This window comes from Annulohypoxylon maeteangense (assembly GCF_022496945.1).
Source record: "Annulohypoxylon maeteangense strain CBS 123835 unplaced genomic scaffold GGS22scaffold_23, whole genome shotgun sequence".
Taxonomy (NCBI): Eukaryota; Fungi; Ascomycota; class Sordariomycetes; order Xylariales; family Hypoxylaceae; genus Annulohypoxylon; species Annulohypoxylon maeteangense.
Window position 1 is genome coordinate 371610 of NW_025953270.1, and position 105544 is coordinate 477153.

The 105544-nt window shown below is 38.0% G+C and overlaps 22 protein-coding genes and 1 non-coding gene across 23 annotated transcripts; 9 read left to right on the top strand and 14 right to left on the bottom strand.

Moving 5' to 3' along the window:
- Window positions 1-6264: 6264 nt before the first annotated feature.
- Window positions 6265-8660, top strand: GGS22DRAFT_80580 (uncharacterized protein). Its single transcript, XM_047968147.1, has 3 exons — window positions 6265-6754; window positions 6814-7627; window positions 7778-8660. Exons 1-3 carry the CDS (start codon window positions 6402-6404, stop codon window positions 8135-8137), a joined length of 1527 nt encoding a protein of 508 aa, XP_047814653.1. The 5' UTR covers window positions 6265-6401; the 3' UTR covers window positions 8138-8660.
- A 19-nt stretch (window positions 8661-8679) lies between these two features.
- Window positions 8680-11088, bottom strand: GGS22DRAFT_174289 (S-adenosyl-L-methionine-dependent methyltransferase). Its single transcript, XM_047963059.1, has 2 exons — window positions 10670-11088; window positions 8680-10588 (listed from the first exon to the last, which is right to left on the bottom strand). The coding sequence occupies exons 1-2, from the start codon at window positions 10874-10876 to the stop codon at window positions 9002-9004; spliced, it is 1794 nt and encodes a 597-aa protein (XP_047814654.1). The 5' UTR covers window positions 10877-11088; the 3' UTR covers window positions 8680-9001.
- Window positions 11089-13507: 2419 nt separating this feature from the next.
- On the top strand, window positions 13508-16098 carry GGS22DRAFT_197382 (polyamine transporter 1). The gene is made up of 7 exons (XM_047965971.1): window positions 13508-13995; window positions 14063-14123; window positions 14212-14391; window positions 14490-14561; window positions 14630-14895; window positions 14964-15331; window positions 15392-16098. Exons 1-7 carry the CDS (start codon window positions 13592-13594, stop codon window positions 15709-15711), a joined length of 1671 nt encoding a protein of 556 aa, XP_047814655.1. The 5' UTR covers window positions 13508-13591; the 3' UTR covers window positions 15712-16098.
- Window positions 16099-16388: 290 nt separating this feature from the next.
- GGS22DRAFT_182123 (RTA1-domain-containing protein) lies at window positions 16389-17490 on the bottom strand (the record flags this gene model as incomplete). The annotated part of the gene is made up of 3 exons (XM_047963934.1): window positions 16389-16818; window positions 16952-17152; window positions 17195-17490. 3 exons carry the CDS (start codon window positions 17488-17490, stop codon window positions 16389-16391), a joined length of 927 nt encoding a protein of 308 aa, XP_047814656.1.
- Window positions 17491-19072: 1582 nt separating this feature from the next.
- Window positions 19073-20411, bottom strand: GGS22DRAFT_174296 (uncharacterized protein). The gene is made up of 2 exons (XM_047963060.1): window positions 19667-20411; window positions 19073-19596 (listed from the first exon to the last, which is right to left on the bottom strand). The coding sequence occupies exons 1-2, from the start codon at window positions 20239-20241 to the stop codon at window positions 19476-19478; spliced, it is 696 nt and encodes a 231-aa protein (XP_047814657.1). The 5' UTR covers window positions 20242-20411; the 3' UTR covers window positions 19073-19475.
- A 5229-nt stretch (window positions 20412-25640) lies between these two features.
- Window positions 25641-29579, top strand: GGS22DRAFT_80698 (Xpo1-domain-containing protein). Its single transcript, XM_047968148.1, has 3 exons — window positions 25641-25999; window positions 26102-27653; window positions 27712-29579. The coding sequence occupies exons 1-3, from the start codon at window positions 25988-25990 to the stop codon at window positions 29235-29237; spliced, it is 3090 nt and encodes a 1029-aa protein (XP_047814658.1). The 5' UTR covers window positions 25641-25987; the 3' UTR covers window positions 29238-29579.
- Window positions 29525-31748, bottom strand: GGS22DRAFT_80701 (peptidase). The gene is made up of 2 exons (XM_047968149.1): window positions 30202-31748; window positions 29525-30132 (listed from the first exon to the last, which is right to left on the bottom strand). The coding sequence occupies exons 1-2, from the start codon at window positions 31328-31330 to the stop codon at window positions 29813-29815; spliced, it is 1449 nt and encodes a 482-aa protein (XP_047814659.1). The 5' UTR covers window positions 31331-31748; the 3' UTR covers window positions 29525-29812.
- Window positions 31749-38878: 7130 nt separating this feature from the next.
- On the top strand, window positions 38879-44421 carry GGS22DRAFT_80735 (uncharacterized protein). Its single transcript, XM_047968150.1, has 4 exons — window positions 38879-39395; window positions 39510-39612; window positions 39683-42307; window positions 42371-44421. The coding sequence occupies exons 1-4, from the start codon at window positions 39217-39219 to the stop codon at window positions 43823-43825; spliced, it is 4362 nt and encodes a 1453-aa protein (XP_047814660.1). The 5' UTR covers window positions 38879-39216; the 3' UTR covers window positions 43826-44421.
- A 394-nt stretch (window positions 44422-44815) lies between these two features.
- Window positions 44816-46161, top strand: GGS22DRAFT_174309 (uncharacterized protein). Its single transcript, XM_047963061.1, has 3 exons — window positions 44816-45216; window positions 45279-45527; window positions 45591-46161. The coding sequence occupies exons 1-3, from the start codon at window positions 44935-44937 to the stop codon at window positions 45918-45920; spliced, it is 861 nt and encodes a 286-aa protein (XP_047814661.1). The 5' UTR covers window positions 44816-44934; the 3' UTR covers window positions 45921-46161.
- Window positions 46162-46638: 477 nt separating this feature from the next.
- GGS22DRAFT_174310 (uncharacterized protein) lies at window positions 46639-47419 on the top strand. Its single transcript, XM_047963062.1, has one exon. It carries the CDS (start codon window positions 46757-46759, stop codon window positions 47036-47038), a length of 282 nt encoding a protein of 93 aa, XP_047814662.1. The 5' UTR covers window positions 46639-46756; the 3' UTR covers window positions 47039-47419.
- On the bottom strand, window positions 47199-53827 carry GGS22DRAFT_80751 (ARM repeat-containing protein). Its single transcript, XM_047968151.1, has 2 exons — window positions 47894-53827; window positions 47199-47833 (listed from the first exon to the last, which is right to left on the bottom strand). The coding sequence occupies exons 1-2, from the start codon at window positions 53609-53611 to the stop codon at window positions 47360-47362; spliced, it is 6192 nt and encodes a 2063-aa protein (XP_047814663.1). The 5' UTR covers window positions 53612-53827; the 3' UTR covers window positions 47199-47359.
- Window positions 53828-54088: 261 nt separating this feature from the next.
- Window positions 54089-55580, top strand: GGS22DRAFT_80763 (YebC-like protein). Its single transcript, XM_047968152.1, has 4 exons — window positions 54089-54545; window positions 54610-54672; window positions 54744-55278; window positions 55343-55580. The coding sequence occupies exons 1-4, from the start codon at window positions 54323-54325 to the stop codon at window positions 55410-55412; spliced, it is 891 nt and encodes a 296-aa protein (XP_047814664.1). The 5' UTR covers window positions 54089-54322; the 3' UTR covers window positions 55413-55580.
- On the bottom strand, window positions 55465-56213 carry GGS22DRAFT_174312 (uncharacterized protein). Its single transcript, XM_047963063.1, has 2 exons — window positions 56093-56213; window positions 55465-56018 (listed from the first exon to the last, which is right to left on the bottom strand). The coding sequence occupies exons 1-2, from the start codon at window positions 56120-56122 to the stop codon at window positions 55761-55763; spliced, it is 288 nt and encodes a 95-aa protein (XP_047814665.1). The 5' UTR covers window positions 56123-56213; the 3' UTR covers window positions 55465-55760.
- A 178-nt stretch (window positions 56214-56391) lies between these two features.
- Window positions 56392-59063, bottom strand: GGS22DRAFT_174319 (GPI mannosyltransferase 4). The gene is made up of 4 exons (XM_047963064.1): window positions 58354-59063; window positions 57886-58271; window positions 57692-57819; window positions 56392-57598 (listed from the first exon to the last, which is right to left on the bottom strand). Exons 1-4 carry the CDS (start codon window positions 58460-58462, stop codon window positions 56641-56643), a joined length of 1581 nt encoding a protein of 526 aa, XP_047814666.1. The 5' UTR covers window positions 58463-59063; the 3' UTR covers window positions 56392-56640.
- Window positions 59064-59626: 563 nt separating this feature from the next.
- GGS22DRAFT_174323 (alkaline phosphatase-like protein) lies at window positions 59627-62849 on the bottom strand. Its single transcript, XM_047963065.1, has 7 exons — window positions 62456-62849; window positions 62349-62393; window positions 61495-62285; window positions 61220-61446; window positions 60894-61168; window positions 60383-60843; window positions 59627-60329 (listed from the first exon to the last, which is right to left on the bottom strand). Exons 1-7 carry the CDS (start codon window positions 62665-62667, stop codon window positions 59758-59760), a joined length of 2583 nt encoding a protein of 860 aa, XP_047814667.1. The 5' UTR covers window positions 62668-62849; the 3' UTR covers window positions 59627-59757.
- Window positions 62850-63036: 187 nt separating this feature from the next.
- Window positions 63037-64588, top strand: GGS22DRAFT_80838 (uncharacterized protein). Its single transcript, XM_047968154.1, has one exon. It carries the CDS (start codon window positions 63246-63248, stop codon window positions 64443-64445), a length of 1200 nt encoding a protein of 399 aa, XP_047814668.1. The 5' UTR covers window positions 63037-63245; the 3' UTR covers window positions 64446-64588.
- On the bottom strand, window positions 64589-67022 carry GGS22DRAFT_80837 (RNA-binding domain-containing protein). Its single transcript, XM_047968153.1, has one exon. It carries the CDS (start codon window positions 66955-66957, stop codon window positions 64732-64734), a length of 2226 nt encoding a protein of 741 aa, XP_047814669.1. The 5' UTR covers window positions 66958-67022; the 3' UTR covers window positions 64589-64731.
- A 267-nt stretch (window positions 67023-67289) lies between these two features.
- On the top strand, window positions 67290-70743 carry GGS22DRAFT_174326 (condensin subunit Cnd3; the record flags this gene model as incomplete). Its single annotated transcript, XM_047963066.1, has 2 exons — window positions 67290-70151; window positions 70200-70743. Coding segments are annotated over 2 exons (3126 nt in total), but the record flags the coding sequence as incomplete, so codon positions are not given.
- A 356-nt stretch (window positions 70744-71099) lies between these two features.
- Window positions 71100-73711, bottom strand: GGS22DRAFT_174328 (rhomboid-domain-containing protein). The gene is made up of 2 exons (XM_047963067.1): window positions 71674-73711; window positions 71100-71621 (listed from the first exon to the last, which is right to left on the bottom strand). The coding sequence occupies exons 1-2, from the start codon at window positions 73186-73188 to the stop codon at window positions 71508-71510; spliced, it is 1629 nt and encodes a 542-aa protein (XP_047814671.1). The 5' UTR covers window positions 73189-73711; the 3' UTR covers window positions 71100-71507.
- A 540-nt stretch (window positions 73712-74251) lies between these two features.
- On the bottom strand, window positions 74252-75653 carry GGS22DRAFT_174329 (mitosis protein dim1). The gene is made up of 3 exons (XM_047963068.1): window positions 75343-75653; window positions 75121-75261; window positions 74252-75029 (listed from the first exon to the last, which is right to left on the bottom strand). The coding sequence occupies exons 1-3, from the start codon at window positions 75422-75424 to the stop codon at window positions 74821-74823; spliced, it is 432 nt and encodes a 143-aa protein (XP_047814672.1). The 5' UTR covers window positions 75425-75653; the 3' UTR covers window positions 74252-74820.
- Window positions 75654-75806: 153 nt separating this feature from the next.
- Window positions 75807-78463, bottom strand: GGS22DRAFT_174331 (tripeptidyl-peptidase 1 precursor). The gene is made up of 4 exons (XM_047963069.1): window positions 77930-78463; window positions 77130-77852; window positions 76929-77063; window positions 75807-76739 (listed from the first exon to the last, which is right to left on the bottom strand). The coding sequence occupies exons 1-4, from the start codon at window positions 78144-78146 to the stop codon at window positions 75976-75978; spliced, it is 1839 nt and encodes a 612-aa protein (XP_047814673.1). The 5' UTR covers window positions 78147-78463; the 3' UTR covers window positions 75807-75975.
- A 944-nt stretch (window positions 78464-79407) lies between these two features.
- On the bottom strand, window positions 79408-79503 carry GGS22DRAFT_t127. The gene has a single exon. It is a non-coding gene; the product is annotated as a tRNA-His (tRNA).
- Window positions 79504-80545: 1042 nt separating this feature from the next.
- Window positions 80546-81914, bottom strand: GGS22DRAFT_192979 (peptidase S8/S53 domain-containing protein; the record flags this gene model as incomplete). The annotated part of the gene is made up of 4 exons (XM_047965335.1): window positions 80546-81074; window positions 81151-81326; window positions 81384-81563; window positions 81639-81914. The coding sequence occupies 4 exons, from the start codon at window positions 81912-81914 to the stop codon at window positions 80546-80548; spliced, it is 1161 nt and encodes a 386-aa protein (XP_047814674.1).
- Between the last annotated feature and the right edge of the window lie 23630 nt (window positions 81915-105544).

The window sequence follows — 105544 nt, forward strand, 5'->3', positions numbered from 1 at the left end:
CTTTTTAACATATTAATATTATTTTTTAACGTATTACCATTAATTCTAAATATAAAAAATTTTTAAAAATACTTTATTTTAAATAGTAATAATATTACTTTTAATTTTTTTAAGAATAGCGAAAATATTTTAACCTTAGCGGATGGAAAGTAAGTTAAAGCATAATAATAACCTTTTTATAACGTGAAATATATATTATATTATTATTAGAAAGTTTAGTTAAAGTTTTAACTTCATAATATAAAAAGTACGAAAAAAATAATTTTAAAAAAGCAATATTTAAGTTATTTAATTAAGTGGGTAAGGTTTTAAAAAAGATATAATTAAAAAAATTTAAATCGATAAAATAATAACGAACATTTTACGCGTTTTATATTTTCTTTATACTTAAATATTTTCGCGTTTTAATTTATAATTTATATTAATAAAATAATAATATTTAAAATAAAATTAAACCTTATAAATAATTATAAACTCGTTAATATATTTAAAAAAATTTATTATATATAAATAAATTTTTTTATTTAATGAAAAAATATATAAATTTTTAATATAAAAATATTATATATATATAATAAATATTATTATAATAAATATTAATCCTAAAAATTATTACTTAAAATGTTATGTAAAAAGTATAATACTACACTAAAATATAACGCAAGGGTTAAAGTAATGGTAGTTTTTTAAGGATTAATTTATTTGCTTAAATATATATACATATATAATTAATATGTTAATTTTCATATAAAAAATAATATATTAAACTTGTTAACCTTTTATAATCTAATCGAATAAAAAAGAAAAAAACTTTATTTTTATTTTTTTATTAATTTATTTTAACTTTATAGTTTCGGAAAGATTTATAAAACGTGTTATATAGTTAATATATTTAAATGCTTACATAATTACGTAATTAAGTAAAAGCACCCGGTTTAAATAAAAAAACTTTAACCATATAATAACGTTAAAACCCGCGCAGCTACGTGAATATATTCGATCGATACTTAAAACGCTTTATAACGTTATACCCGCGTTAAATTAATTATTTTTTTTTTAATTTTTTTTTAAATTATATATAATTATAATCGTTTAAAAACGCTTATTAAAACGACGGTATATTTATAATTATAAATTTTTAAAAAAAAATAATTATTAATATATTTAATGTTATAATTTAATTATAAATAATTTAATAAAACGTAATTAAAAATATATTTAATAAATTAAAACTACATGTATAAAAAAACGGTGAAAAGAATAAGTTAAAACTAATTTAATTTAAGTTAACGTTAAATCTTATTAATGTAAGTAATAAGGAAATATGTTTAACGTTGATTTTAACGCGTTACTTTTTTAAACACGATTAACGAGTTATTTAATATTATATTAACTTTAAGCTTTAAAAAAATACTTAAGTTTATTTTAACACTTATTTTAACGTATATTTAATTTTATTAATATAAAATTTTCGGTAATTTTAAATATTAAAACTTTAATTTAATTAAAAAAAACGGCTTATTACGTTCGATTTTAATAAATTATATAAGGAATCACCGTATTTTAACTTCATTATTAAATAAAAAAAAAACATGGTAATATAATTATAAAGGTATTTAAGTAAACATAATTATAGAAATAATTATTAAGGGTGGATATAATGTTAATTAGTAATCATTAATTCATAACCATTTTTTTAATTGGTTATTAATTGAATAGTATTACTCTTAAGGGTAATTGTAATTTTTATATAAGGGTTATATCGAAAAAAATAACCATTTTAAAAATAACCTTACTTTTTATTATAACGATTATTAATTAAATAAATGTTAGGTTAATAATTATTACCATGTTAATAATCGTTATTAAATTTATATTAAAAAAAAGAAAAAAAAAAAAACTATCGCAATTTATTAAATATTACCTTAAGGTTTTTAATATTCGTTAACTAAAATTAATTAAATAATAAAAAGTTAAATACAAAACGTATATTTAAATAATAGATTTAATTTTTAAGGAAAAATTAGCTTTATTTTTAAAGTATAGTTTTAATTTTAACATTTTATAACTCGATTAATTTACGACTAAGATTATTATAATTTATATCGTTTAATAAGCTTTTCAAATATATTTTAATTAATTATTTCGTTTAAATTTTTATTAATTTAATTTATCGTAAAAAAACAAGTTAAAATTAAAGACGTATAAGTTTAATAAAGTTTTCGTTATATGTTTATTAAGTTATCGTTTATACATGTAATTATACGGCGATTTATACGCGGGGAAAAGTATTAAAAATGCGTTACGTGATTTTACGCGCGAAAAACTAAATTTTATACTACGCGAGTAATATTATTTATAATAAATGTTACAATTACGCGTTTAATTAAATAATTAAAATTAATTTATATATATTAATATAATATTTAAAGTTTCCTTATCGTTTTAATATATATAATATTATATAAAACGTTATATTTATATTATAATAATAAAAAATTATGTTTATTATTTTATTTAACTTTGTTAATTTTATTAACTTTATAAGCTAAAGTTATAAAAATATTTATTAAATAAATATTTACGTAATAAAAATAATATTTACATATTTTAAATTTTAAATATTTATTTAAATAATATTGTTTATTTTTTTTTTAATTTTATTTTTTTATTTAGCCTTGAAATTTAAATAATATTAAACTTATTTATTATAAAAATATATTAAACTTATCGAGTTTATAATCGAGCATAATCCCGAAATTTTTTATTTTTAATTAAATTATATATAAAAACTACTTTTTTAAGGGATAAATTTTTATTAAAAAAATACGATGTTAAAACGACGCTAACGACGAAATACTTAAAATAAAATAAGTAATAATATTTTCACGAAGTAATTTATTAAATTAAGGCGTAATTTTAAAATATTTAACAACGTATTTAGGAATAATTTTATAAAATAAAATATCTAAAAATAAGCCTATTTTTTTTAATATTTAAGTATATATTAATAAATTAACGTTTATTAAAAACTTTTAGTGTATATTATAACCCATTTTACGAAAAAATTTAATAAATAAGGATAAATTTACTTAATATATTCTTTTAATTAAGTTAATATAATTAATTTAAACCTTAAATATTATTATATTAAATAAAAATAAATGTAAACGTAATTATCGTTTATTATTTAATAACGTTTTAACTTAAGTATTTATTTACGGCATTTATAATATAATTATTTTAAGTTTAAATTTAATTAAGTTAGAAAATAGTTATCGTTTTATATAAAAAAAATATAAAAAACGTTTATCTCGTTATATATAATAATATAATAAAGCTAAAAAAACTAACCGTTCGTATAAAAGTTAATTAAGTATATAAGGAATATATAAGGAATATATACTTAAGTATAATATTAGTTTATATATAAGAAGGGTAAAAGCATTTTATAATATTCGAAAAATAAAGTAAATTTTATTAAAAAAATTCCTAAGCTTTATAACGAAATAAATAAATTAAATTTATAATTATATATTAATTATATTTATTAATTAATTTATAAATATATTTTAATATAAAAAAATATTATTACTCGCATATTTAAACTAAACTAAAAATATCTTTCGTTATTATTATACTTATTTTAATAATTAATTAAATAATTTTAATTAAATTATTTAAAAAAAAGCTTAAAATTAATATAAGGTAAAAAGAAACTTAGGGTGTTATTATTACGACTCGTCGAACTATGTTTATATTTTATAGTTAAACGGTTACGGCTTAAGTTATTATCAGCTTTTTAATTAATTATAGCTATAAGGATTAATATTTTCGTTATTACCCGAAAATTTTTAACTATTATTTATTTATTCGAAAAGAGTGTTTTAGTTTAGCTTTTTATTAAGGTTATTTATATTATTATTAAAAAAGTTATTACTAAAAATTATACGATTATTTTTATTATTTTAAAACATATTTAACTCGACCTTATTTATACGAAGTTTTTAAAAAACTTTAATTTCCTTTTTTTTTTTTTTATAAACGAAAATATGTTTTCTTTTTTAAAACCGCTTTTTTATAATTAAAAATAATTCTTAGCATTTAATATTTTATTTCTTATTTCTCACCTTTCACTTATTAAAGTTAAAACGGTATAAATTATTATTATTTATTTTTACGCGATGTCGAAAGGATAAAGGGAATTTAGCGCGTTTAAATAGGAAAATATTTAATTGGAAAAAAAATTAAGCGAAAGGAGTAAAAATGAACTCGCGGGAAACGGTATGCATCGAAATATATTACATATTATAATATCGTGCTATTATTTAAATAATCGCTAAAGCGTTTTTCCCGTTCGATTTTAAAACATAATAAAGTAATTAAGAAAACTTATTATTTTAAAAAATGAAGTTATTACACTTTTATTAAATACGTAGCGAGTTTATTTCGATATAAACGTAATGTTATAAAAATTTAATTTATAAAAAAAAACGTTATTAATTATAATAATAAACTTTTTTATATTTTTTAGTTTTATTTAATTTTTATTAATCCTCGAAATTACATGCTTCGTTTTTAGCCGGCGAAATAATACGATTTTATATAACGATATGAATTATTTCCGATACCGTTACCATGTTTAAACTACTTTTCAAGATTTTCTTACAATTTTAGCAGTTTCGATAGGAATTTTTAATAGAAAAAATTCGGGTAAATAAAATATCGATTTATTAAGATATATATTATTAAATTTTATTAAATAAAAAAATTAGAGTTTAATGTTAACGAATATATTTTTTTTATCCCGGTATTTTAGCACGATAAAATAATACGTTTTATTTATTAAAATATTATTTTTTAATATTTAAATAAGTTTAACGTTATTATCGTAAGTTAAACTTAAGTAAAGGCCTAAGTATTCGTTAATAACCTTTAAAAGTTATTTAATTAATAAGTTATTAATTAACGGGATGTTAATTAATAAATTATTTCGAAATATATAAGCTTTATTAATACTTTTTTTTCGTTAAATATTCCCGGTTATAATATATATTAAATTAACCAGGTTATAATAATAGTATTACGCTTTAAAGTAATTAAATTAAACGAAAATAAAAACTAATATTATTATTTTTACGTTCGAAAAGTGTATATATGACAAAATAAACGTAGTTTTATAAATAAAATTATATATAAGTTATATACGTTATATAATTTACTTATAATTAATATTTTAATAATATAATAAAAATAATAAACGATATTATATTAAATACGTCCACGATTAATAATTATAAATTTTAATATTTCGTTTTAATTATAATAATTCGAATAATAAATAAGTAAAAATGCTTTGTTTTATTTTATTTACGAGATTATTATTAAGAAAAAAAAAGGTCATTAGTTTCTTTATTATACGTTAAGTGTTCGAAATTATTCGTAACATATTATTATTAATAAAAAAACGATATATTCAACAAAATAAAACGGGAATAAAAAGTATAAAATATTATTATTAATAATACTTAAGTAATAAAAATAATTAAAAAACTATTTTATTATAAAAATTAAAATTAAATATATTTATAACCCATACTACCTTAAAATATAAGTTTACTAAATTCGATTAAATTATATTATAAACATAAATAAATTTATTTAAATATACATAATTTTTTAATTCATTAATGAGAAATATTCATAAATATATATGCATATAAAGATAATATACTGCTTTTATATGTATAAAGTAAAATGATTTGGCGGGATGGCGGATCTTACGGTTATCGTCCAACGTACTATCATGCGTTCGAATCTCACCCAGCTCAACCTGCCAACCCCCCTGCCCCTATCCCCCCACCTTGACATCGATGATTCTATTCTGTGCCTTGTTCCTGGCAGGGTGGGCTGGCCAGCCATCCACACCATAATACTATGCGTACTTGGACCCCATAGCCTGAAGGACCGGTTCCGCCGAATTAATATACGGAATCTTATGCATTTTCTTTCATTTCCCTCTCTTTACCTCTTCACCTCTTTACCTCAAGGCTTTTCTTGTTGTGCTGGGTTTCCGAAAATTACATTCATTTTCCTCGTTTCACTCTTTACCTGCTCCGCCGGCTGAGTTTATCATTCATTTTACTGAACAAGTATTTGTTTGTCCCTTCTTTCCACGTCAGATCGGCAGTATCAACCCCAAAGTCATACTTCTGAGTCACTATACATAGGTAGCTAAGCTATCTACCTACTTGACAATTATTTTTAAACGGTGCTCCGGTATCAGCATATTGAAGAATTATATTCCCCGAGACAAGGACTTTAGAACGTACAATCGCTTGCATATGGTGTAGGATACGTCATCGAATCATCCGGATAAAGATCTCTCAGAAGCCGAAGGTATGAAGTTCGCAAGCGTTGGTGCCCTGGCCATTGCGGCCCCTTTGGCCGTGGCTGTCAAGACAGAGAGGACCTTCGCCGTCTTACACTTTACAAAAAACCAATTCTTAACCGAAGGTCCTATGGACCCCGTCGTCAACCCCGGAACAGAGGCAACCCACTACCACAGCATCATGGGAGGAAGTAACTTCGGCATCAACACCAAAGGCGACGACTTGTTGAGCTCAGAGTGTACCACGACCACTATCAAAAATGATAAGAGCAACTACTGGGTTCCTAGCCTTTTCTTCCAAGATCCCAAGAACCCATCCAGCTTCGAGAAAGTGCCCTTTTACTACATGAACGTCTACTACTTGTAAGCCCCCCTTTATAATAAAAATAGACCGTATTTGTTTAACTAATGTGTATGTTTAGTTTCGAGCCCACCAACGGCACTGTCGAGCCCTTCCCCGTCGGCTTGAAAATGCTGAGTGGTGATTCCAAGACTAGAGACCCTCCTAAGTTTGGAGGAGGGAGCAATCTTGATCCTGATAAGGGGCCGATCCAGCCGATCCAGTGGACTTGTCCTAGGCAAAATTACAATCCTGCTTCATACCCGGCAGACTCAGATGGAACTACGGCAGGCATGCAGGATCCCAACAATAAGGGTGCGGGCGCAGGGTTCCCCCTTTACGACTGCGACGGCACCTACTCCCCTCTCAGACAGGACATCCACTTCCCTTCGTGCTATAACCCCCAGGCAGGCCTTGACGATTACGAAAACAACATGGTTTGGCCAACCACCGTAGATGGCCTGCAGACTTGCCCAGCAGGATACATTCACGTGCCGCATATCTTTTATGAGGTGTATTGGGACACACCTTCGTTTAAGGACCGGTGGACGCCCGATGGAAAGACGCAGCCTTTCGTTCTATCTAACGGTGATGCTACCGGCTACAGCTCGCACGGTGATTTCATCTCTGGGTGGGACCAAAACACCCTTCAGACTATCATCGATACTTGCAATGCTGGTGACAGTGGCATGGAGAAATGCCCCAATATCCCCGGCGGCGTCAACGACAACAAGGACTGCACTATCAAGCCGGCTATTGGCGCTCTAGTAGCAGTCTCGGAAATTCTGAATGCGCTCCCGCTCAACTGCCCTGTCACAGGTTGGGGCAAAGGTGGTGTTTCTAGCGGTTCTGGTTCGGACTCCGGGTCGTCATCGTCTAAGCCTGCGTCATCGACCGTAAGTAGCATTCAGCCTCATCTATTCCCTCTTCTGGCATATTTTTGGAGTTTATTCTTTTATCATATGATCTCCTATTCCTGAACATGACCCACTATCCCGAATGGCCACATGGTCTAGACGTAATGGTTACTAACCCCGTATACCTAGTATGCCGCGAGCACGGCTACCCAAAAATCATCCTCTGTAGAGACGACTCTGAAGAGCGAAGTGACTAAGGCAGCTGCGTCATCTTCATCCGCTACTGGCCTTGCCTTCCTTGAAGTTTCTAGCTCGACCGTGGTGGCCGCAACACCTGTCGTTACCGCTGCCGCCGTGACATCTGTCGCGGTATCATCCGAAGCTGGAGATCCCGATGTCTCGACGGTTTGGGACATCGTCACCGTCACACTTACAACCACCGTAGAACCCCAATCTACACCTGCTCCCCTCCGAAGACGTCGCGCTCCCCACCGTAGTCATGGTCACATAAAGCGTCACCTCGAGGGTGGATTTGCAGGCCGCCGATAGACTCTACGAATCGCCAGCCAGATAGCTGGCCGTGTATTCGATTCTTCGTATGTACTATGTATGTATGTACATACATATCATTTTAGGAGATGCGCGGCGTGGCGAAAGGTTAGTCGATCGCACGTCAGAGGTTTGGCAACGGGCAGCATAAAGCCTTGAGTTGCTTTGAACTCATATTCTATTTTCAGCACGCAAGGCGGGAAAGCTTGCGAGGCATAGCGATGTTGGTCATTTCACTGGATTATTGACTTCTTTTTTTTAGCGTGCGCTGGACTGGGATGAGGCATACCAAAATTTGTGGGTGCTCGTGATTACTGGCGCAGTTTTGCGAAGTAACCCGCAGCGAACCCAATTCACTTCTTGATGTAGCATATTTGAATACAATTACCTGAACATAATGTTTCGAATTCCCCCAAGTTTTGCATTACTAAGTTGTACGCGTTTCTATATTATTCTTGAAGGGTAGATGAGATTTCGACTATCCATCCTTAAGCAGCCCCTTTCTCGGATTGCTACTTCACCATCTAGTTATTCTTAAAACCTTTATCTAGATATTTCTAGGGTGGATATAGAGGCATACCGGATAGATACGGCTTTTTAAGGGGTAACTCTACGGAGGAGACTTGTTATTATTCCTACCTGTAGGGACCTAAGGTTTAACGTACAATCGCCGTAGTTATTTATATCTTAATCTATCTATATATTGTATTATATCAACATAGCAATTCACTATTTCATAATGAAGTAGGTAGTTATAATAGCTTCTCGCAATATACCGAACGTTAAGACTCCCATTTTATTCACTCCACATTATTCTAGATGAGAAAAATCCAGGGTATAAACCTAATCGATGCCGTTCAAAATTCAATCCGTGAACCCATTCCATTCGCCATCGTCATTATCGCTTGAGATACTATCAATACCAGATTCATCTATATCGCCGGAGACACTCCCGCCGTCGTCTTCGTCTCCATCGTCTCCATCGTTTCCACCCTCGGGGCGACCGTCCTGTGTTGTCCTAGGTGGTTCAACGTCACTTGAAGACCTGGACTTATACTCCGGCTTAAGGGTTGGCATGCCCGAAACATCTCTAATGATTCGACCGTCATCATCGCGAAGATAAGGTCCGTCGCCATCGAAGTTCGATGGTACGTCGCGAACGAAAGCAGCGACGAAGAAGCCCATGACCCCCCGGCCGTCATCCTTGTAAGACCGAATACACGCCTCGGCGATATCGGGATCACCGTTGCTCCCGTCGATAGACCCGCGGACCGGCCATTCCCGCATACCACGGACTTGCTGGTTCCTACGTAGCACGCGCCAACCTCTTTCCTCAGCAATATCGGTTTGTAGCGCCTTCAAGACCACTTGTTCATTCTCCTCAGGATGAATCGAGCAAGTTGAGTAGGTGATTTTCTTAGCAGCAGGAAATTTAAAAGCATGAAGTAGCAAAGTAAGCTGGAATGATGATAAAGCTTCTAAGCGGGCCTTTAGTTCGTTTTCAGAAGAGACTATAGTCTCTTTCCCGTCATCATCGACCAGGATCGGCTGTGTCGTTTCTTGTTTAGTATCAGAGCCACCTCGTTTACGCTTGCGTCCTGAGTTGGCTAGCGGCATCTTTGACGTGCCTGGAGTTTCAGGGAGGTGTATTGTAGGCATATCATCTCTGCCGACTATGCCACTCCCCGAACAACTAGGGTCAAGCAACAAACATCCAACATTAGCGAACATCTCGGAATTTGGATCAACCCTGAGAAAATCCTGAGCAAAGCTCATCCGCGTAATTTCCTTAGCTCCGGCAAGCTTCACCATCTTTTCTAACGTCCGTGAGCGCTTTGGGTCTTTCTCAAACGCATATACCGTTTGTGAACACTGCTCATTCTCTGGGGTCCGAGAATACACGATGGCAGCAAGATGGGTCGTCTTATTCCCGGGAGCCGAGCAAGAATCGATAACATCGCCATCTTCAAAACGAGGGTCTAATAGATAAGCCGGAAAACATGAGGCCTTGTCCTGTAATATTAAAGCCCCGGAAGTGTATGCTTCCGTTTTAGTTATCTCAAACCCTGGGGAGATGGCCAGAAGGTTTGGTATGTGGTCATCCACGTGCAGGAATTTCCCGGGGGTAGAAGTCACTTCATTGATACTAAGAACCCTAGTAAAGGTAGTAAATGTGGTTGCCAACTGATCCTCGACGGTTGTTTTCAGAGTATTTACACGTACCCATCGGGGATAGCCGGCTGCCTCACCTAAGAACTGGGTAGTTATCTGTTCCCTCAAGGATTGGATCGACCCGGCTTTCCTCCGCAGCCGTGCTCTAGTAAACTCAGCATTTAATCGGGCTTTATGCCGCTCAATAGAGATTCTCAGGCCATGAGTAGCAGGGAGAACAATGCCTCTCTTAGAAAGCAAGAAATCATGAGCGAGAAGTAGGGCCAACAATGGACTTAACTAATGAATCACTAAGTCATCAGCCGATGTCGGACCAAGAAATATGCATTGACGTATCAATGTGCACTCTTGCTTGCTTACCTTGCGCTCATGACGTAGAAGTTCAGAGTTGTCGATGACTTCCTTCAGCACGGGGCTCCATTTACATGTCTCTAAGGCCAGGGCGTAGACTTGCTGTTGGGGGGATTTCAAATCCTTCTTGCCGAATATCCGAGTCTTTAAATTGCCTCCAGATGAATTGATTGGCGCTTCCGATAATATATCAGCTGTTTCATGATAGAGAGACATTCTTCAATCACATGCTCAGGTTGTCAGCTTGTACATGAGCAGAGGTTAGAATTAGAAGAATCCAAAAGAGTAAAAATCTTGGTTAGCAGAGTTAAAAGAATCTTAATCGATAACCTTGGAAATCTAACTCCGCAATCTCCACTTGTCATTCTAATAGGTCAAGACTGCACCTAGCCCTGGAGTAGGTACGGTCCTGGCGCTGTAGATCCAGGTGCTACCTAACAGGCTGCTAAGTACCTAGGAAAGCACGCTAGGGCAATGCAAATTGTGAACCTTAACTATAAATTCACTACAGGTAGATATTAGATATGCACTGTACAATACCTCTTTTCTTCCCTCGAACGATTTTCACATATGCCAAGAGATATTTTCTCTAGCACCAAATAGATTCGAGACACTCAGCTTCGGATCGCAGCTCTTCATATCATCCAAAAGCATTTCACCCGGTCCATACGAGGTAATTGATCCGTCGACTATTGCTTCGGCAAATAAATGACTGGAAATTTCAGTTGTAAGGTACCTAAGGGATCGAATCGATCGAATTTCATCCTACCAACACATGCAGCACATGTTAAATCATTCATTCATAGTACATACATATAGCACCAATCTTTGAAATATATGCCTACCGACAGACTACCTATATATCAATCACTGTTCATTTCCCCACTTCCGATGAAGCAGATGGATTAATCGATTAATAAGAAATGTAGCGACATGATTCAAGAAGCGGCTAAGTCAACCGCCGTGTACGCCGAAAGCATCACGAGGGCTCTTGTCCTAAATCCTAGATGACGCCACTCGGGACAACGTTCTTAACGAATCTTAGATCCATGGATAGGTATTAGTCAAATACGTGGCACGGTTGTTGTTGTTGTTGTTGTTGCGCAGCCTAGAGCCATTTCTCAAAGTTCTCCCAATACAGTTACATCATTTCTATCATATGTAGACGGCGCGCCGCACGCTACTAGTACATGTTTGTACATAGGTAGGTACCTACCTACCTAGTATGTACGTACCTACTCATTCATTTCAACCTTGAACTTGGAAGTTGTGGTCCACTTGGCAGCTTGGGTCTCCACTGAGAAACTTGATTAGGTATCGAGGTACCTATCAAATCCAGACCCGAAAGATTTCTTTTATATTAATAACGACTCCTTTGTTAAGGTAGTCGTCCATCGGTTGGTCGGAGGTTGGTAGACGCCGACTCGACATGATTCTTCATAAGCCTAGCCCACGCGACTTAACCCGCCAGCCCGCTTTCGCTGAGCTTGCCTATTTCATCACTCAGCTGAAAGAATACAACATCCGATATAGACGATGCGGATGAAATTTACAAGATTCGGGGCCGACAAGGTGCGAGCAAATAGCCTTACCTTGCCCGACCTACCTGGGTAGGCAGATGGGGATTTTTAAATCAAACGACTTGAGTTGAGCTGTCGGGACCGGACTAGGGTTAAGTCCTGACATATGGCTATTGCGTCTTCCGTCGCGTCTTCGAATCAACTATCGAACCGTTTTAACTATTACAAGCCACATTAATAGTACCTACCTACCTAGGCACTGGGCACTTATGGATGTTTCGCAGCTTGCTCGAGTAGATACTGGGTACATATCTGCGTACCTAGATAGGTATTGATATATACCTATACATACCTACCTAGTATGTATGAAATATCCTTAGACATGAGTCCTGTCGACAATAGATCGACAGATCTGGGCCCCTTGCACCATGTGTAACGAAGAACCGCAATCATACGTTCACATATTCATCAATTTTCTTCAATATCGTCAAGAAGACTGTACGGCATCATCGATAACTCGGCCCGGGCTGGTACAAAGCCCGGCTGCCGGTAGACCTTCCCTGCTTCCTCCCTGCAAAGCTCTACGGCACGACCGCATAGTTGAGTCAGTGGGTCTTTTGAAGGACCTGTTAATGGGTCATGGACTCATAGACGCTTATGGCTTATACTATTCTCGGTCCTAACTACTTCTAACGCTCCTTGGTTGGACTATTCGACCCACTAGTGCGCTATTCGGGATTGTGACAGTGCTGTTATTGGTTCAACGATGGACATCTTATGTTACCAATTTGGAGACTACTTTCAACACACACACACACACTCTCTCTCTCTCTCTCTGTCTCTCTCCCTCATCCCATGCGTAAGATCTAATATTCCACCCATCACTCGCGCGAATTTCACACCCGGACTTAAACGGGGACGGAGTGCGACTCGGTAAGTTCCTTCTGTATCACACTACATTGCATAAGAACCCTACAAGGTATGTACATAAGGGCGTTTGATTCGTAACAATAGCATCACATAATCTAGTAAACGTGGAACCCCGATGTGCCGATTTACTGTCAGATACTTAAATAACAAGAGCTACTAGGTAAGACCCGTGTCCGAAGACAAAGAAATATATATACCTATATATTGTCACATTGCCTGCTTGGGTCCGTAGGTAACATCGTTTGTAAAAACTCCGAGGAATTTAATATCATATCCATATATTACCTACATTTCGAGGGTCGTTGTAACTATCCCATCTCAGCTTTATATCATACTGGTACCTAATGTCCTAGTCCCGGTTTTTTTCATATATCATTTCATCTCACCCCATCCTATCCCATCCCGGAGAACCAGAGCATCCTCTACTTATACTTCAGTTGCATACTCTTATCTATTTGGCACTGGTCAACACTTCTCCGTCATGTCGTCGCCGGAGGAGTCCTCTTCGGAGTCGTCCGCTACGATGACCGAGAACGAGCGTGACGTCGAGTCACAAAAACCCAGCAGTCACTTGTCTTACTTTCAGCGCCAATTCGAACTGTCCGGCATATCTCCCGCGGTCTTGGCGTGGAAGTATAGGGGCGAAGGAACCGTTGAAGAGCCGTTCGTAGTCGACTTCCTTCCCGATGATCCTAAGAACCCGATGAAGTTTTCGGAGGCGAAAAAATGGGGTATCACTGCCATGCAGGCCATCGCTGTGCTTGCTGTCACCTTCGTTTCTACGGCCTATACGGGGGGTATCAGTGAGGTTATTAAAGAATTCCACATCAGCGAAGAAGTAGCAATCTTGGGTGTCTCCCTATTTGTCATTGGCTTTGCCATAGGGTATGTGGGACATCGTCTGCTCCATACGAAACTAGGTTCTGTTCACCAGCTAACATTCACGTTAAAGACCGTTGATATGGGCACCACTGTCGGAAATGTATGGCAGACAGATACTATTCTTCTTTACGGTATGTCAATGGAGATCCCGGCCCCTTTTATCGCCCAATGCTGCTTGGTAGTCGGCTAAGAAGAGTCGCTAATAATTATTTACTATAGTATATGGGCCTAACGGCATTTAATGCCGGTGCGGCGGGATCGCCAAATATCCAGACGCTTATCATCCTCCGCTTCTTTGCCGGAACGATTGGAAGTTCTCCCTTAACTAACTCTGGCGGTGTCATCGCCGATATGTTCCCCGCTACCAAACGAGGGTTAGCAACCGCCTTATTTGCTACCGTACGTATTTCACCTGATCCAATACCTCCGCCTAAGGATCTAGGTCGAATCATTTATCAATAAAATAAAAATCAAGTACTAATTTTGACCGTGTCCAGGCCCCATTCCTAGGCCCGTCTATTGGCCCGATTGTTGGTGGTTTTCTCGGTGTTGGAGGAGGTTGGCGATGGGTGCGTACTTTATTTACAGATTTGTCGTTGCAGGAGAAACATTTACTAACTTACCGTTACTGGAATAGGTTGAAGGTCTCATGGCTTGCTTTACCGGAATCCTCTGGATCCTATGCACTTTCCTCATCCCTGAGACGTACGCCCCTATCCTCCTCCGAAGACGGGCTGAGCAGCTGTCCAAGATGACTGGCAAAGCCTACATATCCAAGATGGATGCCGGTAAACCTAAGAAGACCATGGGCCGCGAATTCAAGGTTGCCTTATCTAGACCTTGGATCCTATTGTTCCGTGAACCTATCGTTCTTCTGACCTCTCTATATATGGCCATCGTATAGTACGTAATACCTTGCCCGCTAAAAGGGGGTGTATAAGAATAAGAATACTAACTGCTATCGTTTTCAGCGGAACCTTATACATGATGTTCGCCGCGTTTCCTATCGTCTACCAACAATATCGAGGGTGGTCTCCAGGTGTCGGCGGTCTTGCTTTCCTAGGTATTGCTGTCGGGATGTTATTTTCGGTTGCTTACAGCGTTTACGACAACAAGCGATACGCCAAGACTGCTGCAGCGCACCACGGCAACGCTCCGGCCGAAGCACGGCTGCCACCTGCCTTGATCGGCTCTGTGCTACTCCCAATAGGCCTATTCTGGTTTGCGTGGACGAATGGTCCTAATATCCATTGGATCGTATCTATCATCGCTTCCGCATTCTTCGCTTCCGGGCTTGTCCTGGTCTTCTTGAGTCTGATGAACTATCTGATCGATTCATGTAAGTGTTTATACGTCTCCTGCCTAGCCTATAACGAAGTTGTATCTAATATGGGAGTAGATGTCATCTACGCAGCATCGGCCCTCGCCGCGAATTCCGTTCTACGATCGATCTTCGGCGCCGCATTCCCCTTATTCACAACTGCCATGTACAACAATTTGGGCATACACTGGGCCAGCTGTGTCCCGGCGTTTCTCGCCCTAGCCTGTCTACCCTTTCCATTTTTGTTCTATAAATACGGCGGCGCCATCCGAATGAGATGCAAGTTTGCCGCCGAGGCTGCTGAGGTCCTAGTCAGGATGCGGACAGGGACTAACGATGGTAGACAACCCCCAGGAGGAGGCCCGAAAGAAGGGCAGGAAAAGCAAGAAAAAGAATAAAAATTTAAAACAACTCAATTCATTTACTGACGACGGTCACGATCTCGGGTAATCTGGATAATGGATAACATGGGATCTCGATAGAAAACAAAGTGGTGAATTTCGGGCGCATTTCAATGCATAGCGGTCGTTGATTTCCCGCCGCACAATATCTGGGCAACTTGGTAATCACTTGGGTATAATGGGTGGTTACTTCTAGATACCACAAGACACACAACTCTTGAATACATATTTTCTAATGTTTTGATATAAAGACGATGTTGGCGCATCTATAGTATCTCATATACGATGCTCTTTGAAGCCTTGATAGGTACTTAGGTAGGTAGGTATATAAGCGCATGCTGTCCATGGTTTGAAACTAAGAGCTAAAGCAAGGGTACGTAAAGGGGACAGGTATATACGTAGGTAAGTATCATACCAGATACAGATAGATTGGAGACACGGATTACCTAGTTTCGACTCTAGTTCTAAAGTGGAATCAGTAGTTTTCTAATAGATGAAGGTCTGTCACTCGAGGGTCGAGTATGTAAAGATATCAGAGGGATAGTAAGATACCTTCGCATAGGTATGTATCGAGAACGATTCATCTATAGATGCGCTAGGATTTCCCCCGATCCATCCGCATAGCACCAATACAACACCATACAACACTCCCATAATACCCAAACCCATCAAAATTATTTATTTTGTAGTATAATCCCATACTCACTAGATATCTTAGATATCTTCAATCCTAGCTCAGACGGCAAGAACACAAACCCAGGATGACCGACACACAACGCGAGCACGGCTAAAGCGATGAGAACACTGTCAAGCGCAATAAAGAGGGGCTCGTTACTGATCAGGCCTCCTCTATACCCATCGCTTAGTTCAGCAACTCGGTATCCGCATCGTGCTAGAACAAGTAGGACCGCGGCGGTGAGAAAGATCAAGAAAGGCTTTAAGCGAGGGCTATTAATCGTCCGCCTTGTACTCTTGAAGTACCGGAACAGGTAGTCGGCGAGAAGGCCGCAGAAGACGACCATGGAGAATACTTGGAAGCATAGCCCGACGAGACTTAGGTCGACTGATGCCCGATTCTGGCCGGAGCTTGACGTCGTCAACCCACTATAATACCCCTTCGAGTTAGAAAATTTAATTCTACATGTGGTAATGGTCATTGGAGTACAACAGTGAAGTTCTGGTATGAACTTTTACACCAATCAGGGGCATGGGCCGAAGACAGAAATGTGCTACGTACCCGCCAATGCCTTGTAACGTAAGGGAGAATACATCTGATACAATGAAGACAACGTAGTAGAGCTTTGGCTTAATGCGAGAAAGAGACGGATCAAGGTTTTCCGCGATCTTCGCCATCGTCACGTAGATCGCCGCGGAGTAGAAGACGGGGGCGGTACCGATGCAAAATATCGAACAAAAGGTTAAATGTAAGTAATTGCTGCTAATAGACCACGTGAAGTAGAAATAATATAGACGGAAGGACGTACTGATCTGCATCATGAATCCAGAAAAGCTGAACGGGTTGTAGAAAAGCATCACACGTCCACCATAACCAATTACCTCGGTCACGGACCCTACCGCCATACAACCTAGAAACCACCAACTTTTCCAGACGAATCCAAGTATACTGTGGATTAATAGAAGGGCGGAAAAGATGCACATGAAAGCGATGCTGCTGCCGAGAGACGGACGATATTGCAAAACGGACATCTCCAAGGGGCAAAGGTCCAGAGTACATGTGGCATGTGGGCCAAACGGTATAAGGGGTATAGCACTCATTATGGATTGTAATTCTCCAGGGGACAGAGGATGTGAAAACGAGAATGAAATAAGTAGGTAGAAACAGATGTATGGTATAGTTGGGTGATATACGATTGATGATGGCGATTTATTAGTTTGATAGGTAGGTATAGATCCAAACACTTCCAAGGTTATGCTAGAATATCAGAACCCCTTTATATTGTTTTCAAAACCCTCCCCAACTACCTAATACTTAAATACCTAAATACCTGGTGTGTAACCAAATACATACCGATTCTCAACAAATTCTTTACGAGGTTCTTCCGTCCAGAAGACTGCGTTTGGGCACAGCTGCCATGAGTACGGTATTCGTCATCGGGTGGTTTCCAAGAGGAGCAGGGCATAGCCACTTAGATATGAGATGTTATTTTGATGGATTCAGATCAACGATTGTAGCAGACCAACGGCAATAATCATAGACGTCGTCGCTGCCTATACGCATGCGTTGGGTGTGATATAGGCCGAGAATCGCTTGTCTGGCAGGTCTGGCCAATCACGGAAAAGAAAACTTCGCACTCGCTTAACGACAATAATGACTGCGTCTGTGGTGATGGTCTAGGTATCTATGGTGTGCCAAGAATCCCGCGGACCGCGGGGTTGAGTATGGGATATATGCGAAAGCGAGAATATCTTATGAGATATCAGATAATTATACCTGGATCTTGTTATTATTGTGGTCTATATTTGAGGCTTAGCTTACACCAGCGATTAGGGTCGTAGGGCTGAAACTGTCGCACTCGGGTGGTCTCACATATGCGGTACGGTTTATAATAGTAGATACCTAGGTAATAATCGTCTTTGGCTACAGGATTGATAAATCTCCAGGGCTTCTATTAAGTCATGGTGATAGGAGACATCGGACCGGATCTAGTAAAGTCAGCAGAAAATTGAAATTCTTACAAACATGTCAATATTCATGGAAAATATCATAGGTGAGATATGAAGCCGTTCCAATAAGAAAATGAACTAACAGGAGATAATGCGTCTATATTTTTTTTTAGGCAGCATTGTTAGTCACCCTTAACATGCTGGGTATATACTATACAATATGATTTGTAAGTACTTGACGAGGCAGAAATGCATAGTACAACTTCACTGTAGTTCATATGCATACGTGACATATCTCGTACGATGCCGGTGAGTTGCAGTGGCCGTAGAATGACAAACTGATTTGCGCTATAATCAAATGAGAAATAATGAGAAGAATTCAATGTTGTAAATCGTAATCTTATGAAGATCTAAAGGTCCCCGAGAAAAAGTCGATTCAAGACAGCTGGGCTTGGAATTAATTTTGTCGCCTTTGTTGTTGGTTATCGTCTCGAAGAGATTGATGAAAGCTGGAGCATCCATCTGTCATAACCCGATATTAAACCGTGAAATATGCGCACTAGCAAGAATTAAGGGGAGAAAAGCATGCGAACATGCGGTCGTTAGTTCCACGAGTGTTCACCAACTAAAAGAGTGTCGGGAAAGTGTGACGTTACTGGCAAAATAACTGTAAAACCGACTTAAAAACTTGTCGGCCAATCAGAACAGCTACCATAAACGCTAATTTCCCGGCCACGCGCAAGATAACCGCGCCTCGCCAAGGTTGGAGAAACCGCGGCGATCCTAAACAAGGATCGGAAATTACGTATCAGGGGCTAAATTAACTATCTACCACACATGCACCAAGCGCACCGACACATCCAACCAGATACATCACCGGGACTACAAGGGAGCGGGGGAGAGGGAAAATGCAACATTCACGATTTGGAAGAAGCCGAAGACAGTTGTGCGTTTCAAGGAGTTTTTGCAAATATGAACTTCGAATGAAGCTGGCTTTGTCATAGGCATCCGAGGCCATAAATACAATTAGGAATTAAGTACATATGCAACCGAACCGTTACGTTCACGCCTCATGATTGCCAAATCGGCCATATCCCGGCTTTGAATCATTAACACAGAAAACCAAGGGTGATCGCCTAAGCGAAGAAGAGGGCGGCGGCACCGACAACGGCCGCGAAGAGGCCAGAGCCGGCGACGGTGGAAGCACCGGCAGTGGGGATGGGGCTGCCAGTGGGGTACGAGGAAGAGGGAGGGTTGCTGATAGGTTCAAAGTTAGCCACCTTAGCTGTTCGGATTTAATTAGAGATCGGCTTGGGGATGTACTTACGAGGCAGTGAAAGAGCCGGTGGAGTGAGGAGCACCAGGGACAGAGGGGACGCCAGTGCCGGCGGGGGCAGAGGGGGTGACCGTGATGGTCGAGTAGCTGACGGTGGTGGTGGGCACACAGGTGGTGTAGGTGATGGGGATCACAGAGGTGGCGTAGCTGGGCTGCTGGGGAACCTTGGTGGTAGGGTAAGGAGCAGACGCAGAGGGAACGCCACCGGTAGGGTAACCACCGGCAGGGGTGGACTTGGACGCAGAGCTGGCGGGGGAGCTAGCAGCCGGGGCGGGAGCGCTGGGAGTGCCAACAGGAACGCTCTGAGAGACGGCAGGGCCGGTAGGGTAACCGGGCACGGTGCCGTTGGAAGGAGCAGAGTGGCTGGGGGCGGGAACAGCGCTGGTGACGGCGCTGGAAACGACACCGCTGGACACCGGGTAGACGGTGCTGGAGGTGACGGTGGACCTGGCCGGGCAATCGGTGACGGTGGGGGCACACGAGGTGATGGTCACGAAGTCAGTCGAGTAAATAGTGCTACCGGCCATGGCGGCGCCGGCGAAGAAAACAGCTCCGGTGAAACGCATCTTGAATATGTTGTTTGGTATACTGAACGTGTAGAAACGAACAAGGGTAGTTTGTTTTTGGAAGTGAAAAAGAACGTGATGAAAGCTGCAAGCTTATAGGGTTGTGAAAGAGTGGACGACCGAAGTCAAAGCTGAGTCAAGTGACTGGAATTGCGGTGATGGCTTTTTGGCTGGAGAAGGAAAAAAGAAGAAGTGTGGACATGATGGAGAGGCGGTCGAGTATTAATAGGATGACGAACACAAAGGATTTCCCGAAAGGGGACGATCCTCGCAGGTTGGGAAATTAAACAGAATAGGAATCTCCATGGGACTCTGAGCTAGTCCACTAGGTGTCCAGGTCCAGGGCTGTGTCTACAGGGGAGAGTGAGAGGGGTTTAGGGAAGCACATCGGCGGTGGAGGTTGTGGGTTAGGGAGACGTTATAGACAACTGGGGTACTAGGTACTATGTATGTATTACCTATGCTGCTATGTCAAAATGGCAATGGAAGTCTACTCCACTCCGCTTGACAATTAATTTGACAACGGAACCCCATTCCCTTTAGTTACCTCTAGGTACTAGTAGTTACCTAGTAGTAGTTAATAATACCTCGCTTGCTTTGAGGCTTCGAGAAGGGCTAAGGGGGGAGGGGCGGGGGGAGAGGACCCTTTCTGCCTTTGTGAAGACGACCAAAGAAATCCTTAAAGAAAAAGAATCTGATACATACTTCCTGATCTCTAATTTTGGCATCTGGTTATTGGCCTCTCTTTCATTTTCCTTTCATTTTTCTTCTTTTTATGTAGTAGTACAATGGCCATGCACGACGATATCGTTTCAGCGTTTCAGCGACTCAGGAACCTAACCAAAAGATGAAGGTGATGGATAGATCGATGGCTGATTCGTGGACGATGGATGCCCGCAGGGGGTAATTCTCCGCAAAAAGACGACAATCATAACCACTTAGAAGCTGGGCTAGGATCTTAAATACAGCGGAGCTAAGTACCACCGAGAAAGCACTTTTACAGGATCAGATTGGCTCTTCCCGAACCTCACCAGCAAACAAGCATTAATGGTGTAAAATGATGACATCCTGTCATGTATTGTGAGGAAAATTAAGCTAGCGTCTAATGGAACTAGCTGTTTCGAGTACAGATGAAAATTTCGAATCTTTTCGAGTGACCATCGAGTGAAGGTGGTGAAAGATGCACCACATTCGGTCCCAAGCTCTACTATGTAGTACCGGTGCACGCATGCGAGCTTTCCGATGATCTCGGGAGTTTCGCGGTGCTAAAATGAGAAAGTTGTTGGTAATAGATATTATCGAAAGGCTTGACACACGCATACGCATACGTCCTAGGTACCTATGCAGGTATGTTAGGTGGGTTTCCCTTATGGCGCGTCGCTGACTCGTTCGTCCGATGTTTGCTCTTTTTGCTCTTCAAAGTTCAGGGATCTCTCCCTTCCTACCTTAACTGCTTAAGCCTCTCTCCATCGGTGGCGGCTGGGCGGTAAATCTGAGTCTGCAGGTGTCCACTAATGCAGGAACACAATCTTCACCCTCCCCGGCATACCTACATGGTAGGATTTAGGTACTACAGGTAGGTATGTCTAAGTTGAACAAATCACATCTCTTATAATATAGACAGACCAGACGGAGTAAGAGTAATGAGGATTATTAGAAGAAGCAGGCGCTGAGAAGACTAGGCTAGACGCCCGCCTTCTCATTAGGTCGTCCAGTTAATACTGACATCTTTCATTGGGCATTCATCCAACGACTCATTTACAAAAGCTGCAAAGCAATAATTAGAAGTAATAATGGTGTGACTGACTTGTTTAGGCAACTGTCGAAGCTGGCTGGCTGAGAGGGGATGGCGCAGTTGGTAAAAGATAGTCCTCGATAATTTCTCCCTGACGATCCTACCCATGTGGATTCATGGGATTAACCACTGGGGGGCTAAGAGGCAGAGAGGCAGAGAGGCAGAGAGGGTCCAAGAGGGTCCAAGGAAGCCCACTACTTTTTTACCTACCGAACAGAACCAACCGAGATAGAAATCGGGTCAAGTGCTTCGCCAAGACCGTAGATTGATTACCTTCCCGTTCATCAGTCTTCCTCCTGCAAGATTCCAATAATAATACTCTTACAGTCTTGGTAGTAGTATTATTATTATGTATGTACACTACATAAGTAGGTAGGCAGGTAGGTATGTATGTATGTATTAGTATAGAACAATTACTGTACTGTTACTCAAGACTCAAGCATCTTAAAGCAAGCCTTGGAAGAATAAAGAATATTTTCAAGTAGAGTCTAACTCGTTTCGGGTGAAGAGGGGGAGAGAGAGAGAGAGAGAGAGAGCGAGAGAGAGAGAGAGAGAGAGAGCGAGAGAGAGAGAGCGAGTTCAGTACCGATGTGGATATCGATGGTGTCTCACCACTGACGACCATATAAATCCACCGAGGCTGCAAGGTCTGTGTATGTATGTAAGGTGTCGTCATGTTTCTCGATCTGCATCCGTTGTACCTAATTCTTCGGTTGGCGCCAGCTAAATCTTTGCTAGGCGAAACGTGCTTGGCTTTTAATTAGAACGACGCCGCGTCCTGCGTGTCTCTCTTTGACATGTGCTCTGCTACATGATAGTAGATTGCCGGACTGCCAGACACCCCCAAAGCGCTCAGACCTTTAAGTGGCTACCTATGTAGGTACCTAGGTGCTCGCTTAGATGAGCTCGGGATCGTCCCCAGTTCTTGGGAAGAGCTTACTTTTCTTAGGCGCCTGTGGATCATGGATCATGGAGTAAAAGGAGGACGTGATCTACTTAATTAAACTTGGCCAAATCTCGGTCTTATTGTCCCTTTTCCCTACCGGATAGTCCGACCGTTCCGTTGTTCAATATCCTTCATGGGTTACTATTCTTTCATTTATGTCATGGCGGTTCCCCCGTCTCTTAGAATACCTTTGCCAAGCTTGGTTCTATGGCGACATAATCGATACCGGTTCCCTCGAAGCCTTGACGAATTCATTAGTCTCCAGATGCGATTAATTAGGTGAGAACCTAATCTGTCGACGATCGCCTAATGATACGATCAGTGGACGAGACTATCCAGAGCGATCACAACCTTGGGAAACTTGAGCGAATTTCGAGGTGCTAGGAATCTTCTGGCATTATAAATCCGACGTCCAAGCGAAACAAGATCTATGGTTGAGCAGAGCATATGCAAACCACGATGGGCTTTTCTCCCAAGTATTGGTACTGCGGCATCCTAAAGTCGGATTGATGAAAAGTGATGATGTTATGTCGCTCATCCGACCAGAAAGAAACCCTGGAACCTGCAGGCTGAGGACGACAATATTACATCGGTTTTAATGTGTTCCTAGCCTTTTAGATCTCCATCGTCCTTATCGCGAACCTCTTGGACACTTAAGAAACACGGGAATGGGTTTGAATAATTTGTCTGCCGGTACTAATGAACGCTTCATAGCTATCGTCTCGAGTTCAGTACAAGTCCCCGCAACTTAGCCGACCCACGAGTTTTCTTCGAGAGTCGAAATCTACGTATCTAAATGCCAAAGTAGCCAGGAGTTCGAAGCAGCTTCACGATGTATTGAATCCTTCCGACATAATAACGGACGGCGTATATGAATCAAAAACTGATGGCCGATGTCGCTATATCTTCCAATACAATGTGGATGTGTCATGGTCGATCAAGCCAAAAACATATAACCATCAGTAATTTATGCTCGATGTCCGTTGACGACTTCCCCGTTTCGAATTGGACGATGATCAATTGATATGCCAGAATACCCGTGGACCTGAGAACAAATTCCAACATACATAATATAGTATGTCAAGCCAAGGTAACACATGATGGGAATGAATGGGTTACACCACCTGGAAGCCAAGCGGTAACTTGAGAGATATTTACCGGCCCTGGAGGATATCTCGTACCTGTGTCAAGCAAGATGATGTGTTGTACCCTGTGTTGTACAGGGACTCGGAGGCTTCCATTTTCATGGATCTTCTTATCTGGAGTAGCTATGCCGCATACTTTGAACGATCGGGACAATGGGTTCTGGATTCTAATCTCATCCCATCTATGTCCTTCGAAGACTCATAATTATTGAGGGTTTTTTTAGTAATTTTTGGGGAGTGCCGTTTTGAAGATGCGAGGATGAGCTGACTCGATTTGTTCCCATGTTCTCACGGGGTTGATTTTCAGTGAAGGCTTGGTCTAGCGGTGTGCCGTATTAATGTAAAGCTGCATGCGGTTGAACGGCTCTGACAAGTCTCATTGATTCGAACGTGGACACGTGGAGGTGATAGTTAGGTATTTATAAAGTCGGGAAACTTAGAATATTAACAATGTGAATTTGTGATTTTGCCTAGAACGTATCAATCACACATGTCCTGATAGTATGTTTAGATATACTACATATATGTACGTAGGCAGATACCTAGTAGGTATTAAATTTAGATTAGCTGATGCTTTTAATGTTCTTTTCGCTTATCATATGCTTCCTTAGTAGAATTCTATGTAACTTGCAAACAGTTCCGTAACAGCAGTGGAACGGTTCCATAAATATTACAGTGATTACGTTACCCCACGTTACGAGCCAATCAATTCCAAGATTTTGTCAAGTGTTCCAGGCATTCCAGCGTTCTAATAGCGTTCCAACAGCGCTCCAAAAGCTTATTTGCGTAACAGTCACAATATCATGTGACATATATGCGGGGAGATTTTCTATCCAGCCAATTAAAGCTAAAACCTTTATATAGCTGAGTAACATTATAAAGATTCCTTGCATATGTAAAAGTGGTGTAATGGTAAAACTGTAAAACCTCGTAACGTGACATGTATGTAATCCTTGTAGTTCAAATCGTAAAAAAAAACCGTAAATCTTTAATACTAAATTTTTAAAAATAAATATGTAATTAAATAAAATATATTAAATAAAAAGAAAAATATTAATAAATACATAAAAATATATATATAAATAAATAAATAAATAAATAAATAAGTATAAATGCATAAATTAAAGAAATAAATTAATATAATTTTTGAAATGCTTGATCGTAATCTGGAACGGTTCCGGATCAGCGATGGTTCTGGGGGCATTCCTATAGTGGAACGGTTCCAGGTTTTTGGAACCGTTTTTAGGTTACGTAAAGTTCTACTAAGGTTATTATATGCTTATACTTAGTAGTCGGAATAAATGTATTTAGACGGTTTGTATTTTAGTGTCACGGTAGGGGAGTTGCTTCGAATTTTGCAAATGACCAAGTTCACCGCCTGCCTAAATTCGAATTAAAGTTAACGTGTAGAACATAATGATTTAACGCTAAATCGAGTAGGTGGGGAGATGAGCACAGGTGGGATGCGGGCAGGCACAATGAATGCCGTCTTTTTTTTATGACTGAATTTATACCTATTTTGAACCTTAGAAAAAAATCAAATCGGTTCCCTATTATCGACTTTATCAACCTATCAATCTATCAACCTATCAACTTATCAACCTCATTCCCATATCGCGCACGATCACCGCCATTTGTCCTCGAACTGTACCATTCCCCATACCTTCAAGCCATACCTTTCAGAGCCGAACATAGTTTGAAAGTCAACCGTCATTTGTAACCTCATTCATCTCGACCATGGTCAAGTAGCATGCTGCATGAATCTGCATTCACCCCATCACCATCGTCGTCGTTTGTCATAGTTGGTACTTGATATAGCTTGGGCACAGTTGAAGGGTTTGGGTCCAGCATCTTAACAAGATGGAATCTCAGGTATGTAACCTAGCATCCAAATATCGATTTCCGTCCTTTCTTTCTTTCTTTCTTTTATTCTTTCTACTTGTACTAATCTCTCCTCTTTCATCTACTCTATAGATCGAGAATGCCATCGAGATTGCATGGAATCCTACCTCCGACCAAGCCCTGAAAAGCCAAGCCTTTGATTACCTACACCAGTTGCGCACCGATCCACAAGCATGGCAAGTTTGTGTCAGCCTCTTCACTAGAACGCCGAGGTCCTCTGAGGTCGTCCGACTTGTCAGCCTCGAGATAGTCAACAACGCCATCCACGTACAATCGCTCGATACTGGGAGCTTGGTCGGGCTTAGAGATGCCCTCCTGGAATACGTGCGATCTACCTATGGCGCCAGCCAGCCTTCCCAGATAGACTCTTCTAGCTTACAGAACAAACTCACTCAAACTCTCACCCTACTCTTCGTCTCTCTATATAAACAGGCTTGGGAGACATTCATCGACGATTTCTTGGCTCTAACTATTCTCCCAGGGAGTGGTCAGCGCGACAATGTCGCAGGCGTTATTCTCTACCTGCGCATCCTCGGCTCCATTCACGATGAAGTTGCCGATGTCCTGGTTGTGCGCCAGGACAATCAGGCCCGGAGCCATACGGAGCTGAAAGATCTGATGCGGGCACGCGACGTCGGGAAGGTAGCCCAGTCGTGGCAGGATCTCCTTGCCCAGTACGGCAATCAAAACGACGGCATAGTTGAGATGACCCTCAAGGTTATCGGTAAATGGGTTGGCTGGATCGACATATCTCTTATCATCAACGATGGTATGTTGAGCTTGATCCTCCCGCTAGTCGGCCGTACCAACAAGTCTGGCGGTGAGGACAAAGTCCGGGATGCCGCCGTTGAGGCCTTCACCGAAATCGTCGGCAAGAAGATGCGTCCGGCTGACAAGACGGGAATGATTTCGTTCCTCGGCCTACAGAACATCATATCCCAACTTATCGCCAGTCCTCCTCTGAATGAATTCAAAGGAACCCCCCAATACGACACCGATCTAGCCGAAGCTGTCGCCAAATTAGTCAATACAGTTATGGCCGATATCGTCCGGGTTTTAGAAGATCGTTCAACTGATGATGCCACTAGAGCTAAATCGAACCAGCTCCTTCACGATTTCATACCTCTCCTGCTACGATTTTTCTCCGACGAATATGACGAGATCTGTTCCACCGTTATTCCCTCCTTAACTGACGTCTTAGCCTATTTCCGCAAGCTCTCTGAGCTTCCCGCGTCCTTTTCCGAGACACTGCCTCCAATCTTGAACGCCATTATCATGAAGATGCGGTACGACGAGACGTCGTCCTGGGGAAGCGAGGACGAGCAGACTGACGAGGCTGAGTTCCAAGAGCTGAGAAAGAGACTTCAGGTACTCCAGAAGACCGTAGCTGTTGTAGACCAGAATCTCTACGTCGAAGTTCTGTCCAACCTCGTTGCGAATACTTTCCAGACCTTAGACGAGCAAGGTTCCCAGATGGATTGGAGAGACGTTGACTTGGCTCTACATGAGATGTTTCTGTTTGGCGAGCTTGCGATGCCCAATCAGGGACTAGGAGCCAAGAACCAGGCCTCACCTGTTGCATCGGAGAGGCTTGTGGCGATGATGACCAAGATGGTCCAATCCGGTATGTTCAAATCCTCGATACCTGGTAGAGCTATTTTACTGACGAGAAATATATCTAGGGATCGCAAATTTCCCGCACCCGGCGATTCTGTTGCACTACATGGAGATCTGCGTCCGTTACTGTGCCTTTTTTGAGAGCCAAAGTGCCCTGATAGGCCAAGTTCTCGAGAATTTTGTACGCCTTGTCCATCATGAACACGTTAGGATCCGGACGCGCTCGTGGTACCTCTTCCACCGCTTCGTAAAGCATCTTAGGGCACAAGTAGGCAATGTAGCCGAGACCGTCATCCAGTCGATCGGGGATCTTCTTCCTATCCACGCGGAAGTGCCAGGTGAAGACGCTGACGACGATATGTCCTCCGATCAAACGGATAATTCGGCAGATGCCGTTTTCGCCAGCCAGCTTTACCTATTCGAGGCCATTGGATGTATTTCATCCACGGCTGCAACCCCCATCGAAAAGCAAGCTCTATATGCTCGCTCTGTCATGGATCCTTTATTTGCCGACATGGAACGGCATCTCCCTAGGGCCAGGGCTGGTGATGCTCAAGCTATACTTCAGATCCATCACATCATCATGGCTTTGGGTACGTTAGCACACGGATTTTCAGACTGGACACCTGGAGCGAACTCCGCAAATCAGCGGCCACCTCCGGCAAAGGCGCTGTCCGACGAGTTTGCGCGGGCCGCTGAAGCTATCTTAATCGCGCTTAGCGAACTTAATAACTCGTCAGAAATTCGCACCGCCTGTAGGTCAGCTTTCTCGCGCCTGCTTGGCGTGTTGGGGTCTGCTGTTCTCCCACAGCTACCTCAGTGGATTGACGGGCTCTTGTCTAGAAGCTCGTCAAAGGACGAAATGGCCATGTTCCTCCGCCTACTCGACCAGGTCGTATACGGCTTCAAGGCGGAAATCTACGAGGTCCTCAACCAATTACTAACACCTTTACTGCAAAGAGTCTTCGGCGGACTTTCGGAACCAATCAACGGAACTGACGACGAGATTCAACTTGCCGAGCTCCGTCGTGAATATTTAACATTCGTCGTTGTCATTCTAAATAACGATCTCGCGGGAGTGCTCGTGTCGGAAGCAAACCAGGGTTTCTTCGAATCACTCATCAACTCCATCCTCACATTAGCTACGGATATCGGACCCAGCTCGGGAAATCTTCCGGCTAGTCGCCTATCGTTCGGGTTGCTTGCGAAGATGGCCGCCGTCTGGGGCGGACCGGATGTCGCCAACATATCGGCAACTCCATCGGCCCCTTCCGGATCCCCTTCGCCAGTCATTCCCGGTTTCGACCAATTCCTTATTGATAGATTTCATTCCGTTTGCTGGGATGTCCTACGCGACCCTCAATTTAACCCGTCTTTGGACGCCCAGGCTAGGCAAGTCCTCCACGAGATCGCTGGGCTAGAGCAGGCCATATACCTCAAGACTGGAGAAAAGTTTTTACAGCACCTTCAGTCCACCCTCTTCCCCGGCCTCGGCACCGATGGAAACGATTTTCTACGGGCCATGACAACGGCCACGGACAAGAAGTCGTTTTCTAAATACCTGCAAGGTCTATTAAATAGTTCGAGATAAACGACATAAAGGGTAGAAGGAAATGGTGGCGAAGATATGGCACTGCGACGGTAATCTGCTGTAATTGCATACACGGGAGTTCGGTTCAACAATACCAACCACGATTTCGTTGACTAGGTACCTATTGCCCGTAGATGAACGTAAGAATTGGTGTAAAGCCATGGCAAGATGTCATCGGCAAGTGAATAAAAAAAAAAAAAAAAGTGAGGCAAGACTCAGCTTGTCCTATCCCGAAATTGCCTTCTTGATTTATGCATAGGTGAAATATAAAGATGTATCCCGTTTCGAGGTCCAAATAGCCACCTATCTAAACACTATAGGTAGGTACCTAGTAGGTATATAATCAGCAGTGATTATAGTACCCACCGTTCAATTTAGGATATTTTCATAATGTATTCAAATCCATTGAATGCTATGGATTTACAGTGCTCACTTAGTCTATAGAGTAGGGTACCAGGTATATATGATTAATGAGGCTCTAGGATAGACCTCAAATCATATCCTCTACTAGTAATATATATTCTAAGTAGAGTTTCATAGGCTGTGTCGTAAATACCTACCGGTACCTACCTAGCTTAATCAACCAAAATCCTTGATTCGAGATCCGAGTAGTGTGACAGATATGCACCGAATAGCTTGATCGCGTGGTCGACGTCGTAAGTGCCTCCCGTCTCGCGGATACTATGCATACTCAGTTGAGGATTCCCCAAATCCAAAGTACGCACGCCCAGCTTCGCAGAAAGCATAGGTCCGATCGTGCTGCCGCAGGACGAATCATTCCTAACCACAAAAAGCTGCAAGGGAACTCCCGCTTGCTTTGCCACCTCCTGCAACAGGACGATTCCGGGAGAGTTGGAGGCGTAGCGCTGGTTGGCATTGATCTTAATGACGGTGCCTTCAGAATAGTTAAGTTAGAGTTGAAATTCAGTGAACATGGGAATTTCCGAAAGGATGGTAAGCTTACCCTTATTCATCTCAGGCTGGTGATTGGACTCGTATTTCCCCACATAATTGGGATGAACCGAGTGAGCCATGTCGGCCGAGACGAGGAAGGATGCCGCCATCGTCTGCTCGAAGGCGGTAGACAGATCGATGTCAGGGTCCGAGCTAACATGTTCCCAAGACTTGTCGGATGCCGAATCACCATGTCGACCACCCGCAAGGATAGACAGGCGGCGAACGACGGCGGGCAGAAGATCAGAGTTGGCGCCTTGGGCCGACGTCGAACCAATTTCTTCGTGGTCGAAGCATGTGATTAAACGAATACTTGTCTCATTGTCGAGACTGACATGCGAAATAGACTCTATGAGTCCCATCACACTGCAATAAGTCATGTTTAAGTTATCAAGTCTAGCCGAATAAATAAACTCCTCGTTCAAGCCGCCGAGGCACGACTTTTGCACATCGTAGAGCACCATCTCAAAATCGACCACATCCGAAACCTTTACCCCCGCGTGTTCAGCGATTAGCTCGATAATATACGGGTGGTGGCGCTCGGTGATCTCTTTGAGCGGCTGGAAGGTTCCGTCAAGTCCCTCCTCTGAGTCGGATGTCTTAAGTGTTTCACCCTGACCTGTCCTATTCAGCTCGGCAGCCACCAGGCCGACAATCGGGAACAGTTCAGTTTCCTTGTTGGGATCGAATACGGACGAACGATCGAGATGAATAGCAAGGGTGGGGATGCGAATAATGGGACGATCGACCTTGACTAGTTTTTGTGCGAAGTTCCCTTTTCCGTCCTTGACTAATACACGGCCGGCGATGCTCAAGTCCCTGTCGAACCAAGAATGCCATATACCACCTCCGTAAGTCTCGACGCCAACCTGCATATACCCGACTCCGCTCTTCTTGCTCACCGGCTTGATACGTAGACAGGGCGAATCCGTATGGGCACCAAGCATCGCTATAGGATTCCCGGGTTTCCACTTGGCACCAATTGCAAACGCTACGATGGTAGAGCCATTTCGGGTCATGTAGTATTTACCGCCGGGTCGGAGAGTCGAGGACCAGTTATCCCTCTCTTTAATAAGGGAGAAACCTGCGTTCTCCAGCTGTTCTATGGATGATTGAACCGCATGGTAAGCTGGAGACATGATTTGTTAGTCGAGAGAGACCGGGGAGTTTACGTCTTAGGAGCCATACGTGTGGGGGAGGCATTGACGAAGTCCAGAAAGTCTAGAGCAGATTTAGGGGGCGCCATTTTGCAAGAAAGAGAGCCGAACCAATGCTTGATCGAGGGCAAAGCGACCCGAGGTGAGATGGAAGATCGAATATTGCGGGGAGATATCGAACTGAGGAGTAGATGTAAGGTGACCTTGGCAGTCATCTACACCATGGACACCTATATTAGAGGGATGGAATAAGTCCGTTAGCTTTTCGGATAGCCACTTAGTCGGGACGGGGCGAGAAAAAACAACAAGCGCAGTATGGACAGCTCGAACATTTGAACGTAGAAGAGAGTTGAAGACCCGAGGTTCGATGGTGTCTACCTACCTAGTAGCTATGTACCCATCTACGGCGGATGACTAATTATCATACCAGGGAAAAGTGGAACATGCCTAATTGATTAGTAGTAAACTTCTATTTGTTCCACCCGACAGACTTCCAAGGTTATTCTAATTTAGTTCTAGCTTATGTTGGCCTTCCTGATCTACCGGAGCATCTACACACTACCTAGGTACCTATGTACTTACCTAGTTATGGATCTCCACCATCCCACCTACCGAATTTAGCTTATCTTATCCGCCGTAACTGTGTCACAGGTAGTGTAACGGTGTAGTAAAGATCGTTCAACCTTGCAAATGTTCAAGCTACTGTACGGACATCCATGATGATCAATGGATGTGTTCATTTAGTTAGGTACCTATTAGTATGTAGGTATGTAACCTTGAATTAATACTCCGTACCTACCTACTTTTATTACAATAACTCGAGTGTAATTCAACCTTACCCACATCCATATCGCAACATCGTATCATCATTTTATAATCGTCAATAACATTTAAACAGACGAGTTTTGCCGTTACAACTCTGTAACTCAAGACCTACCTACGGTGTGTACTTGGTATGCATTTGATACCTCACGTATCTACGTTCATACATAAACTCAGCATCGAAACGATCGAAGTGGCAAGTTGATCAGACTATCACGTACGTTGGGCATCTCTCAACCTCAACCTCAACCGGTCCCCATCCCCGGCACCTGGAACAGGACCTAACACCTACAAGAAGTGGACGCACACGTAGTAATAGTCATGGCGTGCATTTTGTGCCTTGCGTATGTGTCGCATATGGTACCAACATAGTAGGTAATCATGCTAGAATGGGAGAAGAGGAGAAGATGATAGATATTTCCCTTTCCTTTTCCAGCTGTCTAGGAAGGTTGTGATGTATTATTGTGTACTACAAACAATGGCAAATAAATAAGGCCGCCAACTAAAACTAGTTGACAAACTGAACTGGGCAAATGCAATCCGACGTATTGGGATGGATCGGGCGCTCGCCACACCCACCGCCCGCATTTCTGCAGGGTGAGGTGGCGTCCGAATTGTCATCAAGGATAGACACGATAGGCTGAGCACGATAGGCCAGGGCAGGCACACCGCACCTGAAGTCTCATCCACCACCGATAGAGAAAACCTGGAAATGGTGTACTATCTCTCTGCGTCAAGATAAGGTTGTCTTGGAAGATATTGGTGTCATGTAATGTGTATGTAAAAGTAGCGCAGCAGTAGAACATCATCCAGGCACCGGATGGTTATAGGGTAAAGGTGAAAACTTGTGAAGGCCTTAACAACCTTGGAGGAAGGGCTATTTGCTGTCGACTTTTCCATTGGACCCAGTAAGCGAAAGAAGGAAAAGAACGGGGGGAAAGAAAAAAAGGGAAAAAGGGTGCCTTGCGGAGTCAGAATTCTAAAGACTAAAATAAGATAACCCGCTCTAGGGCTGTCAGGGCAAGGGACTCCTAGTCTTATAGCCTCTGCTGCTGCTGCTCCTACTACTACTACTACTACTGATGCTGGAACTTAAAAAGATCTCAAGGGTGATCTTTTCATCCATATCTTGGAGATATGTACTCGAATTGTTTGCTCATCCACGCTTTTACCACGCCTTTCTTCCGAGATCACGGTCGACCACACGGCCATGTCCCTTTAATTTTTTTTCTAGATGTAGGTACCTAGTATGTATATATCTGTCGCACATAGCCCTGTAAGGCCTGTTTGACCGCGGGGTCGTCGTCCATCGTCCATCGTCCGTCGTCCGACTATACAGGTATGTAGGTATGTAGGTATGAAGTGTTCTTGCGGAGGGACCCGGGAGATAGGTATCTTCCAAGTTTTTTGGCTCCTTTCTAAAATTTGACCAGGTGTCGAAGCGTCTTACTATGGCGATCCGCCCACCCTTTTCGTGCTTCTATCATGATTCCTACCCAGTAGTCAACTTGGAAGTCCACATTGCGAATGTTATTTTTAACCCCTCTTGTTTTATACGTAGCAAAGCGTTGAAGAAATATCTATTAGAGATTTTGCTGCCATTACCGGTTATCGTGATGCTTGATATTAATCCTTGATAGCTTATCCAGGTTTGTGTAAGAGGACATACATATTATGGACAGTGTGAGCTGCGTGGCTGCGTGGGCAGACGCAATGTGATTCGTACGCGACCATGCGCATACCTCGTACAGTATGAATTCGTTCGGTAGACTAAATGGTGTACGTACTATGTAATGTACATATAGCGGTACTTTGCACACAATTTCGGTACTTGCTGATACGCCTTGTTCGTTCTCCCAGTTCTTATAAAAGGCGGCCAATCATAACATCGAACCAAACTGTCTGGCATATCCTGGAAAATCAGGGGTCTCTTTGAGGCAAGGGGCGTCGACTACCTGGTACATCTACCTATTATACCTAGTAATAGTACATAAACAGATAGGGTACCAGGTACTTATACTAACAGATTGCTACTAATACCTAGTACCTAGTAGACGCAGACTCGCGGTCGCAGCCATGACAATTGAGAGGAATTGGTCGTACTTGATGCTTTAATGCTTGAAACGCGTGTCACTGCCCATCCGCCTAGACTGGCACCTAGTTGGAAAAACACCCAATTGCTCTTGCTGTTTATGAAATATCAATGGTGCGTATAGTGCATGGCACAAACCTCATTGGTTCGTCTCTCTATGGTTTGTATTGGTTTGCTATTGTCTAGATCCGTAACAGAAGCTACCTAATCCAGTGTCCAGACGTTGATGGCGTTTCGGCGATACAGTAGTCCAGCCTGCCATCCAGCCAACATGTGGGGGAGGCCGTCGATCACACAAGCGCCCCGTTGTGCGAGCAGGAACCTGTCTTAAGCAGGCATATCTATATCATTCCAGTTGGGATAATTTTTAAGCTATCTTAACTTACAGGTATGTATGCATGTATTAGGTAGGTACCAAACTAAGTGCATACTAGTATTTATAAATACGAATTCAAATAGCCTAGCTGCCTAGGCTGCTAGGTCAATGTATTTATATATCCGTACTTGTCTCGAAGATTGCGGGTCTCAAAGACTGGTCCCTATCAAACATTGTACCTGTAGAATACCTGAGGTCGTACCTATCGAATGATTAAAGTATTTACCATTCATTTACTAACAAAACTATCAACACTTACTTACCGATTAGAATAAAAAATAGCCTGGAAGCTGACCTTATGCCTATGATGTTACCTAGCACGCTATAATTAAGCATTCGTATCCATGTATGCTTTTTGATTGTTTTAAAGACAATTGGGCAGTTCTCACTTTGATGGATGCAAGTGGCGGGGTTGATGATCTCTGCTTTAATGTCTAGGTAGGCTTATGTGGGCATTTCGTTGTTATAGACATGACTAATTTCTTCAGTACAAGCAGCCAAATGATGCCGAATCTTGAATTTGATAAAGTTCGAAACCTACCTAGGTGTGAAATGTGAAAAACTGGATGGCATATTCTGACAACTTCTAAATCAGAGGAGAGTATAACAGAATGCATTTTCAATTCGTCGAAGTTTATGCTTCTTCCCGAACCCGCACGTTTAACAACCTATCAACTTATCAATCTATCAACCTTAAATGGAATACAAACCAATGCAAGAATGGGAATATCCAGGTAACTTCGCCGGGATGTAGTCTCCTGTCCCGTCTTTTATGTTCCGTCCCGGAAAATACAAAGTATTAATTCGGTTTCATTCCATGCTTCCCCCATATTTTTAGGATCGGTACGGGATTATTAAACTTACTCAGCTCCGCGAATCAAGAGTTATCACGTTAGTTATACGAAATAAGTAATATAGCTAGTGTATAGTAATGAATTTCTAAAATATCTATGAATGGGAAATTTCTGGGATTTCTAATAGATACTATGCAAATGGGCTTGAAGTTTAGTATTAGGACTGGGTGACGCTGGAACTGACCGAGCTGAGCTAACCTTCCAAGTTGGTATAAGGCTGACTCGACTCATAGGTACTGCATGCGTGGTACCTTTTATAGTTGCGCCGTGCTTATGACGTACCTAGTAATATCTATGACTGTATCGTACGTATATGGACATGCTTCGCTTTACATATATGATTCTAGCTATATATGTGTACTTGTCTTACTTCCCATTGAATGGTATGAGTCGTTGCTGTCAAGTACTAGGCTGTCTTGTGAAAGGCACTCGAGACCATCGCGAACTTAGGAAGGTAGGTATTTATTATAAATAAATAAACGATGGCACAACTTTAGGTAAGCAAGCACACGGTGAATTGGAAAGGACCTTCCTGAGTGCCGGCGTGACATAATACAAGGTCATGCTACCGCCGAAAATTTTATCATTACAAGGTTAGTGTATATTCGTCATACCTACTTTTGCATGCACAGGTATTCGACAGCCGAATGAAGATGGAAGCTACTCACATCTGTACATCCAAATACAACGGTGAAGCATTTTTAAAGGGGTTTTAGAATCTCACGGGTTAATAGAATCCAACTACATATGTATTTAGAGAGATATATATTGCATAATACGTGATGTGCGTGTATAAGCAGAAACCCCTATAAGCAGCATAGTAGCAATGACAACGAGTACTTAACTTGGAGTTTTGACCTACCTGGTAAAATCGAGTTGCAGGTGCCTCTTTTTTGAAGTCAAAATGCTGCATTATACCCCCTGTCCGATGAACCCGCCTCATTTCGTTAGATTAATGAAGTACTCTTTTTCTTCCTTTCTTGATTTCCTTAACTTCCTACCGATTCTTTATATATTAAGTAAAGAAGACATGTTTTAATGAATTAGTTAAATATACGTTCGCATTGCCTTTTTTTATATAAATAAAAGGGTGAGATTCATGAAAGCTTATGACATTACGGAGGAGGTAGGTATGTTAGTAGTACTCGTTCGTTTTAATCGATATTTTTTTTTTGCTTGACTTTGAAAGAAGTGCTAGTAGAATTTAAGTGACTTCAAGCTTGATTCAAGCAAGGTCCTGACTAACCGTGCACTATGTAATTAAGTACATAGTACATAACTCATGTATCTAAGTACTTACCTGCTAATTAGGTACATGTAGGTACCTGCGCAAACATAACATGGGAAGTCAAACTGCCAGATTGAAATGGATCTTTGGACCCAATTGACGATTTCGAGAAGCAGCAACACAATTGAATGGAGCCAACTTCCAACCCCCAAAAAAGTCACGTCTTTTCTTATTCATTATTTCGGTGACCGCTTCACTCTAGCCCTGGTACCTGAGAACTTTATATACATCCATTACTGGTACTTTAGGTATTTAGAATTCTTAAGTTGGTAAGTACTCTATATAGACAAGCTTTGGCCTTCATTTTATTTTATAACGTCGATTTTTCACTCTGAATTTTTTTAGTCTAATTTTTCCATGCTACAAAATTTCCTCTTCTTACACTTTCGCAACGTATTAAGTCCCTTACAGTTTCTTTTTCGTTTGCCAAGGCCAAGACCGCCCAAGCCTTAACCACTTTGTAACCGCCATTCCGAATATTTCGTACTGCCACGCCAGTTGCAAATTTCCCATATTCCACAATCCTCCTCAACTTCCGTATCTCAATATACTTTCCGTCGTCTGATAACCCGTTGAAGAATTCTACGCGAGACACCATTCATCATATTTGGTAAGTTTCATATTCCTCTGCTTCCTTCGCTGCTTTGCTACATGTATGTATGTACGTACCTTCAAACCCATTCGTCCACCTCTTGCCCTATCATACTTAGCCTATAAGACTCTTATGTACATCCTTCGCGCCTCTTCAACTTCCCTTTTGCATCTCAATATTTAATTGCCTGCGAGTCGATTCCGGGCGCAGCACGCAAAAATTTGTTACCTATCTGTCCAGGTACTTATTATTTTACCTGACTGCCTGGCCGAACATGGACCTGAGCGTCAACAACCTTCTCTTCGCTTTCGTCTCTATGTTGGCTAGGCCGTTTTTTAATTGTTTTTATTGTTTTTATATTTTTGGTTACCTTGTTTCCTAGTAGTATTGCAGTGCGAAGGGAAGAAGGCAGCGCTGGAGGTGTTCTGAAAATGAGGACAGACCTTGCTGTCGCTGCCTAGTACCTAAGTACTATAGTAGGTACCGTGACAGGTACACCCACGTACTTAAAAGATCAAAGTACTATGTATAAATCCGCTGCTAGAGGGGCTAGGGACACCCCTGCCACATCCAACCAATCACTTTGCACAGTACTGTACAGTACCACGCACTAGCGGACAGGTACCTACCAGCATATGGTACCTTGATGCATCTTAGTTGCTGTTAGTCAGTGGGAGATCCCCAAGAGACCCACCTTTACCAATATTTCAATTCCCACTATTGGTCATCGATCATTCACTACTTGCACGCGGCAACCTTGTTTGGATTGAGTGTCCCAGCCAAGGACCCTACCTCTCTACCGTTCTACCGTCTACCGTCTACCTTTTTTGCTTGCTTGACACTTATTCCCATTCTCCCATTGCCGCCTTTCTTCTCCTCTACCACCATTACCACGACCTAATCTCTGTCCTCATTTTCAACATTTTCTTCTTTTCGCCCGGTTTGCCGTCTTCCCTATTCTGCAGATAGATTCCGGAATTTTTATACCTGCCTCGTTGTTCGCCGTAGTAGGTTTTTTTTTTACGCTGGCTCGCTCATTCGGAAAACCCATTGCCCCAGCATTTATGCCATTAAATCCCGATATACGTGGTTTACGAATACTAACACTCGACCTCAAAGTCGTCCCTCGCATCTTGCACCTCATTTCGGCCACGACATCCGGTGTAGAGTCATCATCGATCGAATCATAAATCTACAACCGAACTCTCTCACCTTCGCCAGTCCCAATTTTCCCACTAGTTATTTAGGAACCATCGCTATCCTCTACTGGAGTGCGCGGAATCTGCACATGGGCATTGCGCGATCTGGATAGGGACAACCACGATCGAGCGACACTCTCCCAAACAACCACTATTTATATTCAACTCTCGATCGATATCCGGTCTACAAGAAGGCGACTTGCTAGTTCTACCATCGCATATAAGAGCCGACCTGTCTTTGAAATCATAGGACTGCCTTTTTCTTCTATTGGGCGCTAGCTTCCAGGCATCCCGTTATCCGAGCTCTATCTAGACGGTGCTATTCAGAACCAGCACATGATAGTGTACCTTTTCGAACCCTTTACGACTTTGGCGCAGGATTAACGTAGCCAAGGCTGGATGGACACAGTTGGATCAATCTAGGCTGTGGGTTGCCTTACGACAGATTCTTGCCTAACTACAAAATAATCATTGACGATCTTGCATAAGCAATATCGTAACCTCGATAGGACCTTAAGTGCACACTAAAGCAGGATTACTTCGGATAATCTGCTATAAGCTCAACCTTTCTAGTTCCTTAGGATACATCGATCTCGCGTTCCACTACCGTTTACGACTTGACCGAACTTACTTTCTCCCGCGGCTATGGCCGCTAATATGCCACAGATGGGCGGTGGCGGCGCTGTGCGGCCACGGCCACCCCACCAGCAGCTGTCGCACCTTGTCTACACGCAGATGATGGCGCAACAGCAGCAGCCAAACCATAATGGAGGCTGGCAAGATCAAGTCCAAGCCAACTTGCGCGTGAGCAACGCCATGAACCTGTATGTCCTATTGGTCTAATTTGTTTCTGTGTCAATTTCTTTTCCCTTTGCAATTCGTAATCCTGACGACTCGTTGATATTACAAATTAACTGTTGTGCTGACACATTCTTCAGGATATCTAATTCATTTCTCGCTATGCCCGCTGTTGATTCACAGCAGCTCATAATGTCTGGACTTACTTTCGAGAGAGATTCCTTTCTGCATTCGCCCGATAAAGTGAGTCTCATGTTCCTCCTAAACCTCCTCCTAATCATCATGAACCGTTAGAAACTAACACTTTCCATAGGTAACTTATGACCAGAAGATTGGCGGTCGTGTACAAGAGCTCTTTAAGCAGAGGCAAGCACATGAACACAGTCTTCAGCATAGCTTAAATGCCCAGGCTGCCGCTCAGGCTCAAGCACAGATGATGATGAACCAAGGTATGATGCCGAGAGCGATGGGTCAACCAGCCCAAGGATTCCAACATCTCCAGCAGCAAATGCAGCCCTCCCCGATTCCCCAGCAACCCCATCAACCTGGTATGGGCATGGGTGGCCCGGGAGGACTTTCCATGAATCCAAACCAGCAGGGAATGCAGATGCGTGCGCAGATGCCGGGGCACTCTGCCATGGCAAGTTTATCCGCTCAGGAAAGGGCGAAAGTTTCGCAATTAGCCCTAGCGAGACTCAATCAGACCGCAGAACCACAACGAAGCCAACTTCGGATGATGCTGCAATCGAAGCTGACTCAACAACAACTGCAATCACTACAACAAGAGAACATGGACCCGGTCCTTTTCTTTTTTCAGAATCAGATCTTACAAGCTTGGAAGGGCCAAGTGAGTGCTAACGCCGGCGGCAGCCAGGCAATGCAGATGCAGGCACAGCAGCGACAGATGAACCAATCTAGGCAACAGCTAGCCGGGGTGACTAACGGCGAATTTGGCCCCTTCTCTAACGTGGAGAGTATAATGAACCAACAGAAGGCAGGATTGCTTGCCCAGGAAGCAGGCCAGATGGTGGTGCCAGCGAGTAATGGACCTGGCCGAAATGCCACCCCTCAACCGATGGGCGGTGTTCAGGGTCCTAATCCTGGTAACCATCCGGGTCCCAACCAGCCCGGCATCCCTAACCAGCTGCAGCAGCAATTCAATCTGCCGCAAGCTCAGCAACTGAAGATGGACCAGAGGGCAGCGCAGTCGCAAGCACAGATCAGAGCGCAAGCCCAGGCCAAACAGATGCAGGGTCAGCCTGGCGGATTAAATGGTCCTGGTCCTATCTCTCAGAGTCCTGGCATGAACACCCTGAACACTCCAGTTCGCCGGACTCCTATGGGTATGGGCCAAGGCGAGGGACAACCCCAGATGGGTCAGCCAAGCGGTCCTTTTGGACAGGGAATGGACCCACGGTTTAACCAGGGTAATCAGCAGCCGCCAATGGGGAGAAACCCAAACAATAGTACCCAGATTATCAACAATATTATCAACCATATGTCTGCCGAACAGCGCCAGATATTCATGTCTATGCCAGCGGAGAAGAAGAACGAGGTACTGATGAAATGGTCGAACGCTTCCAGAGCCGGCCAGATGGCCGGACGTGGTCAGCCTCCTCAGCCCAGCCAGTTTGTGCAGAACAACCCAATGGCTCAATTTGGCCCGGTGAATAACGCAGGCCAACAGCCCAACCCAAACATGCCTATGGCCGCTCAGAATCAGATGCTTCTTCAGCACCAGTTGAACAGAATGCGTAATACTATGCATAACCAAAACCGGCCTCAAGGATCCCCGGACACCAATGCGTTCATGGATTCGATGGATGTTCCGCAAAGAATACTGGAGCAGATACGAGCAAACCAGCCAGTTCCGCAGGAAGTTAAGAAATGGGCTCAGCTCAAGCAATATTTGATCCAGAAGAACGTAACTCAAAATATGATGCAGCAGCTTCAAGGTATCCAGAATACCCAATTTCAAACTATATTGAAGCAGAGGGCCGCAGCAGGCAACCTGCCTCAGCATAATGTACCTCTTCAGGGGCCACAGCCCCCCAATGTACAGATGCCAATGGCCGCAAACCCTGCTGCTAACATAGGCTCCTTTGCCGGTATTACTATCACCCCGCAGGAAATGCAGAGTGCCAGGAATCACGAAAGGTTCAAAGGGCTCCCAGATGATAAGCTCCGTGCAGCTTTAACACAGATGAAGCTGCATTCTCTCAGGTCAAAAGCAAATAGCCAGGCACCGAATGTCCAAATGCAGACCCCGCATAGCACCCAGCCAGGTAACGCAAACATAGCTACCTCGGCGCCGCCAGTCGCTGCTCCCAACGTTCTACAACGACACCAGAATGCAGGACTCGACCCCAATCCGACAGGTTCTGTAGCGCCTCCGCGAAATAATAGACAACCCCAGAGCAACCGGCCACAGCCGAATCAGCCTACAGCGCCACCTCAGAAAACGGGCCTGAAGCGTGCAAGCACCGACGATGTGGTGGAGGTGCCCAATCCTTCGAGTACACCTGTTCAGCGACCGCCTTCTCAACAGGCCAAGGCATCCGGAAATGTTCCTCCGATACCCCAACTAAACGCTGCGCAGTTAGCTTCTCTCTCGCCTGAACAGAGAGCCAAAATCGAGGCTATGATCAAGAGCAGACAAGCAGCAGCAGCAGCAGGTGGAGCTGCTGGCGCCGTCGCCGTCGCACAACAACCTCCTATGTCTGAGGAGATGCAGCGTCTCAAAACCATTGGCCATGAGGAGCATATTAATGCGGCCAAGGAGTCATACCATGAAATCCCGATGACTACCGAGCAGTATCAAGATATGGCCCAGAAGATACAGTCCATGGTGGGAGAGATGGCGAAGATCAGCAAGATATTAGGCCGATGGTACACTCTAACTAGGGATGATAACCGGGCCAGGATGTTCTTTAGGATGGTATGTTTTCATATGATATCTAAGAAATAAGCTTAGTAATATGGATGACTAACCTTGATTTAGCGACTCCGCCTAGTTAAGCAATATGCAGACGGCGACAAGATGACCACTCTAAAAAAGGCATTTTCGCTAAGGCCGCAAGACTTGGATGGTGTGAGAGCAATGTTGGAGGGAATGGCTCGGGATGTCGCCTCCCAGTATCCCCAGATTATGAAGAGGGGCGTCAACCAGCAACAGATTTCCTCAGAGTCTGGTCCTCAGCAGGGAACCAATGAAAACACAGCTACACCGCCGACCGGTCAGCCTGCCCCGCTCAACGCAGCCAATCTTGAGAAGCAAACGCAGGCTCTTAACAAGGTGCACCAGAGGACTGGTAGCAAGAGTGGGCAACCGCCCGCAGCACCGACAACCGCGCAGCCTCCATTTCCCTTCGGAGCACAGTCGCCGAATGGCCAGCCAACGTACATTGGTAAGGCCACTGTAACGCAGGCGGACCTGCATTTACCTGCTCGCAAGAAGGTTAAGACTGGAGCGCAATCTGGTATTGCTTCAGGCGGTCCAAGCGCCAATTCATCTCCCCAAGTACAAAAAGCGCCGTCTCCCGAAATGGTGAAACGACAAGCATCTACAGAGGTAAAGGCGACAGCGCCAAAGTTGCAGTTCCAGTGTCCTGAGCCGAGCTGCGAAGCACACGGCATCGGCTTTGCTACTGACGAAGCCAGGCAAAATCATATCCAGGAGGAACATATGAAGCCATATGAAGACCCCTACCAATTCGTGAAAGAGAACCTTGAGGCTGCGCTAGGGTTAGATTCGAACGGCAAGCTGAAAGCGCCGCCGAACGCATCGATGACCGCCCCGGGTACTTCGCAGATCTCGGCTTCTATGGTGCACGATGTCTCGAAGCAAGGTCTGACGCCCACAAGCAGAGCTGATGCCACGCCAATGTCTCGAGAACCATCGATGAAACGACAGGGCAGCACTGCGGGCTCTAAAGCTACGGACCTGGCTAAGACGATCGCTGGAAGAATCAACACGCCGAAGCCTGAGTCTGGGACCAAAGCAGGAGACAATACTACCGGATCTAGTAAGCTTGACGACGGGAGGCCACAGGCGCCCCCTACAGATAATGCTTGGACGACGATGACTGTGGACCCCCAGGAATTATTCCGGAATTTAGGCGTCCTTGAGAGTGGTGGAGGAGGTGCAATTTCGAACATGGATGTGTATCGGGCAATAACACCGAATGACACACCCGAGTCGAGCAAGGATAGCGCATCTTCCGAACCGAATAGCGACGTTTCAGAAGGCGTGTCCCTTAATCTCCAACTGAATATGGGACTCGACATGTGGAACCCGTTCGGAGGTGGCCCCAACGTGGATATTGATTCTGGCGATATGGAGCTGTCGGGCACGGGCGAGAATTCATTCCAGGCGTTTTCCTGGGACGACGTTCAGATCGATTGGAATAAGGAGTTCCAATTAGATACAAGCCTGTATTCGATGGACACTACATGAACGATAACGCCCGCCCGACGTACACTTCGAGAGACGTCTGATTTAACGAAGATAATGCAACTTTGAGGATCATGATACTAGCTAGGTCTTCTTCCTTTACAGCGAATGGCGTGACATCGGCGGGGACTATGGCAAAGGCTAGGGGGAGATGCGTTTTATACGGAGCCATGGATCGGCCGGAGGAGAACTTGGGTGAAGGGCGTTGCGGGGATATTGTGTTTTTCACCTGGATTATTATTCTTTTGTTTCTTCCCCCCCTCTTGGTGTACTTTATGGACCCAATAGCGCGGGTCGGGCTGGACAGGAACGCGGAAAACATTTGCCTGGTACGATGGCGATCCGGCAAGTTTACGTCCTCAAGGAAGCAGCTATATAGGGCTGGGTTGGGTGGCGTCACGATACCCATAAAAAAGACAGGTGAACAGCGAAAATAAGTTACTTTGATTATTATTTATATTTTCATCAGTGCAGGCCTGCATACGTATAATCTGAAAGGGATATATTATGTATTCCCTGAGTTTAGTAGATACATTGCCTTTGCAAGGTTAGCTTTACTTGTACTTGTATTTTCAAATGTCAACTTTACACTATAAGGAGCTCTACGTACTACATATGTGGTGACTAATAAGAGACGACGCGACGCCAACTCTAAACTGCTACATAATAGTAGGTACATATCTACGAAAAGCGGGATAGCGTCACCAAGCAGACCGATCGACGTTAAGGTGTGAACAGCGGGGTAGATACGATTGATCTCGGCTTATGGTACCTGAGTGACTAGCAGGGACCCCCTGAGCTCAGGGTTACAATGAGCTTAAGTTATGCAGGGAGTCTATTCCTAAAGAAGGAATAAGTAAATATTAGGTAGTGCATAAAATATGAAATATGAAGCTTGCAAGCCTAGGAGTGACGCGATTCTAAGAAAGCGCGGCGCGCGACGTTATAATACTTAAATACTTACCTAGGTACCTCAAAGCAGGTACCCGGGTTGCCGCGAATAGCATTTGAACTTGACAACATTCAACGTTGAAATTCGCCAACATCGGCGAACCTAGGCATTTCAACCTTTTCGTTCTCGAAGCAGCCAATATTTACTAGATTATCTACCTATGTACCCAATGGATATATCACCTAGCAAGCGACGCGCCTTAGGGCCTATCGATAGCAATACCTTAAACACATCAAATTCTAGCCATGAACTATCGAAGTCGATTATATCGCCGAGTGGTCTGACCCAACTCGACCCAGGTGCTATGAAGAGGTCTCTCGGAGATCGAGGTATCATCAATCAACGCCAGGAGTGTGCACCAAACCAACCGGTTAAGAGACAGCGCGTCTCTACTGGAGAAGATGTTCACCTTATAATGACGGGAGAGCAGGACACGACAATGGTACGGATACGGTGTATTGCACCTTGTATTGGTAATATGCGAGCTAATATGGGGCGAGTTAGGACCCGTGCGACGGTGATTATAAGAGCGAAAATGATAACGATGATGACAACTATATCAATGGCCATGATTCATGTGTCGGGCACCAACGGTCAGAGTCGCCTGACGAGGTGTCGTCGATGTTTGACAACTCGGTTGTCGACACATCCCAGGCCACGACGATAACGGAACCAGATGTCGAAGTGAGTGTGCGTAGTCCGCCGGAATCGCCCCGCCGGCAGTCTTCGATGAGCCGTGAGGAAGCTCGGCAGGTAAGTTAAACAAAAGACGGCCATAAAGCTGATAAAGGCACCCGATGCTAATATATAATGCAGAAGGCAGAAAAACTGCGTCTGAGGCTAGGTCTTGCGAGCTATAAAGTTCGGACGGGACAAATGGATGTGCCTCTAGATCAACTGAAGGTCAGGCCATTGATGGATACTACCAGACCCAGAAAACTTAAACAACCATCTTTACCCCCGCTGCCGAGATGGGAAGAGGTCCCCGCCGAATGCGAAGACAGTGGTGAAGAGCACCAGTATAGGCCAACAGCAAATGAATTATCTACGGAACCATCTTGCTCCCGAGGAGACAACTTGGTTCAGGCCCATCCGCCATCTGCGGGGACACTGTTACCGGAAATACAGCCGACAGATACGGATTAAGGGGCATGAAAAGGAGAGGTAGCGAATGATGAGCTCTTAACTATCAGTTACACCAATGTTGTGATGGCTGCGAAGGAGCCATTGGAGTGTTTTCTCCGCCGCGGTGGAATATTGTTGATATAGTATTTGAAACTATATGCAAAGCATCTAACGACGTTGTATTGATCAAGTCCGCTTTTATCGGTTGACTAGAGGGCAGCTTGAGTAATAATTTATCTATTCTTGATATTGTGTAGAACCGATAATGCCTAAGCAATATTAGCTCATCATGGTCTTCTAAAGTGTCAAAAAAAAAACTAGGTTCATAAGACTTGTTACTTCGTAAATGGAGTGTGAATAGGGGTTATAGGATGAGAGTGGAGGATATGAGGACACGGGTGCACGAGGGCATGACAAGTAAAAACAGCATGAGCCATAAACCGGGAATACGCCTTCCTAAGGTTGTCATTATCATATATTTCTTATCCATAACATTGAAGTTACCTACTAGGTACTACATACCTACGGGTAGATATATACCTATATAGAGGTACCTAATAGGTAGCTGAGGTAGATACATACATACCTACTAGGTAGGTAGGTATATACATAAGTATGTGTCCTATCGCACCTACCTGCCTACCTACCTTAGGTACTTAGAACATACCAAGTACGTACATGTAAGCAATCGCAACTTTGACCTTAAATGTACATAGTATAGAAAGCAGGTACATTGCGCCTTCGAAGGCAGTAGCTGATATTCAGACGTCCTTCCCTGTTACCCTCTAATATCCGATTCTTTTCATCCTCGCCTCTCCATCTCTCGTCGCCACGTCCTGCAGCCTGCAACATCCATCATGTGCTCATCTGTTCAGTTCACTTATCGTTGCGGCTGCATCGAGAACACCATCTTCGAGTGTCTAGGCACCGTCGCCGATCCGTACCCCCTCCAGCACTGTAGTGACCCGGGTACAGCCATAGCCACGACCTTGGATGAAGAGTGTCATGATTGCTCCAGGGAAACCTCTACACCGGCTCCACCTACCGCCGGTGTTCTACAGGAGCGACCCCTCAACCTACCGACGAAGACCTCACTCATTCCCGTCACAAACCTACTTGCGGATATGCCCGAGTTATGACTCAAATTCTAAACGTCTATGGGCGTAGATAGAACATTGTAACAGGGGGCCATTGGCATTGTTCACCCTATGGTAATAGTATTGCCTGCGGCTTGTATGTTATTTGAACAGTTTATCTTTTGATAGGTAACTAAGGCGAAAATGAAAAATGGAGGTTAGGGAGGTTTCATAGCAGATGGTGTGCTGCACCTGGCTCTCGGAAACTCATCACAGATAAACTGGGTTATGGGTAGGTAGATTAGGTAATGATAGACATGACTCGATATGATACTATTTGTCCACATGTACGGCAATCCTGACTTGCCTGATGCAGTTCATCCCTCAACCTCCAAAGTCCATCTTTAGCGCAATGCTCGGCTGCCCTGGGTTATCGGAACCCTTCGCTGGGCCACGCGTCTGCCGGCCAGAACGAATAACTTCCTCCATGAAGGCTTTTTGACCATCGCTCATTGCTGCTACTACACCTCTGAAGCCCGCTTGGTCTGCTGAGGCCAGCTCCAGCAATCTTGCGCTCGTCTCATGATACACCTCAGCACCTTCGCTAGAGGCGCGAGACAACACTGCCGGTACTATGATAGACATAGCAATCTGAGTGTGCCCACTCCCCAGGGTCGCGACGTACTGCGTCAAGGTGTGCGATACAAGTTTGCGCGCGTCCTCTGGATCCTCAGGTTCCGTGTCGACAACGAAGGAGATAAGACGGGGTAGAAGATACCGGGCAATAGATTGATCAGCATGCGTAGGAGAAGGTTGAAGTAAGAGAGACCGAACGCAGTTCGCCGCGATCTTTGCAGTCTACGGTATAATTAGCAAGGTGACGGAACGGAACGAGGCGGGTCGGCCAGGGATGCTCACCATGCGATCTGTCAGGCAGTCGACCACTTCGTCTAGAAATTTCGCGACGAGACGATCGCTAGCTGCAAGTCGATTACTTCCTCCGGTGAAGAGAATCGTAATGGCGAGCAGACAATTTTTGACGCACTGCAAGGAAGTAGGGGTCTCACGTTTCTGTGCATTGAGATAGATGGATAAGTACCGGCGTAAGCAGCCCTGCAGCTGCATGTCGGTCACAGACTTTCCCTCCGCTGAGCTGCGAGAGTTAGTCATACTTGCCGTGAACCTCTTGAATGTTGGCAGGGCCTGAGGAACTATAACCTCTTGGCAGGAAGGCGTCGCAAGTATCGTGGCGAATATATGAATTATACACGCATGAAGGTCCGTTTTGATGATAGATGGGAATACCTCGGCCGCGTCCACAATGGCATTTAACCCAGTTCTCACGAGGAGAACGGCCTCTTCAGTCAAAAGGTGGCGCACCGGTTGATTCGCCTCGGTGAGGTTAGGCAATAGACCAGAGAGGACAAGAACGATGATCCTAGTGAGCTCAAATAACTGCTCGATATCCTCACTTAGGTCGCCGTCCTCGGGCTGCTCCTGTTTCCTTGCCGAAGGATGAGCGACGCAAAGAGCGCGAGCTATTTCGACGATAACCCCTTGAACATCGAGACCTTCCGTTAGGACGAGGCGATCTAGCAAATCCATCGTCTCGGAGAAAATAGCCTCTCTATAGATAGCGTGGCCTGAAACACTCGGGTGCAAGATCTTCTTAAGAGCCTGGAGTATTTCAAGCGTCTGCTCTTGGGTGGCTAAGGAGTCGGTTTGGCCCGACCTCGTCGCGAGTGCCTCGAAAGCAATCCCGAAGAGGACGAAGAAAAATGCGACTGGTTCATCGCGATAGTTGATATCGGCACTTTTGGAAGGGCCGTTGACCCCTGACGTGTCAGCTTCTTTCCCATCTAGAGCGTCGAATACAAATTCGCTATCTTGTTCAATCAGGCTTGCGATAGCATCAACGAGTTTCAGCCAGGAATCCTGGTAGAATTTTAAAAGCGTTTCTCTGTTGAGTGCGGCGTAGATCGTATCCAGGCTTCCTGACATAGATGGAGGCCCCAGAGTCATCGAGATATCTGGCTCAAACCTCAACCGAGCGAATTCCCGCAAAGAAGCTAGCCATAACGGCGTTAACGTGCCAATATGTGGTTTGAGTACTTCAAGCAGGTATCTCTGCTCTGAACTGGCAACCTGGAGGTCGGCCCATGCTGAATAGACTGACATCTTCACCATCACTTGAGCGTTGGAGCTTAAACCCTTGAGATCACCAATTCCAACATTCTCTGTCTCCGTCGAAAAGTTCTCGAGGGCAGTGACAAGCGTCTTTAAGATGCGACCCATCCGATCGACGTCAGTTACGATGCCCGTGGAGATAAATGCGGCGCACACATTCACGGCTTCCGCGGCAAGCTCAGGGGAAGAATCAGCAGCGAAGGCAGGAGTCAAGGCCGAGCTGATCTGTGCTTGATACTGTTCCAGGAGCATTGCTTCGTCAAAATCGGGGTCTGGCGCTTTGCCAAACATCCTCAGAACAGCACCAATAATCTTCAAGCCCCATATTCTCAGCTCTAATACGCTGGACGTCGATGCCGAAAAAGCCATCCGGATAACATCGGCAATCCTAGCCTGGAGAGCAGACTGTGCGGGCGACTCCCCATTTGTGGCAACGTCTTTCCCGATCAACAAGAATATGTCGTTGAGACAACTCATTGCGAATGTCCTCACCTGCCAGCGCAAGGGCTCCATTTCTGAGCTTGAGACCGCGTCTTTGTCATCTTTAGCGGCGCCGGCGGCTGCGGCAAATCCAGCAACTTCCTCGTCTTGTAAGTCGATGGCGGCGGTTGGCCTTCTGATAATACTGCGTGGGTCTTCAACGGGTTTTTGCCGCGTCATCTTGAGCACGTTTTGGCAACGGAGAAGCCATGATCCAGTCTCTGTTAACGAGGTCTGACGTAACCAGTTCCGAACAACATTGCGGATTCCATCATGGCTAGGCGACACGTCTAGAACGAGCCATAGTTGGTCCTCGAAACCCGGGTTTGCTGCTTCTAGTACATCACGAGAATCCCTTTTCATCAGGTTATAAAGGCCATCGACCGCAACATCACGAAGGCCAGGGGTTTCGGAGTTGAGGTACTTCTGTAGCGTCTTGACATAATCACCAAATACCATATGTCCTGGAGCGTATAGGGAGAGGTGCTCTAAGCACCCTAGACTTTCACGCTGAACGAGAATATCTTCCTCGTCTTGCAGCTGATCGACAAGAGTGAGAATCAATTCACGTGATTTGGTCGAGTCTTGTAAATCCGGGCCTACAACATTGACCAGGGAGTCAATACAACGTGTGATAGCAGCTGTAGTAGATAGTTCCATCTCTAGACTCATGGAGATAGCAGAAGACACTTCTGGGTGGTGAGTATCGGAAAGATAAAGTTGGGATACCATACCCAGCGTGCCGGAGACGTATGGCGAAAAACCAAGGCCAGCGGCGTCTGCAGCGTCAGCCAACGCTTCAAGTGCCCAGAAATGCACCGTTGGATGCGGATCGTTACATAATGACATCAAAATACTGGTGATAGTCTTGAGATGATACCCTGCGCCCATACCACCCACCTTCGCCTGGATAGATCCCAGAGCCATAGCGCATCCCGCACGAGCACTAGGCTCCCGGTCGCTCACGATGGTGTCAACTAGGTACTTAATCTCGTGATTCGTAAACGCGTTGCCGCACGCATTGCAGAGCCGGGCAACGGTGCCGTAACCCAAGCTGCGAATGTACTGATCCGGATCAACGACGAAGCCCCTGGCCATTTCCTGCAGAAGCTTCTCCACCGCCAAGTTGGTGACATTTCCAGGCAAGGACAATGTCTCCTTGACTGCGACCTTCAATGTAAGGTATAGAGCGCTGGCAACATTGACGTTGATGGCCGCTTTACGGCCAGGGTCGCGCTGCAAAGACCCAGCCGAGATGAATGTGGCGATTTGTTCAAGAACGCTCTCCTGGACCTTGGCCGGAGTGAGCGGGAAGACGAAAGCAAATAGCTGGATTGCCATGTTCACGACTTCGGTAGCCGGAGGATCTGGGAGATTCAAGGACGGGTCCGGTTCGCCCACATAGAGCACAGCGGCGTCATGCTCCAGCGAAGGGCAAATCGGCGATAGTAGGAGGTCATCAATCATCTTGTCCGGGTCAGTTTCGTCCATCCGCGGACTATCAGCCGTGTCTTCCTTTTCCCCGGGGAGTCTCTTGACCCCAAAGCCGCGCACCAAATCATTTACTCCGAAGCCAGAGTTATCACCGACGTCCCAGATGGTCTCAAAAGTACCTGCAGCATTGGCAATGGACGAGCTTAGCGAGTTAGCCGCATAATTCTCCGGATCGGCGAACAGAGATATAGCCAAGGTAAGAAGATTGGATTGTAAGAGCGCCTCGCTGCCCCCGGCTGGGCTTTGATTCACCAGCGTGATGTAGCATTGCAGAACTCGTCGCTGGACCATCATATCGAGATCCTGCAATTGCAATGCAGGCGTCAATCTTTGAGAAATATCGTCGGTGGTTTTTTTCGAGGGGAGCATCCTGAGAAACATGCTCGTGTTCTGGAGCATTGTAGCGATCCGCTTCGATACGTCAACTGTTAACAAACGACTGTTGGACTGAAGGAACGAGAGGATAGAACCTAATGCGCACTCCTTGACGTGTGTTAGGTAGGAAACCTCGAGGATGTTGCGATGAGCGAAGTTATCCTTAGCTAGCGGTTTTGGCAGGGCATTCTTCCAGAGGACGAGCAGCTGTGAGAGATGAATTTTGACGAAGTTGGGCCCTAAAGACATAAGACCCCCAAGAAGAATCCAAGCAACTTGAACTTGGGTACTCGAGACGCGAAGCTCAGACTGGCCACTGGACTTAAGGAGATTGGTAGCCATCGAATAGACTCGGTTGTTGATATCAAGGGATCCGTATAGTGGGCGAGCCGGGCTAGCACTCAAAGCAGCGGCTAACCCATGAGCGAAACCAATGCATCGTCTCGGTGAGGTTCGCGCGCCCCCAAGAAGAGATAATTCCCTACTAAGGCTATTCATGCAAACGGAGAGGCATGGTAGGAGTTGCTGTGGGCACGCCAAAACAAATGTTTTCATGCAATAAGAAGCAGACACCTGGACACTATAACTGGGATGTTGAAGCACCTGCAAGAGCCCATCTCGGCAGGATTCCGCGAAGTTGTTTGCAGCAGATCCAAGGGACCTGATGAGCGAGGCGACGGCACCAAGGGCCGCGATCAGGGTATGTTTCGTCGGTTCGGGCCGTTCCTTGAGCGCCTGAGGGTAGTTCTTAAATATGTCATTGACGAGCATCTTTGCTACAGTCATTTGCCCCGATTCACCAAGAATCTTGCGACCTATTACGACCTGGAGGATGGTATCGACAATTCGGCGTGAGATAAGGAGTCTATATCGATTGTTGACTATGTTTTGATGACCCAGCAGATCAACAGTCAAATTCTCTGTAATTTTTAGATAGTTGGATTCGACAAAATTCTCTCCTAACCGTTTCAAAACCTTCCCGTAGCAGACGCCGATAGCTGCCCTGGCCCTGTTTGTAGTCGATAGTCGGACATACTGAGTTGTTAGAGTTTTAAATATGTCATTTAACGACAATATGAGATCTTGGCCTTTTTTGCCAGGTGCCGGGCTTCCAGGGCGCGAAGGAACGTCCTCGTCCTCATCGAGAACAACGCTTTGCTGGGTGGAAGCTCTTTTGAGAGATTTGGGCTTCGGCTTCTTGATCTTCGATAGGGGACCGGCGCTAGGTGCGGACTCGGAATGGTTCTTAACCATGGCCTCAGCAAGGCAATCAGCAGCGGCATGTCTTACGTGTGAAGAACTAGAATCAACGGTCTTGAAGATGGTGGACTTAAGATTCTCAAAGTCGCCCGAATCCTCAAAACACGATGTATGTTTAACTAATGCCCTTAAACAACGGCAAGCAGACACGACGATTAGAGCGCCCTTGTCGCCAGATGCAGCACTGCGTGCTTGCTTCCAAATGTCCCTGGCAATACTCTCGTCTAAGCTTGTTTGTACCATACCGACAATTTTGGCCAGGGAAACGAGGACGGCGGCGCGCAACCCAGCATGCGTCTGAGACGACTTGAGCACTTTTACTAGAGCGCCACATGCCAATTGGTGCAAGCCAATGGCGCTATCGCCGGCGGCAGCATATATATCGCCCAGGCAACTAACAGCAGCATGCCTCGTCCTAATTTCGGTTTCAGTTTTAGATTTCCCACCAGATATTATAGAGACCAGCTCGTTTATAGTATCGAAAAGCAACTTCCTATCGCCATGGCCGAATACATGTGCAAGTATCTTGCCAAGGTTGATTCTTATTACTCGGCTAGGAGAGGGCGTAGAGAGGTTGATGATTTGGAAAACCTCTTTCTTGAGATAGAACTGCTGTGCGGTACAGTCGTCGGCTGGCAAGTCATGAACATGTTTGCTTAGAGAAGAGACGAAGTTTAACAAGAATAGGTCTTGCTGCTCAGGGGGAAGCGACTGGAGTTTCTGGAGGTCGAGTTCGGGATTTGACGTAGCCGCAGTGGTGGAGGAGAGGCGCGGAGGAGCTACGGCGGCGGCTTGGGCTGCGCCGTTAGACTCTCGAAGAGGGGAACTTGGCGCTGACATGGAAGATCATTGATATGCTAGACGGAACGCTTGGGGCAGATTTTGATCGCGACAAATTATATAAGGATTGGTCAAGATGTTGACAAGAAGTGGAAGATAGATGAATAACCAGGATGGGTATCTGAGATGGATGGAGTAAGGAATAGATATTTTGTGTATCTGAACTACCTATGAATTACATAGTACCTACAATGTTGGTAGGCAGGTACATGTTGGTCCACTCTAAGGTGCCCTAAATAATAAGACGTACCTTAATATGTAGGTACCTCTACCTACCTAGGTAATAGTTAGTGGACATATGAAGCTTTACAAGGGCATATGCACAAGTAAGAGATTACAAGCCAATCATATCATCGTAATATATACTCATTCTCAATACATACATAATATGCAGATATGTAGCTAAGCAGCTGCAGCGACCTGACAAAATTTACAAGTATGGATATCCATTTTTAGCTTCACGAGATTGAAAATACCGTAGACCTAGTCAAATAGCTTTCGAAGTTTAATAGATACTAGGTACATAATTATGTGCATACGTTGATGTATGTACATGAGTACCAGGTAGATACTTCTTCGACATCTGAGTCCCTACTAGGTACCTACCTTCCATGTCAGCAACGTTGAATTCTAAGATACCTTACCTAGGTAGTACACACATGCATTGTACTCATTTAATCGAACGGAACCTGCAACATTATTATAGTTGATATGTCTACCTATCTGTCCTCGATCTCTAGTCGGAGCCTTGCGCCGCGGTCGACCGCTCCTACTGTCATATGCGCCCTATGTCGCCGATCACTCTCTTCAAGCTTGTTACTCCGTAGCGGCCATAATCGATGGTCCAAGATCCGACATAAAAAAGGTGCCGCCGACGCAAAGAAAAATACCCAGAATAGCAACTTTTCCAAGAACTTGACGCTCTATTCGAAACGTCCGTATATTATATGAACGTCACTTATTACGATACGAACGAGCGCTGATGGAATCCGAGATAGTATTTGGTTCTGACCCGCGTCTGAATTCACGGCTGGCTACGGTGATTGCAGTTGCAAAGAAAGGTAATGGATCTTCTTCTTCACCAGCTGGCACAGCGTTGTGTCAACATATCTGACTAGAATCGTCATCCCAGCCGGAATGCCCAAAGCAAACATCGATATAGCAATCGCACGAGGCCAGGGCAAATCTTCGTCCGGCGCGGGCCTGGAGAGCCTTACCGTCGAAATCATGATGCCATCTTCCGTAGCAATGGTTGTCGAGGTGGAGACCGAAAATAAGCTACGCGCCTTACAAGATCTTAGAGGCATAATAAGGAAATGTGGAGGTACCATAACGCCGATCGCATACTTATTCACGAGGTTGGGACGCATTGTCCTCAAAGGCAAAAGCGACGACGACTTCGATGGTATCATGATGCAAGCGCTAGAGGCAGGCGCAGAAGATGTTGAGCAGGACGAGAATGGCGATGTCGTACTCTGGACACAACCTAATACGACTCACCAAGTGGCGCAAGCTATGAGCGAAGCAATCTCCGCAGAGATCTTGGACTCGGATATTATATGGTCGCCAGTGGCAGACAAGGTCAAACTTGATCGATCGACGGCTGCTGCGTCCATCAATTCTCTTCTGGCGGCGCTACGAAACGAGTCTGACGTGCAGGCTATCTAGTAAGTATATGCAATCTGCTGCCAAATTCTACAAACGTTCCCTGCTGACACTTAAATGTTAAAGTGCGAACGTTGAACGGGGGACCGTGTCTGAAGAGCTCTGGGAAACAATAGAAGATAACCTTGACATGTAATCTATCTATTATCATTTGCTCTATAATATCGATCTCGTTACTATAAACTACAGCATATATGAGTGATCATACCATGTGTCTTGTGAGACAGTCCTATGTTATCCACCTTTTTTTTTCTTTTTCTTTTTCTTTTTCTTTTTTCCTTTCTATTTGGGGAGCAGAGAGTACTCGGATCGGGGTTCAAGAAATGTAAACGTTTTGCAATGTCTGTTTAATGTGACAATACCATTTTGTACCTCCAAACGCCGTCGATGCCAATACGTGATAACATCTTAATAACCCCACTACCATACATAAAGACTTCGTAGAGCCTTGTGTTGCCGTCACCGATCCATTCAGGGTTTGCATTTAGGCTCTATCGCTTCCCTGATCCTCGCCTGGGGAAGGCGCCGGGTGTTGCCGAGCTTCATTTTCGAGCCTCTTGTCTCTAAGGTATAAACGTCGCGCACGTAATCGTTGTAGCTCCTCCTGAATCTCGTCTTTGTTAAAAGGCACCCTATTCGATTGCTCTGGCTTAGGCCAGAAATCGGGCACGGAGAATCGTTCGTCGAGATTGGTTCCGAAGTAATACATGATGCCAATTGGGAACATGACATACATGCCGAACTATCACGGTAAGCATACGATATAAGCATACGATACCGACGAAGAAGAAAGAATGGTATTAAGTATTTACTAACCTTGAAAACTTCTAAATTTAAGCCACCCATTACGAGCGGTACGAAGAACTTGAATACCTAGATCGATAGCTTCGCAAGAGTCTAGTGAGGTCTGATCGCAAAATCCAATGGTTATATGTGGATTTAAATCAGATAATTATATTTTGTACTATGCGTACCTAGGACCAATTAAAGCTTTTCAATTTTGGAATCAAATCGAAATCCAATAGGTACTAGGTATGTACCTATGTACCTACATACCTACCTAGCTGCCTAGTAGTATTACCTATGCTTATGTGCCTATACTAGACTAAGATTTGATTGGTTTATATTAGAGTCTAATGGTCGCACCGGGATATCCATTTTCCCCTCAACTTACATCATGATACCATGTAGCAGCACCTCAACTTGGAACCTACTACCTAGGTCGATACCTAACGTCAATAATCAAGTAAGTGGCAACAAAATATTAAGTGAATTCTCGTAAATAAAACCCCGCAAGTTGGAATTCACGTTGGATGATAAGTTCTGGACGGAAAATCGTAGTCAGGAGGTATGTATGGATGTCATTATATTTGAACCTGGTCGTACTTCGCAGGACGACCGCAGCTCTTGGTTACTCTCCAAGCAGCCAGTCCTCGTCTGCCAACCGCCCTCTTCAAAGTAGGCCAGACTCCATCCTCCGCCCAATCTAAATCGTCCAGGTTCAGGTGTTTGGTATACCTCCAAACCTCCCGAAACCTAAGTCCTTCTAGACCCTTATTATCTAAATACGGGTCCAGCCATATCGATGAGAGTGGTGCGATGAGATATGTGCCATTCCGCTCCTTGAGATATTCAAAGTTCCTCCTGTCGGCCGGTGTATCACAGGTTGCTATCCGGTCTAGTTCTTCGAGTAGTTCATTTCCCTCCATCCCCGCCACGTCTCTTGTATTGAGAACAGCATTCTTCCCATTCAGAAGCCAAATCGGCGGCATATACGTCTTCCACCATATAGCCTGCGTCGCGTCAGGTTGTTTGCTCAAGAACACTTGAGCCGGCACGATACCGCCCTGGTGATATACCCCCATAAGCAGGCCGAGGATCACATTGAAACCCACCCAAGCACCAACCCAAACTTTGAAAAGCGTTGGGTTCTTCGGAAGCTGTAGGGACGAGAGAAGGAGTGGTATTGTGGGAAGTAAGAACCGGGCTTCTTGGTGTTGGAATATCGATAAAACAAACACGCCGGATATCGCCGATGAAAGTCTCAGAGACAGATGCGGTTTCGCAAATAGGAGCGCTACGGCTGGCCCTACAAGTAGTGGAAGGTTGACCAAGATATGCTGGTACCAAGGGTGCAACCCATGCTCCGCCAAGTTGGAAGGAGAGATGTTGTATTGGAGATTATTTAACGGTGTGATCACCGGATGACGGTAAAGATCCGACCAAGAGATGGAATGCGGAGTATAGAAGGACGTATCGAGCGAGATAGCAATTAAACCAGTCAAAAGCCCAGAAGCTGCCATGACGAGCAAAGACAAAGGTCTTATCAAGGAAGGGCGTAGGTTAGCAACCAGCAGGGTACGACCAGATGCAAAAGGAATGTAGAGAAGATGTTCCATGGGAAGCATGACTTACTTCTTTATGAAATGGGGTATCAATTGAAGTCCGGGAATAAGTAAAAACGCAGGGAATGTTATTCTATTAAAAACACCGAAGACAGCCACGATACCGAGGACCGTCGATGCCGTTAGGGAAGAAGAAGCCTGCAGTAGCCCTAGGATTAACCGGAAATTTTCCAATACAGGGAACGGTTATGATTCCGTACTTACCGAAGCCTCGAGAATGCGTTCAACGAGTACCAAGCACCAAGCAACCACAAGTGTCTCGATAGAGTTAGAGAAGGTATGAGTCTGAAATGTCCAAGTTACATACGAAGATGCGACTAGCAACTGAGCAACTTGGCGGTGCCGCCGTGACTGAACTAACTCATGAATAGCCCAGTCCTCTAGGACGAAGCTGATGATAAACATCAGGACGCGCAACGTCCAAAATACGGCGATCGGTGGAATCTCGCCGTCGTTGCCATTGCCAATCCACAGCCATCGCAACAAGAGCATAGGCAGCCCGTAAACCGGCCATAGAGGAAAAACACTGCGTATAGGATGCTCGCTCGTAAATTCCCAAGTCAGTCGGACCGGATAGCTGAAGATTTGACCTACAAAAGACGTACAAGGACCCGTCAGTTCAGTCTATATATATCGCTACCATGAACAGTGCCAAGCTTCGGCTTTGCTTACCAGCTATGACCTCGGGACCTTGAAAATTCTCGTCCGGGTGAAGATAGCTCGGCGAAAGAGCAAATCCAAGCCGTACCAGAATTAGAAGCAAATAGGTACGCCGCCACATAGTTCCCGACCCCAGGATACATTTAAGAAGGGGGGTGTTTGCTATGAACCCCGATAGAAAGGAGACGTAGTTGATTGTTGCTAGTTGCGGTCGTGATTGTAGTCGCGTTGCACTGTCGCGGCTGCGATCGCATGCGCGGTCGCTATCGCAATCAGGGTATAAATCGTATAAATCGGGTTTGTGATAGTTAAAAATTGGCGGGTCTCGGTTGACGTGTTAAGTATCTTATTAATAGTTTTAATATTGTTAATGTCCAGGCAGGCTAGGTGATATGGATGCGCTCGAATGAACCCTTCTCTAAAGTCGCCCAAAAATTAATACCATGAAGATAAGATTAGATCGAAATGCATAGTTAGTATGTACCTTCATCCCACACAATGCTAAGTAAACAACAGACAATAGACAACGAAGAAAAGTGTAAAGGAAAGGATTATTAAAGTGATATTAGAAACTGAAGGAATGGAGGGAGTGGGAAAGAAGAAAAAAGCACTATGTAGCAAGATAATATTAAAGAGAGAGTGAATGTGGTAATGTTAATAAATTGCGAGTTATCCGAGCAGGGGGTAGATGGAAGGAGGTAAGATGACACGGGTCACGAAGTATAAGTAGGTAATCTTTATTTGATTTTTGATTTTTTACCAGCTGTTCGGTACATACATACCTACAAAGTACCTAGTAGGTATGTATTTTAGACAGCCCGCGCACATTGATCCTTGTTCGATCATTAACGCTGATAACATCATTTTCAGCGGGCTTCATACAGGTCATAGCGGAGTACCGTTTAAGGACAAAAACGGTAGCTATCAAATCTTATTAACTGGGTCACAATGCACAACATTAAATGCTATACCTACCTGGGTATACTAAGACACTACTAGGTACTAGGTACTAGGTATATGTATCTATAATGTACATAGGTACGCGAGTACATGAATACATATAAACGGTAAGGCTGATAAGTGCATCATACATACATGTATCACTTCAGGTTTATGGGCACACGTATCGATACTTGATACTATACGTATTACGTACCTAAGATAAATATCTACACATGTATGTATGTACCTAGTATGTAGAGAAGAATAATAAGTACTAGCTAGGTAAAGTGATCATTTGATACATAGGTAGATAATATACACATGTAAATATATAATATGTATGTATTTTATCAGCTCCCCCCTAAGTTCTTCCACCCCCCCCTTTTTTTTTCTAATCCCTACCAGTCATTTACCCAATTAACATGCAAGTCGAACCATCTATGTACATATCTCCCCATTGCAACTTGTGTCGTTTCATGTGCGACCAAGCCAACATAAGAAACCACCAAACACTACGTTGATAATCATATGCTGACCTAAACTCCATGCCATGCTATATAGATACTTTGGCGAGAATACCGTCCAGATGAATAAGTGGGTTCTCAAGGCTGTGCAAGCCATCATCACAAACCCAAGGGTCACCGTAACGAAGATGGTCAATATCGCCGTGTGCTGTCGGTAAAGGAAATGGTGATCACGTTCTACCGATTGTCTCCGGAGTAGTAGCAAATTCAAAGCCGACGTCCACCAGACCGGAGCTGCCCAGTTGCTAAGAAACGTTAGGGCTCCCACGGCAATGATGTTGAAGCCACTGACACCATTGTATGCGCTCGACAAATCTACGCCAGAGATTGCGTTGGAGCCCCCCATTGCAAAGAATGAGGAAAATTGCAGGAGTAGTGAGGAAATTGTGATTTCGATCACGCTTAAGCGAAGGTGACTTAGGCATAGATATATAGCTTGAAATAGTAGGAAGAGAGGTATGTTCGTTACTCGGGACTGCGTTAACGCAAATAACGTATACAAGTGATGTAGAGTGCGCATTGCTACGTAAGAAGTCAGCAGTCTCATCTCGACTGTGCAGTTTAACAGAACTCACCCTTCTCCTTAGAAGACTTCTTTTCCGACGTTAAGAGGCTGTGCAGAGGATATATCAAAGTAAGCCCGAGACCAAGGAAGACTGCCCTTGCCCGATTCACGAGCGATGGACCATCGAATATGTCCACAAGTGTTCTCGCAAGCCCAACAACCAATTCAGGCGCATCTTCATTGGTGAAAGCGAGCTTGAAGGAGATCGCAGACGTCACAAGCCCTGCAACTACGGAACCTGATATCGCAGCCGGAATATCCCCAAGACCATTGAATAGTTCTGATGAAACCATCGCATACGTCGCCACAACAAGACACCAAAGCAGCGGCGGGTTCGCAGCAACAAAGCTGGTTACGATGTCGGGTTCTCCGGCAAATTTCTGGCCGGTCTGGTTCCATCCGCGAACGAGCCTCATAGAGCCAAGAATAACCAAGCCCGTGGCAAGAGACTTATGCGTCATCTTTGGGTTCCTGTTCCTATGTCAGCTCCATATAGTGGGGTGGCAATTAGTGATGCTCACGATCTAATGGTCAAGTAAAGCAGCCACGCGGACGTAGCCCAATACCAAAAATGTTGTTCTTCTTCAACATAGCTGCTAGCAAACATCATTATACCATATAGTGTGGTGATTAAAACAAACGGCACCAGACCAGAAGCCGTCATGGAAGGCGAGGTTGTGAGGGCATAGGTAGCCAAGATGGAGGCCAACGCCGTAGTCAATCCGCCATAGGTCAACATAGACATATCGTAATTGCTAGCCACACTACTCATTAACGTCTGCGCCTTGGACAGCCACTGTCATCGGGTTAGAATGAAATATTTATATTTTCGGACTTTATCTCGCACCTTCGACGCATCCATAATCCAGTCATCACTCGTGGTTCCTACTGGCATTTCTTCGACGGATTTGCTAATATTCTGCCATTCACATATTAGTTCCTCGCCTACCGAACCAGGGTGAGCACACTCTAGGCTACGTTGCTCGTCAGTGAATGGTGAACCAATGTAAGTCGCAGCCACAATATCAAGAATCTGTCTTGTATTACGCAATAAAATCTGGCGTTTATCGTGTCCTTAAATATGTCAGAAGGGTGTACACTAGCCATGCACGGATTGCTTACTCTCTGGCCAAAAAGACAAAAATTGTAATATAAAAGACCCTAAGCTATTCTTCGGCACAGGGAACCCGAGTAAGGCGGCCAGAGTTGGGGCGAGATCAGATTGCTCGACGACACCATAGTGCTGGAAATCTTCGGCTAGGTCTGCCGGAACTTTGACGGGGTTGGAAACGGACTTCAATTTTGGTGACACGAACACCAGAGCGGCCGAAGTCTCTCCAGGAGAGGAGGCGCCATGGTTCCCGGCATCATTCATGCCATGATCGCCGCAGATAACTAGTAGTGTCGACTGGAGGTGTGGCTGTGTTTTTATAGCCTCGTAAATCATGCGAACAATATCATCCATCTCATGCTGCTTTGGGATCATATTTGGGCCTCGGGGACCAGTTTTATGGCCAATATGGTCGAGGCCGAGGTAGTGGAGTACCATTGTATTCCAGTCATCGTTGCGCAGCTCGTCGGGGATGTGCCTCGTCACGTTGTTGTCGACTTCTGTGAAGTCCGAAACGAAGAAGCTCGAAGTGCCATCAGCTCGATCGAACAGTCCAGGAAATAATTTCAGCCATGTGTCATCACCGTACATGACCAACTTTCCGGATTTCTTGGCCTTCATCTGGGCAAGCCAGGTATCTTGAGCGGCGAGGGTAGAAGAGGTGTCGGCTTCGTCAAAACTTAGTATAGCATCGAGGAAGGAAGGAGTAGATCCTGTAGTAATAGCCTTTATCCGGGGCATTGTAATAGTTGGCGAAGTGGCATGGGCAGTGAAAGGGACGGCAAGGCCGTCAGAAATCAAACTAGAATATTCGTATCAGCAACACAAGCCATAAGTATTATTTCTAGTTCCCAATGCGTCTAACCCTTGCGTGAAGTGAAATCCCGAGTTATTTGTAAACACAAAGTCGCTAGTCTAGTCAGTCGGATGGGTGCATTTCATTAGATGGTGATTGGCGCTGAGGCGACAAACCTGCGCAAAGCATCGATGACCATAAATATGAGACGATCGAAGGGCGGTTCAGGTGGAGGACCATAATCGAAGGAATTATACTCGGCTAGGCCAGGCAAGAACGGCTTATAGGGGAAGAAACCAATCGCGAAGAGGACAATTGCGACGGGTATGAGGAGGTTAGCTGCGACGAGAAGCACAGTCGAGAGTGGGAAGACATTGTGACGGTGCATGTCCAATTGTAGCACATGGAAGTTGATTTACCATGTGACAATGTATGCTAGGTGAATAGAAGTGTAAGCTAAAGACTGCTTTTACCATGCCCCATGGTCTACGATAAAGCGAGAGAGTCACGTTGAAGTGAAAGGTCGAAGAAGAAGAAGAAGAAGAAGAAGAAGGCTCAGTTCGTATGACGAAGTCGCTGTTGAAAGTTGAAATTACCAATATATGCAGCTAACAGGTAGGTGCTTCAACTGCAGGGACTACCTAGGCATACTAGGTAGCATCATCCATGTATTATGTAGGTACCCAAATGTACTGTAGTAGGCAGGTACCCCACAAGGCGATCAGAAGTTCGATGTCATAACGTTAACGTCGGTATCGAACTATATAGGTACCGTCGATTCCACTCCACTTCAATTTTCAACATCTTACAGGTTCTACCATCTAGAGCTTTTGAAAATTAGACTTTCTATCGCTATCGTCAACGTTATCACCATACACATTTCACTACTTGTTCAATTTTGGGACGAATGAAAAGTTCAATTTGAACGTAGGTTCAGGTGGAGAACATCCTGATCCAAGTGGAATCATGGCCACCGACGACTCGTCCGATGACTCGTCCGATAACCCTTTCATCCGTTTCAAAAGACACATTGATAATAACGTCCAACGAGGATTCTATACTATCTTTGGGTCATCGACAACTGTGGCCACAAATACCGGCAATAATATGTCAACCGTCAGTCCAGATTATAATTCATTTCCAAGGGAGCCAGAAACCACCTCATCAAATTCGGAAATGCTAAGTCGCGACGGAGGGAATGCTAGCGTAGACGATGTTCTTTCTTGGGCTGTTTCATCATCTTATTCCCCAGCAAATCTTCAGTCTTTGGCACAACCACGCCCTAACGACGCACCTCCAGATTACCCAGATTGCTTTACCTTCCGAGATGCATTCGAAGATCTCTTGGTAGCGAGCAATGGGCGACCACTTTCTGATCTGCGGAGGCTTCTGTTGGCCAAACAGTTCGAAAATTTCAAATACTCCCCTTGGGGCATTCCCGTCGAGGCGTGGGTGAGTAGCATTGGACGACAAAGTCTTTGGGGCGCCTACTTTCCGCTTTCTTCAACAGCCGAGCGTCAGCTATCCTACGGCTTGGCATCACCCTATCTATTTCGGACTAAGGAGAAGACCTTCAGCCAACCGCAAACTTTCACGTGGTCAGCAGTTGCTTTTCCACACTGGGAATATCATTTCCCACCGTCTGACCACGACTGGACTAGATACAACGAGGAATCATCTAAACCCGAAGCCGAAACAAACCAGTGCCAAGAGGCAGATACAGAAGAAGCCCTGTATACGAACTCTCCATCCAAATTTACTACAAATAGTCGAGTTGGAATAGACGTTCTTCTCGCGAAACAGACTGATACCAAACCCAGGTCAACCCAAGATCCCACTTTCTCGGATCCCAAGACAGCGCCAGTTTCTCAAACCATAGAAACTCCTAGCGGCGGCAAGATCCTAAAAACAGTTCAAGAACGCACTCGTAATGGTGGAACCGAAACGACGACGACTACACGACAATTTGACGCGGACGGTAATTTAATAGCACAAGGCGAAGAAACCAGCTGGGCATGGTCGCGCGCATTCCCAGGTAGAACCCCGTTATGTAAAGGCAAGGAAACCTCGAGTTCTGATACTGAAGTTACAACCTCGTCTTCCGTGAGCGGCGAGGCAAATATTCGGGGGAGTGGAAAAGTCAGCGGCTGGTTCTGGACGAGATGACGTATTGAAGTATTTCGGCGTTGTACGTTTCCTCGCATAGGTAACTACCTAGTATATATTCCTGCAGGAAGTATGTTCAGATGCGTTGAATAAGGCATAGGCAAAGGCAAGTGTATCTGCCTATCTAAGTTACCAGCCAACCCCTCCGAATACTATAGCATGACCCTGAGGCATGCCCATAACGTCATAGCAACAAAAGATTACCAAAGCCTCTACTTAGGACACCCTAGGGAACTTTCCTCAATTATAGTTGGATGCCTTGTAGTGACATGCGGGCGACCAAGTTTCACCGGCGACTTTGTGCCTTCTTTTTCCGCACCATCCGTTTCCTCGCGATGATCTTCTGCTGCAGGGTATCCCGAGCAGAACCCTCCCCGCCAGCTGTATCAGGTTTGTTGTTCACTATTTCATTTTCTTCCCTCGCTGCCTGCCGCCTACCCTTCGATACAGAAAAGTCTTTTCCCTTGGGCCTAGTACTAGACGCCTTTGTATTTTGTTCGTCAGAGCGCTGGCTGCCTCGCATCTGTTGTTTTGCTTGTAAGTCCTGCCGCCTCGCCACAACCTGCGCGTTCTCGATAGCAAATTCGACTATGAGGCGTTGTGTTTTCCCAGTCGCGTTATCCAGAGCGTGCCCGTTCAGCCATCGCAAGCCCATGAGTGCCCACCGGTGCGAGGAATACTCGACGAAACCATAACCTCGACTCTTGCTAGCACCGTCCACCTCGGGGACCTTTGACCCCTCTTTATTCTCAAATACTATTTTTGCCTGCTTAACAATCCCCTTCCCCTTCTCCTTACGCCGGCGCTCGGCCTCCTTGTCCTCCTCGCCGCCGCGGGCGGTTTCTTCTTTAGAGAGCGGCTGTCTACGGCCTTCCTTTACATCCCGAGCGAAACCAACGACGGCTTCGCGAGCCAAAGCCTTAAGTTTCTTTGAATCCATGTTACGAGGGATGTTGCGGATTGCCAGGCGGGTAAGGCTTAGGTGCAGACTCGGGTTACTTTGAATGAGCTTTTTTCGTTGGGTAGTACTCTGTTCGCGAATCTTGATTTCCGAGGGGGCAAGCATTGCGTACAGGGGTGAATCCTGCATGACGGTCCCTTCGGATAGCAAGTATAGTCGACGTTTGTCTCTGTCCTTGCCTTGCCGGACGGCAGCTCCTGTCTCCGCGAGGCGGCTCGCTTCATCTTTACTTACGGCCTGAGACACCTGAAGGATGCGACCATCGATAGTATACTTGCCTTGCTCGTCAGCCAATTCGTTTTGCAGGATTGACTTCTTGTTTGCTATCGCGGATTTCTGAGCGCGTGGCGCACCCTTCAGGCACTCCTTGAGATCGGTTTCGCTGGTAAAACAAACGAAACCCGTGCCTGCCGCTCGATCAGTCGCTCGATCAACGACTATACGGGCATAGCGTATCCGTCCAAATTGTTCGAAGTGAGACTTCAGCTCTGCGTCTGTCGTCGTGAAGGGTAGGTTCCGGATAAAAACGGTCGAGTTGTTATCTGTCATAAGAGGCTTCTTGGGGGCAGGCTTGCTTTCTGATGCATCCTCATCCTCACCCTCATCCTCAATCACTTCATCAGAACCAGCCTCTTCCGGGTCGGCACTACTATCTTCTTCCTCGAGATTTTCCATATGATTCTTCATGAAATTTTTCAGGTCTTCATCCTCCTCATCGTCATCCTCATTTCTCTTTTCGCCCTGACTTTCATGCACTTCGCTTAAGTTAGCATCGTCGTCTTTTAACGAACCGTCCAAATTCGTGGGCTTAGTACGTTTTTGCGTGGCATCGTCATCTCCTTGCTGGTGCTTCTGGTCTTCCCACGTCTTCTTGTCGACGGCCCAATCAACGGCTAAGGTTCTACCATCAACAGCTTTTCCGTTGACTGCTTCTATAGCCCGCTCCGCATTCTTTCGGCCTCGCATTGTGACGAAGCCAAATCCGGACAGTTTTCCTTTGGCATTAGGAAGGTCTGAATACTTAACTTTTCCAAAGCTTTGGAACAATGCGGCTAATTGGTTTGAGGTTTTGATGCTCCAAGGAAGATTCCGCACAATCAGCTTGGGGGCTTTACGAGCCTCAGCCAGCATTTCTTGCCTCTCGGCCTTCCTTGCAACAACACCGGCTGACTCGGAAGCTGATTGACGGTGTCGAGGCTCCGCAATCTCCAATACGAGGGGACGACCATCTAGCTTTTGTTTACTAAGCTTTTCTTTCGCCTCCTTAGCATCATCGGCATCGGTGAAAGTAACAAAGCCGTAGCCACGAGAGAGTTTGGTCTGGGGATCAAGAATAACGGTAGCATGCTTCACTGGAAAGTGTTGAGAGAAGAAATCGGTCAGTGTCTCAGTTGTAGTCGTGGGAGGAAGCGATCGTACGAAGAGAGACTTGCTCTCCTCAATTCGGGCTTTCTTGGTAGGCGGTTCGACGGCGGACTCGGTATCTTTCGAAGGCACTTTCGAGTCTGTAGCTTGCGCCCGAGACCTCTTTAATTCGCTATTGCCACTCATTTTGACCCGTCGTGTTTAGAATCGGTTCCAGTCAAAATATGTGGTAGAGAGTTAATTGAAAAATTATTAGTTAAAGCGCTTGGAGAAAGAAAAAAAAGATTGATAATAAGGCCATTATCGATAGCTGCGATAATCTCGACCTGGATCCATGGATCTTATCCATTTTAGTACTAGACAACCAGGTAGGGAAGGCGGGGCACATGTGGCTGCTGTGTTGTCCTAGCAGCCACTTAGGTTTATTGATTGGAAGTCGCGGCGCAAATACAAAAACATTGCGTGGGATGTGACATAATAATAATTGGAAACTTCGAGCTAGAACTTTCAAGGTCCCAAAATCACCATAACTTATCACGATAAGCTTTTCAAAGACGCATATCATCTACAGCATTTAGGTTGTGCACCGAATTCCCCCCCCTCCCCCCCCAAAAAAAAACAAACGCCAGGAATTCGTACATGTAACCGATATAATACCGTCATCATGCCAGCTCGAGTATCCGCAAGGTCTGGGCGTAGCTCTGCTGCCGTATCTCATAAAGCATCTGGCGCGACGCTGAACCCACGCGGCTCTGCTACATCCCGCGCATCGTCATCCAATATCGACGTCCCCGAAGAGGCTCCCGAAAATGAACTGCGGACACAAATATGCGCAATATTTCGTGATGCCCAGAAGACTACCGCCACCCATAGAAAACTGGTTGTTAACCTCCGCAAGATTCATGAGGCTTGCTGCTATGAGCCGACACGTCCCAAAAAGGCCGCTTCCACTGATTTCCACGAAACTCACTTCAACGACGAATTTTCCCGATGCGTCCTCAGAGCCATGCCCGTGAAAAAGAGCGAAGGTGTTGGCGAGAAGACAATACGCTTTGTCGGCCTGTTCCTACGCCACGCCAATGACAAGGACAATGAGCTGCTAGGAGAAGAAGATGTCGATGCTAGTACCATGCCCGAAACTCCAAGCACTCGTCTCACCACTCAGGTCATGGAAGCTATCTTGCCTTTGCTAACCGCCAAGGACAAGTTTGTTAGATATAGATCAACACAGCTAATCTCTCATGTCATCAACTCATTAGACGCCATTGATGATGACTTATTCCAGAAGTTGCGTTATGGCCTCCTGAAGAGAATCCGCGACAAGGAAGCCATGGTTCGTTCACAAGCTGTGCTTGGTCTCGGGAGATTGGCCGGTAATCAAGTTGAGGGCATGGTGAACTCGGATGATAGTGATGATGACGCCGAGACTGGCTTGCTTGAGAAGCTCCTAGAAGTTTTGCAGAACGACCCCAGCGCCGACGTGAGGCGCTCGCTTCTTGTCAATCTACCTATTCTTCCGAATACTCTCCCCTACCTTCTAGAAAGGGCCAGAGACCAAGATCCAGCCACTCGTCGCGCAGTCTATTCTAGGTTGCTACCCGCGCTCGGCGACTTCCGACATCTCTCCCTTTCGATGCGAGAGAAGCTACTCCGGTGGGGACTACGAGATAGAGATGAAAATGTCCGAAAGGCTGCTGGAAGATTATTCCGCGAGCGCTGGATCGAGGATTGTGCCGGTGTCAACCCGCCTGAGGATGGCGAGCAACCGGCTGTATCGGCCCCTCCGACTTTGGATAGCCTTCTCGAATTGCTTGAACGTATAGATGTCGTTAACTCTGGCGTTGAAAATGGCGTTGCGTTGGATGCTATGAAGGGTTTTTGGGAAGGTAGGCCGGACTACCGCGATGCCGTAGAATTTGATGACCATTTTTGGGAGACTCTTAGCGCCGAATCGATCTTTATTGCCCGGAGCTTTAACGAGTTCTGTCGGACTGAGGGAAAGGGGAAGTATGAGTCTCTAATCGAGGAGAAACTACCCGAGGTCACAAAGCTCGCCTTCTTTCTCGAACGCTATCTAAACGTTCTCATTGAAGCCACCAAGAGAGTCGGTAGCCAGGACAGCACAGAGGGGGATGAGGAAGAAGATACGGTTGAACAAGAGTTCATCGTCGAGCAACTTCTTCACATTATTCTCACTTTGGATTACTCTGACGAAGTTGGTCGACGCAAGATGTTTGCCCTATTACGACAAACCCTTTCCATACCTGAACTGCCTGATGAAATCACCAAGCTGACCATTGAAGTGCTTCGAGACATATGTGCACCGGACACCGCAGGCGAAAAGGAATTCTGCAGTGTTGTACTTGAGGCAGTCGCTGATGTCCACGATACTATCGTCGACGATGAGTCCGCGGTCGGCGATGGGGAGGAAAGCTTCCATTCGGCTAGATCTGAGGTCAGCGGCGATAGCACCCCTACCAAGAACGGAAAACACGGTGCGGACAACAGCATAAGCGAGGAGGAAGCTCGGGAGAAAGCGATCAGGGAGATCATGATCAATATGAAATGCCTACATATCGTCCAATGCATGCTTTCCAACGTGGAAGGGACTCTCCAGCAGAACGACCACCTGGTGTCCATGCTCAATAACCTAGTCGTCCCCGCAGTCCGCAGTCATGAAGCCCCGGTTCGAGAGCGCGGGCTAGTTTGTCTAGGACTATGTTCGCTCCTCGACCGGCCGCTTGCCGAAGAAAACCTGACCCTCTTCATGCACTTCTTCAGCAAAGGGCATTCGGCTCTTCAGATCACCGCACTCCAGATCTTAACCGACATTTTGAATGTGCATGGAGCACAATTGCTCTCGGCAAACCCGGCACTGTTGAAGGTGTATGTCCGGGCACTACGATCTGGCTCTAAAAACCCGGAAGTTCAGGGTGCGGCAACAGTTGCTGTCTGCAAATTGCTGCTAGGCCGTGTAGTAACTGACCATGACACATCCTCGGAGCTTCTCAAAACGCTAATAGTTGCCTATTTTGATCCTTCGACCGCAGGAAATCAGAGCGTCAGACAGGCGCTTAATTATTTCCTCCCCGTCTTTTGCTTTTCTAGAGCTGAGAACCAGGAACTCATGGGTTCTGTGGCACTTGACGCCCTGCATGCTCTCTACAACGTTAGAGAGGGCATCGATGATGACGACATGGATGTCGGCGACGAGATGGCCAGTCTCAACACCATCGGCGCCTGTTTAGTGGATTGGACCGATCCTCGGAAGTGTTATACTCCTGGCATTCCCATGGACGCAGACAAGAAGAACGTGAACGGGGACGTCCATCTGGACCTGGCGAGGGATATTCTTGAGAAGTTGAACAGCAACTTCAGCAGTAAGCGCTACACTCTTGCTCAATATCGCCATGCTAACAGCAATACAGAGGAAGAGAAGAAGGTGATCGCGCCTTTACTAGGGAAATTACATGTCTCTTCAGCCTCCTCGGAGGATAAGATTCGTAGCCTGTATGAAGATATATCAGCGGCGGTTGAAGAGAACATACTGTCGGATGCCACAAGCAGGAATGCACTTTACAAGATACACGTGAGCCTAGGAAAAATCGTGAATCAGCTTGGGGAACAAGACAAGATGTCCAGACGAAGCACCAGTAGGAGTGTCTCTCTTACCCCCGACGACAAGACCATTGCAGAAGACGTAACCGTCGTTCCGGTGCCAATGATCAAGGAGGAGCAGGGAGAAGATAACGTGGAAGAGGAGGCCGATGTCTCCAGCTCTACGATTCGTCGTAGTGGGGTGGATTCACTCGTAGAAGACCTGTTGTCAGACGGAGAGGAATGAAGGTTATTACCCGGGCACACAGGAGCCATGTCCCGGTTTAATACGCCTATGTAATGAGAAGAATGTCACACTTCTTTAGACAACGCAATTCTCAAGTTAGGTATAACGAATACACTTATCAATAATGACTTACGTAAATCCGAATCCGAGCCTAATGCACCGTATCTGGGTATGCAAAGAATTAGAAAAAAGGCTGGAGGGGGTACGCTACGAAACGATCGCCCGGGACAAAACACTAGAACTCACAGCAATGAGATACCCCCGTCTCATAGGTAGGTATTTGTTGAAAAGATGGTATATCCTTCTCGATTATATTCATGTCTCAAACAAAACTGAGGGCCTCTCAACTACAATTTACGAGGGTCTCGTAGAGATATCGTAGATGTGAGTGCTATCCTCATTAGCTCTTATTTACGAACGTGTTATATTACCGATTCTTAGGTAGGTATATTATGAAATAGCCTCACAAGTGAATGTTGTTTACCCTGAAAATGCAAGGCGAGTCATTTGCTTCATCGAAAAGAAAACCATGATACGCCACAGAGTAGCATTCCCTTTGTAAACTACGGAGTATACAGCTTAACTACTTAACCAAGTATACCCATGATTATTCTACACGTAAGACTCGTTGATTTCATCCCGCATCAGTATATTCAATTATAACGACGCCGCGGGGCGCCGGGGTCTCAAAGGTCGACGTGCACCCCATTCAATTAGACTCTTCCCAAAGGGACCTTTTAATGTGTCTCCTATTCCAGGCCCAAGTTGTTCGCCATTTTTAAGAAAGATCATGCATTCTCGCGCAATACCAGATCTGTGTGGGGGTATCATAAATCCACAACTCGCCTACCGACATTCATCAACTATGCTTAGGGTTAAGAGGGATTTCGTTTCATGAATAATAGTTAGCTACTTGCTCGAGCGCAAATATGTCGACGCCTCTTTTCTGTGTGGTAGACGATGTCGAAATGGTCAGATTTCCGATATCACACCAATTATTAACAGGCTACTAGAATGTTAGCATTGCCCCTGAAAAGCGAGGGGAGGTAGTCACTCACAAGACAACTGAGATATTTACACCAACTGCAGTTGTTCTGGTTGGAGTAGAAGTTCTTAAGCAGTACAATAAAGACGACGATGACAAGTATAAGAAACGCGGCGCGAACGAGCCACCAGGCCCACCACAGTGGCTTCCGACCCTTGAAGAAGCCTACGGGATTTCTATAGAAGGCGGGAAAGGCGACGCTAGTAATACCACCACCGCCAACGGTAGAGTAAGAAGGGCCCCCAAAATGGTCCTCGCCAATCTTGCGGCGGAGGGCATTCGGGGAGTGAAGAACACTGATACCAAGACATATGCCGACGATGAAGCCACCGATATGAGAGAAGTTGTCCAGGCCAGGGAGAAGGCCGAGAGCGAAGGAAACAAGGATCTCGATGACGATAAATATGAGTTCCCTCCCAGGATTGCGTCTCTCGCCCCACGAGTAGAGAAGATCGAGCAGCGTGAGGGCGATGACCCCGAACAAAGATCCCGACGCTCCAGTAGACGAGATTCCAGAGGCAGCATAATTACCTCCCATGACGAACCCAAAGATGCCAGCACTCATGTAAACGAGGAAGAATCGGATGGAGCCAATAGCTCTCTCAATCTCCTTCCCCATGGTAAGCTGGAGCAAAAGATTGAACCCAATGTGGATAATGCCGGCATGCATAAAGATGGGGGTTATGAACCGGAACCACTGGTTGGGTGCTGGGCTCTGGCTAAGCCCATTCTCGGGGTTCCAGCCGGGGTTGGGAACACCAGAAAAGCCACAGAGTTCCGAAAGAGTACATTGGTTCGAGCCATCATTGGGGTCGGACGTGGTGGTGTTGGGACAAGGCCACCCGAAGCCTGGGGACGGATAGTTTTGTACGCCGTCGACATTCTTCATGCACGGAACAAATCTGGAGCCCATGTTGATGAGAACCTGCTGCGACGGGCCTATCATAGGATTAAATGAAGGTTTGGTCTGGATAGGAGAGCCAGTAAGCTGGGCGGCCTTGACCAGCTCAGCAATAAAGACAGCAATCTGAATCAGGGAAAATAGGTATACCACAATTGGTATTCTCCTCTTTTCGGATCCCAGCATGCCCAATTCGCCAAAACGTAGTAGACCACGCTTAGAGGCTCCCCGATGACCAGCTTCCTGATCGGTAGTATCATAGACATGGTCGTTCGAATCAGCAGCATAGCCCGCCGGGGACTTGTTGCTCTGGTGGCGCAGAGGAATATCATCCGTACCTACGGGTGAAACATCTCCAGGAGCAGCGCCATGGTATCTCGTATCGTAAGCGAATGTCTGCTGGTTGTTGTTCAAGTTATGCAAGGAGGAGTCAGGCGTTTGGTGGGATTGTGAGTTGGTTGGATAGACGTGATCATCGAAGACACTCTCGAAAGGAGATACCGTGTTAGCATTAGGCCGATCTTGCTGATGAGATTGCGACGTGTAAGAGGGTGGTTCGGATGCTAGAGACGGCTCGTATGTGTTGTAGCGCCGCGAAGAATCGTTGTAGTATTCGTTAGCGGCCATGGTCACTTATTCACCTCTTGTTCTCTTTTCCCCTTCTCTATCCTGGGATTTATATCGAGAATTAAAGATGGGGAGGGGGCGTGAGAAGAGAGAATGTGGCCCGCACTAGTACTATCTTCTTGTTTCGTTTTTTTCCTCTTCCTCTTTTTTTTCTGCTTCTCTCTCGTCGACTCTTTCTTTCTCCTCGTCCCTTAGGTCAATGTCGTGTTCCTAACCCGACATCAAATACCTAGTTACTATATACGATTAGATTTAGTAGTTGGACCCAGCGGAATGCGATGCGATGAGATGAGATGGCTCGACAGACGTTCAAAACGAATGTAGTAGATGCAAATCAACCGACGTAACGAACGTTAGTATAATCGTTGTCGCCTACTTCATCGACAATAGTAGCTTTCCAACTAAGAAAGGTGAAAAACCAAATGATGCGAAAATAAAAAGTAGGTAGAAGTGGGAGAGAAAAGATGAGAGGTGCAGTTATTGCTTTTGGAGGCTTTCGTTTTCGTTTCAGCAGCCTTCGTGTTTGTTCAAGTTATTATGTAATGAGGCAGGGCAATACACAGCCAAATGGTAAATCTTAAAGGGACCCATTAATCGCTGTCGTCACACTGCAAAACTAATGTACATATGTACGCAGTAAATAAGGCGCGATGAGCTGTAATGCGCGGTAAATGCATGTACAAATACACTAGAGGGACAGCTGACGCGAAGCATTTTAGGTGTGAGAAAGTATGGGGTCCATGTACAGTACTTAGCTCGTACAAAGATTGCGTGTCTGTTCAAAATTGTTACGTAGGTACGTAGGTACCTAGGTACTACAAGGGGCTGTGCTACACATAGTCTGGCGTGGTCTAGCGGGCTAGAGTTCTTCGCAGCCGCCCTAACCAACCAGCCTTGAGAGTTTCCAGGGACCGGCAGGGGCTTCAATGTACCATTCTAATTTTGGAATCTTCAATGCCTTCAGATGCCACACCAGCTTACGTACGCCTTCATTGTTCTTGAGTACAGCTACCTACATAAAACCGAATAAGGTAGGTATAATTTATCGTATCTTTTTCTGAGCCTCAACCACTATTGACACCTCCATGCCTAGGACCTAGGCGCCTAATACAGAATAGATACTATGCACATGTAACAACAAGCGGCTGATCACCTACAAAGATGGGCGTGTTTTTAATCGTATCATACCTACCTAGATAAGCAGTAGGGGTGCTATACCTACAGTATCTACTAAGTAATACCTGGCTGTCTGTATTATAAACAAAACAATTGATGTTCTAATTATCCCGCCCAACCTCTTCCCTCGATTTTCGTATTTCTGCAGTTCACTGTTAAAAGTAGGTAACTATGTTTGCCGTTGATAGAGAGCTGCCGAACTCGCTTTGCTCATGTTAGGATATTTTGTGCCGACTTGTGTTGGCATTTAGAAGTGGAGTAACCAGCCTTACTATCCGGCTCAGGTTTATTCTCTACCATGGCTTCGAGTTTCCCCGTCATTGCAACACTTATCATAGACGTTCCCCAGCAGTTCTTAAATACCCTAACTAGGGACCAGGAGTGTTTATTCCCGGAAGAAGTGGTATGAAAGACTGTGTACCACGAAAGAGTGTAGGGTCGTCGTATGCTGTGTCGCTAATATCGATAACGGGTAGAATAGTCCTTCGGACTAACGACGAGACCGCGACCCTTCTTGGCACCCTTGTATACAGTCTCGATGATATCGATTAACTCTTGCTTGTCCTCGAGCACGAAGTTGAGCTTGTTATTATTTCCCGTGCCTAAATCGCATAGCATGTGCTTGTTTCGGTAGAAAAACATGATAGTGCAAGGGTCATACAACTCTACCCAAAGTCATATCGTTAGCATATGGTTTAAAACAGCATTTCGTGCTGGAAATAGAAAGGGTTGACGATCGAGGGGTCTGCAGCATACCGTACATCTGGTTGAAGTCGGGAACCTGGTCAATGTCGCAGACGTAGATAACGCAGAAGTTTTTTACTTTGTCGGCGATGCGGTAGAGGACTTCATCTTGTCGCATGCACTCGGGGTCATGATCGCGACCAAATCGAATGGCTATATTCAAAGGAAAAGAGTAAATAGTTAGTGCGTTACTTTATCGAAGATCCGCTCATTTAAAAGATATGTATTGCTCACCAACAACACGCTCCGTTTCCGACAGGATGGCTTGGTCGACATGCCAGCCGGTGTTGAGGTGTGGTAGAACGATAGATCCCATGGTTGAGAGATTAGGGTTAGGGCAGTCTTAACACAGAAATAGAGGAGCCCAGTTTACTAATGAGGGTTCTGAACTCGGCTGACACTATGTGCCCAGGTAGGTGGTGGGTATTATATCGATCTTGAAAATTGTTTTAACGTCGATACACCAACAATGATGATAGTAAACTTAAGAAGAGCGATGACATCAATCATCAAGGTATTTGTTAGTAAGTGGGTACATAATTAGGTGGAACCGGATGTTAGACAAGTCGCGGTTAGACAGGTATGTACTAAACAGGTACAGGATATATCTGATGTAATCAGTACTTATAGATACCTGCATAGATGCATACCTAGGTAATGAAATAAGATATTCAATAAATGAATAGGAGCATAGGGGCTGAGGGCTTATCTGTTTCTCTTTTATTTTCTTTCAATATCTATAAATCAACCACATCACTAACAATAAATAAATACTCTATACAGGCTATGTTACATACACCTGGGTGAAGATGTTAGGTACACCCTCGTAAGGTACAGTATCATGAATCATAGTAATTATGTCCCTCTTTAATAAAACAGCTTCCCGCCCGCCAATGCGACGAGTTCGGGGAATACCGGTGTGCCGAGTCCTGTGACAGGATCCCATCCCTCCGTTGCCGGGAATCCGTCTACACCACACCCGACAGCACTACCCTGTGTAATGTCGGTCAGACCCTTGTACCCTTTCGAGTACAACCACGGGTTCAGGAAACCTAACGCTGGTTTTCCAGATGAAATAAGCGCGTCGTTTACCAAGGAAATGATTCCACCCGTCAAAGGGCAGCTGGCACTCGTTCCGCTGATAGTACCCTCCGTACCATTCCAGAAATAGGCAAAGTAGAGTCCTTGAGCCGAGATGTCCGGGTAGCCGCGGCCCGTCTTGTTGTATAGGCCGTCGTACAGGCCATCTAGGTTCTCGACGTAGCTGCTCGCCTGCTTCGCCTGGTATGCCGGTGCTGCGAAGTAATTGCTAAACCCGCCGCCACTCGTGTAATTGCCACGTTTGATGCCGTCGGGCCCAACGAATGCAGGCCGGTACGCCACCACCTCAGGCTCGAAGTTCTTTGTAGCGCCAACCGCCGTCACGTAGGGGCAACTAGGCGGAAATTCGGGCAGAAATTGTGTCGTGTTCTTCCCGTCGTTGCTAATGCACTCTCCGTACGGTCCAACACCGCTATCGCCACTCGAAAAGAGTAGCGATGTGCCCCGGGCACCTACCTGGGCGAATTGCTGGCAGACTCGGCGGGCGTACGACTCCGGAACAGTCTGTTCATCATCGGCATACGACGTCGCTGTGGTAAGTAAGTCAGGTTAGTCACTCATGCAAAATCTCCAAAGTTCCGTCGTATGGGGGTGCGTTTCTACTTCTCGGCAGAAAATAGATAGGGTTGGAATGTCACATACTGTATAACCCATTAGCTTCTGTTCGAAGTGATACAACAGCGCCAGATCAAGGGGGAAGGAGGCATATCAAACACACCTAATTACTTGCGGGAAGGACTCCAGGCCGAGGAGATAATTTACCCACACCAGGTATGGTTCATTAGTGTTGTCGGGCGTGCTAGCAGACGGAATGAACGGCGGGCTTCCCCCAGTTGAGTAACTAATGATTGGGGCTAGGCGGGTACATGTTAGTGGCAGGGAATTTCGGTCAGAATTTAGGAAGATTTATAGATACATACTCTTCCAGCTGATACCAGCAATAGCCTGGACATCTAGGTTCGCCTCCTTCGAAGTTCCTGACTGGATTTCTTCTGGGGTCAAAGCATAGTCTCCGGGTCCGTTTGCGATGGAGATCTGGGGAAAGTCCCGTGCGCTTGAGACTGCCTCGGGCCGATACTTGGCAAGGAACAGTTCCGTGTCTGTCCGAATTGGATGCTCGCCAAGATAATTATTAAAGCCGACTTTATTCTTGCCACAGGCATGAGTCTTGTAGCCCTTGGTCGAATAGAGAGTCTGGAAGCATTCGGGCGTGACGGAGCTGACGTTGCAGACTGCGTTCAGGGTTTCGTTGCTAGGAGGCGTGTACTTGGGATCAATATATACGGGGGCTTCAATATGGTCGAACTTCTCGGCACGGGCACGGAAGAATGAATTGGTAGGCTGAATCGTGTCGATCCGATCGTGCAGATGAAGGGGTAGAGACCACTTAGGAGCTCGGGCGACCAAACCACCATCCTTGTGCTCATAGACATGGTACTCCGTATCTAGGAGCCGTTCAACTGTTCCCACAGGAAGAGATACCATGATCCAATCCTTAGCGGAGCTATATCCCGAGGGGGTGATGCCGTTAGCTTCCAGCCACTCGTGGACGAGATCTAACGTCTCATCCGTCGGCTTGACCAACTCCTTGACATCGCCAGCGCTGAGATGCTGACCGTAGCGAGGGTGATCGGGATCCGAAACTACGCTTTATCAGATTACCAGACTCTCGTTTCTCAGATGTGGGAAGGGGCCAACATGTCGCCACTTCTCCTCATACCTTCGTATAGATGCCTTTCCAATTCTGCGAAATTGTTCTGCTTAACACCGATCTGGAGATCGATGATATGGTCGGCAGGCGCGCGACGAAGCCGCCTCCAAGCCCTAGGAACGTGGTGCGAATCCTTGACGCGGTACGGCGTTCGCGACCCCACCGGGTTTGCAAGCGCACCGTGTGCGGCGAGGATCGCCGAGATGGTGGTGGTGAGGCGAACCATGGTTACGAGAAGCTCCGACCTAGGCAGACCTATCTAGCTATAAACCGAAGAGACGAGCAAAGCAGGCAGGACCTAGACAGCTATGACCGAATCCTTAGAGGAAAAATCTCCAGAACGGCGCTCGTAATACTTTATATTAATGTATGACAGTGGGCTATCTCGTACCTACATACATAACTCCCTTGTTCTGTAAGCTTACCGGGTGCAAGGATCGACAGCCCGACAGGTCAAGGTTATGTCCACCCGCATCCGTATACCCAATTGGAGTTCTCGGTTAGTTCAGGTCGGAAATTGCATTAATCGCGTACCTACCTATGGTGATATGGTGATATGTAAGGTAGTATAAATGACAGCTATCGTTTGTTCCTTTCATAGTCACGCAATCTTTGGCTTAGACAATTCCGGAAGGTCGCTTACTATCTACATCCGAACGCGCGGGTCTAGATCGTGCCTTGATTCTACGTGTAGGATGTGGGTATTACGTCCACTACGATGCTACCAATAAATACTTCATCTCTATGGGAAATGTCTTATTATTTTAACTCATCGATCGGTACGCCAGACCGAGCTTAGCGAGAACTTGATAGGTACCTACCTATTGAAGGTCGGAAACCGCAATTCATCGACCATAGACTAAACTATACCTAGCCTAATTACCATGTGAAGTAATTGATAAGCATTTTGTAGCGACTGGTTGGCTAAACCCCTTCTGCCCTTCTCGCAGCAACTCCCATGCTCATGCCTTGGCAAAACCTTAAATTCATCCGCGTCCCTGATTCGGTGCATCGCCTTCAAGTCCAGTGATTAGTATTTTGATCCTTGAATCGAACCGATTATTCAACATACATAATACCTATGTACCTAAGTAGTATTACTTACCTGGTATGTACCTACCTACTTTCGAACTAATAACTATTAAACTACTTACATATTGAACTGATCTATCGGAAGTTTAGTCTGTGGTAGGACTAGTAACTAAAAGGTTTAATAGGATCGAGACTCGACCCGTGGAAGTCCGTGAGAGTCCATAAGGAGTACTGGCTGCTTAAGTAGGCGTATTAGTCCATTCCCGTAAGTAAAAACTCTTTATAATTCATCTCGTAACATGATCCAAAGACTACATAATAAATCAAGTAACTTTAATGTTATTTTTTTATAAAAAGTTCAAAAGCGAATCCGTTGAAATGATACTAACCAAGTAGTAAACGAATGAAAATAATAAGATGCATATTTGCTTATAAATAATAAGCCTAAAAAGGAATGGCGGCTCTGGGAATCGAACCCAGGTTTACACGGTACGTTAATGGTAATTCTCTTCAACCACAACGTGTTGTACTAACCACTATACGAAGCCACCTATGTTGCTTATTTTATAGGTCGATCCGAGGAAGTGGATCATGTCGAGATGAAATTTTTCGCATGTATTGAAAACTAATTACTACGCGTAGGAAGCTAATTGCGTTTAACCAATCGCATTGACTTGTATACTATGTACTATGTAGTACTTAGTATGATTAATAATAATTTAATACATACAATAAAGTCATGCCGCACTTCGTCCCGATGCAGAAAAGAGACAGCCATCAAGACGTTTACAAATGATAACTTATCTGACACATTGGTTGGCACCTACATTGGTTTATGTTGAAATGTTTACCGGGCGTTTATTGATCGAATATCCTTTATTTTTCTGTATCAGTATGACCATTTTTGTGATACCTCCTTTTCTACCTGATTTTTCGCATATCACGAAACATCAGCTTAGTAGCTACCGTCCCACGCACCCCTAAGAGCATAGTGCTTGAAGTTACAAGGTAGTATTGATATATGTCGTATATCCATATCCAGACTACTTGACTGCAATAATGCTAGAACGTTGACAGGTTAGTTGTCCGCTTCGTTTAAAGCGAGGAGCCCCTTTACAGATGCTAGGGGGCGCACGCATGAGTAAAGACCCCATGAATAGAAATCGAAAAGATGGAAAGATAACAATTGCTACTCGGTGGGGTAACCGTGGAGTGATATCGTGGAAACAGAAGGTGTGTAACTGAATCACCTGGGATGAGAGTCGTGAAGGTGGGAGGCACGCGGGGGTTATTAAAAGTCACTCCGTAGATAGGTACCTAAACAGTGTCTTCCTATATATGAGAAGCATAGGATAGATGGAAGGCAGCTGAACGGCCCGTTTATTATGACCAACTAACTACCTAGGCAACCAATCTACGGATAATAACCTCGACTATATACACGATTTCTCAAGGCATATCTCCCAAGCCAAGATACAACATTGAACTATACACGAAGTCCTACTATATACCTATACCCTAACCATCAACCATCAACCATCAATCATCAATTATCAACCATCAGGCCGTCGTCGTCACCACAATCGTCACATTCTAAGAGGACTGGCCGTTGTTAGCCAATGAATTGGCGGTGCCGCTAGGGACGCTGGAGATGGCACCGGAGAGAGCAGCCTTTGCGATGTAGTCACATAGATCAGCCACGGGCGAGGCATCAAGTCCCAAGTAGTAGGCGCCAAGGCCAGCGATGTGAGGAGAGGCCATGGATGTACCGGATATGGTGTTTGTTTTCCCTCCGATCCACGTCGACTCAATATCGGTACCGGGAGCAAGGACATCCACGAGACTACCATAGTTGGAGTATTCGGCAAATTCGTCATCCTTGGTAGTAGCGCCGACGGTGCAAGCCGACTTCTCGGAAGCCGGGGACGAGGTAGATGCGTCCGCAGCCTCGTTGCCAGCGGCGACGGCAAGGAAAAGACCAGCGCTGACAATGCTGGCAGCTGCCTCGTTTACGGCACTCGAAGAAGAGCCGCCTAAAGACATGTTCACGACAACACCCTTGGGGCACGTCTGTCCAGCGGCATCCTTTGCAACGAAATCCATGCCAGCAATAACACCGGAGCTATTATTCGAATTAGTCAATCCTAACTTTCATATGACGTCCCAGGTAGTCATATAAGGGGGGTGGGTGGACATACTTAGTACCTGAACCACTGGCGTCGAGGACCTTGACGGCGAAAAGTGAGGTCTTCTTAGAAACCCCGTATGTCTTAGAGCCAATAGTACCCGCGACATGCGTACCGTGGCCGTTGCCATCGGTGTCGTCGCCGTCGCCGGCGTAATTAGCAAGCCACTTAGCACGGCCCTCAAATTCCTGCATAGAATCAGTCCACCGTTCCCGACTGACGAGAATATTCCACTCGTTACATACCTCGTGGTCTACTTCGATACCTGTGTCGACGACATAAGCACAGGTTCCTTCGCCAGCACTGTCATCGTAGGTGTACGTGGTGGTGCCGGACTCAGAAGCGGAAAGGCGCGCGAGACCCCAGTCGGCATTCTCCTGGGTAGCCTTGATAGTGACAACGGCATCCTGCTCAATGTAGTCGACCTAGAGAAAAGGGAAGGGGGGAAACGGTTAGGACATTGGTAGGTATTAAAATAGAACCACACACTCTCAGCTTACATCGTCATTGTTTTGCAAAGCCTCGAGCTCTTCGGCTGAAAGGCTAGAAGCGAATCCCTTAAAATCATTGCTGTTGTACACAAAATCGGCGTCGCTAGAGATGGCTTGGATGGAAGTGTGTAAAGAATCGGCATTGGCATTGGTCTTCATCTTGATGATGTACTTGCCATCGATCAGTTGAGCACCTCGAGGCTTGATGACCAAGGCCGGAGAGGCCCTCTTTGAAGGTGCAGCCAATGCCAGGGGCAGAAAAGCGAGAGCAGTAGTTGTGCGCATTTTGGGAGACGAGTAACAGTGACAACTCTAGGTGTGGTTCTAAGGTATTCTCCGAGGGCGAATTCTTCTCGATGATGAAGCTTTCTGGGTAGATGCGGGATGAAGCAGGAGAAGATAGACCACCGATAGAGGACTGGTTCGGCCTTTTTATAATATTCATGGCAGCTCCTCGGCGCGAGCAGCGGCATCTGAACGTCGAGTGCGAGGCCACGATACAATCCATAATAGCTGATCTTTACCAAGGGGAGTATCTGGTTGTTAGACAAGCCTGCCAGCGACCAGTAGCATGTGAACGACTCATGTGAGGTTGAAAGAGAATCATGGATATGGTAAGGGACCTAAGTGGGCGACAGTATTCCCTGTCCTTGTCGGCCAATCTGACTGCATGACGAATGCCGATCATAGATGCACCTCCTATAAGGAGCTTGGTCAAGCTGAAAGTCTCCTACCCGTCGGCGGGAAGAACCCATCTTCATCTCTTCAGCGATATTATATACCACAGATTAGCTAAGGGTCGGTAATATTACCCCAAACTAATGTGGGGGGCCCCTCCTGGGTTGGGGTGATTTAGTCCCAGGGGTTCGGATTTATTCAGGTGCCACGAAATTAACTACGGGACAGATGGACCAATGACGACGGGATGGTAGAGGTGACCAAGCTTCGTCCAAGACAGCAGGCAAGTGCCAAGCAACAGTGAGCCTCGAGTTAGATCATCGGGATGAGCTTGTTCGACCTTGGACGAGCTTGGACGTGATTGATAGCAACAACTGCCTTCCTTATCTAGAGTCTTAATGTACCTTCCTACAGATTCGGCCTTGGCATGCCAGCAGGGGACACCGGCACTCCAGCAGCTAGCCAACCAAAAGCTATTGAGAATCTGATATGGGTCAAGGATCGTTCGATATTTCCGAGATGTAAGGCATGTAATGCCGTTACTGTATATCATTAATCTGTAGAGGATGTTAAGACGAGAAGGCGAAGATCCAAACCCCGTTCCCCCACATGACGTGAGGGGAAGACAGAATGTGACCGTTTCGTTACGTCCCATGAGAAAATACTTGAAACGGCCCTATAATTGTGGCTACTGTCTATGTCGGTGCTTTTGACGGCGTATTGTCAGCTCTTTGCAACCTTGGAGCATCCATGGATCCGAAATTCGTGTTAAGGTCGGGTCCAAGATTTATCGTTGTCCCTTATATCCCCAGTATATCTTTAAACCCCTCGACGGTTTTCGTGATCCATGGTTTTTTTTTATGTATCGATTTATTTTAAAAATAATACTACCCACGAAGTATAAAAGCTAGTTTTTAACGAGTAATATTGTTTGCGTTATTTGGTTTTAGCTGGTATACGCGCTGTATGGAAAAAGGGCTTAGCGTTGATTTGAACACGCTGCAAATTGTACTGAAATCCTACCTTATAGTCGACTGATTTCAACCTTTTCTAACTCCCTTAATTCAACGTTCCAATCTCTGCAACCAGGATTGATCGAAAGCGCTTGATCTGAATTATCTTCTATCCATTTTATCGATCTGTAAGTTTGTATCTGATTGTAAGGCTCAGCGTTGAAAAGGGAGTCCTACTTCGATCGATTCGAGTTAATCTTAGCTTGTGTCAGGTTCAGTCGCATGCTCTCGATTCAGATCGAGGTCGATCTTAATGCAACCTGGCTTATTCGAAAGAGCCGTTCGAGGGCAATTGAATGACTGTAATTATTAAAGGTTTGAAGGTGCTTTGAGTGCGAAACAATTGATCAAAGATTTGATAAAAGGAAAAGATATAAATCTTGGAATAAGGCTCAAAAGCTTAAATTAAAATACATAAGCGTTTATTTATTTTATATAAAATAATTTGTTCGAAGGACATTTTTAAAAGTTATTATAACGTATTAATTTTATTTTAACGAGTTTAAATTACGATTTTATTTAACGTTATAACGTTTTATTTAATTATAATAATTATAATTTATTTATTTAAAAAATATTATTACGTTTAAATTTTTTTTATTATTTATAAAACTTTTTTTATAATTATGCGAAAAATACGAAATATTACGTAAATAATTAATAAATAATTAATAAAAAATTTTAATATATTTAATTAATTTAAATTTTTTTTAACGTATTATTAAATTTTAATAAAATTTTAAATTTATTTATATTTTTAATTAAATGTATTTTTTTTAATTTATTATATAAATTTCGATTTAATTAATTTTTTAATTAAATTAATTTATTTATTTATTTATTTATTTTTAAATTAATTTTTTAATTAATTATTTAATTAATTATTTAATTAATTATTTAATCGATTATTTAATTAATTATTTAATTAATTTAATAATTAATTTATTAATTAAATATTAATTAAATTTAAAAATTAAATTAAAAATTAATTTATTAATTTTTAAATTAATTTTATAATTAAATTAAAAATTAATTAATTAATTATTTAATTAATAATTTAATTAATTAAATATTTAATATTAAATTAAATTAAAAATTAATTTATAAATTAATTAATTAATTATTAAATTAATAAAATTATTAATTTAATTTTTAATTTAAAAATTAAATTATTAATTATTAAATTATTATAAAAATTAATTTAATTAATCGTTAAATTAATTATTAAATTAATTTAAATTTTAAATTAAAAATTAATTTATTAATTATTTAATTAATTTTTAAATTAATTTAATAATTAATTTAATAATTTTTAAATTAATTTATAAATTAATTTAAAAAGTTAATTTAATAATTAATTAAATTAATTTTTAAATTAATTTAAAAATTAATTTAATTAATTATTATATTAATTTTTTAAACTTATTTAAAAATTAAATTAAAAATTAATTTATTAATTAATTAATTAATTTTTAAATTTTTTTTTAATTTATTTTTAAATTTTTTTTTAAATTAATTTAAAAATTAAATTAAATTCGAAAAAATTATTTATCGTAAAAAAACTTTTTTAATTTTTCGGGTAAATATTACTTTTTATTTTTATTTAATTTCTTTTTTTTTTTAAATTTATTATTTTCTTTAAACTTTTATATATAATTTTTCGTAAAGAAAAAATTTTTTAACCTTTTTTTTTATTTTTTAAAATACGGCTTTACGTAAATTACAAGGATTTTAAAAAATAAAAAAAAAGTTAAAAAAAATTTTCCTTATAAAAAGTTATATATAAAAGTTTAAAAAAAAAAAAAGTTTAAAAAAAAAAAAGTTAAATAAAAATAAAAAGTAATATCCGCCCGAAAAATTAAGAAAGTTTTTTTATAATAAACAAGTTTTTCGAATTTTTAAATTAATATAAAAGTAAATTAAAAAAAAAGTTTAAAAGTTAATTAATTAATTCGTAAATTAGTTTTTAATTTAATTTTCGAATTAATTTAAAAAGTTAATTTAACGATTAATTAAATTAATTTTTAAATTAAGTTAAAAATTTTTAAATTAATTTATATATTAAAAATCCATTAATTTAAATTTAAATAAGAAAATTTTATTTTTTAATAAATTAAAAAAATAATATAATAAAATTTTCTTAATTAATTTTTAATTTAATCCTTAAATTAATTTAAAAGTTAATTAAATAATTAATAAATTAATCTTTAATTTAAAAATTAAATTAATTTAATAATTAATTTAACGATTAATTAAATTAGTTTTTATAATAATTTAATAATTAATAATTTAATCCTTAAATTAAGGACGGAATTAATAATTCCATCACTTTAATAACTAATTAACCAGTTTGTAAATCAGTCCTTAGTTCAGTCCTTGTATTAGATATTCGATTAGTTAAATTATCAGTTAAATAGTCAGTTAATCAGTCCCTAATCCAGTTACAAGATCAGTTGTTCGATCAGTTCAACAGTCAGTAGATTAGTCAGCAAATCAGTCCAAAAGTGTAAATTAGTCTGGTCAGTCCCGAGATCAGTTCAAAGGTCAGTTCAATAGTCAGATCAGTCCCTAGATAAGTTCGAAGTCAGTAAATCGATCTGTAGATCAGTTAGTAAATCAGTCCTGGATCCAGTCCCTGGATCAGTCGTTCGATCAGTTCAACGGCCAGTTCAACAGTCAGTCAAATAGTCAGTAAATCAGTCCCTGGTCCAGTCCCCAGATGCAATCAGTACACAGCTAATAAATCAGTCGCCGAACTAATTAAATAATCGATCGAATAATCGATTGAATAGTCAGTTGAATAGTCAGTTGAATAGTCAGTTGAATAGTCAGTTGAATAGTCAGTTGAATAGTCAGTTGAATAGTCAGTTGAATAGTCAGTTGAATAGTCAGTTAAATAGTCAGTTGAATAGTCAGTTAAATAGTCAGTTCAAAAGTCGGTTCAAAAGTAGGTAGGGAGGTAGGTAGGTAGGTAGGTAAATCAGTTCAATTGGAAGATCAGTCAAATCGAAGCTAATATAATTAATTAAAGGAGATACACCCAATCAAAGACGTGGATAAATTTAAGGTTTTGCCAAGGCTTGGCGACACGCTAGAGGAGATTTAAGCCAATCAAGTGTGTCAAAATCTCTTATTAATTACTTATCAATTACTTACGTAATATTTCGTATTTTTCGCGTAATTATAAAAGGGGTTTTATAAGTAATAAGAAAAGTTTAAGCGTAATAATATTTTTCGAACGGAAAATATTTTTTTTTTTATATTATTTATTATGTTTTATTAACTTCCCGGTTTTTTATAAAAAATGTTAACGTTTTATTAATTTTCGTTTTAATTTTTTACGAGTAAATAATGAAATTATAAAAATTTTTTTTTTAAATAATAATAAAAGTAATATAAAAAATTAAAGTTTAAAAAATCGAAATTTATTAATGTTAAAAATTATCGTAATTTTAATAATAAATCGGATTTTTTTTTAATTTAATTAAGTTTTTTTATATTATTTTTTATAAGTTTATAATTTTTATTTCGTTAAAATTTATAAAATTTTTTATATTTTATTTATAAATTAATTTTATAACGTTTTATAATAAAAGTTTTTTCGTATATTATTAATTATAAATAATTAAAAAACTTTTTTAATAAATTAAATATTTTAATATTATTTTATTTTTTTATTTATTAATTCGTTATTATAATAATTTTTTTATTTTATATAATTATTATTCGTTTATATTTTTTTTAATAACGATATAATTAAACTTAAAAATATAACGTTTATAAAAATTTTAATTTTACGAAATTTTATATAATTAAAATATATTTACGATTTTATAAATTTTTTAATTATTAAAAATATTTAATTTATATGTTATATTTCCGATTTTTTTCGTAATTATTAAAAGTTTAATTTTTTAAATTTTAAATTTTTTATTTTTAACGTTTAATAATTAATATTTTTTATATAATTATAAATATATTATTTCGTTAATTTTAAAATTTATGTTTTTATATTTTTTATTATATTAAGTTTTAATGTTTATAATTATATAATTAATCGTTTTTTTTATTTTTTTTAATATTATTTTTTAATTATTTCGTAATTAAAAATATTAATTAAAATTTTTAATAAATTAAAAGTTATTTTTAATTTAAAACTTAAAACGATTTTATTTAATAACTTTTCGAGAATAAATAAATAAATATTATTAATATTATATTATAAAGTTAAAATAATATTAATTTATAAAATATTTATTATTATAACGTAATATTATAACGTAAATTCGATTTTTTAATTTTTTTTAATTAATTATTTATTTAAAAATAATACGTAATGTTTATTACGAATTTAATTTTTATTTTCGTGAAAAAAAATTATTATATATTTAATATAAATTTCGAATCGCGGTTAAATATTACTTTTATTAATATTTTTTAATTATATAATTATAATATTTTTAATAATTATAATATTTAATTTTCGGTTTTATATATAATATTTTTTAATATTAAAATAACTTTTTTATTAAACTTATATATAATAATAAATAAAAAATTAAAATGTTTATATTTTTTTTAAATTAAAATAAAGAAATTATTTTTATTTTCAATAAATTAATAATAAAATTTTAAACGATTATATAATACGGTTTTATTAAAAAGTTTATAAAAATTAATTAACTTTTTATTTTAGTTTTATTTATTTTATTTTTAATGTAATTAAAATATTAAACGATATATTTTTAAATTTTTTTTAACATATTTTATAATTAAATATATTTTAATTTATAATATATACATTTAAAATTAAAATAATATTTCGCATGGTAAATTAAGGTTAAAAGTTTTTAAACATAATTTAATAAAATTATAAAACGTTTTTTATTATTCGTTATAATATAATATATTAAATTATTTTTTAACTTATATCGGTATTAACGGATTATGTTTTTTTTATTTCGTTTTATTTTCGTTAAAATTTTTTTTATTTTTTTTAATTTTCGATTATATTTATATTTAATTATAACTTAATCGCGAAATTTTATTAACATTTTAATTTTTAATATAAAATATATTATTTTATTATTATTTATCGTAATATTATTCGTAATATTTTTAAATATTAATTTATTTTTTTATACTTTTTTTTAACGTTTAAAATATTATAAATTATAAGTAATTTTAATAAAATATTTAATATTAAGTTAAATTTATTAACGATATAATATATTTTTAAATTAAATTAAAATAAAAAAACTAAAATAATAATTAATTTTAAATTTATTTTATTTATATCGATTATTTTTAAAAATATTTAATTTATTATTTTTTATATCGGTTTATAATTAATAATCATTTTAATAATTTTCGTGTATAATTATAAATAAATATAATTTAAACGATATAATTAAATTAAACATGTTATTTTTAATTTCGTAATATTATATCGAAATTTTACACGTATTAAAATTTTTAAAAAATAAATTATTAATTTTATTTTATTAACTTTTATTAATTAACCGTTTTATTTTTTATTTAAATAAAATATTATAACTTTAAATCTTATTTATTTTAAATTATTAATATTTAAAAAAATTTATTTATTATATTTTTAATAATTTAAATTTATTAAATTATAAAATTATACTTATAAAATTAAAAATAATTTTTTTTTAATTTTATTCATTTAAATTTTATTTTTATAATATGTTTTTTTATTTTTTAAAAAATAATAATAATTCTTCGTTTTTTCGTTTTTTATTTAATAAAATCGTTTTTTAATTTTAAAATAATTTCATTTTTTATTAATAATAAAAGATATATTTTTATAAAAAACTTATAAATTTAATATAAGTTTTAAATTTTAATAAAATAATTAATATTTTTAATTTTCGAATTATTAAAATATAATTTTTTATAACGTTTAATTTTAAACCGTTTATTATAAATCTTAATAATGTAATTATTAAATATTTTATAAATATTTTTTTAAAGTTAAAAGTTAAATTAACATTTTCGTAATAACGGAAAAATTTTATTAAATATTATTAATATTATTTTTTTATATTTAAAAAAATAATAATATCGTTTATATAAATTTTAATAAATTTTTTTAATAATTTTAATAAGTAATTTATATATTATTATTCGTAAGTAAAAAAATTCTTAAAACTTATTAAAACGATATTTAAAACTTTAAAACCTCGAAATAAAATTATTATTATTTTATCGCGATTTTTTATAATAATTAAAAATTAATAATAAAATATTATTTTATTTATTATAATAAAATATCGTTTTTTTTATATTTTTTAAATAATTTCGTTTTATAATAATAAGAAATATATATTTAATAAAATACATTTATTTAAAACTTTTAAATCGATAATTACACGTTTTTTTTTTACTATTAATTAATTTTTAAATTATAAAATATAAATAATTAAATGGTGTTATTTTTTTTTATTAATTCATTTTATTTTTAAAATGTATAATATTAAATGTTTAATGGAGAAATTTTCTATCTTTAACTTTTAAAAGATAAATATATTTTATTTTCAATTTTTTTTCTTAATTATTAACTATATTTATTAATATTTTATTTTTTTTTAAATATTTATAATATTTTTTTATTTTTTTAATAATTATATTTATTAATTATTTTTATAAATTTATTTATAAATTAAAAATTAATAACGTAATAATAAACTTTATTTTTTATTATAATTTTAAGGATATTTATAAACGTTAAAATTCTTAAAAATAAAATATTAAATTCCGAAAAACTTTCCTTTTTTTAAAAAAAATTTTATATAACTTTTAATTTTACTTTTTTTAATTTTAATATAACATTAATATCTTTATTTATAAAGAATTTAATAATAAAAACACATTAATCGTTATAATTTAATGTTATATTTAAATCGTAAAAGTTAAAAATTATAACTTATATTACGTTTATTTTTTCTTATATTATATTATAAAATATTTCGTCCTTAATTTTAATTATCGTTTTAAAATATATGTTTTTCGAAATAATTATTTCGTTATTAAAATCGTTTAAAATAATAATACTTTTTATTAAAAAATAATTATAAATATTATTATAAACATTAAAACATTTTAAAATAAATAAAAAATTTTTTTTTTTAATAAGTTAAAATATTTTATTAAAATTAATATTATTATATATTTAAGTATTATTATTTTTTTTTAAATCTTTACTTTTTTTTAAATAAAAATATTTTTTTTAATTATAATAAAGATTATTATTTTTAAATACGATTTTAAAAATATATTTAATTTAAAATAATTTAAAATTATATTATATTTATATAAAAAATTATTTCTTATAATAAAATATATAATAAAATTAATTTCGTAAATTTAACTTTTAATTTAAACGTAAATTAAACATTTTTATTTTATTTTTATTTTTCTTAATATATTAATATAAAATTAAACTTTTTAATAAAATTTAATGTTATTTAAGTTAATTTTTTTAACGTAAAATAATTTCTTAAAAATAAAAATTTTATAATTTTAAATAAATTATTTTAATTATTATTTATTTATTATTTTTCCATTTATTTTTAAATTAATATATATTTAACATTTTATTCTTTAATTATTAACGATTTTAACGAATATATTAACATATTTTTTAATATTAAATATAAATATAATTAAAAAATACGTTTTAAAAATATTATAACTTTATATTTCATTTATATTTAATTTTTTTTTAAATATATAAAACATATTTTTAATATTAATTAATATTTTAAATTTAAGTTTTTTATTAAATTTAATTTTATATTATTTTTTTTTCTTTTTTATAAAGTTATAAAATAAATATTTAATATATTTTCGATTATAAATGAAAAATATAATTTTATATAAAAAAATGTTAATTTTATGTTTAAATTATTATTATTTATTATATTTAAATTTTCGTTTTTTATATTAAAATTAAAAAAAGGTAATATATAATTATAAATTTTTCATTTAAACGTTTTTTTAATTTTTTTAATTATTTATTTTATAAATATAATTAAATAAATATATTTATTCGTTAATATATGTTTAAAATAATTCGATTTTATATTAAAGTTTTTTTCGTATTTTAAATATTTAAATTTTTATTTATTATTTATTTTAAAAATCGTAAAATAATTATATTCGTTTAATTTATTATTAATTTCTTTAATATTTAAATAATTTTTAATTTTTTTTACTAAAAAATATTTTTTTTCTTAAAAATTAATTTTATATTAAAAGACTTTTTAATTAAAAGTTATAATAACCCGAGTTTTAAAATTTACGTATTTTAATGTTTTACCGTTTTTATACGTTTTAACGTTAATTTATAATTTTATTATAAATGAAAGATTTTATTAAAATTAATCGTAAATTTATTAATAAAATTTATTTAAATTATTTAATAATTAATTTTATTAATATTATATTTTTTTTATTGTTTTTTTTTTTAATTATTATAAAAAGTGGTAATATTTTTTATTAAATTATTAGTTTTATAATTCGTAATTGTTAATTTTTTTAGCGATTTTTTTATTTTTTATAATTAATAATAAATTAAATTAATTTTATTATTTTTATTTATTAAAATTTATATTTTTTAACTTAATAATTTTATCGTTATTATTATTTTTTTTAACTTTTTCGGCTTTTTAAGTTTTATTATTTTTATCGTTTAAATTAAAAACGGTTAAAATAATGCGATATAACGTAAATGTTTTAAGTGCGTTTTTTTTTTATTAATTTACAAGTTATTTAAACGTATTCGCGATATTTAAACTTTTTAAATTTTATAAAATTACGTTAATTAATGCGAAATTTTTCGGTTATTTAATTAATAAAATTAATATAATAAGTTTTAAGGTTTTTATATTAAACGTAATTAATTTAATTTATTTTTTTATAAATATTTTAAACTTTTTTTAAAGTAAAGTTTTAACATTTAAAAAAAGTAAAAGTTTATTAAGTGTAAATTATATATTTTTTATTAACGAATAACGGATATTTTTTTTAATAACGATTATTTAAATAAAGTTTTCCGTAACGATAACATTTTATTTAATTTTATTACGTTTAATAAATGATTTTTTTAATTTATTAATTATTTAATTTATATAATAAATAAAGTTATTATCGTAAACGATTAATTTTTTACTTTTTTAAACTTAAATATAACGTTTAATAACGAAGTTATTAAATAAAAAAAATGTAAAATTCATAAACTTTTTTTTTAAGTAAATTTAATTTATTTTAATTATTTAAAAAATTAAAGTAATATTTTAATTTAATAAAAAAACCATAATTACATAATAAATTAAAAAGGTTTTTTTTAATTATTGCTTTTTTTAAAGTAAAGTTAAACCGTATTTAGCTTTAAAAAAAGTAACTTATTTATTACTTTTATATAATATTTTTATTTTGTATAAACGGTAATTAAAGTTGAAAAAAAAACTATTAATTTTTAGTTTTTTTTAGTTATTAACTAATTAACTAAGATTACGTAAGAAAACTAACTAACTAAATTAGTTTTAGTCAGGCTTATGATTAATTAAAAATTAAGCTTAATTAATTAGTTAATAACTAAAAAAATACTAAAAACTAAATTTTTTATTTTTTATTTTTTCGAAAATTTCTAAATCCTTAAATAATTAACTTATAAATTCAGAACAATTATATTTAATTATTTCAAGTAAGGGCTAAGTAAGAACTTGAAACAGATTAATTTTATATATTTATTTCGATTTATAAAAAAAGTTTGAAATTTCTGACTTTTTCGAAAAAAAGTTAAAAATATTTCATTTTCCAAAAACTTTCCAAGTGAAAATATCGTTACCCTGAAGTTACAGTAAATCCTTAATAACTAAGTTAATAAAATAGCTACACATATATGAAATATATTATTAAACTCTTAGAATAATTCTCTATTACGTAAGATATGTTACGTAATCATAGCTAATTTCCTGATTTAGTAATACGTCATAAGAATCTCGTACAGGGTAAATTTCTTAGAATCGATATTATAATTTATATAAAATATATAATAATGTATATATTATATCATTAAATAGAGCTTGATTTTCTGATTCTAAAACTATCTTTCTTATTTAAAAATACTTAATAATGGGAGAGAAATTAATTTTTGAAATAAAAATGGGGCAAAAGTTTAGTTTTTAGGTTTTTCTTAATTACTAACTAACTAAGCTTAGTTAGTTTTAGTCAGGGCCAGTACTAACTAAGCTTAGTTTTAGTTAAAGCTAAGACTAATTAAATTAGTTTTAGTCATGGTTAATATTAATTATTAGTAACTAAATTTCAACCTTAATGGTAACGTTTATTAAGTTATAATATTATTAAAATTAAGTTTATATTAAATAATAACGATAATAATTAAAATACTTATAATTATATATTAATTATAAATGTCGTTAATAATATTTAATACGATTATTAAACGATTAAATCGTTTTTAAGCTTAATTCGAAATTTTTACGGGTAAATAATATTTATAATTATTATTAAATTATTTACTTTTCTTTTTATCGAATTTATTTTAAATATATACGTAAATATTATATCGTTTAAAATAATTACTTAATAATAAATATTAAAAAAAATATTAATCGTAATAAAAATAACCATGTTAAATAACGGTACGATTTTAATAATGAAAAGAAATTTATAACTTTCGTATTTAATAATTTATTATCCACGTTCCTTTTTTTCTAATAAAACTATTTTCGAAATAAAACATATTTTAAAATTAAAATTAAAGAACGTATTATTACAATTATATTTAACCGAAATATTAAAAGCTAAAATTATAATAAAAGTTTAATATTTAAAATAATTAATTAAATAAATAAGTAAATAAGTTATAATGAAAATAAAAATATTATCGAAAAAATATAAATATTATAAGTACGTTATATTTATGAAAAGGTTACAAATTTAAGTATGGAAATATTAAAAATTTAATTATTAAAAAGTTAAGAAAAAAGTTAAAAATTTATTCGATAAAAATTTTATTTTATATAATTTTTATTTTATGAAATATTTTTATTATTACTTAAGTTTATTTTTATTATTATAAAAGTTTTTTATTAAGCAATTACGTTCGAATTTATAATTTTTATATTAATATTATAATATATTAATACGTAATAATAATAATTAAATATAAAAGTATAATATATATTATAAGGTTTATTTATTATTTAATGTTTAAATATTAAAAGTTAATTTTATTTATATATATTAAACCATACTTTCCATTTATATAAAATAATATTTAATTATATTTATTATATTAATTAATATTATATATATATTAAATATATTTATATTATATAAAAATAATAAATCATTAAACTACATTTTATTTACTTTAATATATAATTTATAAACATTAATTAACGTTTAATTTTAAAAAATATAATCTTTTTTTTTATTAGCAAATTATTTTAAAATTAACTTTTTAAAATGATTAATAAATAATATATACTTAATTACTTTTAAATTAAAACGCATTTTTTTAATTATACACTTAATATAATTTAAGAAAATAATTTTCATAAATTACTTTTTTTTATATAATTAAATCCTCATTTATAAATATATATTTTTATTAATAATTAAATTAACATTATTTTTATTTAATAATAAATTTAAAAACTTTAATTAATAAGGGAAATTTTAAAAAAAAACCGGAAATATATTCGAATAAATCGTAACGTAATTAATAATAATAACGTTATTAATATTTTTCGTAATATTATAAATAATATGAATTTTAATTTTAATCGGAAAAAAAACGAAGTTTAATAATTAATTATTTTTTCGTTTTATTAATAAACGTTATAAAATTATTTACATTATTAATTTTTAACATCGTATTTAAAACTTTAATATTTTATTATTAAAATAATGTCGTTTTTATTTAATTTAATACGTTTTAAACAATTTACATATAATATTATATAATTTATTTTTATATTATGTTTAAGAAAATATAATACGATTATTTAAAAAATATATCGATATAATATCGATAAATTTTACTAAATTATTATATCGATATAATTATGCGGATTATTTTTTAAAAGATTTTAAAATTATACGCGTTTATAATAAACGTAAAAAGTTTTTTAAAAAAGAATTTATACCGTTTAATTATTAATTATTTATATTATAAACTTTTTACGTTTATTTATTTTTTATAACTTTAAAAAAGTTTCGTTTATTAAAAGAAAGGTTTTTATCCTTTAAATATCCGTTTAAAATAATTATAAAATTCACTTTTAATTCGCTTTTTAATTAACTAGTAAATTTTATTTATCGAAAAGTAAAAAAATATGTCACCATTTTTATAAATAACGTTCATTATGTTATGGAGGTTTTTTTTTAAAAAGTAAATAACGTTTTTAAAAATATACACGTTATTTAATATAATTCATAAAAATTCGAAAAGAAAAATTTAATTTTTTTTTTAAGTTTTTATAAAACAAAAATAATAAATACTTTATTATAATTAAAAACGTATAACTTATTATATAAAAACGTTAAATTAAATAATAACTTTTAAAATATATAAAACAATAAAAATAAAATATTATTATTTTAAATTATTTTTAATTTTATTTATATTATTAATATAAAGATAAAATTAATTAAAAAAGCTAATTATACACTTAAAGAACTTAATTAAAATCCGATATATAATAACAACTTAAATAATAATATTCATTATAATAAAACTAAAGTTATAAATAATTTAAATTTTAAATAAAATTAAGAAAATACACGAAGAAAAATAAAAAGTATTATAATAAATAATAATATTATAAATAATCATGTAAAAAAACATTATTATATCGATTTAATTAACGGATAAAATGCCGATTTTTTTATTATAATTATATTTTTTAACTTTTTTAATTTATATAATAATTTTATAAACAATATCGAAAAAGTTAATTTTATTAAAAATTTTATTAATATTAAAATTTCCGATCGTTAAAAAAATAAAAACGAAAAAAATATTATTATTTAAAATTATAACGGGAAATTATATTTATAAATCTCGTTAAGTATTAAAATTTTAAATTATAAACATTTTAATTATTTCACTTTTACATTCATTATAATCTTTTCTTATAATTTAAATAAATTATTAATTATTTACGATAAAAAAAAATAAAAAATGCTGTTATAAAGAAAAAAACTTTAATTAAAAATCGTAAAGCTTAATATAATTTTTAAACGTATTTAAATTAATTATATAACTATAAATAAATTATAATAAAATTACGATAATATAAAGTTATAATTATTACGCATTTAATATTTCTTTTTATTATTTTTAATAAAATTATTAAAAATAATAATAATTAAATTAATTACGCATAAGCTAAAAAATCTTTATTTAATGTTATTATAATTACGTATAAAAATATAACGCGTAAATAATTACTTAAAGCTAGTTAAAAATTTTAAAAAACTTATAAAATTTTTAATTTAAATATAAAAACGTTATTAAAAAAAATTATAATATATAATTATTAATAACTTTTAAGTAACGAAAAAAAGATTTAAATAAAAGATAAAATTAAAAATATAATAATTAAATACGGTTTTTTCGTAATATAATTTATTATTAACTTTAATAATATGTTATTTCCGGTTTATATACGTATAAGGAAAAAGTTTAAAAATAAACGATATTTTTAAACATTATAACGGTAATTAAATAAATATATCGTTAAATAATATCGCGTTTAATGGAAAAAAATTAATTAAAATTTAATAATATTTATCGAATAATTTTATATTTATTTATAAATGTTTTTCGACGAAATCGTTTATATTTTAACATAAAATAATGCTTTTAAATTAATATTCAATTATTTCGAAATTATAAAAATAAATAATCAAGTAATATTTTACTTATATGAAATGTTATGGTTTTTTAAAAATATTAACTTTTTATAATATTTATTAAATTTAATAAATTATGGAAATAATAAAAAAAAAAAAGGAATTTTTGCGATTTATTAATAAACATTTTAAAGAAAATTTTAATATAAAAATATTTAACGAAAAATATTTAACTAAAAATTACTTATAATTAACGGAATGGTTATTAAACGATTTAAAAGCTTTAATAACTAAATAAAAAATTAAAACGCATTTTATCGTTATTATTATACAAGTTTATAAATGTATAATTATTTATTATAAATATTTTAAAAATAATTAAGAAAAAATATAAGATAAAAACGGTAAATTATATTAATTTAAATATCCTTAAAATAAAATTAAAAAAACGCACATTAATAAAAAAGATATTTTTCGTATTAAACGACATGTTATAAATTATAATCGTTAAAACATAATTTTAATAATGGCTTTATAATATAATTATAATTTTACTTTAATATTTACGATTTATAAAATTTTAATTTTCTTTTAATATATTATTAATTATATAATTAAAAATAAAGCTTTTATTAATTAAAAATTTACTTTTTTTACGACTTATATAAATGTTTTAAAAAAATATTTAAAATTTATAAATTTATAAAATAATATTAAAATTATTAAAAATTTTATAATTAAAATTTTAAATCGAATATTTTTAAATTAAAAGCTTTTTTTTCTTAAAATTTATAATTATATATTAAAGTATAATATATTTTATTATTCGAATTTAAATTAATAATAAATTTATTACGATACGTTTTATTTCGTAATTTAAAAATAATAAAAATATTTAAAAAATTTCGATATTAAAACTTTTAATAATAATAAAAACTTTATTAAAGAAGATAAATTTTCTTATTTAATTATTAAAATAAAGTTAAGTTTATTTTAAACATATTTAAACCGTAAACTTATCTTTAAAAATAAATATTTTTATAATTATATTTTAATGATTAGTATTATATTATATCTTATATATTAAAATAAACGATTTATAAAATTTAATAACGAATTAGAAAATAATCATTTTTATTAATAAATTATTAAATAAAAGAAAATGTTTATATCGATAATAATTAATATATATTTTTTTAAGTTTAAAAAAAATAAAATATATTATTAATTTATTATTATTTAATTAAACTTATTTATACTTTAAGAAAAGTTTTTAAATAAAAATATTAACGTTATTATAAACATATAAAAAAAGTTATTACATAACGTTTTAAAATGTTTTTAATTTTATAACGATAATTTTAATTTATTAAAAAAAAATTAAGAAAATATAAAACGAAATAAAAAAATATAAACGAATTAAATGAATTAAGAAAAAGTTATTTTTAACAATAATATAAATAATAATAATAAGTAAAAGTTAAATATTAAAAACGATAAAAAAATAAAAAACGAAAAAAAATTAAAAAATTTAATATTTTTACCCGTAATATTTAATTTAAGTTGTTAATTTTTATGAAAACTAAAATTTTATTATTTAAATTTAAAATTAATTAATTAAGTAAAAGCTTTTAAATTAAAAACGTAATTAAAATAAATGATTTTCTTTATAAATTTAAACTAAATTAATATAAAAATATAATAAATAAAAATTATATAATTATTTTAAGTATAATTATAAAAATTAACGTTATATCGAAAATTATTACCGAATATATTAAAAATTAAAAAAACAAGTTAAAGGTTTTAAACGTATTTAAATTATATAAAATTTTAAATAAAATAAATAAAACGGTAAAATTAGTTTCGAATATAAAAAAAAACGAAAAAACGTTCGAATTATTTAAAATAAACGATAATGTTATTAATTTTTAAACGGTGGAATAACTTATTTAACATACCCGCATTATTATTAAATATAATTTTAAAAATATTTAAACTAATACGAGTACGATTTTAACAGAAAAAAAAGGTTTAAATTCGAAATAAATAATGTTTTTAAATATTATTTTTCGTTATTTTAATATAATAAATAGTTATAAGAAATAAAACGATTATAATAAGGTTAGAAAAAATTTAACGTAATTATTTCATTATTTAAATAATAAAAAAAAAAATTAAAAAAAATATTATTATTAAAACTTTAATTAAAATATTAAAAGTAAAAAATATTCGTTAATAAATTAAAATAATAATTATATTTAAATTTATAAATATTCATATTAACGAAATTATTATTTATTTTATAATAAGTTTATTTAAATTTAAAAAAAAGAAAATTATTATCGAAAAAACTTATATATAAAAAAATATTAATATTTTCGTTATTAATAAATATTTTATAATATTTAATATATTATTTTCGAGAATTAATAAGCAATTATAACTTATTCGGGAATAATCGTATATTAATTTTAAAAGTATTTTAATCGTTATTTTATGTGGCGATTTTTATTAATTTACTTTTATATAAAACGATTTATTATTATATTTTAATAAATTTATAAATTAATTAGTTTAATAAGTAATTAATTAAAAATTTATATATAAAAATAATAAATATTATATTAATTATTAATTATAATTTAAGTTTAAGTTTATTATTATTTTTAAATAATAAATACGCATTAAAAATTTTTAATTCGCTTTTTTATTCCGTTAATTTAAAAACGAGGAATAAACGATTAATAACGTTACTTTTTTAAACTTTTATTTAATTAAGTTTAATTAAATTATTTTAAACGAAAAATTTAAAATAATTTATCCCTTAAATTAAATACGATATATAATAAATTTATAAATAACACTTACTTTTATATAACGTAAAAAATAAAAAACTTAAATCTTTTTATTAAAATATATTCCTTAAAAATTTAATAAAATTAAAACGCTTTATTTTATTTACGAAATTATAAATAACTCGAAATTAAAAATACTTACGTATTTAATTTTTATTAAAAAAATATTTATAAACATTATAAATAATATTTATTAAAAATTAAAAATAATTAACGGTACGTAATATATCGCGGAAAAGTTTATTTTAAACGTTAAAAATTTAATGTATTACGTTAACGTAAACATTTTTATTTTTATAAGTTTTTTAAAAATTATTTTAATATTATTTTTAACCACGAAAAATATTTACTTAATTAAATTACTTTATAACGTTTTATTTATATTTTTTATTAAAATAACTATTTCGAAAAAAGTTAATTAATTATTTAAAAAGTTCGAATTTACTTTTATACCGACATTTATAATCACGGATTTTAAGGTTTAAAAGATAATTTTTCCACGCATTTTTTTAAGTTTAATTAATCGTAAATTGCTTTTAAAAAATTTTAATTTTATTATAATATATGTATAATTATTACGGGTGGTAAGTTTAAAAAATTTACATATTTTATTTTATTTTAACGAAAAACATTAAATAAATTTACGTTTATTTTATTAATTAACGGACAACATTAAACGTTTATTTAAATTTAATTTTATAATATAAATATTATATAATAATAATAAACGTTAATTATAAAATATATATATATATTAATATATTAAATTATTAAAAAATTATTTTATTAAAAAATATATTAATTATTTAAACGTAACTTAAATTATTTTTTATATTAAAAATTAAAAAATTACTTTATTAAAATATTATAATTAAGTTTTAAATATGTTTTTAATAAAATATTAAAAAAGTATTTATAACTTATAATATTACCGTTATAATTAATATTAAAAAAAAATAAAAAAAACGGGATTTAAATATCGAGGTTATTTAATTACGCGATTTTTAATGGTTTAAACTTTTCGTTTATATTATTATTATTATTATTATTTTATTCGTTTTAAGAATTTTTTTTCTTTTTATTTATTAAATAAATTATTCGTTTTTTTCGAACGAAATATATTTAACGGTAATTTTTATTTTTTTTTTATCGCGGGATTATTTTTTAACGTTTATTTCGTTAATAATTAACGCGGTTTTACTTAATTAACTTATAAAATTAATACGTTTTATAATAACATTAAAAGCGTTATTTTTTTCCGTAATCGATTCGAAAACTTTAATTATAAATGAATTTTATTAAGTTTAAAATATTTAAAACGTATTATATTAAAAAATTATTCAAATAAAATAAATAAATAAAAATTTATAAGAAATATTATATATATCTTATAATTTTCAATTATAATATAATTTTCGTATTTTATAAAAATATTAAACCTGGAAATATAAAACGTATAACATTAATTTATATTTATCGTTAATATTCTTTAAGAAAATAAATAATTCGGTTATATTAAATATATAATATATATTAAATTAAAAATATATACCGTTATATAAATTATTTAATAATTATATAAAAAAATTTTTAAATAAATATTTATTTATATTATTTATTAAAAACTAATTTCGAATAAACTTAAAAATAATATAAATGTATTAATTCCCGTAAAATGTTTAAATTATTCGATAATATTTATTATAAGAATTAATTACGTTTAAAATTATTTTAAGTAATAAATTAATTTTATATATAAAAATGGAAAAAATTTCGAATTTACGTTAAATATTAAGAAAATTATTATGAAAAAATACTTAATAATTAAAATTAAATATAACGAAATATTTATTTATTAAATAATATAATTAATTAATTAATAATTATTTAAAAGTTATTTAATAATATAATATAAATTTATTACTTTTAAAATAATTTAAAACGAAAAAATAATAAATATTTTTTCGAAAAATTTCGTTAAAAAACGAAATATACGATACGCATTTTTATCGACAATTTTAATTAAATAAAAAGTATTAAAATTATTATCGTTACGAAACCATTTATTATTAATTAATATATAATATAAAAAGTAAATTAAATTATAATTAATATCGCCGTTATTTATAATAAAAAAAATATAATAACGATATATAATTTTTCGAATATTTAAAGTAGTAAATTTTAATTATAAAGGGATTAATCGGAATAATAATAATAAAATTAAGTAAATATAATGTAATTAAAAAAAATTACGGGTAAAAAACGTTTTTTAAATTACATTATAATAATTTTATATTAATAATGAATATAATGTAAAAGTGAAAAAATAATTAAAGTAAACATAAATGAAAATATTATAAAGTTATTAATAATATTAAATAAAACGGATAAATAATTTACTTAAATAATTATATATTAAGCTTTTAATAATAAAGTTAAAAGTTTTATGTAAAAGTTATAATATATAAAAGTTATAATAAAATAAAATATAATTATAAGTTTTAATATTTTTATTATAAAGTTTATTAAAAAAAAGATTTCTTACTTTAATAATTTATTAAGCTTAATTAAAAAACTTTCCTTATTTTTCCCGAGATAATAACTTTTTTAAAACTTAAACATATAATAAAATTTATATTATTAATTATATAAAAAACTTTATTTTTTATAAAATATATATTATTTTTTTGTTTTTTTTTTTATTTAACGTTTTTAATAACGAAATAATTCGTAATAATTATTATTATATCGATTTTTATTATAATATAAACGTTTATATTTTCGATAATTTTCGTAAAATAAATAATTATAAAAGTAATTATAATTATAAATTATTTTATAATTATTTAATCGTTAAATTTCGTAACGATTTTTAAACGATTATTTATATTTTTAATATTTATATAATTAATAAAAATTAATTCGTTATTAATTAACGTTTATAAAATTATTAAATTCGATTAAAAAATTATCGTTTTTTTAATTAATTATATAAATAATATTAATTAAAGTTTTAAAAACGATAAATTCGTTAAATAAAATACTTTTAAAAAATTTTACTTAAACTTTAATAACATTTCTAATTAATTTTAAGAAAATAAAAATAACTTTAAATACGAGTAATTACATTTTTTAAGCTTTTTTTTTTCATTTAAATATTTTAAATAAACACTTAAAAATATAAATTTTATTAATTATAACACGACCATTTTTAAATTAACGTTTAAAATATTTTAAATAATTATTACTTAATATTTTAATTTTATAAAATTCGTAATTTTATATACACGAAAAAATTCCATAACTTAAATTTTAATATTAATATTTCGTAAATAATTATTTCGAATATATTTTACATTTTAAATCTTAAATATTACTTCGTATATAAACATTTTATAATTTTCTTAAAATTTTTAAAAAGCTTAATTATTATTAAATAAATAATTAATTTTTTTATTAATTATTAAAACATTTATCTACCATTATTAAATAAATTTTTAAAATATTTATAAGAATTTTTTATAAATTATTTTAATTCGTTTTAAATTAATTTTTATAATATTTATTATTTTAATAAATAAATTCATATTTTTTAAAAAAATATTTTTTCTTACGGTTATAATATTAAAAAATTTTATAATAATTAATTTTATATTTAAATAAAAATATCCGATATTTTTAATTAATTAACTTTTTATATTCGAAATTTAATCCTTTAATATTACGCATTTATTTAAAATTTTAAAAAAATTTAAACTTTTAATTATTTCGTTAATAATTTTTCTTATTATTTCATTATTTACTTATATATTCATTACCGTTATTATAATAATTATTATCTTATTAATTCGTTACTATATAACTTTATTTAATGTTATTTTTAAAAATTAAGGAAAATTTTATTATTAATTTCCTTAACCATTTACACTAATTATTCCATTATTCGCACCATTAATAATAATTTTAATATTATTTAACATTTTAAAAATAAATTTTATAATTAAAGTAAAAATTTATTATAAAAATAAAATTATTAAATAAAGTTTTAAAAATATAAAAATAATAAAAATTTTAAAAAAATTTAATTTTTAACGTTTAAGAATATTTTTTTTAATTTAAAAATTAAATATCGATTTAATATTCGATATAAAAATAAATAATAATAATAATTTCGTTTATAAAATTTATAAAATTAATATCGATATAATATTAAACACGTAAATTAATAATAATAATAAAAAAATATTATTAAATTTTATTTTTTTAATATATAATAAAAAAATAATTTTTAATTTATTTAAATATAATAATAAAAAAATTAATAAAAAAACAAGATTTAATAATTTAAAATCTTAAAGTTTTAAGTTTTAAAGTTTTAAACTTTAAAGTTTTAAATTTTAAAATAATAAATTTTTTAAAAAAAAAAATCCGTAAAAATTCTTAAAGGATTATAAATTTCCGTATTAAAACGTAACTATATTAATTATTATTAAATATTTAAATTTATTAAACTTATTTTAAATTTCGTTAAGTAAAATGTTCGAAAAATAAAAATTAATTCTTTTACGTTATATAAATTTAATTATAAAAAAAGTATATTCGAAAAAAAAATAATTTTTAATTTAAATTTTATTTTCTTAAAAATAACTTATAAAAAATCTAACGAGATTCTTTTTACGAAATAATTATACGCATACGGGATATTAATAATAAATTTCGTAATAAAATAAAAAACGCGATTAAAACATTCTTTAAATTTATATATATTAATTATTCATTCCGCGTTATATTTAAATAAATGCGAAATAAATCGACATATTTTCTTTATAAAATTTAAGATTTTATTAAATTTTCGTACACGATTAATTTCAAAATAAATTTATAAAATAATATAATTTTTTAATTTTTAAATATATTTAAATTATTAATGTTACGGGATAATTAAAAAATTTACCATTATAATAAAATTCTTTTCCTTAAAATTTATAAAGAAATAAATAAAAAAATAATTAAATTAAATAAAATAAACGGAAAAAAAATTAAATCAAAAAAAATAAACGGGAAAAAAAATTAAAATAATAAAATTTTTAATTTATTATATTATATTATATATATAAAAAAAAAAGTTATTATTAAATTTAATAGTAAAAGATTATATTAAATACGTAACGAACCACGTAAATAAATGTAAAGTTATTAAATTATAAAGTTATTTATATAAAAAAATAAATAATAATTATTAAATAAAAGAAAAATTTAAAATAAAATAAAAATATAAAAGAAAATCTTTTATATTAAATCTCGAATTACGTATAAAATATTTTTTCTTTTTATATTATTCATTATATTTTATTAATAAATAAATAAATAAATAAATAAATAAATAAATAAATAAATAAATAAATAAATAAATAAATAAATAAATAAATAAATAAATAAATAAATAAAT

Excerpts from the sequence above, each read along its gene's own strand:
- GGS22DRAFT_174289 (XM_047963059.1), bottom strand. The coding sequence starts at position 10,876 with ATGTCTCTCTATCATGAAACAGCTGATATATTATCGGAAGCGCCAATC. Across the intron at positions 10,589-10,669 it reads TTCTACGTCATGAGCGCAAG|TTAAGTCCATTGTTGGCCCT; the intron begins GTAAGCAAGCAA and ends GTGATTCATTAG.
- GGS22DRAFT_174309 (XM_047963061.1), top strand. The coding sequence starts at position 44,935 with ATGTACCCAATGGATATATCACCTAGCAAGCGACGCGCCTTAGGGCCT. Across the intron at positions 45,217-45,278 it reads GAGAGCAGGACACGACAATG|GACCCGTGCGACGGTGATTA; the intron begins GTACGGATACGG and ends GGGGCGAGTTAG. Across the intron at positions 45,528-45,590 it reads GCCGTGAGGAAGCTCGGCAG|AAGGCAGAAAAACTGCGTCT; the intron begins GTAAGTTAAACA and ends TATATAATGCAG.
- GGS22DRAFT_174328 (XM_047963067.1), bottom strand. The coding sequence starts at position 73,188 with ATGGCCGCTAACGAATACTACAACGATTCTTCGCGGCGCTACAACACA. Across the intron at positions 71,622-71,673 it reads GTAAATATCTCAGTTGTCTT|CCTGTTAATAATTGGTGTGA; the intron begins GTGAGTGACTAC and ends ACATTCTAGTAG.
- GGS22DRAFT_174329 (XM_047963068.1), bottom strand. The coding sequence starts at position 75,424 with ATGGGATCTATCGTTCTACCACACCTCAACACCGGCTGGCATGTCGAC. Across the intron at positions 75,262-75,342 it reads GGAAACGGAGCGTGTTGTTG|CCATTCGATTTGGTCGCGAT; the intron begins GTGAGCAATACA and ends CTTTGAATATAG. Across the intron at positions 75,030-75,120 it reads CGACTTCAACCAGATGTACG|AGTTGTATGACCCTTGCACT; the intron begins GTATGCTGCAGA and ends GACTTTGGGTAG.
- GGS22DRAFT_174312 (XM_047963063.1), bottom strand. The coding sequence starts at position 56,122 with ATGGGTGGCTTAAATTTAGAAGTTTTCAAG. Across the intron at positions 56,019-56,092 it reads TAAATTTAGAAGTTTTCAAG|TTCGGCATGTATGTCATGTT; the intron begins GTTAGTAAATAC and ends TTACCGTGATAG.
- GGS22DRAFT_174319 (XM_047963064.1), bottom strand. The coding sequence starts at position 58,462 with ATGTGGCGGCGTACCTATTTGCTTCTAATTCTGGTACGGCTTGGATTT. Across the intron at positions 58,272-58,353 it reads AGGTCCCGAGGTCATAGCTG|GTCAAATCTTCAGCTATCCG; the intron begins GTAAGCAAAGCC and ends CGTCTTTTGTAG. Across the intron at positions 57,599-57,691 it reads ATACCCCATTTCATAAAGAA|ACCTTTGTCTTTGCTCGTCA; the intron begins GTAAGTCATGCT and ends TTCCTTGATAAG.
- GGS22DRAFT_80838 (XM_047968154.1), top strand. The coding sequence starts at position 63,246 with ATGGCCACCGACGACTCGTCCGATGACTCGTCCGATAACCCTTTCATC.
- GGS22DRAFT_80837 (XM_047968153.1), bottom strand. The coding sequence starts at position 66,957 with ATGAGTGGCAATAGCGAATTAAAGAGGTCTCGGGCGCAAGCTACAGAC.
- GGS22DRAFT_80701 (XM_047968149.1), bottom strand. The coding sequence starts at position 31,330 with ATGTCTCCAGCTTACCATGCGGTTCAATCATCCATAGAACAGCTGGAG. Across the intron at positions 30,133-30,201 it reads CCAGCCTGAGATGAATAAGG|GCACCGTCATTAAGATCAAT; the intron begins GTAAGCTTACCA and ends ACTATTCTGAAG.
- GGS22DRAFT_174331 (XM_047963069.1), bottom strand. The coding sequence starts at position 78,146 with ATGGTTCGCCTCACCACCACCATCTCGGCGATCCTCGCCGCACACGGT. Across the intron at positions 77,853-77,929 it reads GGAAAGGCATCTATACGAAG|TTTCGGATCCCGATCACCCT; the intron begins GTATGAGGAGAA and ends GATAAAGCGTAG. Across the intron at positions 76,740-76,928 it reads GTCCTTCCCGCAAGTAATTA|CGACGTCGTATGCCGATGAT; the intron begins GGTGTGTTTGAT and ends TACTTACCACAG.
- GGS22DRAFT_174323 (XM_047963065.1), bottom strand. The coding sequence starts at position 62,667 with ATGCACCGTCACAATGTCTTCCCACTCTCGACTGTGCTTCTCGTCGCA. Across the intron at positions 61,447-61,494 it reads TTTGTCTTTTTGGCCAGAGA|GACACGATAAACGCCAGATT; the intron begins GTAAGCAATCCG and ends GACATATTTAAG. Across the intron at positions 60,844-60,893 it reads CTTTACTTGACCATTAGATC|GAACCCAAAGATGACGCATA; the intron begins GTGAGCATCACT and ends ACATAGGAACAG.
- GGS22DRAFT_197382 (XM_047965971.1), top strand. The coding sequence starts at position 13,592 with ATGTCGTCGCCGGAGGAGTCCTCTTCGGAGTCGTCCGCTACGATGACC. Across the intron at positions 14,392-14,489 it reads CAACCGCCTTATTTGCTACC|GCCCCATTCCTAGGCCCGTC; the intron begins GTACGTATTTCA and ends GACCGTGTCCAG. Across the intron at positions 14,896-14,963 it reads CTATATATGGCCATCGTATA|CGGAACCTTATACATGATGT; the intron begins GTACGTAATACC and ends TATCGTTTTCAG.
- GGS22DRAFT_80751 (XM_047968151.1), bottom strand. The coding sequence starts at position 53,611 with ATGTCAGCGCCAAGTTCCCCTCTTCGAGAGTCTAACGGCGCAGCCCAA. Across the intron at positions 47,834-47,893 it reads ACTGCCTGACAGATCGCATG|ACTGCAAAGATCGCGGCGAA; the intron begins GTGAGCATCCCT and ends ATTATACCGTAG.
- GGS22DRAFT_80763 (XM_047968152.1), top strand. The coding sequence starts at position 54,323 with ATGTCTACCTATCTGTCCTCGATCTCTAGTCGGAGCCTTGCGCCGCGG. Across the intron at positions 54,546-54,609 it reads CTTGACGCTCTATTCGAAAC|TATTTGGTTCTGACCCGCGT; the intron begins GTCCGTATATTA and ends AATCCGAGATAG. Across the intron at positions 55,279-55,342 it reads TCTGACGTGCAGGCTATCTA|TGCGAACGTTGAACGGGGGA; the intron begins GTAAGTATATGC and ends TAAATGTTAAAG.
- GGS22DRAFT_174296 (XM_047963060.1), bottom strand. The coding sequence starts at position 20,241 with ATGCGTTTCACCGGAGCTGTTTTCTTCGCCGGCGCCGCCATGGCCGGT. Across the intron at positions 19,597-19,666 it reads ACCGGCTCTTTCACTGCCTC|CAACCCTCCCTCTTCCTCGT; the intron begins GTAAGTACATCC and ends TGAACCTATCAG.
- GGS22DRAFT_80698 (XM_047968148.1), top strand. Across the intron at positions 27,654-27,711 it reads GACCAAGATGGTCCAATCCG|GGATCGCAAATTTCCCGCAC; the intron begins GTATGTTCAAAT and ends AAATATATCTAG.
- GGS22DRAFT_80735 (XM_047968150.1), top strand. The coding sequence starts at position 39,217 with ATGGCCGCTAATATGCCACAGATGGGCGGTGGCGGCGCTGTGCGGCCA. Across the intron at positions 39,613-39,682 it reads TTCTGCATTCGCCCGATAAA|GTAACTTATGACCAGAAGAT; the intron begins GTGAGTCTCATG and ends CACTTTCCATAG. Across the intron at positions 42,308-42,370 it reads CCAGGATGTTCTTTAGGATG|CGACTCCGCCTAGTTAAGCA; the intron begins GTATGTTTTCAT and ends ACCTTGATTTAG.
- GGS22DRAFT_174310 (XM_047963062.1), top strand. The coding sequence starts at position 46,757 with ATGTGCTCATCTGTTCAGTTCACTTATCGTTGCGGCTGCATCGAGAAC.
- GGS22DRAFT_80580 (XM_047968147.1), top strand. The coding sequence starts at position 6,402 with ATGAAGTTCGCAAGCGTTGGTGCCCTGGCCATTGCGGCCCCTTTGGCC. Across the intron at positions 6,755-6,813 it reads TACATGAACGTCTACTACTT|TTTCGAGCCCACCAACGGCA; the intron begins GTAAGCCCCCCT and ends GTGTATGTTTAG. Across the intron at positions 7,628-7,777 it reads CTAAGCCTGCGTCATCGACC|TATGCCGCGAGCACGGCTAC; the intron begins GTAAGTAGCATT and ends CCGTATACCTAG.